Genomic DNA, 144,179 nt, shown 5'->3' with positions numbered 1-144,179 from the left:
CGAGAGCTCTTGGATGTCTGAATGTTAGGAAGTCTTTCGGTCGTATCTGTGATTTCAGGAATAGAAACGACACTTAATATCACGAGAAAATAAACATAAAGCGATTAGGGAAAACGACAGCTGTTTGCATTCATAAATATTAAAGGTGGACCCTGAGTTGGCTCAGATATTGGAGCTCCCATATTGACCTCCAGATGTGCTGCAGTACCAGCTTTCTTACTGCAGATTTATTTTTTGCAGGTATTCTCAGCACCCTCCCCGCGCCGTGCCCACTTCAGTGTCCCCTGTTGCTGTTGTTTCCACAAGTTGCAACCACAACTCCTTCATGCAGATCTCTCCTAGCCAATAATCATCCCAGTTCAATCCTCATTCATCTGTCGTTGTCCAATATGGCTCTTTTGATATTGTCCTCCAGAATGTTTCTTCCTTGCAAACAATTGGTCTCCAGCTATTGATCCCCTGGGTTTAACAGAAATTTTACAGGCAGGCGATGATTCCTTCTACGCATCAAAGACACAATGCCAAACTATATATCCAAGCACAGATAAAGGCTATCCACATTGCTGCTTTTAGCATGACCAGGTCTTGGCCCATTTTCTCCTCTCCATGTTTGGATTGCCAGTCATCCACCACATCGTCACCAGTCTTGAGGAAATTCAGAATCAATAAGTACAAAAGCAAGATTTTAATGCTAAATCTAAATAAATCATTGGTTAAGCCACAGATAAAATAACTTCTTCAGATGTGGGGACCTAAAATGGAGGCCATGTAGCGGATGCAGAAGAGATTCACTGTGATACCAGGGAGGAGAAGCTTTAGCAATGCAAAAAGGTGAGAGAAACTAGAACTGTTTTGATTAGAATATTGAAGATTATGAGAAATTCTGATTGAAGTGTTCACAATTCCAAATGCACATCCACTGATTTCCTTTATTTAACATTAAAATCTTAAACCTTAGAATAAACTTAAATTTGTAAAACACGATTTGCTTTTAACAAACTTGTGCTAACTTGATCTTGATTAACTTATGCATTTCTAAATGTTTACTATTTTCCTCTTGAATTATAAATCCTGAAAGCTTACTTACAATGCCTGGGTCATATTCACCTGATTCATCTTCCTTTCTTTTCTTCAACAGACAAATCTTTAGTCCGATGGCACAATTTGCATTAGCGAGGAGGATTAAAAAACCATGGTCAGAACCTTTGCTTTCTACCCTGATGTTTTTCAATAACTTCAGATGCATATCAAGGCCGGTGACTTATCCACCTTAAATTCTAACTTTTCAGAATCAGTTCTCTTTTAATAATTGTTCGAGGTCTTCCTCTAGTACACCAACATTATCACTCACTCTGTAAAAATTGATGCAAAATCATTCTTCAGTGTCTCCTTCAGAGAATTGTCGAAGACTGCATTGGACCAGTGAACAATTCGCAAGGACATGCTATGACTGACACAGAATAAAGCCAAAATATTAAATGAGTCCTTTACTCTTGATGCTTAACTGATAGAATTTCATGATGTTAATAATACAACTTAAAATTAACATAGATCTTCTTATCATGTCCACGGACAGTCTATACATGGCCCAGCCAGAACTGGACACATTTTTGCACCTTGTGGTTGAATTTGGCAAGATCTGCAACAGTGCAGAGTTCCTCTATTGATAGGCATTGCAGGAGATGTTGCATAGTCTGTGGCTCAGTTCCACATTCACATGTTGTCGGGCTGGTTGTATATCCCCATTTGCTTCGTGACACCTTTGAACGACCTACAGCAGTCCTAAGTCTGTTAAGGCACTTCCAGGTTGCCCAGTTGCATTTAGCTCCTGGGAGAAGGATTTCATCCGGTAGAATTTCCATCGCTGGGGGTTGTTCGAGACTGGCGAGCCGGTCTTTCCACAAGGCGATGCGGGCTTCAGATGGGGTTGATTGTAATGGAACAACACTGTGCATGAAGCTCTTCCTTGACTTTAGGCGGCTGGGTGTAGGTGTATGACCATGTCGAGGGTGCCTCTCATCTGATGTTTGATGGAGTCGCTCTTTCTTGCTGGCTACCGTTCTTCTTATACCATATATGATATAAGAAGAACGGTAGCCAGCAAGAAAGAGTGACTCCATCAAACATCAGATGAGAGGCACCCTCTACATGGTCATACACCTACACCCAGCCACCTAAAGTCAAGGAGGAGCTTCATGAACAGTGTTGTTCCATTAACATAGATGAAAATATTGTTTTAATTAAAAGGAAACTTAAAATTGATAGAGTAGCCAGGCTGGATGATATCAACCCAAGGATGTGAAAGAAGAGAGAACATGTGCTGTGCTAGCCGCTTGCCTATATCTTTGATAGCTCACTGGGCTCTGGGAAAATTCCCTTGCACTGAAAGGAGGCTAATGTATTCCTCACCTTAAAAAAAGCGATAAAACAGATCCAGATAACTATAGGCCCATTAATTTGATACCAGTAATAGGGAAGATGCTTGATGGAATTATTGGAATGCAAAAATGACTTATTACTCAGAGAAGGCTATGGACCCTGTCAACATCTCGACTGTAGTACTGAAGACTTGTGCTCTCAGAACTAGTTGTCCCCACTTAGCCAAGTTGTTCCAGTACAACTAGAACACTGGCACCTACTCAACAATGTGGAAAATTGCCCAGGTATGTCCTGTCCACAAAAAGCAGGACAAATCCAATCTGGCCAATTACCGGCCTGTCAGTCTGCTCTCCATTATCAGCAAAATGAAGGAAGGTGTCATTGACAGTGCCATTAAAGGGCACTTACTCAGCAATAACCTGCTCACCAATGCCCCATTTGGATTCCATCGGGGAATTCAGCTCCTGACCTCATTATAACCTTCGTCCAAACAACATTTAGGCTTGGGCTGATAAGTAGCAAGTAACATTCGGGTCGCACAATTAAGTGCCAGGAAGTGACCGTTTCAAACAAAAGAGAAGCTATTCATCACCCCTTGATATTCAATGGCATTACCATCACTGAATCACCTACCATCTACATCTTGGGAATTACCATTGGCCAGAGACATAACTGGACCAGCCATATAAATACTGTGGATACAGGAATAGGTCAGAAACTGGGAATTCTGTAGCATGTAAATCACCTCTGACTCCCCAAATCCTGTCCACCATCTACAAGGCACAAACCAGGAGCGTGATGGAATACTCCCCACTTGCCCGGCTGAGTGCAGTTCTAAAAACATTCAGGAAGCTTGACACTATCCAGCACAAAGCAGCCCATTTGATCAGCACTCCATCCACCACTCAAGATGCACTGCAACAACTCACCAAGCTTCCTTCGACAGCTTCTTCCAAACCTTCGACCTCTACCACCTAGAACAAGGGAAGTTGACACAGGGGAACACCACCACCTGCAAGCTCTCCTCCATACCAGACACCATCCTGACCTGGAAATATATTACTGTTCTTTCACTGTTGCTGAGCCAAAAACCTGGAACTCCCTCCCTAACAGCACTGTGGGTAGTCCTATACCACATGAACTGCAACAGTTCAAGAAGGTGACTTGCCACCATCTTTTCAAGGGCAATTAGGAATGGGCAACAAATTGTGGCTTTCCCAGTGATGCTCACATCCCATGAACAAATGAAAAAAAGACATTAGGGACACCTCTATGGCTTCAAAATAGGTCATGTCTTACAAGTTTGATTATATTTCTGAACAATTCACTAAGATGATGGATGGTGGTGTTATGATCCTAGACCAGAGTTTTTGGTAAGATCCGATTAGAGAGTAATAACATTTTGTTTAAAGTAGATAAAGTTTGAGATTCAAGACACACGCTAAGAGAATAAAGCCACATGATTCCACAAGTTTTGAATGAACAAAAATAAACTTTACTATACAAGTTCAAAAAGACAGAACAATCTACATTATCTATCTTATACTCTAACATTCAGGATTAATATGAGGTACATGTAAATTAACAGGCAAACTGTGGTGAAACACACCATACTACAATAAATAGCAAATGCGACCAAGGCAGATCCCATGGATTTCTCAGCAACCCACCCTGACTTCAGTAAACATTGTGAGTCTACCAACCTCGGTGAAACTCTGTTTCCCTCACGAGGGACTCCAAACTTTTCACTTACGAAGATCAAGCCTCTGAATTCCCTCAAAGCCACTCTAACTCAGACTGCCTCAACAACTTCCCACCTCCCAGGGTTTCAATCTCATCTCCCGAGACTTCGCTCCCCTGGATTTCTGAGTCTGTACTTCAGCCTCTACTTACTGGCACAATTTCAGCTCTTTAATAGCCAGCTAGCTTCACTGAGCTGGCATAGCCCCTGGATTTCACCCAGCTCCAATCTCCCCAGCTACACCAGACAATAAAAAGGCTGCCAGGGCTTCTTCTTAGCCCTTACCCTTCCCAGCATGGAGCCAGTGACCTCCTGACACCTTCTCAACTCGCCAGGACTTGTCCTGAGCCCTAACTTTTCAGAGCTATCAAATGACTCCTGGGACTTCTCTTGAGCCCCAATTACACAGGGCCAGTTAGCAGCAACACTTTTTGCTGCCCAGAGCTTGCTAACAGCAGCACTTTTTTGGTTTAGCCTTTTCACCTGCTGTAGAACACTCACTCTCCAGAAAACACACGGATAAATTGAAACCCTAGAACTTTCTTAAGCTCCACTTATTTCCATGATGACATAGCCTTGCAGAGCTCACTGAAAGCTTTTGAACTAATTGTAGCTCTAACTCCCAAAACAAAACAACTCTCTGGGCTGCATTTATTTGCAGGCTGTGTAAACGCCTTGTCTCCAATTCTCCAGCTAAGTAAGCCCACCTGCTTTTTTATGATCTTACCTTTCTAGCTGTTAGCCCCTTAAATCAACATGGCCCCAACCTTTTAAGTGTAATAGTCTTCAAACTGCTTTAGTTGCATTTATCCCATTTTCCACAGTTAACTTTAATCTTCCCAGAACTGAAAATTACATCTAAAATATTATTATGTACCATGAATTGGGTATTTATAACAGTGGAAACCCAATAGAAATTGTCTACATAGTCTTCTAACAAAAGTTTTTTGACAAGATACAACATAAGAGGCTTCTCTACAAGGGCTTAAAGCCACTGGTATTAGTGGTAATATATTGAGCTGGATTGAGACTGGAAGGCTGTAGACAAAAAGTAGTTGTGGGTGGATTTGGATCTGCTTGGACAGGTGTCCTACAGATTTTGGGACCATTGGTCATTACTACTTTTATTAATGATCTACATGTAGGCATTGGGAGCATGATCTGCAAATTTGGAAATTATACTAAGATCTGTGGAAGTGTCAAAACTGTAGAAGGTGCTTGACAGCTACAAGTGGATCAAGATGTGTTGGGTGCTTGGACTTGGGTCTGGTAAATATTTAACTAAGGAAGGTGCAGTGTTGCACATCTAGACAGGGTGAATGCCCAATATAGACACACCCTCCTGGGAAAAGTACCACACCTGGTAGAGATAGAAAGAGAGCTGGGTGTTCCAGTGCAGCAATCTCCAACAGGTCATGACCAATGCTGTAAAGCAATAGTAAAATGATTAATAGGATGTCAGGGTGTATTTACTGTATAGGACAATTAACAATAAGGGCAAAGAATACTTTCAACATGAAATAATTCTGTTTCTCTCTCCATAGATGCTGCCAGGCCTGCTGAGTATTTCCAGCATTTCTGTTTTTATTTTAGATTTCCAGCATTCGCAGCATTTTGCTCTGTGCTATTGTATCATTGTACAAGACCTTGATATAGGTCTCAGTTAGAATACTGGGCCAAAAATTGAATCCAGCCCATTTCAAGCATGGGGATTGCATGTACGATGACCTTGCTTGCAAACATAATGCTGCCTTGCTCATCAACATGATACCAGCCTGCAGCCCAGCACAAAATGGGCTGCTGATTGGCTGCATGCTCAGCAAAGGGCTCAGGTGTGTGTGCAGCCAGTACAATATACAGCTAGCTTAAAGACACCCTGCCCCTCTTAAAGGGAATGTGCAAAAAGGCCACGGCAGCAGCTGGAATAGTCTCAGAAAATCTTTGATTGAAGGAAGGGAAGCAACAGGCCCACAGAGAGGGCCCAGATTCTCTGATACAGTGTTGTGATGAAGGTGGAAAGGAGAAGAAGGGTCCTGTTGCCACAGGTAGCCAGGAGCCCCTCAAAGCATAACCCCTGAAGGAAATAGCAGCAGATGACCAAGAAGGCTAATTCCTGGAGTCTGGCTCCAATGAACTGGCTGCAGTGATGGAAAAGTGCAATGATCTCACACGTAGTCATAGTGAGTGAATGCATCTTCAAATGACATCTCCTATTCACCGCACCACCAACTTTTCATGCTGCTCAAAGCAGCTCAGCCCCATCACTCACCCCCCTCAGCAATCAATATTGTAGCCTCTCAGCCACCCAGCCCAGACTGCTGTCGCCCATGCTGAGATGGTGCAGCCTGAAGCCTGTCCTTCAAGTCCCAGAGCATCTCGAGGGCATCCCGTAAGGCCATCTGCAACCTCTCACAGTGAAAGTCAGCAGCCATCTACCAGCAATGCCGCAGTACTGGGGCAGCAATGTGTAGGAGTACTATAGCCAAACATTCAGATGCTCCACCTCACGCTCACATTATAAAGCCAACCATTGTATCCCACATCACCAAGAACATTTAAGAATGGTATGTTCTTGTTGTTTACACTTTCTCAAATCCCACCCCACCCTCTTCCTGCTAACTGGCATAAACTGCAAGCTGCAGATTGTGTGACCATGGACCTCTCACTTTGCACCCCATCCCATTCCCTCAGCCCCAACCCTCCACTTCTGCATCTTTGATTTCCGATACCCAAGAACTGCTGCCTGGTCAGTCAATGCAGCCTCATGATGGAGGGCATAAGCAACCGAAGACCCCGATGAAGAAGCACTGTTACTTTACCTGACAATTGCAGCTACAGGCTCAGATAGTGGTACTGGTGTACAGTAGAGAATAGAATAGAGGCAGGAAGAGCACATGTTGAATCACTGGGTATGAGGGGCCTGCAACAGGGGAAAGGGGAGCATGAGTGCCTGCGTGTACCGGAGGGCGGGTCGCAACCTAGTTCTGTTGCAGAGGACTCAGATGGGGACTTTGATGGGGGCAACATACAGAAGAACGCTGATGGGTGTGCACACAGAAAAGCTTGGTGCATTGGCCCTATTGTCACTGTAAAGAACATGGAGAAGCCCGGCACCAACTTGGCACAGGCTTTAGCAGAATTGGAGCCCATTCTTTCCAGTGTGGATGGCTGACTACATGAGAACGTTGTACATCGAACTGTCATGCAGTGTCTGCTGGCCAATGTCTTAGCTTCTGTTGTAGTACTGCTGCACTTAAGCTCAGACTCAGGCTATGAGGTCCCTGCTTGTTTGCAAGTCAAGCCTAGTACCGCCAAGGCTCAGACTGCTCCATGATGTCTGCAGGTACCAGTGCTCAAAGGGTCATGTGGGCCTTCACAGCAGTTCAGAAATCTATGCTCCAGCAGATTACTAGGATTTCTGAGGTGCCATCCTCACTGTAGTTCATGAATCTGCTGTCCTTTCTCAGGATGACAGCATTTGTGCTCCCACCACTCTCACTTTGCCAATGTCCTTGTTGTTACCTCTCAGCCACCCAGCCCAGACTGCTGTCACCCATGCCAAGATGGTGCAGCCTGAAGCTGGGTCTTCAAGGCCCAGTCTCACGGGCATGCCATAAGGCCATCTGCAGCTTCTCCTGGTGAAAGTCAGCAGCCTTCTAGCAGCCATGCTGCCATGGGGATGTTCACAGATGATTACATACTGTTCAGCACCATTTGCAACTCCTCAGATACTGAAACAATCCATGTCCAAATGCAGCATGACCTGGACAATATCCAGGCTCATGCTGACAAGTGGCAAGTAACACTCGTGCTACAACACTAGCAGCTACCCAGCAAAGTGGAAAATTGCCCAGGTATGTCCAGTACACAAAATGCAGGACAAATCCAAACTGGCCAATTAGCGCCCCATCAGTCTACTCTCCATAGTTAGTAAAGTAATGGAAGGGGTCATCAACAGAGCCATCAAACGACACTTGCTTAGCAATAATCTGCTCACTGGCACTCGGTTTGGGTTCCGCCAGGGCCACTCAGCTCCTGACCTCATTACAGCCTTGGTTCAAACATAGACAGAAGAGTTGAACTCCAGAGGTGAGGTGAGAGTGACTGCCCTTGACATCAAGGCAGCATTTGACCGAGTGTGACATCAATGAACCCTAGCAAAACTGGAGTCGATAGGAATTAGGGGGCAAACCTTCCACTGGTTGGAGTCATACCTTGCACAAAGGAAGATGGTTGTGGTTGTTGGAGGTCAATCATCTCAGTTCCAGAACATCACTGCAGGAGTTCCTCAGGGTAGTGTCCTTGACAACCATCTTCAGCTGCTTCATCACTGACCTTCCTTCCATCATAAGGTCAGAAGTGGGGATGTTCGCTGATGATTGCACAATGTGTAGCACCATTCATGACTCCTCAGATACTGAACAGTCTATGTCCAAATGCAGCAATACCTGGACAATATCCAGGATTGGGCTGACAATTGGCAAGTAACTTTCGCACCACACAAGTGCCAGGCAATGACCATTCCCAACAAGAGAGAATCTAACTGTAGCCCCTTGACATTCATTGGCATTACCATTGCTAAATCCCCCACTGTCAACATCCTGGGGGTTACCATTGACCAGAAACTGAACTAGACTAGCCATCTAAATACAGTGACTATATGAGCAGGTCAGAGGTTAGGAATCCTGTGACGAATAGCTAACTTCCTGACTCCCCAAAGTCTGTCCACTATCTACAAGGCACAAGTTAGGAGTGTGATGGAATACTCTCCACTTGCCTGGATGAGTGCAGCTCTAACAACACTCAAGAGGCTTGGCACCATCTTGGACAAAGCAGCCCACTTGATTGGCACCCCATCCGCAAACATTCATTCCTTCCACCACTGACATACAGTGGCAGCAGTGTGTACCATCTGCAAGATGCACTGCAGTAACTCAGCAAGGCTCCTTAGATAGCACCTTCCAAATCCACAGCCATTACCATCTAGAAGGATAAGGGCAGCAGACATATGGGAACACCACCAGCTGGAAGTATCCTTCCAAGCCACTCACCATCCTAACTTGGAAATACATCGCTGTTCCTTCACTGTCACTGGGTCAAAATCCTGGAACTCCCTCCCTAACAGCACTATGGATGTACCTACACCACATGGACTGCAACAGTTGAAGAAGGCAGCTCACCACCACCTTCTCAAAGGCAATTAAGGATGTGCAATAAATGCAGGCCTAGCCAGCGACACCCACATCCCATGAATGAATAAAAAAAAATCACTGGGGTCGTCTTTTGTAAGAGCATTAGCACAGGCCAAGGCATATGCCGGACAGGCACTAAGAGAATACAGATGGATGAATAGTTCAGTTTGGCATGTATTATTGCAAGAGTTGTTGCATATAGTTTTCATTGAATGTTTTTTCTGGGGGGTGTCTTTTATTTAACAGTTTTGGTTAAGAGGACACTGTGATGACCTGTAGCAGAGTGATTGAAAGGTGGGGAATTGTGGAACAACTGTGATGTGGTGTTGACATCCCAGGGGAACTGCAGCAGCCAGTCATGGATCTGTCCCTGGGGTATCAATGCCACCCGGCTCCTCTTCCCTTATGCTCCATCCCATCCTCCCCAGCTCTTCATACCCACCGATGTAGGAAACAGCATTTGAAAAAAACCAATGGGACGGGAACACAGCAAAGATCATTTTCCACTTGTAAAATGAAACCGCATCTAATTACGTTGGATATTTATAATAAGAGAGGCAATGTTTTCCCAACAGAGTCATACAATTAAAACAATAGAAATAGTTTGACCATGGTGTATTAGAAAGTAGACAACAAAATTGTCAGTTATCATTTCAAACTGCAGTCCTAGTTTTGTACACAGCAAGTGAGACACCCCAATTTCTCAGGCTACTTTTAAATTCAATTATATTTGCATTTAACTAGTTGCAACAGTTTGAGGTACTCTCCCAATAGTATCCGATACAGCCTGAAAGGTCCTGGCTGTCGGATTTGAATCAGAAAATGCCAAATATATGAAAAGAGGCATGAATTAGTCAGAAAGCATGAAAACACTGGCAGAGAACAAAGATGGAACAATTCACGTGGAGTTGTATATTTATATATAGATATCCACGGGATGGACGGACCAAAACGCTCTCACAACTTGTCTACCACATGATATATTTCTGACCTAATCCAGACAGATTTAATGTCTGAAGATACTTCTTTCTTATTGGTTTCTCCATTCATCCAGCTTAGCATTTTCGATTGCATATGTAACTTTGCTCCTCATTTTGACAAAATTCTTGTCTGCTTTACTGTCAGTCTCAAACTGAGTCGTAACTAGCCCTTAGGAAGATGTGGTGAGGCGGGGGACTCTCATTTGGCTGTCGCACTTTTAGTGTCATTCAAAATCTGCAGGAGGATGCCAATTAATCCTTCCAATTCATTCTTAAAAAAGGAACTTTTATGCTCCTGTCAAGTTATTACAGAGAGCCCTGGATTTACACCCAGGCTTCGTTCAATATTAACAGGATCACTGGGATCTGGCACCCTGATCGATTTCTCCCACCAAATGAGCTTGTTAGCTGTTTCTGGGGTTAACGGATCAGCTTCTATATTTATTTTGTTAGGTGAATAGATTTAATAGAAATATCCAGTTCCAAGCTCCCAGCTTACAGTGAGAACGAGTGAGAGCAGCTCCGGGTCTGTGTCCAACTCCTGAAACCTTGTTTGCACTGCAAAAGCATAAGAAAATACTTTCCTGAGAATTGCATAAGAACATGTGGATGTATAGACTGCATGGGCCCAGATCTTCCAGTCTGCGGATCATCAGAGACCGAACACATGACCCAAGGGTGTGCATCGGGCCCCTGTGGACGTCCCAACACGCTGACCTCTATGGAAATTGCCCATGAAGTTTGAAGTTCCAAAGGGCAATTCCCCTGCTCCCTGGGACCCTCTGCGAATATCTCCCATTCTAAGTTAGAGTCAGAGACATTAGGCAGTTCTGTGGGACTTACCTGGATAGTTACCCAGGAAACGTTAGATGGAGTAAATCTGAACGTAACTTCTCGGTACCCACAGGACTGACCCCTCCCGGCCACCACCCTCCCCCATCACTCACACTGACCCCCGTCTGATTACTCACCTCCTGACTAGCCCCTGAGCCGACTTGACTACCTCCTGACCTGGCCAGACTACCCTCCCCAACCCCACGATCACCCCCGTGATCCATCAATGCAATCCAACTACCCCCTGGCCACCTAACCGCCCCACTGACCAGACCTGACTATGCCTCATCAGCTGACTAATCGTGACCCAACCTAACTAGCCCCTGATCCGACTACCTGTCCTGACCCAAACCGACTACCTCCTAAAGACAGATGGTAAGAGTTTCTGTAGATAATTAAAAAAAGAAAAGAGTTAACAAAGTGAGTGTTGGTCCTAAAGAAAGTGAGTCTGGGGAATTAATAATGAAAGCAAGGAGATGGCAGCTGAATTGATCATTGGTCTTTACTTTAGAGGATACAAGTAATATCCCAGAAACCGCTGTAAATCAGGAAATGGAAGGGAGGGAGGGAGAAACTCAAGAAAATTATAATTACCAGGGAAGTGGTACTGAGCAAACTGTTGGAGCTGCAGGCTGACAAGTCCCCTATTCTGATAGACTTCATCCTAGAGTCTTAAAAGAAGTGGCTAGTGAGATAGTTGATGCATTGGTTTTAATTTTCCAAAATTCCCAAGATTTGGGGAAGGTTCCATTAGATTGGAAAATAGCAAATGTAACTCCTTTATTCAAAAAAGGAGGGAGACAGAAAGCAGGAAACTACAGGCCAGTTTAGCTTAACATCTGTCATAGAGAAAATGCTAGAAGCTATTACTAAAGACGTTGGGTGGAATCGTCCCAGATTTGCACTAAGTGCGGTAGCGGGTGGAGAAAACAACGTTTTACTTGCCGGCTGCAATGGCAGTTTCTCATGCCGTATCATTCCCAAACCCATTGCATTAATTATGCAAGCTTGGAAAACACACTGTTTCAGCAGCAGGCAGGCTCTCATTCGCCCACCACACCATCACCTCGCTATTTCATCACACCGGGCACCACATTTAAAGTGCAGCCGGGTTCGCAGCAGGAAGAGGCAAGTTCAGGCGAGTTCCTCAGCCCAATCCCCCCCACAGACTCACGCCCCACCCCCCACACTTAGCCTTTCCCCTTCTTGACTCCTTCCGACACCCTTACTTCTTCCGCCACCCTTAGTCCTTCCCCCGCCGACTTTGTTCCTCCAGCCTTAGTTCTTCCTCCGCCCTGATTCCTTCCCCTTTCCTGACTCCTTCCTCCATACTTAGGCCCTCCCCTCACTGCACTCCTGCCTCCCCCCAGACTCCCTCCCATCTCCGCACTCATTCCACCCCCTATCTCCCTCCCCTCTCCACACTTCTTCCTCCCCCATGGACTCCCTTCCCTCTCCGCACTCCTTCCCTCCTCCGAACCCCTTCCCTTATACCTTCCACCCCACTTACACCTACCACCCAGTGCCGTCTTCTCCCCCATTACCCCCTCCTCCCCCCGTACTCCCTCCCCTCTCCCAACCTTGTCTCCCGACACCTTCGTTCCCCCCTCCCAACCTCAGCGCCCCCCATACCTTCGTTCACCCCCTCCCAACCATGACACCTCTTCCTCTTAGTTGTTCCTAGACTTTCCTCTCCCACCCCCTGGTACATTGTCCTCTCCCAAACACAGCTGGACTTTCCTCTCCACCCCCCTCGACCATCATCCACTGTGAGTAGACCCTCAACAGTGACTTTCCAACTTCCATGGGCTGCTTTGCCATGTCCATGAGGATCCACCCAGCATGCCATGGACGTTCCTCTCGTGTGCCGTTGCTATCGGGCCCCAGCATCTTCTGCTCCTCGGATGCTCGCGATGTGAGCAAGGCCCTGGCGGTAATTCCTGACTTCTGCATGTCACACTTGTCAAGACGTGTTCTGCACCAGTGTGGTTTCCAGCTGACGTGGGCGGACGATCCAGCGGCAGGAGGGGTGGGGAATGATTCCGGCGAGCTGGCCTTATAATGATATGCAGACTTTTTACAATGATGTTCCCGACGTCCAATGGCGGGATACACGGCCTGCCATTGCTGGAGGCTGAGCAGACGATCGCAAACTGCTTTCACGACGTCGTGAAACCAATTTTTGGCCTTCTCACCATATTGTCCGTATTGCCTGTTTATGTCACCGATCACGCCCAATACCAGCGGGCACAGAAAATTCTACCAGTTATAGTAGGACAGTTAGGAAAATTCAAGGTAATCAGGTGGATTCAACATGGTATTATGAATGGGAAATTATGTTTAACCAACTTATTGGAGCTCTTTGAGGAAGTAATGTGTGCTGTGGATAAAGGGGAACCAGTGGATGTACTGTACTTAGATTTCCAGAAGGCATTTGATAAGGTGCCACACCAAAGGTTATTTCAGAAAATAAAAGCTCATGGTGTAGAAGGTAACATATTGACATGGATAGAAGATTGGCTAGCTAACAGGAAACAGAGTAGGCATAAATTGGACATTTTCTGGTGTACCACAGGGATCAGTGCTGGGGCCTCAACTTTTTACAATTTATACAAATTACATGGATGAAGGCACCAAAGGTATAGTTGCTAAATTTGCTGATGACACAATGATAGGTAGGAAAGTAAGTTGTGAAGAGGACATAAGGGGGGCTACAAAGGGATATAGATTGGTTAAGTGAGTGGGCAAAGACCTGGTAAATGGAGTATAATGTTGGAAAATGTAAATTTTGGCAGGAAGAATAAAAGAGAAGCATATTATCTAAATGGTGAGAGATTTTAGAACTCTGAGATGTAGAAGGACCTGGGTGTCCTAGTGCATGTATCACAAAAGGTTACTATGCAGGTACAGCAAGTAATTAAGAAAGCTAGGGGAATTGACTATGAAAATAGGGAGGTTATGCTTCAGTTGTACAGGACATTGCTGAGACCACATCTGGAGTACTGTGTGCAGTACTGGTCTCCTTATTTAAGGAAGGATGCACATGCATTAAAAGCAGTTCAGAGAGGGCATACTAGATTAATACCTGGAATGGGCGGGTTGTCTTATGAGGAAAGGTTAGACAGGTTAGGTTTGTATCCGCTAGAGTTTAGAAGAGTAAGAGGCAATTTGATTGAAGCATATAAGATCCTGAGTGGTCTTGACAGGGTAGATGTGGAAAGGGTGTTTCCTCTTGTGGGAGAATCTAGAACTAGGGGTCACTGTTTAAAAATAAGGGGTTGCCCATTTAAGACAGAGATGAGGAGAAATTCTTTCTCTCAGAGGGTCGTGAGTGTTTGGATCTCTCTTCCTTAAAAGGCAGTAGAAGCAAAGTCTTTGAATTTTTAAACTCAGAGGTAAATAGATTCTTGATAAGCAAGGGTGGGGGGGGTGCGGTGAAAGGCTATTGGGGGTAGGTGGGAGTGTGGAGTTGAGGTTAAAATCAGATCAGCCATGATCTTATTGAATGGCGGAGCAGGCTCGAGGGGCTGAGTGGCCTACTCTTGCTCCTAAGTCATACGTTCGTATGTACAGTGCTGTGATGAAGCTTCCCAATGGATGCTGCACTCTGCATTTCTGGGGAAGCCGGTCTCAGAAGACCTGGCAAGAAATGCAGAGCAGCATCAAGGCCTGGAAAATTTCATGCGGAGCGGCAATCTGACGGTGATTGCTGCTCACCAGACAATTTGGGCCATGATTTTTTATTATCACACTAAACAAAAAAGCAACATGTTGCTTTCATAATTTAATAGTGTGGAATCTCCTGAACAGCTCTAATATCAGCTTTAAGAAAATAGGTTTGAAAATCATTCTAACTTCTGGGCAATCAGCTCAAATTCCCGAATTACAGGCCCCTGTCACTTCACAAAGTGGCCTGGTGGAACCATCAGTGTGTGGTCCTCCGGAGCCCACTGAGGCGCAATGCAACTTACAGGTTTTACCTCAGAAGTTGCAGTGCTGTGAGACGTTAGCAGTTATTGGAAAAGGAAAATTCAGGCCAACATTTTAGGTTGATGCTTTTCAGAACCCAGAGATAAAAACAAAAAACTGCGGATGCTGGAAATCCAAAACAAAAACAGAATTACCTGGAAAAACTCAGCAGGTCTGGCAGCATCGGCGGAGAAGAAAAGAGTTGACGACCCAGTTTTGTGACTCTGCAATTCTATGCTTCAGCCACTGGATGGCGCTGTTGTACAGCTGGGTCAACATTCATCTACCAAAATTTCTCAGTAAATGTAATTTTTAATTAACAAAATAAATAACCATATTGCATATTTTGCAAAAATTCATAAATTTAGCCATCAAATTATTTTTTGTATTTGTGTCTTCATTAATTTCATTAATTAATGCCTTCATTAATTTTTTTATTTCAAGGCCTCAACTTTCAACTAAATATTGTTTTCACCTCACAACAGTTCTTTTTCCAAAAATAGACTTCATTCATAAAATTTGTAAAAGTACATTACAAAACATTTCAAATTGAATATTACAGAAAATACAATAGGATTCAACTTTTCTCCATTTTGCATGTTCCACTCTGAGGTGCCTCAATACAATTTCAATACTCCTGATGTTTACAATATACATTCCATGACAAGGGCTTTACACAGTTTCCAGCACCTCCAGCAGACTGAAAATCCTGAAACAGCGACCTTTCCCCTTGAGGGCAGCGTGAGGAAGGGATGAGACTCTGGGCATGTAGGAAGGATTTGATGGTGAGGGATTTTCTCACCAACAGCAAGTTAAGACTTGGCGCTTGTTTGAAAGTTCTGGTGGTGAGGCATTCTGCCGAATGACTTTGACAGTCTGCTCAGGGAATGTCTGACAGAATTTTTTTATTTATTCATTCATGGGATGTGGGCATTGCTGACTAGGCCAGCTATCATTTATTGCCCATTCCAAATTGCCCTTGAGAATGTTATGGTGAGCCGCCTTCTTGAACTGCTGCAATCCATGTGGTTTAGATACACCCACAGTGCTGTTAGGGAGTTCCAGGATTTTGACCCAATGACAGTGAAGGAACGGAGATATAGCTCCAAGCCAGGATGGTACGTGGCTTACAGGGGAACTTTCAGGCTGTGGTGTTTCCATTTATCTGCTGCCCTTGTCCTTCTAGATGGTAGAGGGCATGGGTTTTGAAGGTGCTGTTGAAGGAGCCTTGTTGAGTTGCTACAGTGCATCTTTTAGACGGTACACATGGCTGCCACTGTGTGTGGCGTTGGTGGATGGAGTGCCAATCATACGGATTGCTTTTTCTGAAATGGTGTCAAGCTTCTTAAGTGTTGTTGGAGCTGTAGTCATCCAGACAAATGGACAGTATTCCCAAACACTCCTGACTTGTGCCTTGTAGATGGTGGACAGGCTTTGGGGAGTCAGGAGCTGAGTTACTCGTTGCAGAATTCCTAACCTCTGAAATGCTCTTGCAATTACAGTATTTATATGGCTAGTCCAGTTCAGTTTCTGGTCAATGGTAACCCCCAGCATGTTGTTAGTGGGAGATTCAGCATGTTAATGCCATTGAATGCCAAGGGGAGATGGTTAGATTCTCTCTAGTTGGAGATGGTCATTGCCTGGCACTTGTGTGGCATGAATGTTACTTGCCACTTATCAGCCCAAGCCTGAATGTTGTCCAGGTTTTGCTGCATATGGGCATGGATCGCTTCAGTCTCTGAGGAGTCACGAATGGTGCTGAACATTGTGCAATCATCGGCGAACATCCCCACTTCTGAACTTATGATGGAAGGAAGGTCATTGATGCCTTGGACTTGATGAAGTAGCTGAAGATGGTTGGGCCGAGGACACTACCCTGAGGAACTCCTGCAGTGATGCCCTGAGACTGAGACGATTGACACTCAACAACCACAACCATCTTCCTTTGTGCTAGGTATGATTCCAACAAGTGGAAAGTTTTCCCCTGATTCTCATTGACTCCAGTTTTTCTACAGCAACTTGATACCACACTCAGTCAAATGCTGCCTTGATGTCAAGGGCTGTCACCCTCACCCCACCACTGGAGTTCAGCTCTTTTGTCCATGTGTGGACCAAGGCAGTAATGAGGTCAGGAGCTGAATGACCCTGGCAGAACCCAAACTGAGCATCAGTGAGTAGGTTATTGCTGATTAAGTGTTGCTTGATAGCGCTGTTGACCACCTCTTCCAACACTTTGCTGATGATCGAGAGTAGACTGATGGGGCGGTAATTGGCCTGGTTGGATTTGTCCTGCTTTTTGTGTACAGGACATTCCTGGGCAATTTTCCACATAGCCGAATAGATGTTCTGATGGAAAGTCATATGGACTTGAAACTTTAACTCTGTCTTCCTCTCCACAAATACTGTCAGACCTGCTGAGTTTTTCCGGCAATTTTTGTTTTTGTTTCAGATTTCCAGCATCCGCAGTATTTTGCTTTTATCTATAGCTGTGGGAGTTGGTGGGCTTGTAATGAATATTGGTGGACAGTCTATCACCATAAATTGAGACAGAGAGGTCAAGGAAGGGAAGGGAATTGTCAGAGATGGACCATATGAAGGTGATAGAGGGGTGGAAATTGGGAGCAAAATTGATAAATTTTTCCAGGTCCCAGCGAGAGCATGAAGCGGCACCGAAACAATCATCGATGTACCGAAGAAAGAGTTGTGGGAGGGGGCCTGAGTAGAACTGGAACAAGGAATGTTCCACATATCCCATAAAGAGACAGGCCGAGACAGACCTATATTTCCTAGGGCTCATCTTACAATATCACACTCATGATCGGAAGCTTTGCATGTTCTAGAAAATTTGGGAATTTGGGGTGTTTTGTCTTGTGGTTCCTGGAAGTTTGAAATAATCACACTATTTTACACAGATACAGGAGCTGTCATCGGATGTATTGCAGAGATCTCACCATGTGCTGTGGACTGATGTATTACTGCTCCCAAAAATGTACCCAACTACAGTGCAGCACTGAATTATGTGGCATTCTCAGAAGACATGGAAATAACAGTATAGTTTTTTTTTCATTCGTTTGTGGGATGTGGGTGTCACTGGCTAGGCCAGCATTTATTGCCCATCCCTAATTACCCTTGTTCAGAGGGCATTTTTTTTTAAAGAGTCAACCTTGATGGTCTGGAGTCGCATGTAGATTTCCTTCCCTAAAGGACATTAGTGAACCAGATGGGTTTTTACAACAATCAGCAATGGTTTCATGGTCATCATCAGACTATTTAATTCAAGATCTTTTATTGAATTCAAATTTCACCATCTGCCATGGTGGGATTTGAACGTGGGATCCCCCAGAGTGTTACCCTGGTTCCCTGGAATACTAGTCCTGTGACAATACCACTATGCCACCACCTCCCCTAATTCTTTATGAATAATATAACAATCTATGCTCTGCACTATCTTTACCCATTGTAATGAATGGTCAGAAAATCATGGGGAGTGCATGCTTATGATTTCCCATTATATGCTCCAGCAAGACTCAATGATGTAAGTGCACTTAAAACTATCCCCTCTGGTACTTGGTAATAAAATGACATGTGCCCACATGATAGGCTTGTTAACAAAATTGAAACATCTGGGATTAAAGAGACAGTGCCAATGCGGATAGAAAATGGGCAAAGAGACAGAAAGCAGGGAATAAGTGGTGAATGGTTGTTTTTCAGTCTGAAGGGAAGTACACAGTGGTGTCACCCAGGGTTTGTATTAGGATTGTTGATCCTTCTGATATATATTTTTGATGTATAACCTGGACTTGGGAATGGTGTGTACAATTTCAAAATTTGCAGGTGAAATAAAACTTGGAACTGCAGGAAACAGTGAGGAGGATAGGAGATTCAGAAGGACATAGGCTGGTGAAATTGGTAGACACATGGCAGATGGAAGTGTGAAGTGATGCATTTTAGGATGAAGAATGAGGAGAGAAAGGCAATATAAATAATACTATTTTAAAAGATGTGCAGAGGTCACATTTACAAATCTTTGAAATTAGCAGGTCAAGGTGACAAGGTTATTAAAAAGACTACTGGATTCTTGGCTTTGTAAAGAGAGGCAGAGTACAAGCTCAGAAACTTATGCTAAACATTCATAAATCACTAGTTAGCCCTCAGTTAAAGTATTGTGTCCAATTCTGGCATCCCTCTTTAGGTAGGATCTTAAAGCCCTGGAGAAGGTGCAGAGGAGATTTACTTGAATGGCACCTGGGACAGAGATTTCAGATATGTGGAGTGATTGGAGGAGGGGGTGAAAGGTTATTGGGGGTAGGTGGGAATGTGGAGTTGAGGTGACAGTCAGATCAGGCATTATCTTATTGAATGGAGGCTTGAGGGGCCGAGTGGCCTACTCCTGCTCCTAATTCGTATATTCGTAAATTGGGATAACTCTCCTTGGAGCAGGGAAGATTAAGGGGAGATTAAATAGAGTGTTAAAAATTGAGGGATCTTAATGAAGTAAATAATGAGAATTTTTTTCCACTGACAGGGACTTAAGATAATTGGTAAAAGAATAAGATGGGAGATCAGATTTTTTTTTTATGTGACAGTTTGTTGTAATTTATAAGACATTGCCAGTGGGATATTTAATATTAACTTTCAAAAGGGATTGAGAAATATACAGTATTTGAAAAAATATTTGCAGGGCTATTGGGAAAGATCAGGGGAGTGGAACTAATTGGATAACTCTTTTAAAGAGCCTGCACTGGCCCAATGGGTGGAATTGTCTTCTTCTGTGCTTTATTATTCTATTACATCAATTTTAACGACTCCCCCCGCCCCCCACCACACTATCTGATGCGCAGGAAAGCATCGGGTGAGGAGGTAAACTCTAGAAAATCAAACCCCCCGCCAACCCGCCATAATACACCACCATATTAGTAACTGTGGTGATCGACTGGCAGCTCTGTAGTCCCAAAATTGCCACTGGAAGTGGTGGCCATACTGGGACTACAAGCAGTCCCCAGATTCTAAGTCGCAGAGCCCATGATGGAGGTAAGTGTGGGGGGGCCTCATGACAGGGTTGGGAGGGGAGGCCCTGGGCAATGGGGAGAGGAGGATGGGGGTTGTGATGGCAAGGCCAGACGGAGAGGAAGCACCTGGTGGAGAGCCAACCTTGGGGAGGTGGGGGGGGGTGCCTGATATCAAAAGCGGGCCAGTGATGGAGGCACCCCCACCCCTTTCCTGCCCGAGGCCAGGTGGGAAGCGGCCCTTAAGTGGTTAATAATTTGCCACTTAAGGGCCTCAATTGTGGCAAGGGTAGGTGGGCTGCCCTAGGCCTCGGCTGCCCCCGTAAAATTGTGAACAGATCAGGAGTGGGTGGGGAGGTGGCGGGAAGACCAGCAAAGGAATTTTACCCCCCTCGACCCCCCAATCAACCACCCGTAAACCTGGGAACAGTAAAATTCTGTCCAATGATTCTGTGATGGCATTAGTTGAGGAATGAATGCTGGCCAGGATATAAGGACAACTACATTACGAAAAATTCTTTGAATAATGCCATGAGATCTTTTATATCCACTTGAACTGGCAGACAGGGCCTCAATATAAAATCTCATCCAAAAGAAAGCACTCCTTTAGTTCTATACTGAACTGTCTGCCTAGATCACATATTCAAATCTGAAGTGGAGCTCAAACTCACAACCTTCTGACCCAAGAGATCAAAATGCAACTCACTAAACCAAGCTGGCACTAATTGGAAGCTAGGCTCCAATTACATCAATCTTCAGCTATTTAGCTGAACTAATTCTTAATAGTTGCCTCTGTATTCCTCACAATTCTTGTTATTTATTTGAGCTCATTTTCAACTTTGAGCAATTAGAAGAACTCTAACATTATATAGAAAAAAGCCTTTGTTGCTTATTCCACAAGCAAAGACTTCAAGAATCCAAAAAACTTTGCTAGATAGAGTTTGTTTCACAGTTGTATTTTTAACCAATGAAGGGCTGCTTCTTCCGCCCCAGAATCATTGAAGAGGGAAAATGTATAAAACCTTTTTTGGAGGATTTTAATTCCCGCTACCTGGTGGAAACCTGTTAGTCTAGGAGTTCAAATCAAAGTGCTAAATTTACTACTGGTTTTATGCCTCCCTGTCATCTTCCTGCTGCTGGTTTAATCGTTGACTGAGGCACTGCCTGATGTAGGCACAAGTCTTGCAAATTCACGTCAGGGTCCTTTTAGATAGCTAACATCTGAGAGGGATTTTTTACAGCTGTGGGCAGTCCACTCCATGACCAGCTGGCCAAGGAACTGGAGGGCCTCAAAGGTGGTCCTCCTCCAAGCCTCACAGGTGACTGTTGCCACCCTGGTTTGCAATTGTCAATCTCCTCCACCCCCATAACTTAATTTGCTATCACTGGTCAGCTCAGAGGCTGCCCAATATTGCACCTGCCCAATTTGGGCAAACTGCATGGTGAAGTGCCATTGGGATGGGAAGCTCACGGGTTCTGTTTAAATCAGGCCCTAACTCTCAAAATGGTCCGAGCTTCCCAATGCACATTCCAGATGTTTGGCCCATGCGTTCCATTCTGCCCAAATTATAAAACACTCTAATTAATTTCTATTTTGTGACTCAAGTGTAGCTCTAACCTGGTTTCTATGTTAAGATTAGGCTTCATTATACAATCTAACTTTTAAGTAAATGCTGTTAATATTCATTTGTTTGTCTTTGGTTCTGCATTCACTAGTTGTACTTTTGTCAATTATGAAGTCAAAGTTAAGTTCTATGTAAATTCCATTGACCAATTTTCCACAATCGTGTCATCAGAGTTAGACCTCTACAAGGATAGCATAGACCAAGAATAAGGTATTCACAGGAAGCACTGTACAACGGTTTAAGACTCAAACCACAATGTTAATTCTGGGTTAAATGCACTAAGGAACTCAGGAGAAACGTCTTTACGCAGACAAAAGTTAGAATTTGGAACTTACTACCAGGAGGTTGTGGGTCCAAGTTCCTTCCATTCCAGAATTTGAGCACAAAAATCAAGACTAATACTTCAGGTACCGAGGGAGTGTTGCACTGTGGGAGGTGTCGTTTATCAGATGAGATGTAAAAGATCCCATGGCCCTTTGTCGAAGAACAGCAGGGGAGTTATCCCCGAAGTCCTGGCCAATATTTATCCCACATTCAACATTTTTAAAAAACAGATTATCCATCAATTTTCATCACATGGCTGCTTGTGGGAGTTTGTTGTGTGCAAATTGGCTAAAATGTTTCCTACTTAATAACAATGTTTATACTTCAAAAGTGCTTCACTAGTTTTAAAATGCTTTGACTCATCCTGAGGTTGTGAACAGCACCATATAAATGCAAGGGCAGAATTTTGCCATCGGCAAGCAGGGGGCGAGGCCCGCTCGCTGACGCGTAACATGACGCAGGGTGACATTGGGCGGAACCCCCAACGTCATCCCGCCCCATTTAAATTTTCAGGAAGGCGGGGGCGCAGCAAAATCAGCTGCAGGCCCACCGACCTGTCAATGGCCAATTGAGGCCATTGACAGAATCAATTATACAATTAAAGGACCTGCCCATCCAACCTTAAGGTTGGTGGGCAGGCCAGGAGCCCCGGCGGGAACCAGAAAAAACATGAAACCTCATCCAGCGGCGGGATGAGGTTTCATGTAGGGCTTTAAAAAGTTTAATAAAGTTATTATGTAAATTATGAACATGTCCCATCTCATGTGACATTGTCACAATTGGGGGACATGTTAGGGAATTTTTTTTTCTATTTTTCATATTTTTCAAAGTATAAGCGATCTGCCTGAGGCAGCACTGAGCCTCAGGGAGATGTGTGCTCTTTCATGCACATGCGCGAAAGAGCGCACTCTTGCTTTTGGGGAATCCCCCCTGCCCGCACAGGAAGCGCATAGTGCTTCCCGCCGGACGTCACGCTGGGCGGGCCTTAATTGGCCCACCCACATAAAATGGCGGCGGGGCCCGCTTCTTCGGCGGGGATTGGCTCCCCCCCCCGCCAGAGATTGGGTCAGACCTGCCCGACAGGCAGAATATTCTGCCCGAAGTCTTTCTTTCTTTTTAGTTACATATAATTTTTTTATGTATAACAGAGCAAATTGCAATATTGCCCAAAGTTCGAATCCACTGACACCTATTGCATCTTGCCTAATTTGGCAAGACTAGCAAAGACTGACAGAAACAAGATTATGGTCTGAATTTTTCAGGCGGCGGGCGGGCTCGGTGGGAGCAGGCGCCCACGATCAGCTCCGCGCCGCCATTTTACGCAGGTGAGCCAATTAAGGCCCGCCCAGTGTAAGACGCAAGCTGTAGCGCTCAGCGCCACCTGTGTGGGCAGTGGGAGGAGGGAGAGTTGAGGCCAGAGCTCTTTCGTGCATGCAGCTGCCTCAGGGGTATTGAAGGGCTATTGTAATTATTAAATAAATGGATGTAAAATTCAATTAAACATGTCCCCTCAAGTGACTGTGTCACATGAGATGGAACATGTTTTGATTTTGCGGAAAAATTATTTTTTTTTAATAAAAGCTTTAGGAAACCTCATCCTGCTTGTGGATGAGGCTTTCTAAAAAATGCAAAGGCCACTTGGCCTTTTCGCCTGCCCGCCAACCTTAAGATTGGATGGGTAGCATTAACAATTACATTAATGATTCCCTTAATGGCCTTAATAGGCCGGTTACATATTGGCGAGCACGCAGCCGACTCCGGCGCCAGCCCGCTGAATGAACTATCACGGGACTGCGCGATGATGTTGGGACACATGCCCGGCGTCATTGTGTGTCATTTAATGCATTGGTGTGTCAGGCCCGCCCCTGCACGCCAACTGAAAAATCCTGTCCTATGTAACTGCCAAAAACATTCACTCCTATCGAATTATCTTTCTACAATTACATGTTATTATAATTGTACATTCTAATCATTAACTATCCCATAAAGGCTGTGACAAACCCAACATATTGGGCCAAATATTCTGGTCTCTGGATCATACGACTGAAGATGCATGCAAGGACCCTATGGAATTCCTGACACATGGACCTACATGGGAAATGCCTAGGAGGTTTAAACGTCCGATAGGCAATTTCCCTGCTCATGGGGACCCTCTTTATCTTGAAGGGGAGTGGCACAAAATTATTGTTGCAATGTAAATTATTGTGGAGTGAATACCAAGGCATACAAAGTGTTCTAGAGGGCAGATGCAGCGCTGGAAGTATTAGTGATGCAGGTGGGTAAGAGGAGAAATGCCATGGTTCTGGCGGGTGTGGCAGGAGGCCTTCAAGGACTACTCTCAGAGGGAATGGGAGCTGAAAGCCAGGCAGGTCAGCTACCAGAAACAAAAACAGAAAATGCTGGAGAAAATTCAGCAGGTCTAACAGCATCTGTGGAGAGAAAAACAGAGTTAACATTTCGAGTCCGTATGACTCTTCTTCAGAGCTTTTTAAGTCCAGGGGAGTGGAACAGGAGGAAGTCCCAAGAAGGCCTTCTAGTCAAAGGAAGGACAGGAACCTGGAAAAGGTCGTATTAAGTGAAGTTAAGAGTGAGGAGCAGAGAAAGACTCCAGGCTTCAAGTTTAAAGAGATAAAGGCTTCGGAAAAGTTAGAAGGCCCAAAGAGACAACTGAAGGTCTGTAACGCTTTGTTATGGGCATGTGAAGCAGTGTTGTACTGTTGACAGCTGACTCAATGAGAGAGAGTGCGTGGAGGAAAGCTTGAACGAATGTGGTGATGCAGGGGAGAAGAACATCGGAAGGAGAGTTTGAAACCCTGGAGGTGAACCCTTGTGGAAGGCATCTGAGTGATAGCATCAATTTGGAAGAAGGTTCTTGGAGAGTGGAGATTGGAAGCCCTTGTGTGAAAGACAGAGTTCAGTGAGACTGGTTGGCTCACGGTGTGACAAGTGTCTGGGGGGAGCTGATGAGAGATTCATATCATTTGTCTGGGGTGGCATCTGTCACTTGGTTTCAGAGTGTGGTGTGCCTGGCCACATGTTGGTGATTGGTTTACATGGACTGTGTACTTACTGTGAACATTAGAGCACAAGACAGCTTGTGTAACCTGTGTTATCCTTACAAAACTGTATATATCGGTAAAGGCATAGCTGTGGGTGAAGGAGTATTGTAAAATAGTTCATCGTTTCTTCTTTAATAAATGTTTTATTCTTTTACTAAAAGTTCATCAGCTGATCCCTATAGCTCTGTTCAGTAGCTACTCACCACATAGCTAAACAAACAAATAAAAGTTAGGATCTATCAAGCCGGGTTCTACCCTGGGATCAGGCTTGTCCAGTAATAACATCAGCTGGGATCAAAGCAACTAATAATAGGGCAAGGTTAATATATTTATTTTTCCCAAAAGGAAAAAGGTTATATTGACAACATGAAAGATTTTTATATTATGGAAAAAGTTAATTTTCAAAGATGTAGAACAATGGGAGTTTACACATTAAAGGGAGAAAAACATATATAAAGAAGGATGGAAGGCTATGTGGGGTGTGGCTGTGTAACATCTTGAAAGATACACCGTGTAAAGTAGCCTTGGGGAAAAGCCTCTAGCCACTTTTGCAGAAGTCTGCTGCGTCCAGTAACTAAAGTTGTGTTAAAAAGCCTTTGGAATTCTAGTGTTGAGTGGGTGCGTGTGGTAATCTTGCTGGATTACCTATTTAAATTTAATATCTATTTTGGACCGTTGCCTTAAAGGGGGTGTGTAGTTGGGAGTGAGGTTAATTAGGAATTTTGAGATTTGCTATAATATCAAATAACTGTAATCTTTGTTTAATGTTTAAACTCTTTTCTTTTGTTAATAAATGTTTTAATTTAATTTTAATATCACTAAAGGTGTTAGTGGACTTATTAATTCTGAATTCAGTGCACAAATCTTCTCGTAATAAAAACAAATTGCAAAACCGTTATGATAGCGCGGTCAAATTTCCCTTGTGGATTTGGTCCATCTGGCACATATCACCTGCCATGTCATAACAGTAGTGCAGTACTGTTGGAAGAATTGGCCAAGATTTTCTGTGCCCGGCATTGGAGGTGTTTGGTGGTGTGAGCGGACAATATGGCGCGACGGCATGAAACCAGTTTGTGATGGGCGGGACGTGGCATGCGCTTGGCGGGCTGCACTTTGAGGGGAACTCAGAGGTGAGTACACAGCAACAATGTGTAGCCCTTGCCAGGGTCGCCTGTTGGGCTTCAAGATTGAGAAGCATTGTTTTGGCAGGGGGGGGGGGGGGGGGGGGGGGGTCAAGGGTAGTCCTGCCATTGAGGCAACTTGTTGAGGTGGGAGGGCAAGGGCAGCCCTGTCGTTAAATATAGCATACAAGCATTCGGGGGGTGGAGCGGGAGTGGGGGTGGGGGCTGGGCTAGGGAAGCGGCCACGCATTAGAGAAACCTGTATAAAGTGTCTATTCCTCTGCAGCTGAGACAGTTCAGGCGCAGCCACATTGACATGATTGGAGTCGGGATTTTAGCTTATCTGCCCACTCAAGCAACGCAGAGGCATCGATGTGCCACCTTGTACTCCAAAGCTTTTCACCCATCAACATCACCTGCACCCCCACCCCCCAGCACAGACTGCAAAGTCATTAGCATTTTAGTGAACTGCAGAACATTTGGATTACTGCACACATTCTACAATCTCCTCGCTAAAGCTCGAGGAACTCACAGCCCCAGCAATGTCAGCATACCGATTTTGACCAGTCTCCTCCATGGTTCAAGCTAACAGTGCAGCCTTGCAGTGTGGGTTCGGAGAATGCCTGCATCTGAGCTGAGAGCACAGCATGCAGTCCAGTGGGCAAAGCTGCCGCCAATCGGTCAGGCGGAGTAGGGCAAAGGTGGGTGGGGTTTTGGGCAGCTCACTAATCTCTGGCCATCCAAGTGGTGGATAGCGCTCTCTGGGAATCGTTAAAGGGCCTTCACACTTAACCAGGACAGGTTCTTAGTGCACCCATGCTAACCATGTGTCTCTCTCTTTCATCCTGCTGGAGGAGTAAATCAGGATCATGGAGCCTGGTGAACTAGTTGTATGCCTGTTGGCCTACTGAGAGCGAAGACGACAGAGGAGAGAGTGACTGATGCTCCTGGCTGTGCAGAGGCAGGAGCAGCAACCTCAGGAAGAAGGAGCGGCTGGGGCTCCCTCACACGCTGCAGAAGAGCCATAGTGAGCCGTTGCTGGTTGGCGCCAAGCGACACCCAGGGACTATAGACACCGCCTTTCATTCCTCCAGATGACTGACAAGCAGTGTCGCCGAAGACTGCGTGTGTCTAGGGACCTGGTCAGTCACATCTGCCACTTACTGCAGGCTTTGGTGCCATAGGGACATGGAGGGCATCCACTGCCAGTGACCATGAAAGTGACCGCGGTGATCAATTTCTACATCAGTGGCTCCTTTCAGGGCTCCTCAGGTGGCCCCTGTAGGATCTTACAAGCCTCCATCCAAAAATGCATCCATAAAGTCACAGATGCCATCTTTGCGAGGGCACACAACTTTGTGCATTTCACCCGGGACCGGGACAGCCAGGATACGAGAGCGATTGGATTCACCCTGATCTCAGGTTTCCCACAGATGCAGGGGGCCATCGACTGCACTCATATGGCGCTCAGATTTCCGTCGCAACATGCGGTAAACTACATCAACTGCAAGGGGTTCCGCTCACTGAATGTGCAGCTGGTGTGCAACCATTAGAAACGCATCCTGTAGGTGTGCACACGGTTTCCAGGGAGTGTGCACGACTCCTACATCCTCAGTTGGTCACAGATCCCTGAAGTCTTCCAGGATCCGCAGAAGCTGCAGGGATGACTCCTTGGGGATAAGGGCTACCTGCAGAGGTCATGGCTGATGGCACCTGTGCAGCAGCCTCAGACTGCAGCAGAGCGATGGTATAATGAGTCTCATGCTGCAGCTCGCAACTTGGTGGAGCAGACCATCGGGATGCTGAAGATGTGGTTCCGGCGTCTGGACTGGTCTGGTGGAGCCCTGCAATATAGTCCGCAGAGGGTGTCATGCATCGTCATTGTCTGCTGCGCCCTTTACAACATGGCGCTGCAACAGAGAGACGAGCTGGCTGAGGAGGAGATGGGGGAGCTGGACGCCTCTTCTGATGAGGAGGATGCCGACAGGGATGATGGTGAGGGGGTCCTCGAAGGCTACAATGACAAGGATGAGGTCCTCGTACTGGCTAGACAAGGTAGGCATGCTCAGGAGGCCCTCATGACTACTAGATTTTTGGAGGAGGATGATGACATGCAGTGAGGTGACCCCATAGATCCTCACATTGAATCTGTGAACTTAAGGCAGCGTGAATACCCTCTGTCAGAATGCCCCTGTCATGGAGACGCAGCGGAGGCCAAATAGTCGCTCGATTGCAGGAGGATGATGATGACATGCAGTGAGGGTACTCCATATATCTTCACATGGCCTCTGAGAATGTCTAACTCCTGTCCGCCGAGGGCAGCTTGCTTGCGCTCTGTGATCAAGGTCATGTCATAGAGATGCAGCCGTGAAACTTTAAAAACATTTGATCCTTTGGCTTCAGCACCTGAGCCCTTCAGGAGCACAGCGTCACCGGTCACAGATGCTGAAGAGATGGGGGCCAACCCTAACTTAAAGGTGCTGAGAGCACACAGAGAGGATGAAAGAAATCTGTGGTGCCTGTCCACTACATTCTGGCAGCAATGACAAACACCGTCGAGGTGCAGGCATCAGTAATGTGTCCAGGGAATGTGTGACCAGGCCATCACTTTGGTCTGAAAGCTGCACAGAGCACAGGGAAGAGGCCCTGGATTGAGACACCTGCCTTTATCTTGTGCAGGAACCAAGGTATCACATCTGAGTGATAGGAACACTGCTCATCAGAACAAGAAGCCATAGGCAGGGAGACGTTCTTGGGAGTTTATTGACAATAGTGAGCAGTATGTACAAGTGATTAACGCCTGTGCCCAGGCTGTGCAACTAATTTTTCATAACTTTCCTAACCCTGCCGCTACGTCTTGGTGCTCCCCGGACATCCACAGCAGAGGTGAAGGCAGCGAGGTGAAGGCAGCCTGCTGACTACAACACCTTGCCTGTGACGACCTTGATGGGTGTCTTCTGGAGGGCCGAGACTTGGAGGGGCCCGGCCTGCTTTCGGGGTCCTGCTATGTGGCAGTGGCACCCTCCTCGGCCTGTGGAGCTGGAGCTGCTGAGGTCACAGGAAGAGGGGATTTGGATGGGCTGGACACTACCGGAGTCACCTGGATGGATGGGTCTGGCATGTGAGAACCTGCTGATCCTCTTCCCTATGAGTGCCCGAGGGCCCCAGGCTGACTCCTTGGGGAAAAGGGGTAGCTGGAGTGATATCGAGCTGCCCTTGCACCCCTTTCATTGAAGGTCAACCATGGCACCAGCGATGGAGTTGGGCCCACGCAGCAGGACCAATGTCCAATGTGCGTTGGCACACTGGCGCTATCACCCCAGCCTGATGAAGGCAGATGGACTCCCCCACCATGCCTTGGAATCTGAGGAGTGCAGCGGACATCCCTTCCTGATGTTCCCTAGCTTGCTTTTGCAGCTCCAACAACTGTGACATGAACGAGTCCGGAGGCTCGACATCTGACTCAGACTCAGCAACATTCTGGCCTCCTGCAGTCCTCCGAGTGCCAAGCACCAAGGAATTCCCTGCCGCCGCCTGCTGTGGATCAGACAGTGAGATGTGCTCACCAGATTGTGATCCCGAGGCTACTCTAAAGCTTGGCCCCACCGAGGTGTATGTCTCTGCGCTGCTGGAGGGTGTGGGTGAGCGCTGTGACGGGACTTAAAGGAGGGTGCCTCCAGATTCCTCTTTGGAGGTTTCTTCTGGCTTGATCGGAGGCCCTGGTTCATGGACTCTGTGGGCTGTTTCCCGGATGTGATTGTGGAAGGAAGGGGAGATAATTAATGCATGGCAGTGGCCTGTGAAACAGGACACATCACTCACAGCATGGTTGTCTGATGGATGTTGCACTGCTGGATCCTCACTTGGTAGAGTACCGCTGACCTCACCGTTAGCACAGGATCGGTCCAGATCATGGCCAGCCAGCTAGATGGCTCTGTTTTCAAAGTCCGGGAGGACCTTGATTTCAGGCATTCCTCTGCCGGTCTGTGACCCTTCCCTCTTGTTGTGTGCCAGCTTGTCCTGTATGAATGGAGATGGAGAAAGTGTAAGCAGGACGCCTGCCAGGCCAGATGATATGTATGCCTGGCATGTGTGGGTGGTGAGTGGCCCTATGGATGGGATGAGGACAATGATGATGAATGTGAGAGAGTGAGTGCTGATGTCCCTTGAACCTGCAGTGAGTGAGGGCCCTGTGCATGTGTGATGGGTTTGTGAGTGTGTGAGTTGAGAGTGATGAAAAGGGTGACTTATCCTGGGGAATGGAGGGGATCATTCATCCTCTTGCGGCACTGGGTGGCTGTCCTCTTTTGCAAGGTGTTGGCGCTGACCACCACTGCCATCACCTCCCAAGCCTGGTTGGTCATGCTGCTGCCCATCCTGCGGCCAGAGTGGGGGTAGAGGACATCCCAGTGGACTCCACTGCATCCAAAAGGTGTCCAAACTGCATCCAAGATGCGTCACTAAACCTGGGGGCTGCAGTCTTTTTGCCTTTCTTGGACATCTTCACTGTAGCAGTCATGGGCTGGAAGCACTGAGATATGGTGCATGTGGATGGACTTTAAATATGGTGCCTGGCGTGATGAAGTGGCGAGGTGATGGCGTGTGGGCAAATGAGAGCCCATCATTGAAATGGCGTGTTTCCTGGGAGTGCATAAACAATGTGGCGGGTTTGGGATGATAAGGCGTGAAAACCCGCCATCGCAGTTGGCAGGTAAAACATTGTTTTAACCGCCTGCTACTGCACTTAGTGCAAACCTGGGACAATTCTGCCATTGTCTTTCAGGTGATCTGCCTGGTAGGTGGTTGTAAAGATCCCATGATACTTTGTAAAGAAGAGCAGAGGAGTTATCCCCTGTGTCCAGGGCAATATTTATCCCTCAATCAACATTATAAAAAGATTATCTGATCATTGTCACATTGCTGTTTGTGGGAGTTGACTGTGCGCAGGTTGGTCACCATGTTTCCTACATTATGAGACTGCGCTTTAAAAAGTATTTTGTTGGCTGTGAAGGGCTTTAAAACATCCGGTGATGGTGAAAAATGCTATGTACTGCCAAGTCTTTCTTATCACATTAGCCAGTTGGCCTGTGTGACATCACGATAGGATCCATTCATAGCCTCTTGGCGTACACTGGGGATGCTGCATGTAAACCCCTTTATTCACAGAACAGGTTGCACAGGAAGCAGCTAGTGAGGCAGGGGACTATAGAAAGCAGCACAAAATCTGCATAATGAATTATGCGAGGTAATATCTCTTCTTAAACTCTTGTCGTTTTTTCCCCCAATCCCTCATTTTAACCAGTTGCTCAAGGCTCATTTCTTCCTAGTAAGTTTATGTTGCACTTTTTCAATCTTCCAATATGTTTTCTATAATCTTTAATAAATGTTAGTAGTCTGGGGAAAATTTAAGAAATTGTGCGAACTGGGAGGCAGGAAAGGTGTTTTTTTTAAGTCAACACAGGTCTGATAAGTCAGATAGTTCCAATTTATTACTGAATCAAAACAGAGGTAAGGACTTTTCCAGGTGCTGTTAACAGATGACAAAAAGTATGTGCTCTATTATCAGATGAGATTAAACCTTGCAATGAATGCAACCTTGCAAAAGAAACAGTATTGTGTTGCATTGTGTGGTCAAGGTCACAAGTGTGGATAGGGGTATTGGGGATTGTAATTCTCCCAATGTATGCTGCTCGAGTCTGTAGTTTCTCAAAACCACTGCTCTTTGTTTACAGCAAGTATTTGCACATTTGGACCTCTACACAAATTTGGAACTTCTCCTCCTTCCAGGTCTCTCTTAACTCTCAGTCACTTGACCTGACATCATTATTACATCAGCATCACGTATACTTTTGATGTTAACCTTTACTCTATATCTGTCCCCAAGTCTTTATCCCTATCATATTTACATCCTCCTACATCTCCAGACATCACAGGGTTAGTCTCTGGGGTGCCTTGACATACGAACAAGGAGCAGGAGTAGGCCATTCGGCCCCTCAAGCCTGCTCCGCCATTTAATGAGACAATGGCTGATCTGATAGTTACCTCAAATCTGCATCACACCTACCCCCAATAACCTATCACCCTCTTGCTTATCAAGAATCTATCCACCTCTGCCTTAAAAATATTCAAAAACTCAGCTTCCACTGCCTGTTCAGTAAGAGTTCCAAAGACTCACGACCCTCTGAGAGAAAAAAATTTGCCTCATCTCCATTTTAAATGGGCGACCCCTTATTTTTAAACAGTGACCCCTAGTTCTAGATTATCCTACAAGAGGAAACATCCTCGTCACTTCCACCCCATCAAAACCCCTCAGGATCTTATGGGCAGGATTTTCCCGTCAGTGAGCAGGGGGGTGGGGCCTGCTCACCGACGCGTAAAATGATGCACGGTGACATTGGGCGGAACTCCCAACGTCACCGCGCCCCATTTAAATTTTCCGGTAGGCCGGGGCGTGGCAAAATCAGCTGCGCGCTTGTCGACCTGTCAATGGCCAATTGAGGCCGTTGACAGAGTAATTAAACTAATTAATGGACCTGCCCATCCAACCTTAAGGTTGGCGGGCAGGCCAGGAGCCCTGGCGGGAATTAGAAAAAGCATGAAGCCTCATCCACCGTCGGGATGAGGTTTCATGTAGGTTTTTAAAAATTTTAATAAAGTTTTTGTTAAAATTATGGACATGCCCCAACTCATGTGACTGTCACATGAAGGGACATGTCAGGAATTTTTTTATTTCTATTTTTAATTTCTGTTGCAGAACAGCCAATCTCCCTGAGGCAGCATTTAGCCTCAGGGAGATGACTGCGCTCTTTTGTGCGCATGAGCGAAAGAGCGCACTCTCGATTTTAGGATTTAGCCCCCTGCCCCACCCTCACAAAGAGCGCGGAATGCTTCTGTGTGGACATCGCGCTGGGTGGGCCTTAACTTTGCCCCTGACAGGGGTAGAATCCTGCCCTATATGTTTCAATCAAGTTGCCTCTTACTCTTCTAAACTCCAGCAGATACAAGCCTAATCTGTCCAACCTTTCCTCATAAGACAACGCACCCATTCCAGGTATTAGTCTAGGAAACCTTCTCTGAACTGCTTCCAACACATTTACATCCTTCCTTAAATAAGGTGACCAATACTGCACACAGTGCTCGAGATGTGGTCTCACTAGTGCACTGTATAGCAGTTCAGGTCTCAGCACTGATCTCTGTGGCACACCACTTGTTATATCTTGTCAACCTGAAAAAGACCCATTTATGCCTACTCTCTGCTTCCTGTCTTCTATCCATGCCAATATGTTTCCCCCTATACCATGAACTTTTACTTTCCGCAATAACCTTTGATGTGGCACTTTATCAAATGCCTTCTGGAAATCTAAGTACAGTACATTCACCGGTTCCCCTTTATCCACAGCATGTTACTTCCTCAAAGAACTCCAGTAAGTTGGTTAAACATGATTTCCCTTTCACAAAACCATGACTCTGCCTGGTTAACTTCAACTTATCCAAGTGCCTTGCTATAGCTTCTTTAATAATAGCTTCTAACGTTTTCCCTATGATAGATGTTAAGCTAACTTTCCTGTAGTTTCCTGCTTTCTGTCTCCATTTTTGAATAAAGGAGTTATATTTGCTATTTTCCAATCTAATGGGCCCTTTCCCGTATCTAGGGAGTTTTGGAAAATTAAAACCAATGTATCAACTATCTTATTAGCCACTTCTTTTAAGACCCAAGTCCATCAGGACCTAGACATTTGTCAGCCCACAGCTCCAACAATTTACTCAGTACCCCTTCCCTGGTGATTGTAATTTTCCTCAGTTCCTCCCTACCTTCAATTTCCTGATTTATAGCTCCCCTGGGATGTTATTTGTATCCTCTATAGTGAATACTGGTGCAAAATACCTGTTCAATTCATCTGGCATTTCCTTGTTTTCCATTATCAATTCTCCAGACTCGTTTTCTTTAGGACCAACACTCACTTTGTTAACTCGGTTGCTTTTTAAATTTTTTATAGAAACTCTTACTATCTGTTTTTATATTTCTGGCTAGCTTTCTCTCATACTTTAATTTTTCCCTCCTTATTAATCTTTTAATCATCCTTTGCTGTTCCTTATATTCTATCAAATCTTCTGGCCTTCCACCTATCTTTGCACAATTATATACTTTATCTTTAAGTCTGATACAATCTTTAACCTTTCTAATTAACCGCGGATGGTGTTTCTGTCCCTTGGACTTTTTCTTGCTTGTTGGAATGTATCTATTCTGTGTATTCTGAAATGTTCCCTTAAATGTTTGCCACTGTATCCCTATTGACCTATCCCTTAGCCTAATTTGCCAATTCACTTTAGCCAGCTCTGCTTTCATGCCCTCATAATTCCTATTATTTAAGTTTAAAAACATAATCTCAGACCCACTCCTCTCTCTCCCTCAAACTGAATGTAAAATTGACCTATTTCCCTGATCTTGTTCTGATCTCCTTTTGAGGTCTTCCTTCTGTCAGTATGAGTGCTCTTCTCCTTGGTGGCTGTAGAACTTGTAGTAAGTCTTTCTTCTTCTTCATCAGGATCTGAGTAGTAAGCCCAAATTTCTATTGACTTTCTGTCTAAGGATAGTAAGGCACTACGGTTTCCCCTTAAGACACCCTAGTCTGTCTCAATCCTGTATGATCTTGGTTGTTGAGTTTTTTCAAAGATTGTGCCTTCCTTCTGTTGGTCTTGGACCCATACTCTCTTCCCGAGCTTCAGCACTGGTAACTCACGTGCTCTAAAGTTCTGAGTCTGGTTGCTTCTCTGTTCTTCCTTATGTTGTTTTAACCTCTTGTGGTCATTTGTGGTGAACATGGGTTTGAGTTTTTGTTTTTTTTATTCATTCATAAGATGTGGGCTTTGCTAGCTAGGCCAACATTAATTGCCCAGCCCTAGTTGCCCTTGAGAAGGCGGTAGTTATCTGCCTTCTTGAACCGCTGCAGTCCATGTGGTGTAGTTACACCCACAGTGCTGTTAGGAAGGGAGTTCCAGGATTTTGACCCAGCAACAGTGAAGGAACAGCAATATATTTCCAAGTCAGGATGGTGAGTGACTCGGAGGGGAAATTTGAGGTGGTGATGTTCCCATGTATCTGCTGCCCTTGTCCTTCTAGATGGTGGTGGTTGTGGGTTTGGAACATGGTGTCCTGAAGTGCATCTTGTAGATGGTACACACTGCTACTACTGTGCGTCAGTGGTGGAGGGAGTGAATGTTTGTGGATGTGGTGCCAATCAAGCGGGCTGCTTTGTCTTGGACGGCGTCAAGCTTCTTGAGTGTTGGAGCTGCCACTCATCCAGGCAAATGCAGAGTATTCCATCACAATCCTGACTTGTGCCTTGTAGATAGTGGACAGGCTTTGGGGAGTCAGGAGGTGAGTTACTCATCGCAAGATTCCTAACATCTGACCTGCTCTTGTAGCCAGTGTTCATGTAGCTAGTCCAGTTCAGTTTCTGGTCAATGGTGACCCCCAGCTCGAGTCTGTAGTTTTTCAAAACCATTACTCTTTATTTACAGCAAGTATTTACACATTTGAACCTCTACATGAGGTTGGAGCTTCTCCTCCTCCTAGAAATCTCTTACTTCTCAGTCATGCGATCTGATATCATTATTACATCATCATCATGTATGCTGTTAATCCTGTATTCTACATATTGTAGGCAGCTTTCATCTTCACATGCAGATGAGCAAATTATCCTATTTGTCCGTGGAGACTAAATGTAGCAAAATCAAGGACATCAAATTCAAGCACAGAACACAAGTTACAAGGGAAAAAAACACTGCAAGATAATACAGCATAATTTTTTAATGAAACCATATTCAAAAAAACGAACAATGACTCCTTTTTTTAAAAAAACTCTCCCATTCAAACGGAGATCACGACTGTCTGGGCAAACTAAAATTCCTCCATTTGATATAAAGTCATATATGTAGGTTGTAAACTTGTATGGAAACACGTTATGAATATAATCCAACAAGCCAGGCAGCATTCTCAAGGTGTGCATTACATTTTAAAAGATAAATCAAATGGGTGAAGAAAATCACACAGGTGTCAACAGAAAACTACTCAAAAACTGAAGTTAAATTCCACATTCGCCTACAAACAAGACTCCCTGATTGAAAGAGCTGGCACAGACTCGATGGCCTAAATGATGTGATAATGCTGTACTGTTTATTCTATGATCAAATCAATGTATAAAAGCTCATTTCTGTTGCCTCAAAATTTAGGGTCATATCAGTTAAAACAGAGGAGATTATGGACTGATCTGATAGCAATGTTTAAATTATTTTGGGATGGGACAGAGTAGATAGAAACAGATGATTCCAATGATTGAGGGATCTGGAACAAGACGACATAGATATAAGATTAAATGCAACAGATTTAGGACAGAGACAAGATAAACTTCCTTGGAGTGGTGATCTTATGGAATACATCTTTGGAACTAGTAATTGAACCAGAGGTTATGGCCGGGATTTTCCATGCCCGCTGGCATTGTGCATGTTCAGTGGTCTGAGTGGACAATACGGCGAGGTGGTGAAAAATCGGTTTCACGATGTCGCAAAATCAGTTTATGATCGTCCTCTCCACCCATCGATGGCGGGCCACGTTCCCCGCCTTTGGATTTCAGGAGCCTCATTGTAATACATCAGCATATCATTATAAGGCCAACCCACTGGGCTCATCCCCCACTGGATCGTCCACCCACATCAGCGGGAAAACACGCTGACGTGTTTCACAGCAGCATATATAAGGCATGCACTTGGAGGGCTGCACTTCGCTCGGGACTTCAAGTTTTATTTGTCTACCTTGCTTCAGTCAGCACTCGCAGTCATCAACACCAGGCTTCACAGGCAGCACCACATCACTTTTAGGGGGCTCACGGGTAGGTCTCTACCTACCAAATCAGCCACATGTGGTGGCTTTTCAACAGCTGCAGTTTTGCTTGGGGAAGGGGGAAGATGTGGCCTCAGGCAAAGGGAGAGGCTGCAGGACGAGAGCTGTATTAGGGAAGGCGGGTATCCCAGGGTGTGTGTGGGGGCACGTTGATCTGTGCAAGTGGCCTCAAGATGGTGAGGGCTGAGAAGGTAGTTTCCACCTGGAAGTTCCCCTCCAAGTCATCGCCATCCTGACTTGGAAATATACCGCCATTCCTTCACTGTCGCTGGGTCAAAATCCTGGAACTCCCTTCTTAACAGCGCTGTGGGTGTACCTACACCACATGGACTGCAGCGGTTCAAGAAGGCAGCTCACCACCACCTTCTCAACGGTAGCTAAGGATGGGCAATAAATGCTGGCCCAGCCAGTGAAGCCACATCCCCTGAATGAATTAAAAAAACAAAGACGAGGCCAGATGGACATGTGAGGGTATGTGTGTGAGAATAGATGGTGATGTCCCTTGAGCTGGCAGTGAGAAGCCAGTGAATGTATGATGGGCTTGAGTGTGTGAGTTTAGAGTGATGAGATGGTTGCGATAACCTGGCTGCACGAATAAGATCATTCATCCTCTATCTGCATTGGTTGGCCAACCTCTTCTGTGCAACATTGGCACTGATCACCACTGCCATCGCCCACCAATCCAGAGTGGTAATGTAGCTGCCCCTCCTGCAGCCAGAGTGAGGGTAGAGGACATCACAGCGGGCCTCCATGGCATCCCAAAGGCGTTCGACAGCTGCAGTCTTCTTGCCTTTCGGGGCCTTCTTTGCTGCAATCCTGAGTTGGAAGCACTGAGCACGGCTCTACTTTAAATGTGGTGCCTGGCGTGATGAAGCAGTGAGGTGATAGCATGGCGGGCGAATGAGAGCCCTCCTGCCATGGAAACGGCGTGTTTCTCAGGAATGCATAAGTAATATGGTGTGAAAACACTCCATCGTGGTCGGCGGGTAAAACACTGGTTTACCCGCCCGCTACCACACATAGGGCGGAATCGTCCCAGATTTGACTATGTCAAACTTCTAAGAATATATCAGATTGAACAAAAATGAAAAGGACATGGGAAAAAATCAGGCACATGGGATTAGCACTGTTGTGTGTGTGGAGGATGAACAACAATGGGGACCCGTTAAGCCAAATGGCATGTTGCTGCATTTTAATTTCTATGTAATTTTCAAAAGCAATGCTTATTTTACATAGTATTGGGTGCAAAGCAATACATAACTTAATTTTTTAATATTTGGTTTTTACATACTTTATCAGCAAAGCACAATTTCAGTACATGCAATTGCAAAATGAACTGTAAAATCATTTCATTCTTGCTCCTTTATTTCATTCACAAGCTTGAATAAATCCCCTCAACCCACAAAATATATAGATATACAACTGCAGTAAGCATGATCACTGCAGATACCCTCAACAAACTGAAAAATTAAAGTGATCATTTGTAAAAGTCATAGATAATCTAAAAATCATGAAAATACAGAATATAGGCTTTTTCTGTAGCTGTAAATATTGCACTACTGTATTGATTCATTCCACCCAGCTGGTGTAAACATCAGTTCCCTTTCAGCTTTTAAATCAAGGCAGCTCCAAGAATGAGATGTAGTTTCTCCATTGATAGAATACTGAGGATGAGGTATTTAGAAGTGTATACCTTCTATGTATAACATTACATAGATTTAAAATCAAATATGCAATATGTGCATAATCTACATCACTGCACAAGCCCCAGTTAGATAACTTCATTTAGTTACAGCTTTTACATTTCAAAAAGAAGGAAACAAAAACTAAAATGGAATATAAAAGATTGGTCAGAACATCAATCTTCAAATGCTTGCAGTTTTATGGCCTTCATTCCACAGTGACAGACTTGGCCAGGTTTCGAGGAAAATCAACCTAAAATAAAAAATACAATTTAATTAATGGACATTTAAAGTAAAGATATAGATTTCTTCACAGGCAGGGGAGAAAGCAAAGATTGACAGCAATAAAGTTGACGCTTAAGACCAAGACCACAAAGAATCTCTTCCTAACAGCACTCTGAGTGTACCTATACCACATGGGCCAGGATTCCCCGGTCGGCGAGCGGGGAACGGTGCCCGCTCGCCGACGTGGGATGACGTCGGGCGGAACCACGCCCCATTTCAATTTTCAGGTAGGCAGGGGCTCAGCAGTATCAGCTGTGCTCCTGCTGACCTGTCAATGGCCAATTGAGGCCATTGACGAAGTTATTAAACTAATTAATGGACTTGCCCATCTAACCTTAAGGTTGGCGGGCAGGCTGGGAGCCCTGGCGGGCATTAGAAAAAGCATGAAACCTCATCCACGGGTGGGATGAGGTTTTATAGAGGTTTTAAAAAATGTAATTAAAGTGTATTTAAAAGTGATGGACATGTCCCAACTCATGTGACAGTGTCACATGAGGGGACATGTCAGGGAATTTTTTTTTTTCTATTTTTCAGATTTTTTATTGTGGAGCCAATCTCCCTGAGGCGGCACTTAGCCTCAGGAAGATGAGTGCGCTCTTTTGTGCGCATGCGCGATAAAGCGCACTCTTGGCTCAGGGAATCCCCACCCCACACCCGCACAGGGAGCGCATAGCGCTTCCTTGCGGATGTCATGCTGGGCGGGCCTTAATCGACCCGCCCATGTAAAATGGTGGCGCACCCCCAATCGGGGGCGCCGATCAGAGGCACGCCTGCACGTGCCCGCTCCTAAACATCCCCCCCGATGGGGGGAAAGTTCTGCCCGTGGACTTCAGCAGTTGAAGATGGTGGCTCACCAGCACCTTCTCAAGGGTAATTAGGGATGGGCAATAAATGTTGGCCTAGTCAATGACACTCACATCCTGTGAAAGAATATATTTTAAAGATCAGCTTCGCCAAGTCATTGGCCTAATAAATAATGTGGCTCCACCTGGAGAAGCAGCAGGAAGATTACAAGTTCTCTGAGCTGGTAATTTTCTGCTCCTTGTCCAGCTAGACCAATCTACCAGCTAGGATAACCAATGGGGCTTTTAGCTGGCTAAATACCAGCAATATTCCTGTACATATATGGAAGTTCCTGAGTATTAGATAATTGATCCCCATGGATGGTAGGAGAAAAGCAAAGTGAAGAGGGAAAGACAGACAGAAAGAGAGAGAGGCAAAGAGAGAGTGATTATACAAGGACATTATGATGTTCTTGTTTTATATTGGATCTTCGTCAATGTATAATAATAGAGGATTTGCTTTTGTTATAACCTCACGGCACTGGTCATGAACCTTTAGAGGTACATTAACTGAGACATTGGTTCAAGAGACACAGCATGATATACACATGCTTTGCATTATTCCTACCCAATATACAATGGCTACAGGGCTACCTTCGTCCTTCAACTGAGTAACCTCCTTGCAGAATTCAACCAAATTCATAATCTTTTTTTCCAGAAACCATGTTGAGAGTCTTGAATAACCCCTTCTCCATCAAATTTTAAACAACTCAAAGACCCTTTATTATCTCAGGTTTCATGTAGAACTTAAGTTTATACTTAAGCTGTAAGTTTGTATCAAAACGGTACTTTTGAGAATTTATGGATATATTCACTTAAGTGGTTTGCAACTGTGTTATATATTCAGCACATCTTAAGATATACAATCAACTCACATCATATCCTCGAAGAACAGCCAAATGGAAGGAAAGGAGCTGAAGAGGAATTACACTTAAAATACTCTGTAAACAGTCAACTGAATGTGGAATTTCAATAGTTTTGTATGCAAATTTCCTACTCTCCTCATCATTCTTTGTGCAGAGTATTATTGGGCGGCCCTAAAACAAAGAGATTAGAATTATTAAATTTATTTGTGACACCAATAAAAACTCCTGATGAAATATCTTGGATGAGGATACAATATAATACAGGTGCTTACTTTTGGATATACTAACACATCTGTATGCAATTTTGGGGAAGAGAAATTAGATTTGATATTGTATTTCTGTAAAATGTGAGCCAGCTTAAGCATTAGTTCAGACAATTACAAATGTGATGTCAATGGATCATGTAGCTAAAATTTACTGTGACAACAAAATATATTTGCATATTATGCCTGTGTACTAAAATAGTGTTCTTCAAAACATTTTAGTGGAAGCAGAACATTTTAAAGAAATTCACTGAACATGTGCATTCACATTGTCTTTCCCTACTCATTTCTGCATCCTCCAAGTGTGTAATACACACAGCATAAAATTTTCTTGTCCTTGTGAGTCAGACTAGACAATTTTCTGCAATAAGTATATATAATACATTTTCATTTCGCAGTTGTAGATAAATTTAATACACAAGCAAGATCTAGGTTTAAAAATAAGCATCCAAATCCAATTGCTGCTTTTGGGCTAATAATTTCATCAAAGTCCACCTTCATAAAAATGGCATAATATGCTAATTTATTTTGCTGTCACAGTAAATTTTAGCTACACGATCCAAAGACATCACATTTGCAATTGTCTGAACTAATGCTTAAGCTAGCTCACATTTTACAGGAATGTAATATCAAATCTAGTTCTCTTTCCTTTCCCCAAAAATTGCATACAGATGTGTTAATAAATCCAAAAGTAAGCATTTATCCAGTATACCAGGTTATTTATGGGCTCAATTTTTCACAACAATACAAAAACATCATGCTGCATTTAATCGTGATCAAAAAGTTAAAATTCTACTATATTTTCAAGTAATATTTTACTCTGTCAATTGAACAGGATAACAGGATAGCACACAAAACATTAAAACTAGCACTGTCACTCAGGGCAGGTGGTGGCATAGTGGTATTGTCACTGGACTAGTAATCCAGAAACCCAGGGTAATACTCTGGGGACCCAGGGTTGAATCCCACCACGGCAGGTGGTGTTATTTGAATTCAATAAGTATCTGCAATTATTGCTGATTGTCATAAAAACCTATCTGGTTCACTAATGTCCTTTAGGGAAGGCAATCTGCTGTCCTTACCTGGTCTGGCCTACAGACCAGGCCCATGTGGCTGACTCTTAAAAATGTCCTCTGAGCAAGGGCAATTAAGGATGGGCAATAAATGCTGGCCTAGCCAGTGATGCCCACATCCCATGAACAAATATTTTAAAAATGCAATACTAAAACAGTCTATTGCAAAAGGTAGCAATTATAGCTGTACCTGTCGTGCAGCGACTTGTTGAACAGCATTCTGACACTTGGTGTAGCATGGATCCCTCATGACAACCATTATAACAGGCATCCTTTTGTCAATTAAAGCTAAAGGACCATGTTTCAACTCTCCAGCCAGGATCCCCTCAGAATGCATGTAAGTGATTTCTTTGATTTTCTGTCAATATGACAAAAACAAAGTTAATTACTATTCAAACTTACTACTGCAATCAATGTTTCAAAGAATGGTGTACCTAATTAAAAAAAACTAGAAATTGCCAGAGTGGGGAATAGCTCATTGACATGAGCAATTGCCGATACATGAATATTTTACTGGTACTTTCACCATGGGCAGAATTTTCTCGTCGGCATGCAGGGGCAGGCCCCACACGCCAATGCGTAAAATGACACGTAGTCACGCCGGGCATGCGTTCCGACGTCACCGCACACCATCGTGATATTTCGATGGGCGGGCACGCGATGATCTTCGATGCACACCTGCCATTCATTAACAGACCTGTTAAGGCCCTTGAGCCACTAATTGACACTGATTTTTCAGATTGTCACACGGGCACAACGGACAGACCACATTTTTATAAAGCTCCTCCACGGGCGGGATAAGAGGGGTGAGCTACTTGTCTGTGTGAGCAGGAATACTTCAAATCTCTTCACAGCTGCTTGGATAGGAATAACAGGCTTCAAGTCAAGGCTCTGGAGTAAACATCATTTTTGGGGCTTTGCAGGTTTCAGGAAGCCTTCCCTTACCCTGGGAATGGGAGTTGTGCTCTCCACTGGAGGCACCTCCTCTGAGTAGGAAGGGAGGGCCAGAGGGGGGAGGAGGCCAGGAGTCCATATTCAGCCTCCAGGGGAGCCACCTTTGCGAGGACAGGTGCAGGCACAAGGGGTGCAGGGCCAACAGGAAGTGCAAGGCAGAAGGGACTACAGAAGATGCCACTATCCTGCTGCCAGGGTATACAGGCAGCGAAGCAGCTACCTCAATATGACTGAGGTACAGTGCCGAAGGAGGCTCTGTCTCTCAAGGGAGACAGTGACCTCCATCTATCAGATGATAGGCCCTGAGATCAGCTCCAACTGTGTGGATGGGCATCTCATGCCGGTGGCTCTAAAGGTCACAGCTGCCCTCAACTTCTATGCCTCCGGCTCTTTTCAGGGGTCGGTGGGTGATCTTTGCGGAGTCTCCCAGTCAGCTGTCCACACTTGTGTCAAGCAGGTGACAGACGTTGTTCAGGCGTGCATTGACTTTCATTCACTACCACTTGGTGAGGCCAGCCAGACAGAGCAAGCCAGAGGCTTCGCAGCGATTGCTCGGTTCCCCTGCGTCCAGGGTGTCCATCGACTGCACACATGTAGCCATCAAGGTCCCAGCGGGTGAGCTGGGTGCCTTTGTCAACAGGAAGGGATTCCGCTCCTTGAACATGTAGATTGTGTGTGACTAAAGGATGCAGATTCTGCAAGTCTGTGCAAGGTACCCAGGCAGCTCCCATGACACTTACATCCTGAGACACTCCCAGGTGCTGAGGCTCTTCAGTGCTCCAGCCCGGCTGGATGGATGGCTGCTGGGTGACAAGGGCTATCCCTTAAAAGGTGGCTCATGATGCCTCTCCGCCATCCAAGAACAGAAGCTGAGCAGCAGTACAATAGGAGTCACGCCTCCACGAGCGCTGTGCTGGAGAGAACCATCGGACTTCTCAAGATGCGCTTCTGATGCTTGGACCGTTCAGGGGCGTGTTCCAATACCCCCCAGACCGTGGTCACTGATAGTGGTTGCACGCTGCACACTCCACAATCTGGCGCTGGAAAGGGGGGACGCAGAGGAGAAGATGTAGACGCAGTTGCTCCAGCTGCACACGATGAGTTCAGTAGTGAGTCCGAGGATGAGCACACACAGGAGAACACTGAGGGGATAGACACTGATCCGGGAAACCTCCAGGGAGGCAGGGACACCCGGGAGGCTTTAATCCAATGAACCTTCAGCTAGCACACCACAGATGGACCTCCAACACATGCCAGGGCTGCAGACTCCATACTCGATACCTGAGAGCAACATCTGCCTGGTTAGGAACATTAACTATGTGCCTTATCAATAAAGCTCAATGACAAACAAGTCAGTCATAACATCATGGGTTTTCCTACACGTGCAGAAGTAAAGAATCACCCTGAGCCTTGTTCACAAATGAAGCATTTAATGAATTCACAAAAACAGAAAAGAAACCTAATTCAAAGGTGTTCAGCATCACACCAAATTATAATCAACTAATACGGGGCAAAATAAAACCACCAGTGAGAAGCCCGTGGTGTGCCTAAGGTGCCTTTAGTTTACGTTTTCGGGTGCTTCGTCTAGGTGTTCCCCCCTCGCTGGCACTGGCATTGGAGACAGCCTGCTCACTGTGCTGTCCTGTTGGCCTCAATGGCCTTGGCAGCCGTCCTCTGGCCCATGGAGCCTTTGATGGCCGCGCCTGGGAGGAAGTGGTCAGTTCCACAGCTGGCATCTCCCCAGTCACCGCAGCCTCATCAGATCTCACAATCACTGGCAAAGGGGAAAAGCAGCTGCTACCCTCATCCAGAGCGCCCTGAGAGGAGCCCGCAGAGACAACAGGCAGCTCGTGTGCCAACGTGAGGTTGCTTCGGTCCTTCCTGTTCACCATTGATGGATGGGCACCTAGCTGGGATACTCGGTGCCCAATCCATCTCCCACACTGGCACTGACCAGCTGAGGTCAATGCCGCTGTGAGGGATTGCAGGTCCGAGCGCAACCCCAGGAAGCCCTGATTGTTCTCCTGGAGGAGCCTGTCCACAAGAGTCACCACTCTCTCTGTGGAGGAGGACGTGTGCTCGGCCATGAGGGTCATTGCATTGCTCACACTCATATGGACTCCTCCATCACGGAGACCATGTCACGCATAGCCTCATGTATCTCTGCCAGATCCTCCCACAGACCCTGGGACTTCCAGGGACGACTCCAGAGGCACATCATCAGCAACCGACTCAGCATGTTCCTGGTCCCCAGCATTCCTCTGACTGCTGGTGCCCTGGGCAGTCTCTGTCTCCGCCTGCACCTCAAACGAGTGTGAAGTGCCCTCACTGCTGTGTCCTGGGACACTAGCCAACAATCTAATTTCCATTGAGGTGCTAGTATCTCTGCTGGTGCCTGCCTGGCAGAGATGATGTGACGCTGGTGCTTCTAATTCTTCTGGGCCCTCAGGTGTTAGAGGTGGCCTCCTCCTCCCGGCCCTGCTCCGGTGATGCTGAAGGAAAGAACAAGGACATTTGATTAGTTGAAATCACAGAATCACAAAATCACAGAGTGCAGAAGAGGCCCTTCAGCCCATCGAGTCTGCACCGAGTCAAGACAATGTGAATGTGCATGCCTGGTCCCTGGATCAGTATGCACTCATCCTTCCATAGTCAATGGGAAACCCATGTTGGAAGCTTAAATCACTAAACACTCAACAGTGGAACGGTTGCTGGGACAGACATGGTAACCTCAGTGCACGGCACTCTTACCTCCCCCAGGCACCCCAGCCTCACTGCCACCGGTGGACCTGGGCGCATGGCGCATCTCCAGCTCGTATCTGGTTATAATGGCCAACCAGGCCTGGCCTCCGCCAGTCCACATCCTCTCAGTGTTATTGTGTGCGGTCTTCTCCTGAAAAGGAGAGGGGAGCATTGATCAGTCCACCCTGTACCTGGATTCCCACCGCATCCCTGCCAACCCCACCTGAGTGAAACATTGCAGGGCTCCAGTGAATCGTGACCCTGCAGCTGCCGCACACTCACACGAAGCAGCCAGGGCTGACCCCACCCCGCCTTGCCCACATGCTGCCTCCATCACATTTGCCAGTCACACCTGGGCGCATGGTTTCACCCTGCAAAGCGAGGGCGCACAAGCACGTGGAATGGCAAGGGCAGCAGATGGATGGGTGCCCCGCCACCTGCAAGTTCCCCTCCCAGCATGTCAGCAGTCTGACTTTGACATGTTTTGGAGTTCCAGCACTGCGTCTAGGTGCAGATCCTTGAAGTAGCCCTCAAAACAGTACTGTGGCTATCAGTCTACCACATGCACGAGTGCAGAATCCAGCTCAGCACAGCCCTCTCAGGGTGAACTAGGCATGGGCAATATCTGCTGACCCACCCAGAGAAGGAAACATGACGTGAATGATTCAATGCAGTGACTACATTCAGAGTTTGGCGGGGGGGGGGGGAGCCATGCCAACACGGTACTCACCCTTCCCGAGCGCAAGAGGTTGTTGAAACGCTTGTGGCACTGAACCCAGGTGTATCGCACCACGTTGTGTGAACTCACTAACTCTGCCACCTCCTCCCAGGCAAGTTTGGTCCTGCAGTGGGGGCCTTCTCATCCCGTCCCTGGGAACGAAGATCTCACGCCGTGCAGCCACCTCCTCGAGGGGGGCAGCAAGGCACTCATCTGAAAAGCGAGGGGCACAGTGCCCTGCTGACCTGCCCTCCTGCCTAGCCTGCTCATCAGCAGCGCTCTGGGGAGCCTTTCTGCTGGCCATGGTTCACAGCCTTTGCAAGGCTACAGAAGCGCTCTTTAAACAGGCCACAGGTTTCCATTGGACCCAGTGGTCAGTGCAGTCCCACCACCGCCCGCTCACTCCCACTGCCCTCGGGTGCCATGTTTCACGCTGGGCAGGCCTTAATTGGCCCACCCGCACCCGTTCCCGACCGACCCCTCCGACGGGGAGAAAATTCTCCCCCATATATTTTAAAGACTGCGATAAACAAATATCTAAATTTGCAGATGATACAAACTTAAGAGGCATTGTAAGCTATATAGGTGTGATCAGAAAGTTATATAACTTAGACAAGATTAAGTGATTCAGTAAAAATATGTCATGTTGAGTTCACTGTGGGGAAGTGTGAAGTCATCCACTTCAGATCCAAGAAAGACAAATCAGAGTATTTTCAGTTCTGATGAAAGGTCATCGACCTGAAACGTTGGTTCTGTTTCTCTCCACAGATGCTGTCTGGCCTACTGAGCTTTTCCAGCACTTTTTGTTCTTGTTTCAGACTTCCAGCATCCCCAGTATTTTGTAGAATTTTTTTTAATGGGAGATACTTGGAGCTGTGGAGGAGCAAAGGGATTTAGGTATCTATTCTACAAATCACTTAAAAAGCTTGTACAGAGGTACAAAAAAGCAATCAAAAGATGCATGGAATATTGGCCTTTAGCTGAAGGAAGCTGGCATACAAAAGTGAGGAAGTGATGCTGTAACTGTAGAGTCTTAGACATCAGCTGGAGTACTGTGTACAGTTTTGGGCACTTCAGCCATAAGATGTAGGAGCAGAAGTAGGCCATTCAGCCCATCCAATCTGCTCTGCCATTCAATGAGATCATGGCTGATCTGATAATCCTCAACTCCACTTTCCTGCCTTTTCCCCATAACCCGTGATTCCCTTACTGATTAAAAATGTCTAACTCAGCCTTGAATATACTTAATGACCTAGCCTCTACAGCCCTATGCAGTAAAGAATTTCACAGATTAACTACCCTCTGAGTGAAGAAATTCCTCTTAATCTCTGTCTTAAATGGGCAACCCCTTACTCTGAGATAATGCCCTCTAGTCCTAGACTCTCCCACAAGGGGAAACAACCTCTCAGCATCTACCCTGTCAAGTCCCCGAAGAATCTTATGTTTCAATAAGGTCGCCTCTCATTCTTCTAAACTCCAGTGAGTACAGGCCCATCCTACTCAACCTCTTCTCATAAGAAAATCCCTCCATACCCAGGATCAACCTAGTGAACCTTCTCTGGACTGCCTCCAATGCCAGTATATCGTTCTTTAGATAAGGGGACCAAAACTGTTCACAGTATTCTAAGTGTGGGATAACTAGTGCCTTGTATAGTTTTAGCAAGACCTCCCTGTTTTTATACTTCATTCCCTTTGAAATAAAGGCTAATATTCCATTTGCCTTCCCTATTACCTGCGGAACTTGTATGCTGGCTTTTTGAGATTCATGCACGAGGACCCCCAAATCCCTCTGTGCTGCAGCTTTCTGCAGTCTTTCTCCATTTAAATAATATTCAGCTCCTCTATTCCTCCTGCCAAAGTGCATAACCTCACATTTTCCCACATTATATTCCATCTGCCAAGTTTTTGCCCATTCACTTAACCTGTCTATATCCCTCTGTAGACTCCCTGTGTCATCCTCACCGCTTGCCTTCCCACCTATTTTTGTGTCATCCACAAACTTGGTGTCATGGGCCTGAATTTTTCAGTCGGCATGTGGGGGCAGGCCCGACACACTGGAGTGTAAAATGATGTGCAATGACATTGGTTGTACACTGTCTCACGATGTTTCATTTGGCGGGCATGCAGCCAACTCTGGCGCACGCCCACCGGTATTTAAACGGCCTATTAAGGCCATTAAGGGATTAAGTAAGGTCATTGTTGATGCTTCCCATCCAACCTTAAGGTTGGTGGGCAGGCGAAAAGGCCAAGCGGCCTTCACGTTTTTTATGAAACCTCATCCATGAGCAGGATGAGGTTTCCTAAAGCTTTTATTAATTGAATAAAATTTCTTCATCAAATATAAAAATATGTCCCACTTCATGTGACACAGTCACATGATGAGACATGTTTAAATAAATTTTTGATCCATTTATTTATTTATTTGAAAACCGCTTCAATCTCCCTGAAGCAGCTCCGTGTCAGGGAGATGAAGCAATCTTTCGCGCACATGCACGAAAGAGCGCTGGCCCCGACACTCTCCTTCCTCCGCCCGCACATGTAGCGCTTTGCGGTTTGCGTCTTAATTGGCTCGCCCACGTAAAATGGTGTCCAGCACTATTGTGCAAGTGGACATTTCCAAGCGTCTGCAATTTTGAAGGAGGTGGGGTGGGTTTTGGTAGGCAACATAAATTACACCAACAGAGAGGTGTTGTGAGCCATGATATGGAGATGGGAACTGTGTGAATGGTCAGTGCAAAAGCTGTTTCCTACTTCACACATCAATATGAAATGTTGTGTCTTAAGCTATATCTATTTTTACTACTGTAAGTGGTGGTAGAGCTTCGATTTGAAAATTAGGTGACCATTAAATAATGTGGTCGCCAGGTTGTTACTTCTGACAACTGGCGAGATGTCCAAGAAAAGAACAGCATTGTGAAAATGGAAAGGTTTTCAGATGCATTAGAGTAAATCATTCACTGGATCAAGTGCTTTTCTGTATGATACAATATCGAAAGCCTAGCCCAGTCTGAAATCCAGATCCGATTGTGTAAAATGTCCCCACTGCCTTCACTTTTTCCTGGAAGTTCAGCTCAGCCATCTGCTTGGATGTTTCAAAGCTTTGGCAGATGGCTGAGCTTCTGACTATCTTCAAAGGCTCTAATGCAGGCTTGTCTGATCTGCGGCCCACAGAAGCCTCTCTATGTGGCTCTTGGAGCGATTGTTGAAAATGCTGGTAAGACCGCTCAATGAGTTTGAAGATTTCTAATCACAGTCTGTTTCTCTCCCGCGTTTGCTGCTGATAAGCTCAATAGTGAGTTCCTTCTACAAGATGCATTGCAGAAACTCACCAAGGCTCCTTAGGCAGCACCTTCCACACCCACGACCACTACCATCTAGAAGGACAAGGGCAGCACACATATGGGAAACTCCCCTCCAAGCCAATCACCATCCTATCTTGGAAATATACCACCATTCCTTCACTGTCACTAGTTCAAAATCCTGGAACTCCCTCCCTAACAGCACTGTGGGTGTACCTACACCACATGGACTGCAGCAGTTCAAGAAGGCAGCTCACCACCACCTTCTCAAGGGCAATTAGGGATGGGCAATAAGTGCTGGCGTAGCCAGCGAAACCCACCTTTTATGAATGAGTAAAAAGTGAGAAACAGGCTGTGATAGGAGGACCAGCGAACACCGGCAACTGCGAGCATGCAGAAAGAGAGTATGTGCGTGTATGTGTCTCTGCAGCGAGCGAGGCCTCTGCTCACCACTTTCCTGTGGCTTTGACCAGTTTCACCCGGCCCCTGGTGCTTTGGCCTGCCTCCAGCTGTTTTCCTTCGGTTCTCCCCATGTTCCCCCAACTCTCCCTGCATTCCCCCAGGTCTCAGCCCTCTCCGCGGTAGGCACTTGCATTCGAGCACCGCTAGAACTCAGGTCTCGCTCCAGGTCTCTCTTTTGCTCTCATCACACCTACTGCCCCCAACACTCCCCCGCCAAGTCAATTTAGTGAGTGAAGGCAAGTAAGTGAGTGTGAGAGTCAGGGTAGGTGAGTGAGTGTGAGGGCGGGTGAGCGAGTGTGTGTGAGAGGTGAGTGAATTCGTGTATGTGTGTACGCGAAACAGGGGTGTGTCTGTGAGAGAGGTGTGAGTATGTGTGTTTGCGTGCGAGGGGTATGTGTGTGTGAGAGAGATAGAGAGAGAGAGAGAGGGGTGTGTGTGTATGTGCGTGTGTGTGTCTGCATGAGGGAGGGGGTGAATGCAAGGGGAGTGTGTGTGTGTGTGTCTAGCTCACTCCCAGTCTCAGGGTTCTCATTCACCCTGACACCCACACACCAACAGGTACTCTCACCCACTCACAGTAGGTGAGGGTGTGAGTGAGTGAGCACCCTCACCTAGGCACACTCTCACCCTTCCACACTCTAATGGTCGTCTTTATTACTCATTTTTTAATTATCAATTTATTGTTGTGACTTTGTTTTGCTCAGCAAGTTGTTTCTTTTAATTTTTCTTTTGAAATTCATGTTCACTGTTGTGCCAAGCCTTATCTTCCCAAAATTTGCTCATCCGTTCCCCCTCGTACCCCCCTCCCTGCTGAGTGTGAAAAAAATTGAAACGTGTCCCCTCCCCCCACGTGAAAAGGCTGCTCTAATGGATTCTACTCAGGAGGGCATGTTTACACAGCTATCCAGGGGAAAGTGAGCTTGTTTACTTTGATAGGTGTATGAGCTTCTGAAGAGGATAATGGTTTTTAAATTGGTTTTCAAGTAATGTTTGTTTATCTTGACAGATTTATGAGCTTGACTTCTAAATTTTATGATGGCACTTATGAGCTCCATTTATAGTGGATACTGGGTGAGTGGAATGGGGGGGTTCAGCAGTTATTGGGATTAGGGGTGAGAGGGGTAAGGGAAAGGATAGGGGTGAGGAGGTGAGAAGATAAAGGAGGTGCAGGGTGTGAGGGTTAAGGGGGACTTACACTGATCTCCAGAACTGAACCAATGGGCGGAATCGTCCCAGATTTGCACTAGGTTTGGTAGCGGACGGGAATAACGACGTTTTACCTGCCGGCTGCTATGGCGGCTTTTCACGCCATATCATCCCAAACATGCCACATTAATTATGCAATCCTAGGAAACATGCCGTTTCCATGATGGGCGGACACTCATTCACCCACCAAGCCATCACCTCACCGCTTCATCACGCCGGGCGCCATATTTAAAGTGCAGCCACGCACACACCTCTCAGTGCTTCCAGCCCACGACTGCTGCAAAGAAGACATGGCCCTGAAAGGCAAAAAGACTGCAGCCCCCAGGTTCAATGACCCGTCCCTCGAGCCCCTTTTGGACACAGTGGAGGCTTGCAGTGATGTCCTCTACCCCCATTTCACAGGCCACTGCCATGCACTAATTATCTCTCCTTGCCTTGCACATCTGCCAAACAGCTGAGATGGAGTCCATGACCCAGGGCCTCCAATCAAGCCCCAAAGAAACCTCTGAAGAGGAATCTGAAGGCACCCTCCTTGACGTCCCATCACAGCGCTCACCCACACACTCCACCAGCGCAGAGACACACACCTCGGTGGAACCCAGCTTTAGAGTAGAGTAGATCACAATCTAGCGAGCACATCGCACTTTCTGATCCACAACAGGTGGCGTCAGGGACATCCCAGAACCCCGACACTCAGAGGACTGCTGGAGGCCAGAGATTTGCTGAGTCTGAGTCAGATGATGAGCCTCTGGATTCGGTCATGTCACAGTTGCTGGAGCTGAAAAGGCAAGCTCGGGGACATCAGGAAGGGATGTCTGCTGCACTCCTCAGATTGCAAGGCACGATGGAGGAGTCCGTCTGCCTTCAGGCTGAGGTGGTAGTACCAGCATGTCAATGCACCGAGGTCAACACTGGTAGGATGACAGCCACCATGGAGACCTTGGTCCAGGATGTCACTCTTGTACTGCAGTGAGGGCTGAACTCAATCGCTGACGCCATAGTTTGCCTTCAACAGTGTGAATGTGAGAGGGGTGCAGGGCAGCCCGATCTCACTCCAACTATCCCTTCTCCTCATGGAGTCGGCCAGAGTCCTTGGGCACCTACAGGGAGGGGGATCAGCAGGTGAACCCCCGGGGCCATCCATCCAGGTGACTCCAGGACTGTCCAGCCCATCGGAATCCGTGTGACTCCAGTAGCTCCAGTTCCACAGGCCGAGGAGGGTGCCATTGCCACACAGCAGGACCCCAAATGCACGCTGGGACCCTCTGGGTCTCAGCCCTCCAGAGGATGCCCGCCGAGGTCATTGCAGACAGGGTGTTGCAGTCAGCCAGCTGCCTCCACCTCCACTGTGGATGCCCGGGAGGCACCAAGACATAGCGGCAGGGTTAGGAAGGTTAAGAAGATGTAGTTACACAGCCTGGGCACGGGTGTTAATCACTTCTGCATAATGTTCACTATTATCAACAGACTCCCAAAAATGTCTCCCTGCCTATGGCTCCTTGTTCTGATGAGCGGTGTTCATGTCACACTGGTTGTCGGTCATCTGCAGGAATGAAAGGCGATGACTATAGACCCTGGGTGTCGCTAGGCGGCGACCAGCGACAGTTCACTGTGGCTCTTCATCAGTGTGTGTGGGAGCCTCAGCTGCTCCTTCTTCCAGAGGGTGCTGCTCCTCCCTTTGCATAGCCAGATGCCTCAGTCACTCTCTTCTATGTTGTCTTCGCTCTCTGTACACCACGGGTCTTACAACTAGTTCACAAGGCTCCATAACCCTGATGTACTCCTCCTGCAGGATGAAAGAAAGACAATGCGTGGGATAGGATGAGCATACTAAGAACTTGTCTTGGTTAAGTCTGAAGGCCTCTTAACGCATCCCAGAGAGTGCTGGCCATCACTTGGATGGCCAGAGATTAGTGCGCTGTATTGTTGCCCGAAACCCCACCTTCCTCTACTCCACTCCACCTGACCGATTGGCAGTAGCTTGGCCCATTGGACTGCATGCTGTGTTCTCAGCTCAGATGCAGGCATTCTCCTAACCCGCACTGCAAGGCTGCACTGTTAGCTTGAACCATGGGGGAGAATGGTCCAAACCAGGAGGCTGACATTCCCCGGGCTGTAAGTGCCTCCACCATGAGGTTGTACCGTGTGCTCAGTTGTCCAACTGTTCTGCAGTTCACGAAAATGGTCATTAGTTTGCAACCTGTGCCGGGGTGGGGGGGGTGGGTGGGGGGGGGGCGTGAAAAACTCTGGAACACTTGGTGGCACTTTGATGTCTCTGCATGGCTCGAGTGGGCAGATAAGCTAAAGGCCCAACTCCAATCATATCAATGTGATTGTGCCTGAACCGTCTCAGCTGCAGAGGAATGGTCACTTTATACAAGGTGTCCCTAATGCATGGCCACTTCCCTCGCCCACACAAAGCCCCCCACCCCACATGTGCTTGTGCACTACCTTCAACCACAGGGAAGCCTTTGACCCTCCCCTCCCCCCAAGTCAACTGAACTGCAGGGCAGTCTTTGCTCCCCCCCCACACCCACAAGTTGCCTCAACCATAGGGCAGCCTTTTGCCCCCCAATGCGCCTCAACGATGAAGTCCAACAGGCGTCCCTGCGAGTGCTCTACAACGTTACTTGGCTCACCTCAGAGTTCCCCTCAAAGTGCAGCCCGCCAAGTGCACACCTTTTATATGCTGCTGTGAAACACTTCGGCGTGCTATCACGCTGACATGGGCAGACGATCCAGCAGGGGGTGTATGAATCTGGCGGGCTAGCCTTATAATGATATGCTGGTGTATTACAATGATGTCCAATGGCGGGAAACGCGACCTGCCATCGACGGGCTGAGCAGACGATCACAAACTGGTTCACGACGTTGTGAAACTGATTTTTGGCCTTCTTGCCATATTGTCCACTCACAGCACTGAACACGCCCGATGCCAGCAGGCATGGAAAATTCCGCCAAATGTCTCTGCAAACAGGGTCAGGTCTTTTACCCTGGCAGCCTTGCGTCTGTTGCCTGCATCCACTTGATGAAAATCTTGCCACCGGCACTCCTGTGTAGGAGTTAGGATTGCAACATTGGGAAATTTCCCGACTCTGGATTCCTGCCTCAAAGAAAATCCAAGCCATTGTCCAATGAATGTGGTTTATATTCCCTTGTGTTTAGAAGTTTGAGGGGTGATTCAATCAAGCTATTTAAAATGATAAAGGGATGTGATAGGGCAGATACAGAGAAACTACTCTCTGGTGGGGAAGTCATGGACAAAGGGGCATTATACAAAAATTAGAGCTAAATCAGGAGGCATTTTCTCATGCAAAGGGTGGTGCAAATACAGAAAACTCTCCTTCAAAAGATTTTGAATATTTTGCCATTAAAATTTTCAAGCCAGAGATTGATTTTTTTAAGCTCAGGGTATCAAGTGGCATGGAGCAACAGTGGATTAATGGAATTGAAGTACAAGCCAGCCACGGTCTAATAAAACGGTGGAATGGAATTGCAGGGAAACTCCTATACATATGTATATGGGGGAAAAATGCAAATTAAGAAAGGGAAGCTAAAGTAAATGTTCAGTTTTTTTTTCTAGAACATCAGGGACAAAAGAGTGACATTATTGGTATTGATATGGAGAGACTGCATAAAAATGACCAGAACCAGCATCAAGATGCATGGTTATGAAGATAAAATGCCTAAGGAATGAAGTTAAGAATGTACAGAATAGACTTATTTAACTAGGTCACAGGCTGGCATTATATAACAAGCATTGCGAGATTGGAACAGAGAAAAAGTAGTAAAAACAATACTGGTACATGTTAGTGATAAAGGCAAGTAACAACTTGCCATTCACTAGCAGTTGTTAAAATAAGAAGGTTTATGGCAAGAAAGGTATCAGGAAAGTTATTTATATTAGATTGTTGTATATTAGATTTGAAACATGCTATGACTGAATGGGCAGATCAAAAATAACCAAAAGGATGGAATGAAAGTCAAAACAATTTCGCAGAGGAAATTACTGTGGTCCTGACACAGTGAAACAGAATTGTATATCAGATTTAGAATTCAGAAATTAGGCAAAAGTGGGTTCTGATGATCACTGAATAGTTATTTAATCATGTGAAAATGGTTAGGGGATATATGGATGGAAAACATAGCAACCATTTTGAGCTTTGGGAATCAAATGAAACTGGACTTTTTAAAAATAGATTTTACACAACGCCAAAACAAAAATTCCTTATGTGAAACTGAAGTTGGGGAAGTGGGTTGAGAAAAAAGGAAAGAGAGCAAGATCAAGTCCTCAGTGTCTGAATAATGCAGTCATTTAAAAAATCCAAAGATCAAACAGAAATATTATAAGCTATCCAAGGAAATAAAAACTGTACTGGCAGCTATTCAAAAATTAAATGGTAACTTAAAAGAGATATCAAAAGTGCAAAAAGGACAACAATCATGGGTTGTAGGTAATAGCAAAAGAGAGCCAAGTAAACTAAATTATGCAAGAACCACAATTTTAAAAAGGTTATTAGGCTGTCACTTGCCATCATTTAACAGAATATTTTAAAATGATTGTGAGTTATGTCCATTATAGGGAATCAGGACATCAAATAGTGTTGTAGCACAGAAACAAGATATTTTGCTCATCAGCTGTGCCACCAGCCTAATCCATTTCAATTGCATATTCTGCCATTGAGGTATAGACTCATAGATGTTTACAGCACAGAAGGAGGCCATTTGGCCCATCGTGTCCACGCCGATCAACAAGAATCTAACTACACTAATCCCATTTACCAGCGCTTGGCCCATAGCCATGGAGGCTATGGCAATGCAAGTAAATATCTAAATACTTCTTAAATGTTACAAGAGTTTCTGACTCAACCACAACTTCAGGCAGTGAGTTCCAGACTCCCACCACCCTCTGGGTGGAAAATATTTCTCATCAACTCTCCTCTTAGCCTTCTACCCCTTACCTTAAATCTATGCCCCCTGGTTATTGACCCCTCTACTAATGGAAAAAGTACTTACCTATCCATCCTACCTATGCCGTTCATAATCTTATACACCCCCATCAGGCTCCCTATCAACCTTCGCTGCTCCAAGGAAAACAATCCCAGCCTAGTATATAGCATAGTGGTTATGTTATGAGACTAATAATCTGGTGATAAGAGCTCAAATCCCATCATAACATCTGAGGAATTTAATTCAGTTAAAAATTTATTGCATTTGGTGAACCTTATAAAATCTGCAATAAAAAGTATCAGTAATAGTTAAGTGCTTTTCAGTGACCACAAAACTACGAGATTGTTGCAAAAGCCCAACTAGTTCATTTACGTTATTTAGGGAAGGCAATCTGCTGCCCTTACTCAGTCTGGCCTATGTGTGGCTCCAGACCCACAGTAATGCAGCTGACTTTTAACTTCTCTGTGAAATGGCCTAGCGAGCCATTCAGTTCTATTAACAGAAATTCACTCCCTGATCCAGGACAACTAGGGACGGACAATAAATGTTGGCCTTAGCAGCAACGACCACATCTTGTGAATGAATTAATAATAACATTTCTTTTGATGTAACTATCTAATTCTCTTTAACTAATTCAACCATAGACTTCTAGCCTAAGCAGTCAATGTTATGCAAATTAGCTTTGCCTTGAAGAAGGATTCAATTAATTTATGAATGGAAGGGAAGATGATAATACAGAACACTTACATTTGAAGAATACAGAGAACATTAGAGTCTTATATTGCAAATAATGATGAATAGGAATCAAGGATTGCTTTTGTGGAGCGTCTACTTACTAAAGCTCCTTCTAGGCATGTAGCATAATGATACCCACGGCCCATGATTAGGAGCGATTTGTGCTGGAACAGCTCACGGGCTAGTAGCTGAATCTTTTCATCCAAGGATAACACTTCTTTAATCAAGTCTAAGAGAATTTATGTGGAATAATGACAGGTTAATAATACAAATGAAGGCAGTTAAGGGTTAATAGTAACTACATCTTACACGCAGCTGTTCACAAGCATTTATCTCCTAAATATTACAAGACATGTAAAAACTGCCAAGGCAACATACGTACAAACATTTAATATGGAAAATATATTTTCAAATAGAATGATTTAAGTTTACTGTAGAGATGGAGGTCATTTGACCCATCTCCAAGCCAGATCGTTTCCAGGCCAATTTAAAACTAGTCCCAATAATTTGCTCTCCCTCCATCACCACCACTGTTTTAAATATTTATACTTCCTGTGGCACTGCATTCCATACTCCAGCAATCTTCAATACAAAGAAAGTTCCCCTGAACTTCTCATTCTTGTGGCAATCTTAAATTGATGATTCCTTTTTATCAAGTCCCCAACCACAGGAAATAGTCTTTGCCAATTATTCTTTCAAAATCCTTTGTAATTTAAAAAAAACCTCCATCAAATGTGATTTTACTTTTCTCTTCTGCTGTGGAAATAGTCCTAGTATCTTGGGTCACTCAGTATCAAAAGTTACTTCTCCTAACTATAGGTTTCCATGTTTGGCATCATTCTAGAAAAATTACACTATATTCTCTGTAACTTTACTCCCTCTTTACAATGGAAATGCCCAAATCTGCACACAGTAACCTGTGGGCTAACCAATATCAGTAACAAATTATTTCATTACCTTTGTTCTCACCAAGCTATTTATAACCTGCCCAAAATATCATTTAATCCACAATTTAAACTTGGGGCTTGAGTGTGGTATTTGGGTGAGAGCAGGCTGAAATTACAAGGTCGCACTGACACAAGATCTGGATCATTGTGACTCCAGGCCTCATCACCATCTTCTAAGAATGACTCCAGCCTGAATCCAGCTAAAATGACAAGGTGGGTGGGAGTTCAGGCAGCAGGAGGCCGCGGCCAGATACTTGAAGGAATAATCTCCAACATTAAGTAAAATCGAGTAAGTAGCATGGAGGCCAGCTCATGGGAATACAGCTAGACAAAGTACTGAGCTCGTAAATTTGGTGAGTAAGGGAACTTGGCCCAGAGGGGTAAAAAGGTGCTTACAGAGCAAGGACTGGTCCGAGAAAGGGAGTGAGAGACAGTGAGACCTGAGAGCTGAAGTCCAGAGGAATTAATTACGTAAACAAGTAAGTGATTGGCTGGTGAGTTTTAAGGTTCCTTTTTACTCTAAACTGGGGGAATAGTTTCAAGTAGTACCATGGAGATATTAATATTGTATTAAATTTATAGCTTAACTAGTTAAACTACTTAATGTAACTACAAATTATCAATGAATTGTATTTCTAAACCTGAAACCCTAATTAGTTAAACAATATACAGTGAAGACACAGGGCAGGTGATATGTTGCAGCTGTAACATGTTGGAAGCTGGTGGACTCCAGTGTGATCCACAGCAACCACATCTGAATTAAGTGTCTGCAGCTCGAGAAACTTCAGCTCAGGACTGAGGAGTTGGAATCCAAGCTTCAGACATTGCGATGCATCAGGGAAGGGCAAAGATACTGGGATACTTTGTTGCAGGAGGCAGTCACATCCCTTAGGTAAATCAGATTTATTCCACGGTCAGGGACAAGATGTTGTGGCTATGAGTGAGGCAGGAATTAGCACTGGAGGAAGTCAGCTTTTGCAATTGCCCAACAGATTTGAGGTTCTTGCATCCTGTGTGGACAAGATCAGGGACTGCAGGAAGGTTGAGCACATTGACCACAACACCGTGATGCAAGGAGCCATTCAAGAGGGCAGAGTGAAAAGGAATGTAGCTGTAAGTAGGGGACACTGTAGTTGGGGGATAGATGCTATTCTCTGCGGCTGACAGCTTGAGTCCCAAAGGCTGAGTTGCCTGCCTGGTGCCAGGGTTAAGGACATCTCCTTGGGTTTGGAAAGGAAATTGAAGTGGGAGGGGAAGGATTCAGCTGTCGTGGTCCACATAGTTCCACCTAAGTCGTTGGTACCTAAGGAAAAGATTCTGCGAAGGGAGTATAAGCAGCTAGGGGCCAAATTAAAAAGCAGGACCACAAAGGTAATAATCTCTGGATTACTGCCTGAGCCACTAACAAATTAACATAGGGTTAACAAAATAGGAGAGTTGAATGCATAGTTCAAAGATTGGTGTGGGAAAAATGGGTTTTGATTCATGAGACATTGTCACCAGTACTGGGAAAGAGGGAACTGGACCAATGGAATGGACTACACTTGAACTGTGCTGGGACCAGAGTCCTGGCGAATGGTAAAAGCTAGGGCTGTAGAGAGGACTTTCAAGAAAAGACAAGGGAGGAATTTTACTCCAACGGGATTTTACGGTCCCGCTGAATTCAATGGACTTTTGAACGGCTCACTGCATTTTATGGCCCCACCGCTACTGCGACGGGGCTGTAAAATCCCCCCCAAAGTAATAATACATGATAGTGATAAGGCTAATGATGAGTGTGACAGGAAAGGACAAAAGCATACAATCATAGGAGTATAACAGCAAAAACGGCCAAAGTGGGGAAAATGGTAATAAGACAGGATTAAAGGCTCTTTAGCATAGGTGCTAGACTGGGTCTGCGGCAGGTAGTGAGGAAACCAGCAATAGGGGAAAAAAAACAGAAAATGCTGGAAAAACTTAGCAGGTCTGACAGCTTTTATCATAGGGAAAAACATACTTGACCTCATCCTCACCAACCTGCCTGCCGCAGATGCCCAGGACAGTATCGATAGGAGTGACCACCGCACAGTCCTTGTGGAGATGAAGTCCATGGACAGAATTATCCCCCCATCGGGGGTATGTTGAAGAGCGGGCACGTGGAGACGCGCCTCCGATAGGTGCCCCCAATTGGGGGCGCGCCGCCATTTTATATGGGCAGGCCAGTTAAGGCGTCCATACGGAAGCTCTGTGCGCTCCCTATGTGGGCGGGGGGAATCCCTAAACCCGAGAGTGCGTTCTTTCGCGCATGCGCACAAAAGAGTACACTCATCTCCCTGAGGCTAAGTGCAGCCTCAGGGAGATCGGCTGCACGTTGAAAAATATTAAAAATAGAAAAAAAAATCCCTGACATGTCCCCTCATGTGACAGTGTCACATGAGTTGGGACATGGCCATAACTTTTAAAAACTTTAATTAAATTTTTTAAAACCTACATGAAACCTCATCCTGCCCGTGGATGAGGTTTCATGCTTTTTCTAATGCCCACCAGGGCTCCTGGCCTGTCCGCCAACCTTAAGGTTGGACGGGCAGGTCCATTAATTACATTAATGGCTCTGTCAATGGCCTCAATTGGCCATTGACAGGTCGACGGGCGCACAGCTGATTTTGCTGCACCCCCGCCTACCTGAAAAATTAAATAGGGCGCGGTGACATCGGGAGTTCTGCCCAACGTCACCGTGTATCATTTTACGCATCGGCGAGTGGGCCCCGCCCCCTGCTCGCCGACGGGAAAATCCTGGCCCATCTTCACATTGAGGATACCCTCCATTGTGTTGTATAGAACTACCACCATGCTAAATGGGATAGACTTCAAATAGATCTAGCAACTCAAGACTGGGCATCCATGAGTGCTGTGGGCTGTCAGCAGCAGCAATATTGTACTCAACCACATTCTGTAACCTCAAAGCTCGGCATATCTCCCACTCTACCATTACCACCAAGCCAGGGGATCAACCCTCGTTCAATGAAGAGTGCAGGACGGCATTCGAAGTACAACCCCAGGCAAACCTAAAAATGAGATGTCAACCTGGTGAAGCTACAACAGGACTACTTGCATGCTAAAAGCATAAGCAGCAAGTGATTGACAAGCTAAGAGATTCCACAACCGACGGATCAGATCTAAGTTCTGCAGTCCTGCCACATCCAGTCGTGAATGGTGGTGGAAAACGAAACAACTCACTGGTGGAGGAGTTTCCACAAATATTCCCATCCTCAATGATGGGGGGGCCTAGCAGATCACTGCACAAGATAAAGCTGAAGCATTTGCAACAATCTTCAGCCAGAAGTGCCGAATGGATGATCCATCTCGGCCTCCTCCGGAGGTCCCCAGCGTCACAGATGCCAGTCTTCAGCCAATTCGATTCACTCCACGTGATATCAAGGAACAGCTGAAGGCATTGGATACTGCACAGGTGAAGGGCTCTGATAACATTCTGGCAACAGTATGGAAGGCTTGTGCTCCAGAACTTGCCACGTCCCTAGTAAGCTTTCCAATATAGCTACAGCACTGGCATCTACCAGGTAACATGGAAAATTGCCCAGGTATGTCCTGGACACAAAAAGCAGGGCAAATTCAACCCAACCAATTACCGCCCCATCAGTCTTCTCTCCATCATCAGTAAAGTGATGGAAGGTGTCACCAACAATGCTATCAAGCGGCAATTGCTTAGCAATAACCTGCTCACTGACACTCAGTTTGGGTTCCGCCAGGGCTTCTGAGCTCCTGACCTCATTACAGCCTAATTCAAACATGGACAAAAGAGCTGAACTCCAGAGTGAGGTGAGAGTGGCTGCCCTTGACATCAAGGCAGCATTTGACCAAGTGTGGCATTAAGGAGCCCGAGCAAAACTGGAGTCAATGGGAATCAGGGGGAAAACTCTCCACTGGTTGGAGTCATACCTTGCACAAAGGAAAATGGTTGTGGTTGTTGGAGGTCATGGTTGTGGCTATTGGAAGTCAATCGCCTCAATTCCAGGACATCGCTGCAGGAGTTCCTCAGGGTAGTGGCCTCGACCCAACCATTGCAGCTGCTTCCATCAATGACCTACCTTCCATCGTAAGGTCAGAAGTGGGGTTGTTTGCTGATGATTGCACAATTTTCAGCACCATTCGTGACTCCTCAGAAACTGAAGCAATCCATGTTCAAATGCAGCAAGACCTGGACAATATCCAGGCTTGGGCTGACAAGTGACAAATAACATTCGTGCCACACAAGTACCAAGCAATGACCATCTCCAACAAGAGATAATCTAACCATCGCCCCTTGACAATCAATGGCCGTACCATCGCTGAATCCCCCACTATCAACATCCTGGGAGTTGCCATTGAACAGAAACTGAACTGGACTAGCCATATAATACTGTGACTACAAGAGGTCAGAGGCTAGTAATCCTGCAGTGAGTAGCTACACCACACGGTGTACCTATGCCACATGGACTACAGCGATTCAAAGAGGCAGCTCACCACCACCTTCTCAAGGGCAATTAGGGATGGGTAATAAATGCTGGCCTAGCCAGCGACGCCCACTTCCCATGAATGAATTTAAAAATCTGAATGCATGCAGCATTTGTAACAAGATGGATGAATTGATAGCAGAGACAAATGGGTATGATATGATAGCCATTACACAGACATGGTTGCTAGGTGACCAAGGTCAGGAACTGAATATTCAAGAGTATTTGACATTTTGGAAGGAAGAAAGGACAAAGGAAGTGGGGTAGCTCTGTTAATGAAGGATGAGATCAGTACAGTAGTGAGAAATGCCCTTGGCTCAGAAGATCAAAATGTGGAATCAGTTTGGGTGGAAATAAGAGATACTAAGGTAAAGAAGTCACCGGTGGGAGGAGTTTTTGACTCCCTGACAGTAGCTACAGTGTAGGTCAGAGTATACATCAAGAAATAATGGGGGCTTGTACGAAACGGACTACAATAATTGAAGACGATTTTAATCTTCATAGAGATTAGACAAATCAAATTGGCAAAGGTAACCTTGAGGATAGGTTTATAAAGTGCATTTGGCACCTATGTTCTTTCTAAGTTGTGCACCTGCATGGCCACACAACAGATTATGAAGTGCCGCGCACTTAATTATTACATTTGTGCAGATCCTCCAGTGCTGAGACGGCGAGGATCCAGTCAGCAAGGGAGAGACTGTGAGGGTCTAGTCAGTGAGGGACAGACTTTGGTTGGTCCAATGAGCAAGAGAGGGACTCTGGGAATGGTCAGGTGAGCGAGGGAGAGACTGTAAGGGTCTGGTCAACAAGGGACAGATTTTGGTTGGTCCAATGAGCAAAAGGGATACTTCGAGCTGGGGGTGGTCAGTCAGTAAGGGACAGATTTTGAGCCGGTGGTGGTCCAGTCAGCGTGGGAGAGACTTTGGGGGTGGTTGTACACATCCTCTAGTGCTCAGGCTAATGCGCCGTCACTCACTTTCCTGTTGCTCTTCCAATCACAGGCCGTTTCTCCCCCACATCAGCTGGTAGACACTCAACTGCATCTCATCAGTGAGCCTTTTAGCAGCAAGCATTTTACAAAAAGCAGTGGTGTGTTAATGCAGTCAGCCCATAATCTCCTCTGCTTTAGAGAAAAATCACAGCAGACCAACACAGTGTTACTGCTCCCAAATTTGTGAACGGCAGAGGCCTTTTACAAAACTCGGTATTTATTGACGATCAGTTAACATCTCTAAGCATTAGTGAATGAGTAGTTAATAGTTTGTTTTGGATGCCTCACTCACCATCTTTGTTCTGTTCTGTATAAATGTAAGCACTTTCTTTTTACAGATTGAGTTTCTGGAAGTGCTCGCATCGGCTAAAAGCTGCAGTTTTGCTGTCACGTTCTGCCATATTGTGCAGGATACCAACTTTAGTTACATAACTGATAGCCATTCGAGAGTAACACTTTTTCTGATAAAATGGGTTCTCATAGGGTAGATTGTCAACTGATAAGCTAATTCGGAGATTTGAATTCAATTAAGTTTGTATGGAAAGTGGGTCTACAAGGGCTGCTTATGCCATATCCTTTTCACAGCCATGTCTAAATGAAGGCAAAAAGCATCAACCAACAAAGCAGGAAATCCTAAGAGGAAATATTCCCTTATGTTCAAAGGAGAGAGAGGCTGGGTGAAATAGTAGAATCTCAGGAATCTACAAGCAAGATTCATGTACAACTGATGGAAATATTCCAGTACAGTGCTGATGTGACCTTGATCTGCAAAATTGTGCTGAAGCTAGAATATCCAGTGACTTTTTCTCTTGGCAAGAAACGTGAAGATTGTTGGAAGTTGAACTACATGAAGAGGCATTCATCAAGCAAAGGTCATGAATCTGACGTACATATTCTTAGAAACATAAATTAGCACCCACTGGGATTTGACATGTGAAGTGTGCTATCACAAACCACGCAGGACTGGAACTGATGGAAAGACAATGTTCAAAACCAGAAGAAATAAAAGTCCTCATGGACAATGTTCTATTCACTAAACAAATTAACAGCTCCATGAATTGTGTGCAAAATATAAATGATCACTTGGCAAAGTATCTGCATGTACCAGCGAGTTGTACAGCAAAAACTACTTTAATCCCCGCAATCTCATTCTTGCTGGGCATGAGGTTAAAATTGGGGTATTAATATTTATCATTTAAAAAGAATTAAGGGTTCTTAAGAAATTAAATCAAGTGATATGAGAAACTAACAATTTGCAAATGTACAATATTTTATTTACAAAGGTACAAGAAAATACTTCATTTTAAGTATTTCTCACCAAGAAATTAATGTATACTTGTCGAATTAAATGCTCAGTGCTTAGTTTGATATACAATGAAAATTACTTGGCAGAGTTTGAAGCCCAGCGATGATCTCCTTTCTCCTTTGCTGCAGAGAGATACGATCCTGAGACATCATGAGGCCAAACATAATCAAGGAAACAAACTGGCTAGTGTAGGCCTGTAAAAAAAGATAGGATAAAACGAGTTGTCAAAAGGTTCAAAATGTTGCATTAACTATATTTAGGAATTGTTTTTGAAACTCCTTGGAATTATCAAAGTTTTAAAAGTCATTGTGGTGGTATGGGGATGATACCAGAAGTTTCCCACTAGAAGTGTTGTATACTAATCATTAAAATTTTACACAAATCACTCATTTTAAATGTGGACATATTTTATCATTTTATTCAGCAGCATTCTTTACAATCCTACTTGTGTAGCTAGTAAAATATTTTTTTTTTTCAAAACAGCCAATGCCATTTTGAGAAATCTAATCGCTGACTTGCTGTAAGTGGTTCTTACGATGTTAGCCCTTATTACAAAATTTACATTATACAGGGTTGAAAACATTAGAAAATTAATAGACACTTTCGGAATGGAAAGGAAGAAGGCTGGTCACTTCCGAGGAATTGCAGAATGGCGACCTCAACAAGAATATTCTTTGAACTCTGGGTTTCATACAGTTTCTTTCTTTGAAGTATTTGATTTTGAACAAAAACACTTCAATGAAAAAGTTCAGCTTGAAATCGCAGCAGAGGGCATTCCCAACAGAGACCATTGTAAAGAAACTGAAGTCTGGAAAAAGGCTAGCAATAATACTTATATAACATGGGAGCTAGATTAGTTCAAACTTATATGAGGTTCTTGCAGGGCCTTGAAAACATATGAATTGGCTTGTCATTCTTTTTAAACCATCCAATTGGTAAGTAAAAATATATATTTACAAAAAAAAAATCATTTCCAGTTATTCCATCATTAGCAACTTGATCTCAGCATGGAAAGACTTCTGATTACTAGCTTTTCTTTACACCAGAGCTAATTCTTCCAGTTTGAAAAGTAATTATGAACATTTCTGCTGCCTGTTTGCTTTTGCAGATCATCAGATGTCTTCCAAAGCAAAATTCCTTATTTTAATCTTATTTTTAAAAAAAGCAAAGCGCTATGATGCTGGAAATCTGAAATAAAAACAGAAAGTGTCGGAAATCATCAGGTATGGCAGCAGCTGCATTAACAGAGTTAACATTTTGCCATTTGCAGTTGTCTGACAGTCAACCCCAATTCCTTCAAATTGCATGTTTGGATGGGCTCTCTACATCCTAGAGTTGAGAATATGTCATGCCGATCCACAACATGCCCACGGTTATTAATTTGACAGAAAACCCGAAAGTAAAATGATAATGGGTTGCTTGAGTTAAAAAGCCACTAACAGACGTACTGAACGTATTTTTGGGTTTCCCATGTACTATCGGACCTACCGCCCTCGCAGTGCATCTGCATATTAAAATCCAGCCCTTTGTATTTGTTCCTCTCAGGTCTTTCCCTATTCGGAGTATGACAAGTACAAGTGCACTGTTCATCAGACTACTGCAGTAGGAGTTCAAATCAATAGAAAATGTGATGCTTTTGTTAATTCTCACAAGTGTTCCAAATTAATCCAATTCTATAAAAGTTGATTGAGAAACCTGTTTTTTTTTAGAAAATTCAGCACCAGCTCAAAGTATAATTTTAAGGCAGTTCAAATTGCTTGTTAAAAAACAAGTTTCTTGCCACACACAATTTTACCTTACTGTACATAATACAAACTGAAAACAGACAATTACTTGGGTCAGTCAAGCAACCACAAAATTATGAAGTGCTCAAATAATCAATAAAAGTTAATACAGCTTATTTTAAAAGAAAGAACACGTTAACCTTTGTGCTCGCCACTCCAATTTCAGGTCCAGCATTAATATGTATACCACAATCAGTTTCTCGAGAAATAGAGCTTCCAACTGTGTTTGTGATGCCGATAGTAAAAGCACCACGACCCTTACAGTATCGCAGAGCCATGAAAGTATCTGCAGTTTCACCTGTTAAACAGATTTTAACATGATACAAAATGGTATTGTTTTACAATCAATGTTGTTCACTTCAAATCACTTGAATTGCAGGAATACAAAACTACAGAGAAATTTATCCTCTAAATGAATAATGTTTAATGCTGTTCAATAAGCAGATTTCAATATATCTTTTCATAACAGAAAGAATATTGTCCTCATAATTGCATGCAGATGTAGAAGTTATTAAATAAATAATAAAACACATCAGACTTCCAAAAATGTGTTTGAATGCACACCTGACTGGCTAATTAAAAAGCAGACATCATCTCTGAAAACAGGAGTACTTCTGTCCAAGAAATCACTGGCAAGTTCAACCATCACTGGTAGTTCAGTTAGTTCTTCCAATACTTGACGTGTCTAGATTGACCAAGAATATTGCATATAATGACCAAACAGAACGTATGAGTCTACATTGTTTATGTGCAACCTATTACCATAAATGGCGGAGCAGGCCCGAATGGCCTACTCCTGCTCCCTGTTCGTATGTTCATATCCTCCAATTTTGTTCTGTAGGGTGCAGACAATTTGTTTAATTGCGCAGCCCTTTAAATTTTTTGCATGGCCAAGCACTCAAGTAAAGGGGCCGATTGTGTGCAGCCTGCGTGCAAGCCTTTGGGTTGCTTCACATTTGTGCAGCTTAGCAAGAACATTGGGGTTTGTAAAATAAAAGGCAACCATTCCTATCTACATAAATATCTATACTTATGCACGGGTTAAGCTAGTTTTTTTTTAAAAAGCTTTTGGGAATCATTCACTTGTGATGGTGCTTTCAAAGTTTATATTTTTTGAAACAGTCCTAAATGAAAATGGAAACTGTAAACAGAAACTGAGAAGGGAAACCGTAAAAGGAAACAGAGAGAGGAAACTGACCTTCCCAATTTTTAAGGGAATGAAAATTGAAACTAAGAGTGGAAACCAAAACCTGTAGGCAGGCTGAGATTGGCTGATGCTATATGAAGGGATGACCAGCCATCCAAGCTCAGTAATAGCAGTTGAAGCACCCGGTGGTGCAGTACAGGAAAGCTGAAGAGAGGCCAGATCCAAAATAAGCTACTGCATGTGTTTCTATTACTTGAAGATAACAGTAATGGATCTATGCCATCCAGACTGGGTTGAGGAGGTTCTCCAGTGTTTCCTTTTGTTCATTCATGGGATATGAGTGTCGCTGGCTAGGCCAGCATTTCCTGCCCATTCCTAATTACCTCCGAGAAGGTGGTGGTGAGCTGTCTTCTTGAACCGCTGCAGTCCATGTGGTGTAGGTATACCCACAGCGCTTATGGGAGGGAGTTCCAGGATTTTGACCCAGTGACAGTGAAGGAACGGTGATATATTTCCAATTAAGGATGGTGTATGGCTTGGAGGGGAACTTCCAGGTGGTGATGTTCCCATGTGTCTGCTGCCCTTGGCCTTCTAGATGGTAGCGGTCGTGGGTTTGGAAGGTGCTGTCTTGGGAGCCTTGGTGAGTTCCCGCAGAAAATCCTGAAGGTGGTACACACTGTTGCCATTGTGCATCGGTGGTGGAGTGAGTGGATGTGGTGCCAATCAAGCAGGCTGCTTTGTCCTGGATAGTGTCAAGCTATTCGAGTGTTGCTGGAGCTGCACTCATCCAGGCAAGTAGAGAGTATTCCATCACACTCCTGACTTGCGCCTTGTAGATGGTAGACAGGCTTTGGGAAGTCAGGAGGTGAGTTACTCGCTGCAGGATTCTTAGCCTCTGACCTGCTCTTGTAGCCACAGTATCTATATGGCTAGTCCAGTTTAGTGGTAACTGTTAGGATGTTGATAGTGGAGATTCAGTGATGATAATGCCATTGATTGTCAAGGGACAAGGGTTAGATTCTCTCTTGTTGATGATGGTCATTGCTTGGCACTTGTGTGGTGCAAATGTTACTTGCCACTTGTCAGCCCAAGCCTGGATATTGTCCAAGTCTTGCTGCATTTGGATATGGACTGCTTCACTATCTGAGTAGTCACGAATGGTGCTGAACATTGTGCAATCATTAGTGAACGCCCCCACTTCTGTCCTTATGATGGAAGGAAGGCCATTATGAAGCAGCTGAAGTTGATTGGGTCCAGGACACTGCCCTGAGGAACTCCTGCAGTGATGTCCTGGAACTGAGATGATTAACTTCCAACAAGCACATCCACCTTCCTTTGTGCTAGGTATGACTCCAACCAGCAGAGAGTTTCCCCCTTGATTCTCATTGACTCCAGTTTTGCTAGGGTTCCTTGATGCCACACACAGTCAAATGCTTTCTTGATGTCAAGGGCAGTCACTTTCACCTCGCCTCTGCAGTTCAACTCTTTTGTCCATGTTTGAACCAAGGCTGTAATGAGATCAGGAGCTGAGTGACCTTGGCAGAACGCAAACTGAGCGTCAGTGAGCAGGTTATTGCTGAGGAAGTGACCCCTTCCATCACTTTACTGATGTTTGAGAGTAGACTGATGGGGAGGTAATTGGCCGGGTTGGATTTGTCCTGCCTTTTGTGTACAGGTCATACCCTGGGCAATTTTCTACATAGCTGTACTGGAACAGCTTGGCTAGGGGTGCAGCAAGTTCTGGAGCACACATCTTCAGTACTATTGCTGGAGTATTGTCAGGGCCCACAGCCTTTGCAGTATCCAGTGCCTTCAGCTGGATCTTGATATTACGTGGAGTGAATTGAATTGGCTGAAGACTGGCATCTGTGATGCTTGAGACCTCCGGAGGAGGCCGAGATGGATTATCCACTCGGCACTTCTGGCGGAAGATTGTTGCAAATGCTTCAGCCTTATCTTTTGCACTGATGTGCTGGGCTCCACCATCATTGAGGATGGGGATATTTGTGAAACCTCCTCCTCCAGTGAGTTGTTTAATTGTCCACCACCATTCATGACTAGATGTGGCAGGACTGCAGAGCTAGATTTGATCCTTTGTTTGTAGCATTGCTTAGCTCTATCATTTGCTGCTTATGCTGTTTGGCATGCAAGTAGTCCTGTGTTGTAGCTCCACCAGGTTGACATCTCATTTTTAGGTATGCCTGGTGCTGCTCCTGGCATGCCCTCCTGCACTCTTCATTGAACCAGGGTTGACTCCCCTGGCTTGGTGGTAATGTTAGAGTGGGGGATATGCTGGGCCATGAGGTTACAGATTGTGTTTGTATACAATTCTGCTACTTTCAATGGCCCATAGCACCTCATGGATGCCCAGTCTTGAGTTGCTAGATCTGTTGGAAATCTATCCCAGTTAACATGGTGGTAGTGCCACACAACATGATGGAGGGCATTCTCAATGTGATGACAAGTCTTATTCTCCACAAGGACTGTGCGGTGGTCACTCTTACCAATACTGTCATGGACAGATGCATCTGCGGCAGGAAAGTTGGTGAGGATGAGGTCAAGAACACTTTTCCCCCTTGTTGGTTCCTTCACCACCAGCCGCAGACCAAGTTTAGCAGCTATGTCCTTTGGGACTTGGCCTGCTCAGTCTGTGATGGTGCTACCGAGCCACTCTTGGTGATGGACATTGAAGTCCCCCACCCAGAGTACATTCTGCGCCCTTGCCACCCTCGTGCTTTCTCTAAGTGGTGCTCAACATAAAGCAGTACTGATTCATCAGCTGAGGGAGGGGGTGACCGTACATGGCAATCAGCAAGAGGCTTTTTTGCCCATGTATGACCTGACGCCATGAGACTTCATGGGGTCTAGAGCTAATGCTGAGAACTCCCAGGGCAACTCCCTCCCGAAAGTATACCACTGTGCTGCCACCTCTGCTGGGTCTGTCCTGCCGGTAGGACGGGATAAACCTAGGCATCACACTTTAGGTGAATAATGTGCCTGGGGAACTCGGGTTGGTTGTGCACTGCTGGCGGCTGAGGATCAGGCCAACTCCTCGAAGGACAGGAGCTGAAATTCTTTATGAGGAAGACAGGTTTGAAAGACTTTGTGACTGATTTTGATCACCTGTTCACTGTACGGACTGCTGAGCCAATTTGTAAGATCTATCTTAGTTGTATCTGCCAGTTACTGTGTTACTGGCAGATACAACTATAATCTATAATTGACTGCAATGTGCCTGATAATTCATGTTTAACTTATACTCTAACATTCAGCATCAACATAAGAGGTATCTCAGACAGTATTTAGTGTTTGCTTTGTTTGACTCTTATATAGTAAAAATGTTTCAGTTTTAAACCATGGAATCTTGTAGCTTCATTCTTTTTGTAAATAACTACAGGAAGAATTTTCTCCCCGTCGTGTGGGCTGGGCGGGAGCGGGTGGGCGCGCAGCTGACTGCCGCCCGCAATTGGCTGCGTGCCGCCATTTTATGTGGGCGGGACAATCAAGGCCCACCCAGCGTGACACGCACCCAGAAGCGCCAAGCACTCCCTGTGTGGGCAGGGGGAAGATGGAGAGTTAGGGACCGCGCTCTTTCGTGCATGCGTGCAGAAATCTCCCTGAGGCAGCTCCATGCCTCAGGGAGATTACTTTGCTTATGAAAAATTGAAATAAAGAAAAAAAAATTCAGACATGTCCCCTCATGTGACAGTGTCACGTGAGCTGGGATATGTCAGTGAATTTTAATATAAAATTTTATTTGATTTATAAAACCTTCATGAAGCCTCATCCCGCCTCTGGATGAGGTTTCATGTGAAATGCGAAAGCCGCCTGGGCTCTTTACCTGCCCACCAACCTTAAGGCTGGACCGGGAGTCCAGACAATTAGCTTAACTAGCTGTTAAATAGCCTTAATAGGCCTTTGACAGTTCGGCGGGCATGCAGCTGACTCTGGTGCGCACCTACTGAACTGAAGATTGAAATGACGCACGCCCAACATCACCGCACGTTATTTTACATGTTGGTGAGTGCCCCACCCCCCACCTTCGCCGATCAGAAGTTTCAGGCCTGGGGAGTTCCAATTTCCTTTTCTTAAAAAGGAAGTTACTGGTCTCTCTTGAGATCCTAACACACTGCTGTTCAACTATGACGAATAAACTCCAGGTACAACATTGAATTACACAGAATTTAAGTCCAGAAACAGGCTATTCTGTTGAGGGATCAATTTTGGCTAGAACACTGAGAACTGTTTTTTAATTGAATATTGCTATAAGATCTTTTACATCGTTCCAATAGGGCAGATGGCTTAATGTCTCTCTTCTATTGTGGGCTTTCTTGACATGCAATCAAAAGACATGAATGAAATGCCAATGTTTCAATAAGCCTACTATGCTAGACAATTGGAACTGTGCTTCTCTATCATGAAGATATTAATGTCTATAATGTTATTGGAAATTATTTTAAATTGGACCTGTAGTGGGGTCTCTGTCTGTGGGTGAGTGTGTGTGTGTCTCAATTGGATTAAAGCCAGCTAGTCTGGGTGCTTTGATGTATAGTAGTTTTGAGATGTTAAACAGTAAGGAAGTTAAGGTAAAGGGCACATTTGCATTTTGTTGAATAAACCATTCAAAGACTGGGGGTGAAATCTTGCACCTAGCTAGGAGACACCGAGCAATATGCTTATATTATTAATAAAATTGGTACTATGAAAGGGGTTTTATTGTTAGAAGAGGTGGAATTCAAAGGGCCCGATGAGGATTTACATTCAAAGGGAAGGCTAGGTATATACAGAAAATAATTTTATGTGTAGGTCAGAGGCATGCTGCCTGTAAGCCTACAACTGTGCGAAGGAACCAAATTGAAAGGAATCGCATTTTGCATTTGTAAGATAAAATGTGCTTTGCCTGCTGTCTGTTTAAGTTTATGGTCAGGATTTTACATTCGGCGTGCGGGGGCAGGCCCGACACACTGGCATTTAAAATGACACGCGATGACATTGGGCATGAGTCCCGACGTCATCACGCTGTCTCGCGATATATCGTTCGGCGGGCGCGTGCCAAGTCGGCTGTGCGCCCGACGATAATTGATAGACCTATTAAGGTCATTAACTAGGTAATTAACCTGAATTTCACAGTGCCCATCCAACCTTACGGTTGGCGGGCAGGCAAAAAGGCCAAGTGGCTTTTACGATTTTTCGGAAACCTCATCCATGAGCAGGATGAGGTTTTCTAAAGCTTTTACGAAGTAAATAAAAACTTTTTCTGAAAAATAAAACCATGTCCCATCTCATGTGACACATGAGGGGACATATTTCACTACATTTTTATTGCACTTATTTATTTTTTTAAAAAGCGCTTCAATTTCCGTGAGGCAGCTCCATGCCTCAGGGAGATTGAAGTGCACTTTCGCGTGCCTTAATTGGCCCGCTTGTGTAAAATAGCATTGCAAAGCCGATCGCAGGCGGCGGTTGGCTCTGCGACTGCCCCCACCCACCAAGCCCGCCTGACATGGGAAAAATTCAGGCTGATGGGTTATTGTTGCTTTGAGGAAAATTACCTGGGAGTGATTAATTTGGGGATTTGTTTAAAAGTTATGGTAGTAATTTGTAGACATGTGTATGTGTTTAAATTTGTTGTTAAATTAATAAATGTTTAATTTAATTTATATAAAAAGCCTCTGGAGGCTTGGTGGTTTCATTTCTGAATTCAGAGCTGCATCTCAAACATACCAATTGAAAATATAGGTTATTTAAAGTTGTTTAAAGTTTCCCTCTGGGATTTTAAATAACTTAGCCTTTACCAACTGCTGTGTCATAACATTCTCTAGCAAAGAATGTCGCAACAACCAGCTTGTCAATGGATATGGGAGCTCTTTTATGAGCCTATTCACATCACAGAAATATTTTCCAGGTAAACAAAGGTGTGACATCTAAGAACATGGGCTCTCTTGTGTGGGTGGTAGAGGCAACCAAGGGTTCATATAAAGGGTGCATAAATATCTTATGTGACAACGCAGCTGACTGAGGGGAAGCAAGGTGTTGCAAACAAGCCATCATGATTCCTTCAAAGAGTTAAGTAAAGGATTCACTTTCCTTGGAAAAATGCATATGTGTATTAAGTCACTTCCTCATGTGGGAAAAATGACATCCTCATTACAGAGATTGCACTGACTTGCTCAGCCACACTTTCTAGGTCACATTGACTACAGCTCACTGAAGGGTGATTCTCAGATACTGTTTTGCCAGGACTTCATCTAACCTTACTTCCAGGGTTTTGTCCCTAAAAGTAGTTATACCTTGTCCTCCCCTACCCAGTGGTGCAGGTACAGATACAGGTGATGTTTTTAAAGCTCTTCATAGTAATTTCTTCCCTTCTCAACTCTGTTTCCAGTGTTTGGTGCAAATTGTGCAAGCAGTGCTCTAGTCATATGTTGCTCCTTTATAGGGAGACCCTGGATAGCCGCAGAAGATTGCCCACCTCTGCTGGTGTTACAAGCTGCTTCAGTAGTGGGGTCACCTAGGAATGAAATTCAGCCGCCAGATTTTTTTCCAGTAAAATAAAACTGGACATGAATTTTTGGGACCGTCAGTTTGGCAAGATGTTTGCATTTTTTAAAAAATCCTTCTTAAGCAGATGTTTTAACAATTTGCTTCAATTCATCTCAAACTAACTTTAGTGCATAGTTCTCCCCATCCCCATTTTAATTCTTTTGTTCCTAACTTCAAAGGGGCCAAGAACAAGAAAGTCATGTGGTGAGGATTAGCAAATAATAAGGACCGGAATAAGCTTTTCAATTCGGGAAAGGATCAAATACAAATGGATGAGCATCCATTCCTACTGAATCATCACTGCACTGAGTAGCAGAATATTTCCTGTTGAGGGGGCTATTTATTACTTCCGTCCAAAACAGTCTGAAGTCTGCATCAGGAGATCGGATCCATTTCCAATATCAGGCTTCATCAGCATAAATGGGGTGTGCTGCAGAGTGGTCAATGGCCACTAGCAGGCAGCTTGCCATACTGGGGAGTGATAAATCTGGTGGTTCTAAGGGTTAGGCAAGCCGGATGTCTGTAAATAGTGTTTGGGGGGGAGGGCCGGAGGGGCAACCATACAACAGTAGACTGCAGTATTTTTCTGGGACCAGAAAAACATTTTTGCTCCCTCTAGCTTCCCTCACAAATTCCCTGAAAAAAAGTTCCAGTGTTTCTGAGCACTTCAACCTGTCTTTAAGGACCACAGGTTAAGCTGCTCACCAGGCTCTTCCCATTTGTACCTCAGAATTCAATTGGAGCTCTGTAACCAGCCTAAGCTAAGCAGGCAAGCGGTGTACCTATTTACAGGCCTGTCTGCAAATTTACCAGGACTTCCAAGAGGCAACCTAATTTACCCCATCATCAATTTTATGCAGTCCACTACTCATTTTTGAGACAAGAAATGGGCAAACATCAGTTGAAAATTGCCCCCACAGTGTCAAATATTTGGTTCAGCAATATTAATTTGAGGGGAGGAGAATTTAACAAATTAACTCAATTTTGAGAGTTAAACAAAATAGCATTCTAAAAGTGTTCCTAAAGGCAGCTGCAGCTTAGATTTTAAAAGTTGCACAGCATAACGTTGAATGTTCAAACTTACCGCAACGGCAGCATGGTAACTAGTTCCACAGCCAATCAAGAGCAAGCGCCTGCACCTTTTTATTTCTTTGAGGTGGTCTTTCAATCCACCCAGCATAACTGTAAAAAAGTACATTAATGTTTATAAGCCACTATATATCTTCACTCATTAAAAAATTTGCATTCAGAAGATCAATAATTGTGTCAACCATCAGTTAGCAAGTTAGCAGATATTACTGAAACTGGCTTCCGCCTCATAAATGCAAATATGAAGAAAATTTTACCTGCGCTTGTTTCAAAGTTTACTCTTCCTCGCAAAGTATTAACAACGGACTCTGGTTGTTCAAAAATCTCTTTCTGCATGAATGCACTGAAGTTACCTGCATCAAAAAATTGAACGCACTGATTACTCTCAAAAAATGTTTAAGATACACCTGAAAATGGTTACCTCAATACATTTTTAAAGCACTCAAATCTGCTATTAAATTTACTGCTAATAAGTTATAACATATTAACTTAGCGTGTAACAAAAAAGCTGTAGGACACCCTCAGTTCAGCAGGAGGTAAAAGGATCAATTAAACAAAACTGGGAAATTTATAGAAAGGCTTTAAAAGTAGCAGAGCCCTGAGGTACAAAAGTGAGAAAATTGTAGGGGTAAGTTCCTTTCGTAAAATCCAAACAATTGGAGTAATTGGCTCAATTTGGATTTAGAAAACACTCAACAATTCCAGGTTTACACGCATTTTGGTGTTATCATTTATTAAGCCATGGAGCATAAACAAATTCTTGCTGGAACTGTCGAAGCAGCAGAATTTCCTTTCAGGGCCGGGGGTTCTCTACCACAAGCCAACCTTCACTGGTCAATATGTGCGTTGGGATTCTTACAGTTCCACACACCATAAGATTAGTCTTATTGGCAATCTTGTTACTTGCTCACTGTGCAAGCCTGATGTTGAAATACGGCGCATGAAAGGCATCCTGCAGGACAATGGCTACCCTGATCAAATCATTTCACGCTGTATATCACGCAAACTCATGAACGGGCCTAAGGCCGTCACTTGCGGCCCTGAAAAATGCCCAGTCTACCTCAGATTACCCTGGAAGGGCACCATATCTGAAAAATTTGATCAACAGGTGAAACTGTTTCACGCAACTACTATGCAGTACCAACACGAGTGGTATTCGCCACTAACAGAATGTTGCCATCAAGCCAAATGAATTTCAGTGCTAGGGTAATGATAGGTATGTAGGTCCTTCGTCCTAAAGACTGGCAGATCGTATCAAACAGCATGTCCCAGCCGGGCAAGGTACAGGCTGTACCCAACCAACTCGTGCTTGCAAAACTCAAAGCACAGTGTCCAACATTAGATGTGATTCCATGCTTGGACAACATTTGCTAAATAATCTTCAGTGTGCTAAGGATTACGCTGACAACTAATTTAAGATTGTCAATTGGGCTCACTGTGTGGCGCATTTGCGTGTACGAGAAGCTACATATATTAATGCACAGGGCCCTGTTCTTTGTAGAAAGAAAGAACATGGACACGCATTGCACCTGTTTCATCTAAACAAAATAAGAGACATCCATTCGCTGACTCATTCCTCAGGGCATTGCCTTGACTAGTCAGGGTCAAGCTGCCTGGTTTAAATTTCAAACAACACTTGGCAGTTAACTGTCAGTCTACTTACCAACCAGTCAGCACTCTATTCACATAAATTGTTGTTTTCTCCTTATTTTGGTATTTTAGCAAAGTGCCCTGATGAGTGCAAGCCAAAAAGCTATGACATGTATTTTTTGACTGATGTGAGTGAATATGAATTTATTCTGCCTCCTTAACAGGGAAAACAGAGTTCAATGCATACATACTGTAACACATCTGCAGATCTATACTCACTGGTTTTTACTTGGGTTTATGACTAAATTTGTACACTCTTCTCACCTTTCATTATTTGATGCAATTCCATCTGCAGAGTGTGGATGGCTCTTGATGCCAAATCACCCACTGATCTTTCAATACGGTGAATGGAGAGGCAACCATTAGCCACGGCAGCAATGTCATCGTCTTCCAGAAATAGAGCTCTGTTTGTGTGCTCAATGATTGCACTGTTGAAGAATGATTAAGAAAATATTGTAATTACTCAACAGATAAAGATATATTTTCTAATAACTTAACACATAATTGTAAACAGTACAACAGTGTTACAAGCTATTTCCTGTACATGTGTATCACAGCAACTGATATTTTCAAAACTTTTCCTGATTAAAAATTTGTCCACACATCATTTATTATTTCCCAGTAAAAGCACAACAATAGTAAGACAGCTTTCTTAAGTAGTAACTATTTCAATCTCAATGTTACAAAGCATGTTGGGATGTTTTACTACATTAAAGGTGCTTTATAAATGCAAGTTGTTGTTGTCATGTTCCTGCCCAGTCATAGCCTTGTCCACTTAAGAAATGAATAAAAGAAAAAAACATTTCTATCATGCCTTATCACATCTTCAGGGCATGCCAAAGCATTTCACAATCAATTAATCACCTTGAAAGTTAGTCACTGTAATGTAGGCAGATGCAGCAGTCAATTTCCATACAGAAAGATTCTACAAATAACCGATAAACATGTACATATTTGGTCATTTGATTGAGAAGAACATTGGCTAAGAGACTAAAAGATCCTTGTTCTTCTTCAAATAGTGTTATGGGACCTTTAAAATTAATCAAATCACTGGGTGGATATACAGGACCTCAATTTAAGCACCTTCTCTGAAATACAGCACTCTAACAATGCAGCACTTCTTCACTACTGAATTTAGGCTCAGCCTAGATTGTGTGTGTCAGGAACCATCTGATTTAAGAGCTTACCAACTCCTTCGCCAAGCTGACCATTTCTGACTTTTTTTTTAAACACTTTTATAATTTAGTTTTATCCCAAGTACAAGCTGCTTTGGAGACACCTTAGTATCCATGAAGTGTTATTATTAAGTATCTAATAGTCTTCTGTAGAGTCAGATCCCACTTTGAATAAAACATAGAAACACACAAATTAGGAACTGGAGTAGGCTATTTGGCCCCTTGAGTCTGCTCCGCCATTCAATGAGATCATGGCGTTAGCTCCACTTTCCTTCTTACTCTCTATATCATTTAGACTCCCTTGTCAATCAAGAATGTATCTAATTCAGCCTTTAAAAAAATTCAATGACTGCCTCCACTGCTTTATGAGGAAGAGCGCTCCATAGACTCACAACCGTCTGAGAGAATTTCTCCTCATCTCCGTCTTAAATGGTAGACCCCTCATTTTTAATCTGTACCCCCTAGTTCTAGTCTCTCCCACAAGGGGAAACATCCTTTCAGCATTAACCATGTCAAGTCCCCTCAGGATCTTATATGTTTCAACATTTACCTCTCATTCTTCTAAACTCCAATGGACACAGGTCCAACTTGTCCACCCTTTTTGCATAAGACAACCCCGTAATCCCAGGAATCAGTCAAGTGAACCTTCTCTGAACTGCTTCAAATGCGATTATGTCTTTTCTTAAATAAGAAGACCAAAACTGTACACAGTACTCCAGATGTGGTCTCACCAATACCCTATACATCTGTAGCAAAAGATCCTTACTTTTATATTCCATTCCCCTTGCAATAAATGACAACATTCCATTTGCCTTCCTAATCACTCGCTGTACCTGCGTACTAACTTTTTGTGATTCATATACCAGGACAGCCCAATCCATGGAAAACATCTCTTCAGAACAATTAACCAGGCCACATTCAAAGCAAACAACAATACACACAAGTATAAAAATAGAAAGTGCTAGTTAAACCTGATCTATCAGTCCAAGGGTTAATAACAACGAATGATGTATTTGCAAATAATGCTTACACCTGCCGGGCGGCACTGTGACGCAGCGGTTAGCGCTGTTGTCTCACAGCTCCAGGGACCTGGGTTTGATTCTGAACTCAGGCGTCTGTCTGTGTGGAGTTTGCACGTTCTCCCCATGCCCACGTGGGTTTCCACCGGGTGCTCCGGTTTCCACCCACCGTCCAAAGACATGTTGGTTAGGTGGATTGGCTACGGTTAAATTGCCCCATAGTGTGTGTGTGTGTGCCCTGTGATGGACTGGCATCCTGTCCTGGGTGTACCCTGCCTGGTGCCCATTGCCTGTTGGGATAGGTGCTGACTCTCCATGACCCTGAGTTTGATAAAGCGGTTCTGGAAAAGGTGAATGACTTTACACCTGCCAACACCACTGGATGGGCAGTGCTATTATCACATCCTTAGTTTAATTATTTTAATGAAGAAAAGATGATTCAGGAGATCCAGGTCTTAAAACGGATAATATGATTATATAAAACCAATCCTAGCAGGTTATTCAACTTATCCAAGTGCAAATCTAGAGGTCACAAATATTGCATTAAGGCCTCAGTGAAGTCCAAGGGTAAAAACAAAACTATTTTGCAGGGCATGAACCTATGCAACAAATCCACTGGAAAAGTAGTTAATGATCTCAATTTACTTCTTTAAAAAGAAAGATGGATTAACATGTGGTTAATAAACTCAACATGAAGGATATACGCAGACAATCATGTGCTAAAGTAAAATAGTACAGATGCTGGAAGCTGAAATAAAAATAGAAAGTGCTGTAAATACTTAGTAGCTCAGGCAGCATCTGTGGAGAGAGAAACAGTGTTTGCTTCAGGTCAATAACTTGAATTTTTTGGTTGATTAATTAGCATGTCAGGACAATATTGTTGTCTTCAGCAAACCATCAGTAAAAATTACAAGTGGAGTTTTCAAAAAGTGCAAACAAAATTGTTTTTGTACTTACCTTGCATCAGAGGCAAAGTAAAATTCAACAGATTTTTCTTCAGTTGGATGCAGACGCTGAAGACTTTCTGTCTCAATTTGGTGTGCCTTGCTTGTACCACCATTTTTGTTATTTTTGTCTATAGTGAATAAAGAACTTCAGTAAATCATTGAGTTGAGTGTTTTTGCTAAAAGTAAATTAACGCAATGGAAATAAGAAACTCATTCCTAAAATAAGTGACACCTACAAAATAGTATTACATAGCCCAAGATTTTGTTGTGGAAGTTTCAAAGTGCAACATGCAGTGCACTTCTGGGTACTGCACAGTCTTTCAGATGAGATATTAAACCAAGGCCCTGCCTAACCTTTCAGGTACATGTAAAAGATCCCAAGGCTCTATTCGCAGAAAAGCAAGGGATTTCTCCCGGTATGCTAGTCAATATTTATCCCTCAAATACTAGAACAGTTTATTTGGTCATTTATCTTATTGCTGTTTGTGGGACCTTGCTGTATACAAGTTGGCTACCACAATTTCCTACATTATAACAGTAACCACATTTGGCAAAAATAATTAATTGGCTTGTGAAGTACTTTGGAACATCCTCAAATGCAAGATTGTTTTCTTTCAATCCCAATTTGAGTTCTTATAACTAGTTAAATAAAGCTGAAGAGGAAGCTTACTAATTACCGAAACTTCCTCGCCAGGCTGTTTTAATCTAGGGATGGAGTTACAATTAATGATCCAACTATGGCAGCTTTAATTATATATTATATTTCTGGTCAGTCCTAATTCTTTGGCCTTGGGCCAAAGTTTATGGGCGGAATTTTCGGTGCCCGCTGGCATTGGGAGTGTTTGGCGGCATAAGCGAACAAAATGGCAAAAAGGCCAAAACTCGGTTGCACAATGTCGTGATGCCAGTTTGCAATCGTCCACTCTTCTCGTCAATGGCGAGCTGCATTTCCCACCGTCGGATGTCGGGAACCTCATTGTAATGCATCTGCATATCATTATAAGCCCAGCTCGCTGGAATCATCCCCCCGACACTGGATCATTCGAGCACATCAGTGTGATTGCACGCCAACGTGTTTCACAACCGTATATAAGCAACGTGCACCTGGCAAGCTGCACTTCGTTCAGAACTTCAAGGTTCATTTTCCTACCTTGCTTCGGGCAGCACCCATGGTCATCAGCACCAGGCTTCGCAGGCAGCACCACATCACTTTTAGGGGGCTCATGGGCAGGTCTCCACCTACCAGACCAGCCATAAGGCAGGGTTGGCTTTTCAATGGCTGCAGGGCTAGGGTTTGCTTGGGTAAGGGGAAGAAGTGGCCTCAGGTAAGGAAAGAGGCTGCAGGGTGAGGGCTGTATTGCGGATGGGGGGCATTCCAAGATGTGTGTGGGGGCACAAGTTGATCTGTGCAAGTGGCCTCAAGATGTTGAGGGCTGAGGAGGCGGTGTCCAAAGGAGATGAGGCCAGAAGGAGATGTGAGGGTGTGTGTGAGAGAATGAGTGATGATGTCTCTTGAGCTGGCATGGAGTGAGATGCCAGTGAATGCGTGAGTTTAGAGTGATGAGATAGTTGCCTTACCCTGACGGCACATACGAGATCATTCATCCTCTTTCTGCATTGGATGGCCAACCTCTTCTGTGCAGCATTGGCACTGATCACCACTGCTATCGCCTACCAAGCTGGACTGGTGAGATTGCTGGACCTCCTGCGGCTAGAGCAGGGGTGGAGGGTATCAGGGCGGGTCTCCACGGCGTCCAAAAGGCATTCCAGGGACATGTCACTGAATCGGGTGGTTGGTTGCAGTCTTCCTGCCTTTGGGGCCGTGTCTTCTGTGCAGCAGTCCTGGACTGGAAGCACTGAGAGGTGGGAGTGTGGTTGCACTTTAGATATGGCACCCGGTGCGAGGAAGTAGCGAGTGACGGTGTGGCGAACAAATGAGACCCCACCCGCCATCGAAACGGTGGGTTTCTTGGGAACGCATGATTTATGAGGCTGGATTGGGATGATATGGTGTGAGAAGCCATCACTGTGGCCGGCGGATGAAACGTTCTTTTTCCTGCCCGCTACTGCATTACTGCAAATCTGGGACAGTTCCACCCTATGGCCTGAATTTTTCAGTTGACGGGCAGGCTCGGCGGGAGCAGTCGCGGAGCCGACTGCCACCCGTGATCAGCTCCGCGCCGCCATTTTATGCAGGCGGGCCAAATTAAGGCCTGCTCAGCGTAAGACGCGAGCGGTAGCACTCAGCGCTACCTATGCAGGCAGGGGGAGGAGGGAGAGTCGGGGCTAGCGCTCTTGCATGCATGCGCGCAAAAGAGCACTTCAACCTCCCTGAAGCACGGAGCTACCTCAGGGAGATTGAAACGCCATTGAAATAAATAAATGGATGTAAAAAAAATTTAATTAAACATGTCCCCTCATGTGACTGTGTCACATGAGATGGGACATGCTTTTATATTTCAGAAAACTTTTTTATTTGGTTCATAAAAGCTTTAGGATACCTCATCCCACTCGTGGATGAGGTTTTGTAAAAAACGTAAAGGCAGCTTGGCCTTTTCGCCTGCCCACCAACCTTAAGGTTGGATGGGCAATGTAAACAATGACACCAATTAATTTGTTAATGGCCTTAATAGGCCTTTCAGTTATCAGCGGGCGTGCCCAAAGTCATCGCGCAGTATTTTACACGCTGGCGTGTCGGGCCTGCCCCTGCCCCCGACTGAAAAATTCAGGCCTATGTTTCCGTTTCGCTAAAACCTCGTGAGCACTGGCTAAAAAAAAATCTCATTTTGTTTGTTATTTGACAAAGGTCAATTAAGAATACAATAAAGCTGCATAATTTGGAACAGGTATTGACTGTTCCACTTATACACTAATGGCCAACTTACACGTTCGGTACAATATTGGAATCTGGTCAGTGGAGAGCTTGCACTTGCTGTGAACACCAATCAGCAGTGGGCTTCCTCGCCTAAGGAGATTTAAAAAAAAAATGAATTTTCTAATTTAAATTCTTATTTATAGGCTTAAATTTTAGGATTACAGCATAACTGAAATCAATTCATTAGCAAATAGTAAGATACACGCAATGAAATTTTCTTATGTTCTGATATCTACATTGTCCTGAGTTCCTATTACTTCACTTCTTGTGACTTGTTTTATGTTGTAACAGTACAGAGATAAATGCAGTTTCAAAAATCCTTTAATGTTTAGCTAACTCAATTCCTTAGTTGATTTTTACAAGATAATTGTGACGTCTGGTTTAGAATTCTCCCTTATAAACTTTAGGATTGACTTTAAATCTGCCCGTGTGCGCAGACAGTCAAAATTGTGGTAACTTACTGCTTCGATCCTCTGGTTGGAATTTTAACTTGGTCTTTTCAGCAGCTAAGCAGGATATCTGCTGGAGACTCCTGCTCTAAATATGCAGCTTGGGACATGATAATGTCATTGGAGTCCAACTGCAGTTTTAACACCAGTCTAGTACCAGGAAGCCATCATGGTTTCCCTGCCATGCCAGCCTGGTAGTAAACATCAGTGGAGCTGTGGGAGGTGCTCTGCTGAGCTTTGCAAGAAAATATTGGATCTCCCCCAGATTACCCTCCCCATCCCCCAAATGTCTTGGTCGCCTAACCCTCTAAGTAGCCACTTACCTGATTGCCAAAGACCACTTTGTTAGGACTCTGGCAACATTCTCCTGCCAACCAAATTCCAGGACCCACCTGCTGGCCATCTATCACTTGCCGCTGGGCTTGGGTGGGAGACTGACAGAAGCCTTGCAGATTAAGCCCAGGAGTTAAAACCTCCCGTGTCTCTCACTGCTGCGGGTCGGACATTTAGCAACCCGTCTCAGCCTGCCCGGGCAGCGAAAACTGGTACTTTTGTAAATTAATAATAAATCAGGGGATTTAAATTAGAAAAAATTACATATTTCCTTCATTTTAGTACATTTTTCAGTGCTCAATGTTAATTTATTTTGCTTGCTCTTTAATTCACACAAGCGTCCTGTGTATTCTTTATCAACAGCTAGAAAGGAATCTCAATTTGTACAAGAACTGCATTTACAACTTTGTAGAATAGGATCCATTCATAACCTTTTTAGCACTGGCTGGGTGAAAAAATAGAGCTGCCTACAGTATACTGACCATGGCCATCCATTTTAATTTATCTTTAAAATAGCTCATAATAAATTTGCTTTCATATACAAAATCTAGTTATTTCAGTATTGAGCTGCTTTATGCTAATCCCAATCCAACAGACAGTAATTAGAATATTATGACTTTAAATTAAAAACTGTAATAAGATGATAAATATTTCTAATAGGCTGCAAGAAACAAACACTGAAATTATAAGACAAGTTAGTGGGTAGTACAACAGTGCTTATTGTTCTGACAAAGAAGCTCAAATAGTAATTATTACAGACAACATAACCTCTCACTAACCTAGTAGCAACAGCTTCACCTGGGAAATGAAGGCTCTTGAAGACAAGTGCAAATGCTCCTTCCTGTAAATAAAAAACAATATAATTTCTGTTATTAAATCATTTTTATTGCCACCTAAAGCAGCAGATTTAATCACTACACAAAAACAGCTACTAGAAAATCAAGAGTACATTCTCAGTGCAGTTGCGCACAATGTTTAGAACTGTCCTGCTAAGAATAACAAAAAAATTAATTCCTTAACTTTGAGAAGAATATCTACAAAGTAAAAAGACCTTACTGACACAAGTTTCAGGAAAATAGTCTCCAGAAAGCTATATGAATCCTGTAATCAACATAAAGGAAACAGGAGATCCCAAAGTTATGTGAATCAAAATCCCAATTCAAATTTTCTATTTGTACGGCTATCCAAAATAAACTTACAGCTTAAAATAATATGTTGAAACTTTTCCAACTGTTACCTACTTAGATTTTGATTAGATGGACAGTATTGCCACAATGGCATGGATGAATAGATAGCCTTCATCTCAAAAATGAGGTCGCCCAATGTTCAAAAAATGGCAACATAGATGCCAGAGTTTCAAATTTTGTTCAGAATTGATCAATTACAATACTAATTGAAGCCGTGGATATTAGTAAATGTAATTTGATTTCAGTAAAGTACTTAAGCATGTTTATAATGTATCTGAATGGGATATCTATGTTAATCTAAATCATAAAATATTGTAAATTGTACATTTTGGCTTCCCATGCACGAAATATGCCAATTCTTTTCATTGCCCAGCTTATGGGTGATGAAATTCAATTATAAAATATACAAATAGTATTGGAGGGTATATGAATCAGAATGCTCTGTCTGTTTAAATAACCATTATTTTCCTTTCACCATATACCTTAAACATAATATTCAAATGTTTTTAATTAGAATTAATTGCAACTCACCAGCTGTTGAACAACTCTTTCCACCAAGGTAGAAAATCTAACATCTTCACTTTCTCTGTTGTCATACACGTATTTTGTTAGTTTAGGAATCACCTCAGTATCCGTCTCGGATTCAAACTCATACTCTTTACTCTCCTAAAATGGAAAAGGTCATATAGGATATATCAGAATTAACAAATTTCACTATGTGCATTAAATATTGATCGGTTTAAGATAATTCTACTTACCAGAAATTTTCTTAGGTCTTTGTAGTTCGTGATAATTCCATTATGAACTACCACAAATTCTAAAAATAAAAATAGCACTGTTAATCCTGTTAGCAATCAATCCTTCAAATCCACACTTGTACAAATTTAAAAGTGCATCTTTAAAACTCATCAATGCACAGCACATTGGTGAGTCAAAATTGTAGGAAATGAATCATGCTTTGTATGCCTCACCCAATGATTTACTGATCTTGCTGATACAACAGAGGATGCTGGTGACAGAAATCTAGAGGATTCCCCTTATCAAATTTTATATTAATTCATTGTACAGGGCTCCCACGATGGACCCTTACACTTATCACACAAGTGAGTAAGATCCCAATTCACTTCCTCGTCAGTGCTTGGTTAGCTGTCTTTATGTCAGGCCAATGATAGATAAGATTTGTACTCAGATTTCCCAGGCAGGGCTTTGGAGAGAAAATAAAGATTTTCTGTTCCCGTTCCATGCTTTATCTATCTCATTCAGTATCTCTGGCAGACAGGACTGGCAGATGACCTATCCCCAAGCTCTGCTGATACCATTCTGTAGATGGGTTGACAGCAATGCAATTACTCAAATCTGGATTATCAGTTAGCCATATCAGGCTGGTAATTAATGACCCGAATCTTCTGGGCAGCAGCAATCACCATGGGATTGCCATTCCACTCCTACTCTTCTACACCACACCCAAGTTCGGCATTTCTGGCCGGGACTTCTAAGCCTGGCTTCTTATAAATGTGGAAGGTACCTTCAATACAACTGCTTCTTCATGGTGCTGAGTTGTCGGGGGAAGACAAGCCACACCCCCTTTTCACGGCACTGGTTGCCGTATTCTAGTTAAGTGTTTCACAAACACAGTGGAAAGCTGGGACATTTAAATAGCTTTTCAGTGTGGTAATGTATGAGCATATGAATGAACAGGTGAGCAAATGGGTGAACGTGTAAGCGGGTAAGGGGTTAAGGGTGTGTGAGGTAAGTGGTTAAAGGAGTAGGGTAGCAGCTGAGTGGGGTGGCAACTGAGTAGACTGGTCAGGTTGGGTCAGGTAGAGTCGGGGAAGAAGTTGGATGTGGGGGGAGTCAGGGGATCACGGGGGGAGTTGGGTGGTGAGGTTAGGTCAGATTGGGTGCGTGGCTGCAAAGCAATCAAGAACGTGCCCTGGAGGGAACAAACAGGCCACACAAACAACGCTCCTGTTAGAATATGCACATCAACAGCCATGCATCAATGTTAAAGAGACCACTTAGTGCGACATGCCAGTTGAACACAGCAAACAGTAGTTAAAGGGAGCATTGGTGAGAATCCACAGTGGAACCAAAGTGACAATCACATTTTGGGTTCTTTACCCCTGATATTTTTTGGCTTGAATGCTTTAAACTAGTCAAATGGATTAGTCTTCATTTTCCACGTGACAAAACATTTTTACTCGTCCTGACATCAAAGTGAAATATTGTTGCGCATCCAGGATAAAAGGTAGCCTTTTTGATTGCTGTTTATATCCTATACATCCAAGGGATCCTCCTTGTCTTCAAAAGTAGCACAGTAAGATTCAAATTAGACCTAACTTTAGGCTCTAAATGTCAAACAAATTTATTGAACAGGAAGTGAGCAACTGAATAGCAGCTGAAACGTGACACATATAGTTGATACATGGTGGTGGATTCTTGTACAGTAAAAATGATGGTTCATTACTCAAGTTAAAATTAAGATTATTATTTTTATAGTTATTTTGCAACTATGGCAGTCATATGATTTATCAGATATTCTTCTGAAGTTTCATTCAATAATCTCGGTGAAAGGCTCTAGATCAAAGCTAAGGAGATTTGAAAAGTGCAGACTATTAGATTCCCCTGAAAACAGTAACTACAAGCAAACAAGAATAATTGTTAAATTCAAAAAGTCAAACATATAACTGAACAAATTACAGCAAGTTTATGAATTGAATATCTTGCTTCTCCCTTAAGCATTCAAAGGGGTACGGCAGCAAAGTTACTATGGGCTGGATTTAACAAACTCCCACACACCCTGCCGGCAGGTCTGAAGGCCACCTACCCAACCACACCTGTCCCCACTGCAACTATACCAGTGGCGGTGGTGCAGGGGGCCCGCCCGCCAGTAGGCCAACTGAAGCCCCTGGGTGGAATTTTCCATTCTGGAGACAAAGTGCAGAGGCAGGTGGGAAAGGCAGTATGTTTCCGCTGGGCAGCGAGTTGGATTAATCCGCACGATTTTCTGCTTTTCAGCTCATTAGTCATGTATCAACGAGGAGCTTGACGAATCTCGTGGCGGGGTGGGCAGGGGTTCATCTGCCCTGCCATTACCTCATGGGGTTGAAGGTCCTGGCACCAAATTTAAACAGCAGCCGCATGACATTCACTCACTGCAGGCCAGGTGCGTTGGTTCGTTCTGCTTCACAATTGTGCTCAAAAGAACAAAACCTTCTGCTCCAAGGTTCAGGAAGGCCTCCCCGGGACTCTCCTCCAGGCTGTCCAGGAAAGGCCGGAGGTCCTCCTTTATTGGATTGGGAGCAGGTAGTTCTCCCACCTGTCCACACCAACCTGGGAGAAAGTTGCCAGGGAGGTCAGCGCCCGTGGTCAACAAAAAAGCACCGCCCTGCAGTGCAGGAAATTAATGAGTGGTCTTATGTGCTCCGCCAGAGTGAGTGAAACTTGTACGCACTCCAAACTCTCACTCTCATAAGGGCATCAGGCAGTCTAAGGGTTAGAGTCCACAGGTATGTCAAACACGACCAGCAGATGAGACATGAGCACTAAATGTATGCCAGCAATTTTAAGATCACCATCTCATGTAAGGTCCTGCACAAGGAGTGCGTTAGTTCTTTACTGGGGAGGACTCAGCAGATACAATAGGCATGCATGCTTCTGAATTGTTCTTTCATCCATAGTGCTCACAGTCAATCCATCTTTCTTTATGCAGGACAAGATCTTCCACAACCGATGGCAGAGAGCGAAGACTGGAGAGGGGACCCCAGAGCTGAGAACACTCACGAGGAGCAGGAGGCAGAGCTCGCTAGAAAGGATAGAGATGGTTCCTGTATGGAAAATGAGATCGGCCTCCCCAAAAAGCTAGTCAGGATGCATCCGGTACGCATTGGCCATATGTAGACAATGACTGCGAATGACCTATAATGTTGGAGCCTGCCTAGTCAATCACTAATTATCTCTTCTCTCTATTCCAGCTACCAGCAAGAAAAGGTGGAGGAAGACTTCCAGCAAGCACCTCAGTCCCAGCCCTCAGACCAGCTTAGATGAGGATGCAGAACTAAATGCATCTTCTCTCTCTTACAGGCTGCAGCAGGTCCAGATAGGCCAGCACAATAAGCCCCAGGCCACCTCAGAGAATGATGCTGAGGAGCCATCAGATGAAGACCCGTCACGACGCTCACCTGCACCCTCCACCAGCGCAGGTACACACACCTTGCTGGGACCTAGTTCTGGAGTAGGCTCAGACTCACAACCTGGTGATCACCTCAAGGACACGTGTCCATAGCAGGCAGCGTCAGTGACAGCCGAGGTTTCTGACACTCAGGCGACTGCTGGAGACCAGGCCCCTGCTGAGTCCGAGTCTGATGATGAGCCTCTGCAAGCGGCCCTGAGAGAAATTTTGGAGACGCAGAGACAGTCATGGGAACATTAGGCAGAGTTGTCAGAGGTCATCAGCAGACCAGAACAAAAGATGGAGGAGACCATCTACTTTTAGCCTTATGTCATGGCTCCGGCATGTGAGCGCATTAAGGTCTCCATGGGAAGGGTGGTGGCCGCCTTGGGAGGCCCAGGTCCAGCAGTTCCTGCCAGATTTGCGCTCATACCTGCACACCACTGCTCTAACCATGGGTGGGTTCCAGCAGTGGCTAGGCGAGGGGGGGAACGGGGCATCTCAACCTCTAGGTGCCCCTTCTCCTCAAGGAGTAAGGGAGTGATCCTCAGGAACCCAAAGAAAGGAGGAGCGCCAGTCTGACATCCTGGTGGTATCCATCCAGGAGACTCCAGGGGTGTCCTGCTGCTCCAAATCCCTTCTGTCATTGACCCCATCAACTCCGGCAGGTCAGGCCATGGAGGGTACACCTGCCCCAGAGCAGAAGTCTCTTAACAGGCAGGGGCCATCCAGACCTCAGGCCACCAGAGGTCACCCATCAAAATCATTTCAGATAACAGGGCATAGCAGTTATCAGGCTATCTCCACCTCTGCTGCAGATGTAAGGGCACCTAGACATAGTGGTAGGATTAGAAAAATTAAGAAGTTTTGAATGCACAATGGTGACATGGGTGTTCATTAACTGTATATAATCTTCACTATTGTAAAAGTAATTCGCATTTATCCCTCTCCAAGTCTCAGGTATTGAATGACTAATGGATGCAATGCAAGGACTCGCATACATTCAAGGGTCCAAAATGAACCCCCTTCCACCACCTGCATCCCCCCCACCTCCCCAACAACCAATTACCTCTCATCTGGATCCTCAGTTTCACTAAGTCTCACTCAATCTCATCGCAGTGAATCGCCTTTAGTTCCACATATGCGACATGAACAAAGGCACTGCACGTGTGAAAATAATGGCTGGGCAATATACGTGTGACCCTTGGATTTCAGGCAGACATTATTTAGCCTCATGAGAATAACTCATCAAGGTTAGTGATTATCCTGATGCTGTCGAACTGAAGTCTATAATTTGTGGATGGAACAAGTATTTGTCGTGACCAACATTAGAATCTTTTCTCACAAGTGTACTTTACAATGGAATTTATTTTATGACTGCGAGTTTTTGGGAAAAGTACTATTCATTGTCAAGCACCATAGCCTTTCATGCTTCTCTGCAGCGTGTTTTCGTCTCTGCATTTAAGGCTGAACATTATTCCTTTCTTAGTTCCCACTGTTCCCAAGCATTACTGAATGATTGAAGTAGGTTCTACTCAGTGACATTAGAAATGCCTGCTAGAAGGGGATGAGTGTATGTCAGAGGTGTATGCTCATCTTGATGAAGCCGTCTACTTACAGAATCCTTCTGTAAAGGCACAGTACGCAAATCGATATGGAATTCATTGCATGACTCATTGACTTAGGATAGGTAGAACGGATTGGCCTTTCTGAGATGGACAATGTTATGAAAGTGATGTTTCGGCACATCTCCTGAGTCCTCAGCAAGATCTATGAAGGGAAGAAGCTGTCATTGACTGCTGTGTCAATACTGACTGGGCCACGCCTCTCCCAAATGCCGAGGCAATGCATGACATAGAACTTGGCAGGTTTCCGATGAATGCAGGGTCATGAATGTTTGTCATTGATCAGCCTATGGTCCTGCTGAACCACTCCCTGTGAGAACAATGCGAACATAACTCACAGCTTTGGGTGCATGCTGTAGAGTTACAGGTCACTGCGTCCTGATGTCTGAAGGCATGTTGAGGCTCAGTAGCAGGAAGAGGCCTCTGCATTATTCATCCATGAGAGCTGGTATTTGGGGAGATGGTGCTACCCAGATGTAGTTCCCTCTTGAGATGGTCAAGCACTAACTGTTGACAAATGTTTTTCATGTTAGTGCTACCTTGCTAAGCTGCTGTCATACAGCATGGGTGCACCCATGTGTGCAACGGCATTTCAGCCATTTGAAGGCTGTCATGCTGACTGACTTGTTGACACCATGGTTGAAAGGACTACACTATGTGTAGTTGCTTAAGGAGGTGCGCTAGTGGAGTGCTGATCACATTCTACAGCAGCCACATGTTCTTTAGGGTACTGCGCCTTCCAAGATTGACCCCATTATTATAGATGAAGATAACTTATGTTGCTTCCGTCATCATTCTAAGATTGATGACCTTTCGTGATATGTTCACACTGACAATGAAGGTCGTGTTGTATCCCCTGCATTGAAGCATGAAGAGAACTCTGATCGTCCAAACTTGTTTTCACCTTATTCCTCTTGAAATCTTGTAGCTATGAGGTTGTCACGGGCATGTCTGCTGCGTTGTGCCTGTGCAACAGCATCCTCATGTGGCTCATCTGAATTGTCACCCTCTTCAGATTCATCCCCTTCTATCCTCCTTATCCAAGGAGACATCTAGGTTATCCATGTCTCCTTTTGGCAACACATCCCACCTTTGCAGCGCTAGGTTGTGCAGGGCGTAACAAAAAACAATGACGCAGGACACTCTCCGTGGTTAGTATTGGAGAGCCCTGTCTGACCAGCCCAAATATCAGAAATGCATCTTTAAGAGGCCAATAATCTGCTCTATTAAGGACCTTGTGGTGGAATGTGCAGCATTGTATCTCTCCTCAAATACATCTGTGGACAATGAACGGGTGTCATTAGCCATGTCTTGAGGGCACCCCTTATCACCAAGGAGCCAACCCTCTAAGCACCCAGCTCCCTCAAATATCTCTGGCACCCGGGAGTGACTCAAAATGTACGAATCATGGGTGGTCCCTGGGTACCCAGCACAAACATGCTGGATCACAAATTAGCTCAAAGTTCAGGGAGTGAAATCCTTTTCTATGAATGAATCTCACAGGCTGCTGCAAGGGGGCTCTCAAGCCACATGTGAGCAGGCAATGGCGCCCTGCACTTGTGGGGAGCCTGAGATTGTGGCGAATCCCACAGCTCTGGCAGCCTGGCTTGCTTCACCAATGTGGAACTGCATGTAATGATGATCTTTACTGAAAGGGACATCTGTCACTTCCCTTATGCATGGGTGTCACTGATTGTGAGATTCCGCAAAGGTCCCCAGTGGACTCCTGGAAGGATCCGCTGGCAAAAAAAGTTTAGTGCAGTGGTAACATTCAGAGCAACTTTGGATGCCCTCCCAGTCCACATGGCGTGAGTTCCTCATGGAGAATGTGGCAAATATGAGGTACTACATGCCTAGACAAGTGAAGGCGCCAGCAGCACTGTCTTTCGCTCATCTCCATGTCTGAGTTCCGTCTTCTGTAGACCCTTGGTCACGCAAAACACCTATGCAGATTTGGCCCCTCCTCGTCAGCATCTGGGACTTCCTGCAGCCCCGCTGGCTCTTGTTCCTCAGGGCGAAGGTCTTCCCTGAGCTGTGCCAATTGGTGAAGGGCTCCTCTTCTCCTCATTCTAATCAAAGCTATAAAGAAGGCAGCATTGTCGGCCCTTGCACTCTCCACTCCTGCTTGTATCGGTGAACAATATAATTGAGCAATCAAAGGCAGTTCCTATTGAATAGTCTCCCTCCATATACAAGGCAGGAATGCAGTCTCTAGCCCTTGACTTGCCCTGAGTCTGTACGTGGCATACTGAGACTACCTCTTGCAGAATGAGATCATCCTGGAGGATGACAGGTGGCTGAGTTTTCCCCTCAGACATGACTGAGTATTTACAATGAGGGTCTTAATAGGGTCAAAAGACCCAAGTCCTATCACCCACAGTCAGGCTTCTGGTGGTTGTCCTCCAGTGGCCTTAACAATAACTAGCGATACCCAATCTTTGCACTTATGTCATTACTGCAAGCATGGTGCCTTGAATGCCATGGCCAGTACACTGGTAACAGGGAGGCTTTTTGGATCCATGATGCTTCTGCACAGCAGTCATGACCCTTGATTATATTTGACCCTGCATCCATTCTCACATGCCTCAATATGGATCAGATGCCAATTAAGACCATATGCACTGCAGCACATAAACTTAATGGATTCTCGCCTAAAAATGTGCAACCATTAGTAAAGCAGCCAAGCTCATTCATTGTGCATTGGACCCTTGAGTCCAGCACTCAGCTGGGCCATGCTCTCCATGGTTTGAGCAGGACATTTATAGGGTGCCCTTTCAATCAGCAAAAGATTGCTGTACTGTACTCTTCCCACAGACCCGGGGACCACTCCCTGGTTGATGTTTTTCTAGCTTGTTTTTCAAACAGCATCATCCTTAGGTTGAATAGAAAGTGGCGCTGCTGGTTTTCATCCATGAGGCCAGCTTCCAACCTCCCTGTATCGCCCACCAAGTTCCTCCCATCCTCCACCATACTCACCGCTTCCTAATTCCCCTTCCTCCTGTCACTATCCAGCCTCTCCATTACCCTCGACTCCACCATTGTCTATTGCATATTCCTGTTCTCCCCCTAACCCATTAATGTTGATGTCCTATGCCCTTTATTGACCTAACACCTCCCCTTCCCGAGGCCACATGCATCCTTGTTTTTCGAGAGCCTCCATGAGACCATCCAATACCGCCCCCATGACTTTTCAACTACCGACTTACAGGTTCCAGATGCCTCCCATGAATGTTACTGTGCTCGCTGCCTCACCATATCATGTCTCAAACCCCATCAGTTAATTCTGACTGACCACACCTTGCACACCATACTGTGCACGACCATCACTGCCCAGAGAGGCCTTCCTCTGCCCAAGAGCAGGACCAACACATGCAGAGTCCTCTAACATGGCCCGTACAGACCCAGGATGGTCTCTTCAATATGCCTCAACAGTGTGGCCTCAGCCCCAGGACAGTCTCTTAAATTTGCCTTCGACAATGTGGCCTCAGCCCCAGGACGGTCTCTGACTCTTTCATGGGCAGGCTTATAACTCTTGCCCCAGGACAGTCTTTCACGACTCCACTCTGTTGACCACCCCTAGTCCTGCCTCTGTCTCCCTCACTCCGCTCTCATGTTCCCCCTGCCGACCAAGTCCTGCCTCTGTCTCTCCCCTCTGCTCTCATGAACCGCCCATCGCTGTCCTGCCTCTGTCTCCTCCATCAGCTCTTGTGTTACCCACACCCCCTGGTCCTGTAGCCCTGCCTCCATCTCATCCCTCCCCTCCCCACCCACCCAAGTCCTGCTTCCATATCACCCCCTCCCCACTGGTCTTGCCTCCCATGCCCAACCTTGGCGCAGCTTGTGCTACAGACACCTAATATCTTGCAGCAACACTCTTAAAGGTAGGCGAAAGCAGCATCTACTGACCTCCAAGTCATGGATGAAGTGAAGCTTGCCAGGTGCGTGCCACTTATATACAGCTGTGAAACAGGCCTTTCTAATTATCAACAACAAAAACAGAAATACCTGGAAAAACTCAGCAGGTCTGGCAGCATCGGCGGAGAAGAGCAATGTTGACGTTTCAAGTCCTCATGTCCCTTCAACAGAACTTAGTAGAAATAGGAAAGGGGTGAAATATAAGCTGGTTTAAGGGGGGGGTGGTTGTTGGGACCAGCAAGCAGTGATAGGAGGAGATAACCAAAAGATGTCACAGACAAAAACACAAAGAGGTGTTGAAGGTGGTGATATTATCTAAAAGAATATGCTAATTAAGAGTGGAGAGCAGGACAAGCAAGGTAGCTCTAGTGGGGGTGAGGTGAAATAAGTGATGGGTGGAATACATTTAAAAATAATGGAAATAGGTGGGAAAAGAAAAATCTATATAAATTATTGGAAAAAACAAAAGGGAGGGGGAAGAAACGGAAAGGGGGTGGGGATGGAGGAGAGAGTTCAAGATCTAAAGTTGTTGAACTCAATATTCAGTCCGGAAGGCTGTAAAGTGCCTAGTCGGAAGATGAGGTGCTGTTCCTCCAGTTTGCGTTGAGCTTCACTGGAACAATGCAGCAAGCCAAGGACAGACATGTGGGCAAGAGAGCAGGGTGGAGTGTTAAAATGGCAAGCGACAGGGAGGTCTGGGTAATGCTTGCGGACAGACCGAAGGTGTTCTGCAAAGCGGTCACCCAGTCTGCGTTTGGTCTCTCCAATGTAGAGGAAACCGCATTGGGAGCAACGAATGCAGTAGACTAAATTGGGGGAAATGCAAGTGAAATGCTGCTTCACTTAACCAGCTTATATTTCACCCCTTTCCTATTTCTACTTAGTTCTGCTGAAGGGTCATGAGGACTCGAAATGACAACTTTGCTCTTCTCCGCCAATGCTGCCAGACCTGCTGAGTTTTTCCAGGTATTTCTGTTTTTGTTTTGGATTTCCAGCATCCGCAGTTTTTTGTTTTTACCGTTCTAATTATCTGCTGGCGGAGCACTTAATTTGGAGGGAGAACATAATTCCAGTGAGGTGGCCTTTTAATGAGCATTCATGAGATGCAAATAAATGCAAATGTGGTTCCCAACATAGATCAGCGGGAAACTCGACCCGCCTTTAACCCACCAGCAAAGTTGGGAGGACAAAATTCCAAACTAACTTCCTGCAGGCGGGAAACTGGCTTTTTCTATCATGCCAAATTTAGTGCCCCCAACTGCCATGATTCCCGCTACTGGCAGGAGTGGAAAATTCTGCCCCTTAAATAAGCAATTGATTCCCACTTAAGGGCCTCATCCAGCTGCCACCAGGATTTAACCAGCAGCAGGAGAGGCCCCTGCCAGGCGGCCAGCACAGTAGGTTTCCCTGCGCAGCTGATGGCGGGCAGGGGGTCCCTCCTTAGCTGGCCACTCTGAGCCCAATGAGGTGCAGCCCCCTCCAAAACTTTACACCCCCAGCATCCCCAAGGTTGCCCTCCCCCATATGGCCTCTCAAACTCCAGCCCCCCCACCCCCATCCAAATGAGCCTGCCAATTTGGCACCCAGCGAGACCCCCAAACACATATCCAAATCCTGATCCAAAACCACATGCCTCTGGCGCTATGTGCTAGAGAGTTGCTGGCCTCTAACTGGCAGCTCTCTAAGGCAGGACTTCCTGATCCAGAAGGGCGGCAGTACTGTCTGCAGCCTATTAACAGCCAATTGACTCAATAGTTGCGCAGCAGATGGTGTTCCCCTTGGCGGGCTCCCCTTTGGCATTTTTAGCCAGTAGGTGAGGAATTTGGCGCCTTATATAATTTACTGTTACTGGGCAAGTAATCCAGAGGCTTGGATTAATAACCTGGAGATGTGTGTTCAAATCCCACAATGGCAGGTTATGAATTTGAAATAAATCTGAATGAAAAAGCCAGCATCAGATTGATGTAAAAACTCAATAGGTGAATTTTATCTAGTCCAGCCCAAGTGACTCCAGACCCACAGCAATACTGCCCTCTGAAATGACCTAGCAAGTCACTCAGTTATCTCGAATGGCCAAAAAAATACTCAAAAAGAATAGAACCAGAGTGACAACTCAACATAGACCTAGATGCAGTATTCAGAAATGAAAGAGGCACACTCATCCCAGTCAACCCTACAAAGTTGTCCTCACTAACATCTGGGGTACCTGTGCCAAAATTGGGAGAGCTGTCCCACAGACCAGTCACGCAAAAACCTGACATAATAATACTCATATATTCAGCCAATGCCCCGACTCCTCCAGGGGTCGTGACATATTACTATACCATTAGGAGGGAGTGACCCTGGGAGTCCTCAACATTAACCCTCAATTCCATGAAGTTTTATGGCATTAGGTCAAAAAGAAAATGGGCAAGAAAACATCCTGCTGGTAGAAACTGAACAGCTAATGAGGAGGCTCCATGAACATCCGCACTCTCAATGATGACAAAAGCCCAGCACGAGTGCAAGGTTGAAGCATTCTCAAGTACCTTCAGCCATAAATACAGAGTGGACGATCCTTTGTGCCCTCCTTCTGAGGTTCCCACTATGATAGATGCCAGTCTTCACCCAATTCGGTTCACTTCACATGATATCAAAAAAATGCCTCTTGCATTGAATAAAGCAAATATTATATGCCCCAGACACCATTCCAGCTATAGTGCTGAAGACCGGTGCTCCAGAACTAGCTGTATCCTTAGCCTAGCTGTTAAGGTACAAATACAGCACCGGCAAGTATCTGCCAAAAGTGGAAAATTGCCCAAGTATGTCCTGCCTACAAAAAAACAGGACAAATCCAATCAGGTCAAATGTTATTCCATCAGCTTACTTTCAACATAATATGTTGTCAACAGCATTATCAAGTGGCACTTATTCACTAATAACCAACTCATTAATACTCAGTTTGAAGTCTGCCAAAATCACTTTGCTCTTACTCTCATTACAGTCTTGGTCCAAACGTGGGCAAAAGAGCTGAATTCCAGAGGTGAGGCGAGTGTGACTGCCCTTAATTTCAAGGCAGCACCTGACCGAGTGTGACATCAAGCCCTTGCAAAATTGAGGTCAATAGCAACTGAGGTAAATTTTACATTGCTGGAATCATACCTGGCACAATGAAAGAGGTTTATAATTGTTGGAGTCCAATCATCTCAGTTCCAGGACATCATTGCAAGAGTTCCTCAGGGCAATGTCCTAGGCCCAACCATTTTCAGCTGCTTCATGAACTTCCTTCCATCATTATGTCATAAATGGGATTTTTGCGAATGATTGCAGAGTGTTCAGCTCTATTTGCCATTGATTAGATAATAAAATAGTCCATGGCCACATGCAGCAGGACTGGACACATGCAGACTTGGACTGGTAAGTGGAATGTAACATTCCCACACACAAGTTTCAAGTACCAAATATCTCTAACAACAGAGTCTAACCATCACCATTTGACATTCAATGGCATAACCACTGTCTAATTCCGCAATAGCAACATCCTGTGACCATTGACCAAAAGCTTCACTGGACCAGCCACATGAACATAAGAGCAGGTCAGAGCCTGGGTATTCTGCAGTTAGTGGCTCACCTCCTGACTCCCCAAAGCCTTACCGACACTTACAAGGCACAAGTCAAGAGTGTAATTGAATATTCTCCACGTGCCTGGACAAATGCAGCTCCAACACACTCAAGAAGCTCACCGCCTGGACCCTATCCACAACAAAGCAGTATTATTGATCAGAAACCCACCCACCATCTTAAAATATTAATTCCCTCCACAGCGACACAACTTGAATGCAGTGCATGCCATCTACAAGATGCATTGCAATATCTCACCAAGGCTTCTTCATCAGCACCTCTCATATCGGAGATCTCTACCACCATGAAGGATAAGGTCAGGAGATGCATGGGAACACCATCTCCTCCAAGTTTCCCTCCAAGTCAAACACCACCCTGATTTTGAAATTGATTATCATCCCTTTCTCATTGCTGGGTCAAAATCCTGGAACTCCCTACCTAGCACTGTAGTACCTTCACCATATGGACTGTAGCGGTTCAAGGCGGTGGTGGTTCACCACCACTAAGGGCAATAGGGCAATAAATGCTGGCCTTGCTAGTAATGCCCACATCCCATGAATTAATAAAATAAAAATAAAGAGGTTAATACCAAGAGAGAAAAGTTGGCTTAATTTTTGTCACAGTGGTTTTCTTCACTTCATTTATATCATGACACCTCTTTGTAACCAAAGTACTCAGCATCCTTATCACCCGCAGTAAGAAATACAAAACCTTTTGGTAGCTATTATAATAAATAGTTAGTAAATGGTTAAATGAGTTTCAGCTGCAATTCAGTCTTATACAGTTCTATTGAAATTCATAAACTACCCAATCTTTTATATTCTGATTGATTTGGATTATTTGCACTTCTCTCAGCATTTTTAATGCATTAAAAACACATACCACTGTTTTTATCAGAGCGTTGAGGATGACTGTTCACTTCATTTGGAACCCCATGTGTTGCCCAGCGAGTGTGAGCAATCCCAAAGTGTATTTCAAATTCTTTGTCAAAGTCCAGAAGTTTTTGTTCTGCAACAAAATAATTGCTTCATGCCAGGTGCTGTATTTATACATAAATATAGATCAAGCAGACTGTAAAGAAAGTATTTCACAACTGAATTCATTACAGCACTCCATATTACTTAGAGGCTGGTGGGGACAGAAAGAAGAAACTCAAAGTCTTATAAAAAGTGCTGGCAAGTATTCTATTTTTGGTTTAAGTACATCTCCCATTTAACAATAACAACAGGAATAGCCTGTATTTATATTGCATCTTTAACACAGTAAAATGTGCCAAGGCACTTCACAGGAACATTATTAAATTTGCCACTAAGCCACATAAAGAGACATTGGGGCAGATAATCAAAAGCTTGGTCAAAGTGTAGGTTTTAAGAAGTGACTTAAAAGCAGGAAAAATGGAAGAGAGGAGTTGTTTAAGGAGGAAAATCCAAAGCTTAGGCCCATGGCAGCTGAAGGCATGACCATCAACGATAGAGTGATTAAAATTAGGGATGTTCAGGATGCCAGAAATGGATGAGCACACAGATCTTGGGGGAGGGGGGAGTTAATGGGCTGGAGGAGTTTGAGAGAGAGCGAAGGTAAGGTCATGGAGGAATCTGAAAACAAGGGGGTGAGAGTTTTAAAGTTGAGGCTTTGCTTAGCTGGGAGCCAATGTAAGTCAGCAAGCACAGGGGCGATGGACGAATGGGACTTGATGCAAGTTAGGAAATGAGCAACCAAGTTTTGGATGACCTCAAGTTTGCGGACGGTAGAACATGGGAGGTCAGTTAGGAGCGTTCTGAAATAATCGAGTCTAGAGGTAACAAAGAATTGGATAACTGTTTCAACAGCAGATCAGCTGGAGCAGGGATGGAGTCAGCAATGTTACCATGGTAGAAATAAGTGGCCTTAGTCATGGCACGGGTATGTGGTTGGAACCATAGCTTGGGTCAAATATGACATGAAAAGTGAATAGTCCAATACAGCCTCAGAGTTGCCAGGGAGAGAAATGGAGCCAGTGGTAAGGAATGGAGTTTGTGGCAAGGACTGAAGAGAATGACTGTGGTCTTCCCCGTATTTTGCTAGAAGGAAATTTCTGCTCACGCAGTACTGAATGTCAGTCAAGCAGTATGGCAATTTTGAGACAGTGAAGGGGCTGAGAAAAGTGAGGGTGTTATTAGCGTACATGTGGAAACTGATGCTGTTTTTTTCAGATGATGTAACCAAAGGCAGAGGGCAGAATTTTGCCCTAGGTTGGCAGGCAGGCCCCACCGACTCGGCAGCGGGTGGGCAGCCAAACTCCGCTGCCGAAGCGGGCCCCACCGCCATTTTAAGTGGGAGGGCCAATTAAGGCCTGCCCAGCGGTCTGCCCGCCGGGAAGCGCTATGCGCTTCCTGGGCGGGGGGGAGGGATTCCTCAACTGTCAAAGCGCGCTCTTTCGCGCATGCGCACGAAAGAGCGCACATCTTCCTGAGACTAAGTGCTGTCTCAGGGAGATCACTGACAGTGCTTCAAAGTGTCAAAATAGAAAAATAAAAAAAATATTAACATGTCCCCCTAATGTGACAATGTCACACGAGATGGGACATGTTAATAAATCTCACATAAAGTTTATTTAAGATTTTTAAAACAGACATGAAACCTCATCCCCCCAGTGGATGAGGTTTCATGTTTTTTCAGAAGCCCGCTGGGGCTCCTGGTCTGCCCGCCAGCCTTAAGGTTGGACGGGCAGGGCCTTTAATTACCTTAATTATCCTGTCAATGGCCTCAATTGATTTCGCTGTCCGCCCACCTTCCTGAATATTTAAATGGGGCAGGATGACATCAGGGGTTCCTCCCGACGTCATCCCGCGTCATTTTCCCGTCAGCAAGCGGGCCCCGGCCCCAAATCGCCGACGGGAAAATTCAGGCCAGAATGTAGATGAGAAATAGGAGGGGGTCAAGGATAGATCCTTGGAGTATCCCAGAGGCAATGATGCAGGATTGGGAAGAGAAGATATTGCAGGTAGTTTTCTGGCTATGATTGGATAGATAAGAATGGCACCAGGCGAGTGTAATCCCACCCAGCTGGACGACGATGGACAGGCATCAAAGGGGGATGGTGTGGTTAACCTATCAAAGGCTGCTGCCAGGATTGAGAGGGATAAGGACGAGGGATAACCTCAAAGATAATTCATTGGATTGTGCCTCTACCAGCCAGGAGGTCCAGAATGTAGCTTCAAAAACTACCTGCACTCAAGGTGAAATATCTTTCAAGCAGCAGCTATAACAAACAATCTTTATGAGGTGAATGGAAAATTAGGTATGTCACACTGCAATTATTTTCCACCCTAAAGTTACATTCCTCTGAAATACTTAAGTTGTTATTGTGGGGAAGTTTCTCCCCTCCCGTTTCTTGCAGATAATGCCAATTCTGTAATTCTTTTTAATTCAAAAAAAGTGCAATATACTATTTCTTCATCGTCACTACTGATTCAGTGAGATTGCAGGCTAATGGAATAAATAGAAGGAAAATACTTTTTCTGATTGTAAATGGCCTGAAAAATTACTCAGCTTAGCCACTTGGCAACTGATCCTCAATCTCTATTCTGGTACTGCAGGCAAAAGGTTTGTAATATCATGGTCCAATGGTAGATCTAGGATTTAATCAAGGACAACCTTAGGAGTATTTTACACTGGCTTAGCATCTTTACATCATTCCAGTTAAAATGGAAAGAACAAGCAAAAGTCAAACGCAGAATTTATTTCAAGAATTGTGCACAACTCAAGATATATGCCCTCGTCTCAGGTATGCTAAAGACTATTTTTAAGTTTTAGATCATAAAGGATTCTTCATACTCAAAGAGTGAGGAAAAGATAAATGCTCTTGTCGTAGAAGGGGCAATGGGTATGAAAAAGTTTAAAGAGGAAACCAACAGAGAAAGGTGTATACTCCAAAATTTGTGTATCAGAATTGAATAATATTTATGTGAATGTGCAAAACAATCAAAGCAAAACTGGAAGCATTAATAGATATGATGTAGTAGCTATAATAGATATATAACTTAGATTTGGACAGAACTGGAACGTAATATTTCTAGCTATAACATTTTAGAAGAAAAAGGAGGGAAAAAAGGTGGTAAATGGTAGGGTTAGTAAACGATACTATAGGGTTAGTAAATGATACTGTCAAAGAAATAGAGCATAATATGGTCTTGAAGGTTGCATTAAGGCAGAATCCACATGGATACAGAAGTAGAAAATGAAAGAGCATCATTCTCCATGCGCATTACAGGTCACTGGTGGAGATGAGACAAAGGAACAGCTATAGACATTTCGGAGACATTTATTATAACAGGGTAATAATGGGCAATTTTAGCCATCGTGCGATATGTTAGAATGAAGATAATGCACTTGTTCAAAAAGATAAGAAAGCATCCAGGATTAGTATATTTCTAGTTCAACCAGGAAAGGAGTTTTATTTGATTTGGTTCTGGAAAATAAAATGAGGCAAATAACTGATGAGACTCAAAAGTACTGGAATGGATAAAGACAAAGTTCAGCAAGATAAGAGCCTAGTCCAAACTACCTGAGCCGAAAACTTAGCAAACAGGCTCAGCAGTGGAAAAGCATCAAACATGATATAGACAGAATAAAATGTAAATATATTCCTCTAAGTAAAAAGGGCAGCATCAAGGTATGATAAATAAAGGGGTTGAAATAATAGTAAGGAAAAGGAATGTGCAATGTGATAGGGCAGGTAAACAGAGTAGAAGGGCTAAAGGGAATGTGAGTAAAATTAGCAGAAAATATATAAGAAAATAGTATCTTTTAAAAAGCTGATAAAAAGTAAAATAGCGAAAGAAAGGATATAATCACTGAAAGTTGAAGGTGAATGTCTAACTGTCGAGGATGAAGGCCTAACCTATTAAATATATTTTTGCATTGGTGGAAGCAAGGATGTCAGTGTAAAAATAAAGTGCAATTGTTGGAAATATCTGTAAAAAATGAATTCGCTAATAAAAAACAGAACTCAAGGCGTCTAAGTTCTGTGGGTGCTAATGACATGCATCCTAGGCATTAAAAAAAGTGAAAGAAGTGTCAGAAACTCTGGCCACAATTTTTCAATCTTCCTTAAATAATGTAAATTGTGCAATGGAACAGTCGAGTAGCCATTGTAACACCTTAGTTCAAGAAGGGAGAGAAGGATAAATCAGGCAACTATAGAACAGTAAAAAATTTACAAATTTGGGTTTTATAAATAGGCATAGAGTACAAGAGTAAAGTAAGAACGGATTTGTAAGAAATATTGGTTAGGCCCATTAGAGCATTTTGTGCAGTTTTGAACATCTCAATAATAGAGTACATGGAACAGAGAACATACCACATGGATTTACCAGCATGATACCAGGAATGAGAAACTAGAGCTATGAGAAGGGACTTGAGATGTTCAGGACTATTTATAATGGAACAGAAAAGACCTAGCAGAAACTTGAGTTTTTTCTTTAAATTATGAAACATTTTGGTAATGTGCTTAGTGAAAGACCATTGGCTGATAATCAATTTAAAATGGTCACTAAAATAATCAGGAGAGAGGTTAGGAGAAATTTGGTTACTCAGGACATTACTGGAGGTTAGGATATTCAGTCGCATGGGGCAGAGATTATTGTATCTTTTAAATAAAGTGAAAATACATTAAGCAGTTACAGATGCAGGGCTATGGGAGAGAGTGAGCAGTGGGATTAGTTTTGGATATGTATACTAGCTACTGGCATTTTGACCATCTATCCTCGCTTCAAAGGTTTCAAAAAATCAGCCTATTTTACAAGAAGATTGAAGGTTGCCAATATCAACCAATCAGATCTTTGGTGCATGCCTGGAGGTTGTTAGAACCAAGTCAAACAGATGCTGTTTTTCCCTTGAGCTCAGTATGCATGAAGAAGACAGAAAGTTAAAGTTATCTGTTGATTTTGCATAATCAAAGTGTGCGCATTTTGTGTTTTCCCCAATTAAGTTGTACAGCAAGCAAGTTGCTAAAATCCAGCTTTTAAAAGAGTTTCCATTTTCCACAGAAAATCTTTCAGGGTTGCTATCTTTGGGGAAAGTTTATTTTAACTCTTGCTGAGTTGCTATCTTTGGGGAAAGTTTATTTTACTTAAGATTTTTGAGATCAGAAGCATGTTTTTTGATGTAAGTTCATTAATGGATTTATTTCAGCACTTCAGTCTCTGGATTCTGGAAACATTAGGGTTTTGAAATAAATGCAAAGTAGGTAAGAAGTGGTTATCGTCATGAAAATTACTGTAGGCTTTAAATACCAGAAAATGCAGCAAGTCAGGCATTCATTAATACACATTTGAGGTTTCTGGGGAAAATGCCCTCAGACAGTGCTGGGAAATAAATGACAATCCCCCTTCAATAATTTCCAAAATGCAGCACTATTGTAAACCCTGATTTTGTGTACTGTGTCATTATATGTCATAAGGCCAACAACATTCACAGCAGTTTTGAGCAGTTGGCTTTTACTAGTTTCCTAGACTGGTATATATGTTGAGATCATATATTTATTGGCTAGACTAATGCTTAGCTGGGAAAAATTAAGCTCATGTTTATCACAGAATTAAAAATAAGTTCATACCTTCCAATATCCTAAAAATACAAAAATATACAAAAGTAAAATCAAAATGGAATGATGAACATAATATAATTTATGTGGCTCATGGTCTGCAGAAAGGAAAAATATACAAGCACAAAGTATTGAAACTAGAATTTACCGATTAAGGTAACTTACTATAAAGCTCATCAGCTAGGGCCTTCACTTTGCCTTTGTTTCTAAAGAGACAGATACAACCACCATTTTTATGTTCTTTGCCATTATCTTCATCAACTGCTATTCCTGTTATTTAAAACAGCAATTATTCAAAGTTGAAATAAGAATACATCAAATTTTACTGAAGAAACAAACGTACATGATTATGCAGGCAACAAAAAAAAGAAGAATTTGTAGTAAAGAATTTTTGTTTCTATTGTGATCAGTCTCACCCCATTTGGGTCTCTGTCCTATAGACTAGAAAGAAGGGATAGGATCTCTAGATGATGTTGAGCAAGATTGGGAAGCAATCTTCCTACCGCCCTCACCCCCACCTCAACCAAATGGTTAAAGAGGTCATTAATAGATTCATTGTCTGGGGCTACTAGTGAAGAATGAAGCAGCGGAGGGAAGTGTGTTGTACTGTAGCACAAAGCACGTCTTCAAAGGCAGTGAGAGAATCCGAGAGCTTAAAAGAAAATGTGGAGCACTGTCCAAATACTCCTCTCTGCCATATAATATGAACAATTGTATCAACTGGGCCTCAATTAAAAATCTTTTATGAAATATGATACCTTCAATAATGCACTACTTAACAGTACTGTACTGAGGTATCAGCCTAGATGATAATCAATAGCAGACCTTGAACCTACAACCTTCTGACTCAGAGGCTAGAGTGCTATCACTAACTCAGGGTTGACAAATAAATTATGTGTATTAAATTCAGCTGTCTGTGGCCTTAAACTTCACAAGTCCTGCTTGCTAATCACTCCCATCCTTGCTAATTCACATTGGGCCCTGATTGTACCCATCACATTAAATATAAAATCCTCATCCTTGTTTTCAAATTTCACCATGCTCTGTTACCATCCATCTTTACAAATTCCTCGAGCCTTTTAAGCTTCTTGAATGCTTTCGGCCTCTGACTCTGGCCTTTTGTTCAATTGCCCTCGCCTTATCCATCATTTGTGGTAAGGCCTTCAGCCATCTCGGCCCGAAAACCTCTGGACTTCTCAAAAGACTTCCATCCCAACACTTATAAAACCTACTGAAAATTTATCTTTTTGACCAAACTTTCAGTTACCTTGCCAATCTCCCTCCAAGTTGCAGCATCTATTCTGTTATTCCCATGGTGAAGCCCCTTGAAATATTTCACATTAATAGCACTATATAAGTGCAAATTATTGTTCTTGTGCCACATTAGGTATTTCAAGCTTTCTTCCCTACCTACCTACATTTATGATGCTTCTGACATGCTTTGCTACCATAATACATTTCATTATTTTCTGGCCTCAATGGTGTCTGAAGTGACTATAGATGCAAACACCCTCTACACTTCCATAACTCACTAGGGCCATCTGTGTGCTCTGCACTTCTTGTTCAAATGGTAGCCCAACTAGCCTCATCCACCAATACCCTCATACACCTGGGTGAAATTGAACATTCTTTGTTCCAGTTATACTCCTCCTCAATTTATTTTTCCATTTTCAACAGGGAGTGGGTGGAGATGGGTGAAGAGAGCAGGAAGGGAAGAGTCAAGGTAAAAAGAGATTAGTTCAATGGGACATGAGAAGGCTGCAACAGTCAGTTAATCTACCAGAACAACACTGTTTGTCTATCTTTGGGATGAGGTGGAACTAGATTGATCAGGGTTGGGAACTAGGGTGCTAGGAGCCTTGGGTGTGGGAAAATCTCTACAGATGAAGCCAGTGTCAATCTGGAAAATGGTGGCTTGGTGGTCAGAAATGAGTATTTGATCCATGGACAGCGTAGGTCCTATGCAATACAACAAACTTTGTCAGTGAGCTTACTAATGATGTGGGAATTAGACCAGAGAGAACAACATGCTACAAATTCAGATGGAGATAGATCTAAATGAGTTAGGAAGTGGAATTGACATTATTGATATCAAGTCACAGTTCTCAATAAAAAGATCAAGAGACGCCAAGGTGGGGTCGAGGTAGATCAGAGAAGCTGATAACAGGGAAAGGGTCAGTATTGTGCAAGAAAGCCTCCTGGCCAAAAAGTAGACATAGCAGTGAAAGCAGCAGAAAGAGTTCAGCATTAATTGACATGGGTGCGAAGAGGAATGAAGGCTCATTCGGCTTCAGGATCAGAGGAAATTATGAAGATATGGTAAAGGATGAGGTTGGAGGAAGATATATAGATGGAAGGCAATGACATAGTTGGAAGAAAGTGAAAAGGAAGGGACATCAGTCAATAGGCTGGCACCCAGAATTAGCATCAGCAATGATTTATTTTTCTGAGCTTCCATATCTACCTAATTTATGCCACACTTTCTGAGCTAGTCATACGTCCTCTGTGTCTCAAATGTCTAAATTCTTTGATTTTTCATTATGCCTCCTACTGTTTTATGGTTAATCATTACTTCTGTCATTTTGCTATCTCCTGTTTTCCACTCAAGCACTTTACAGATCATTCTATTCCTAATGGACTGACAGGGTAGACATTGAGAGGATGCTTCCTCTGGTTGAGGAGTCTAGAGCTAGAGATCTCAATTTCAGAAGAAGTGGCTAGCCATTTCAGACTGAGATGAGAACCTTCTTCACGCAAAGTGTGCAAACCTTTGGCATTCTCTCAGAGAGCTGTGCATGCTTAGTCATTGAGAATATTCATGTAGATCAACCGATTTTTGGATTTTAAGAAAAACAAGATGTGGGGAGAGTCTGGAAGATGTAGCTATGATACAGCCAGAAGATCAGCCATGATTTTACTGAATGGCAGAGCAGGCTCGTGAATTGCTTACTCTTGCTCCTATTTCTGATGTTCATCTCTGTGTGAGTCTGAAAGTGGTGGTTTTCCCTCTCTTCCTTTTATTGTTAATTTTTAAATGTTACAACTCTGTAAAATCCTCCAGCTCTAATGAATGAACCATAATTGAAATGACAATATGTCTATTCTCTCTACAGATGCTACCTGATCTGATGAGTGTTTCTATTATTTGTCATGTATGGATCACGTTGTCCCCAATGTAACCAGTTACTATGTGAAACGCACAACAGGTTTCCTAGCGTAGCTAACGTACTCCATTCCTTTACTAGTGTTGAACTGTAGCTGATGCTTATGATTTGGGCACTCAGTCATTGCACAAAATTTATTTAGGAATTGAAACTTCTTGTATCAGGACATGTAACAGAATACAATATTCAAAACTGCAAAATACATTCCGAAAATTTACCTGCTGAATCATACCCTCTGTGTTCAAGTCTCTGTAGGCCTTTGACTAAGATCTCAAAGATCGTCTTCCTGGTGCGAGGGACTTTGTAGTTCAAGTATGCAAAAATTCCTGCAAAATTCATTTTTTAAAATTCAAACCGATGGGATAACCAAACACTAGCAACAATATGTAACAAAATTAGCTATACTTCTCTAAGTAAACCAATGACTTCAACCAGCCTCAGAAAACAAAAATAAGATTACATTTTGAATTGCATGTACCAAATTGAGTTACCAGTTAACAGTATGGACATTCTCTCGTCTGTATTTCAAGAGGAATAATAGAATTTTACAACACAGAAAGCAGCCATTCCAGCCAACATATTAACGCTGATTCTCTGAAAAACTCTCCACTTCAATCTATTCTTCTGCCCTTTCCCCAATAGTTATTTCCAAATAATTATCCATTTAACAGAAGTGTGGAAGAAAATTTCCCCCAACCCCTCTATGTTTTTTTTGTTAAAATCTTGAATTTACAATCTTCCAATTAGTGACTGCTCAACCAATGAAAATAGTTTTCCTCTGATTTACTTTAGAATGTACGCTAGATGGGGAACTTGAATATCCATCACCAAGGATATCTCGATAGCACCACTACTGACCAAGCTGGAGAGAGCTAAAGGGCATATCTGCCAGGGAGGCCTGAGGCAGGTGGTCAGAGAATCAAAAAGAAGGGAAAAGCTACTTGACAATGTCCTCAAAAATCTACCTTTTGAGGTGCATCTGTCCAAGACAGAATTGGTAGGAGTAACCACCATACAGTCCTTGTGGAGATGAGGTTCCATCTTCACAATGACAACAGCCTCCACTATTTTGTGCAGAACTACCACCGTTCTAAATTGAATAAGATTCAGAACAGATCTAACAGCTAGAAACTGGGCATCCCTAAGGCTCTGTGGGCTATCAGCAGCAGCAGAAATATATTCAATCACAATCTACAACCTCATGGACTGGCATATTCCTCACTCTACCATTACCATCAAACAATGGGACCAACCCTGGTTCAGTGTGGAATGTAGGAGAGCATACCAGGAACAGCACCAGGTATAGCTAAAAATGAGGTGCCAACCTGGTGAAACTATAGCACAGGACTATATGCATTCTAAACAGTGGAAGCAGCATGCTATTGATGAAGCTCAGTGATCCTACAACCAACAAATCAGAACAAAGCTCTGCGGTCCTGCCACATCCAGTCATGAATGGTGGTGGACAATTAAATAACTAACCAAAGGAGAATGCTACAAAATAAAAATTTCCATTCTCAAATGATGAGTGACCTCAACACATCAATACAAAAGAAAATGCTGACGTATTTGCAACCATCTTCAGCCAAAAGTATTGAGCGGATGATCTATCTCAGCCTCCGCGAGAGATCCAAACCATTATAGAGGCCGGTCGTAGGACAATTTCATTCACTCCATGTGATATCAATAACCGGCTGAAGGCACTGGATACAGCAAAGGCCATGGGGCCTGACAATATCCCAGCTGTAATCTGAAGACATGTGCTCCAGAATTGGCTGTACCTTTAGCTAAACTGTTCCAGTACAGATATAACTGTACTGGCATCTACCGAACAATGTAGAAAATGCCCAGATATGTCCTGCCCACAAAAATCAGGGCAGATCCAATTCAGTCAATTGCCAGTCCTTCAGTCTACTCTTGATCATCAGCAAAGTGATGGAAGGTGCCGTTGAAAGTGCTATCAAGCGGCACAAATTCACCAACAACCTGTTGAAAGTCATATACTGCGGATGCTGGAAATCTGAAATATAAACAAAGAATGCTGGAAAAACTCAGCAGTCCTGGCAGCATCTGTGAAGAGAGAAACAGAGTTAACGTTTTGAGTCTGTATGAATCTTCTTCAGTGCTGGGTAGATGCCAGTGTTGTAGCCATACTTGAAGAGCTTGGCTATGGGTGTGGCTAGTTCTGGAGCACAAGTCTTCAGTACTACTACGAGAATGTTGTCAGGGGCCATGGCCTTGGCTGTATCCAGTGCCTTCAGCCATTTCTTGATAGCAAGTGGAGTGAATTGAATTGGCTGGAGACTGGCACCTGTGATGCTGAGGACCTTAGGAGAAGGATGAGATGGATCATCCACTCGGCACTTCTGGCTGAAGATGGCTGTAAGTGCTTCAACTTTGTCTTTTGCACTGATGCGGTGTTAAGGATAGCATTAGATTAAAAGAAGAGGCTTACAGCGTGGCAAAAACAGTAGCAAGCCTGAGGATTGGGAGTGTTTAATAAGCCAGCTAAGGGCCATCAGAAAGTTGATAAAAAGGGAAAAAATAGAATGACGATAAACTAATTAAAAATAGAACAACAGACTGTAAGAGCTTTTAAGTATATAAAAAGGAAGAGAGAGTAGCAAAAGAAAACATTGGTCCTTTAGAGCAGAGACAGGAGAAATTATCATGGGGAATAAAGAAATAGCAAAGGCATTGAACAAATAGTTTGTGTCTGTCTTCACAGTAGAAAGCACAAGTTTCATACCTGAAATAGATGGTAACCTAGAGGCTAAAAAGAGTGCAGAAATTAAGGAAAGGAATATCAGAAGAGATAAGGTATTGGAATAAACTTAAGGGACTAAAATCAGACAAATCCCTAGGACCTGATGGTCTACACCCTTGAGTTCCAATGGCTGCAGCGATAGTGGATGTGCTAGCTAGGATTTTCCAAAGTTCCTTCGATTCGGGAACGGTCCCATCTGATTGGAAATTGGCAAATGTAACCCTGCTTTTCAAGAAAGGAGGGGGAGAGAGAAAACAGGGAACTACAGGCCAGTTAACTTAACATCAGTTGGGAAAGTGCTGGAATCTATTATTAAGGAACTCTTAACAATGCACTTAGAAATGCATAGTATGATTAGAACAAGTCAACATGGATACTAAAGGGAAATCCTGTTTGTTGACTTTATTTGATCTTTTTGAAGATATAATTAGTAGGGTAGACAAAGGGGAACCAGTATACGTAGTATACATGGCTTTCCAAAATGGCATTCGATAAGCTGCCATGAAGTAGGTTATTGGCAAGATAAGGGCTCTTGCAGTTGTGGGTAATATATTAGCAAGGATAGAGGATTGGTTAATGGATAGAGAGCAGAGAGTGGGCAAAAACAGGGCTTTTTCAAGTTGGGAGCAGTGAATAGTGGAGTGCCACAAGGATGAGTGCTGGGGCCTCAGCTAATTACAATCTATATTAATGACCTAGATGAAGAGACAGGTGCTGATAATATGCTAGCTGGAAAGGTGAGCTATGGGGAAGACACAGAGGCTGCAAAGAGATATAGACAGGTTAAGTGACTGGGCAACACAATAACAGATGGAGTATAATGTAGGGAAATGTGAAGTTATTCACTTTAGTTGTAAGAATAGAAAAAGCAGAATTTTTTTTAACGGGTGTGAAACTTCTAAATGTTGATGTTCAAAGAGACTTGGGTGTGCCATGCAGGTGGCAGCAAGCAATTAGGAAGGCAAATAGAATGCTGGCCTTTATTGCAAGATTGGAGTACAGGAATAAAAATATCTTACTACAATTGTACAGGGTTTTGGTGAGACTACATCTGGAATACTGTGTGCAGTTTTGGACTAACCATTTAAGAAATGCTATACTTGCATTGGAGGCGGTACAGCAAAGGTTCACTAAATTGGGCCCTGGGATGAGGGGGTTGTCCTTTGATGAGAGGCTGAGTTAATTGGGCTTATATTCTCTGGAGTTTAGAGGAATAAGAGGTGATTCATTGAAACCTACAAAATTCTGAAGAGGCTTAATAGGGTGGATGCTGAGAGATTGTTTCCACTGGTGGGTGAAACTAAAACACAGGGGCACAGTCTCAGGATAAGGAGCTGATCATTTAAGGCTGAGATGAGGAGAAATTACTTCACTCAAAGGGCTGTGAACCTTTGGAATTCGCTATCCCGGGGGCTTTGGATGCTCCATTGTTGAATATATTTAAGGTTAAGATGCACAGATTTTTGGTCTCTCAGGAATTCAAGGAATATGGGGAGCAGGCAGGAGAATGAGTTGAAACCCGAGATCAGTTTGTGTTGTGGGATCACTTAGCTCTGCCTATCACATGCACATTCCGCTGTATGGCATGCAAGTAATCTTGGTCTGAATTTTCCCGTCGGTGATTTGGGGGCCGGGCCCGCTCGCCGACAGGAAAATGATGTGGGATGACGTCGGGAGGAACCCCCGACGTCATCCTGGTCCCTTTAAATTTTTAGAAAGGCGGGCAGACAGCAAAATCAGCTGTCTGCCTGCTGACCTGTCAATGGCCAATTAAGGCCACTGACAGAGTAATTAAGATAATTAAACACCTATCCATCCAACCTTAAGGCTGGCGGGCAGGCCAGGAGCCCCAGCGGGCTTCTGATAATATGTAAAACCTCATCCACTGGCAGGATGAGGTTTCATGTCCGTTTTTAAAAAGTATAATAAAGTTTATGTCCTTTTTATTAACATGTCCCATCTCGTGTGGCATTGTCACATGAGGGGGACATGTTCATAATTTTTTAATTTTTCTATTTTTAAAGTTTTTTGGACTGTCAGTAATCTCCCTGAGACAGTACTTTGTCCCAGGGAGCAGTGTGCTCTTTCACGTGCATGCACAAAAGAGCGCACTTTGAAAGCTGGGGACTCCCCCCCCGGCCCCACACAGCACTTTCTGTCGGGCAGGCCACTGGGTAGGCCTTAATTGGCCCACCCACTCAAAATGGCAGTGGGCCTTGTTTCGGTGGCGGGGTTCAGCTGTCCGCCCACCGCCGAGCCGGTGGGGCCCGCACGCCTACCAAGGGCAAAATTCTGCCCCTTGTGTTGTAACTTCATCAGGTTGACATTTCATTTTTAGGTATGCCTGGTGTTGCTCCTGGAATGCCCTCCTGTACTTTTCGTTGAACCAGGTTTGATCCACTGGCTTGATGGTAATGGTAGAGTGGGGGATATGCCGGCCATGATACTGCAGATTGTGGTTGAACACAATTCTGCTGCTGCTGATGGTGCACAGCACTTCATGGATTCCCAGTTTTGAGTTGTTAGGTCTGTTCGAAATCTATCCCATTTAGCATGGTGGTAGTGCCACACGACACAATGGAGGGTATCCTCAGTGTAAAGACGGGACTTCGTCTCCACAAGGGCTGTGCAGTGGTCACTCCTACCAACAGTGTCATGGACAGATGCATCTGCAACATGTAGAGTGGTGAGGACGAGGTAAAGTAGGTTTTTCCCTTTTGTTGGTTTTCTCACCACCTGCCTCAGCAATCTAACAGCTGTTTCCTTCAGGATTCGGTCAGCTCGGTCATTATTGGTGCTACTGAGTCACTCTTAAGCTGTTCTGATTTGCACCCCATCCACCGCCTTAAACATTCACTCCCTCCACCACCAATACATGGTGGCAGCAGCGTGTACCATCCACATGATGCACTGCAGCAACTTGCCAGGGCTCCTTCGACAGCACCTTTCAAAACCCGACTTCTATCACATAGAAGGACAAAGGTAAGAGAGGCATGGGAACACTATCACCTGCAAGTTACTCTCCAAGCCATACATCACCCTGACTTGGGAATATATCGCTGTTCCTTCACTGTCGCTAGCTGAAAATCCTAGAATTCCCTAATAGTACTGCAGATGTGTCTAAATCACATGGACTGCAATAATTCAAGAAGGTGGCTCACCACCACCTTCTCAGGGGCAATAAGGGAGGCATATAAATGTTGACCTTTCGACCAACAAACAAATACAAAAAAACCCTCTATTAGATCTTCCATTAATACTTGTTCTGATGGAACAGGCCCCAGGTTCTTTAATATCATCTCAGAACTAAAATTTCTCATCCCTGGTATTTAATTCTGTGCCAAATACGGACACCTATCTCTTACAAACTCCTCCGGCAGGATTTCCCACCTCTAAACAATGAGTGTTGCCTACATTTCCTCACAAATGCAAGCCTTGCATTTGCTTGACAGATTTTCCTTCCACCATAAATTGCCCTCTTCTTTATTGGCAAACAGCAGTCTTAACCGCTGCTATCTCACCAGATTTCCCACTCCCTGGTTGACTGCATTACTTTTTGTGCTTTGCAGCAGTGCAGATTTCTAGATTTCAATGTTTAACTGTACATATTGTGTTTAACAATTTTTCCACAGTAATGCCAGTTTTGCTGTCATTACAAAAGCAAATTCTAGGCTCATGGCTTGTGTTGTGTGGCACTACCGCCATGCTAAATGGGATAGATTTCGAACAGACCTAACAACTCAAAACTGGGAATCCATGAGGTGCTGTGCACCATCAGCAGCAGCAGAATTGTGTTCAACCACAATCTGCAACATCATGGCCGGCATATCCCCCACTCTACCATTACCATCAAGCCAGTGGATCAACTGTAAGTTATCATGCTGGTGCAAAAGAGGTGAAAAGAAAAAGTTTAGTGTTGTGAGAAAACATCATATTATCTCAAAATAAAACGCTTCATACTTGGAACTGGTGCAACTCTAAATTATTCTATTGCTAGTTTATTGACTATGTTACCTATTCTGCAGGCTCATGGTTGATATGGTTTTATGCCAGTCAATTGTTTATATTTTGATACATCAAATCTCTTCAATATTTATTCCCATCCTATATCCCTGCATAACAAAATACTTAAGTAAAAATGTAAATAAATCTTGGTATCATTTTTACCAATGTAAAAATACCTATTAGCTAAAATGTTTTTGCAGAGTTTTTGAACTGGCAGCTTCTATAGCAAATGACTGGGGAGCAATGCCCAGCAATCACCAAAACAAGAAATACTGTGGATTTACTCTAGTGTTTGTGACCAAAAAGACTCACTGAAGCTCTCCTTCATATTGCTCTTACAATGCTTCCTTTATTCATTCACTAACTAAAGTTTCGTTTTCCAGAACGAACCCTCATTTTGCTCCTGCGCATCATGCAACCATCAGACTCACCAGTCACTAGAGACCACATCTCTGAGACAGTTTGTCTCAAAGTGTGCTGCCAAAAGGCTGGATTAACATTTCTTGGCCTATCGTCAAACAAATCAAGCATTCTTTTTCACACTGACACTGCACATGCTCAGCTTTAATAGTGGCACCTTCATGTTCCAAAACTAAATCTATTCCTTTTGCTTAAGATAATTTAAAAAAAAATAGACAACAACTTGCAACTGTCCAAAGTACTCAAGTTTACTGGCAGTAATACTAGAGTTAAGCTCAGGCACAAATTGGTCATTGCAGAATACAATTTGAAAATCAACCAAAAAGCATATAACCGTTACCTCACAGTGTCCCCATAACCCTTTCTGCAGCCAAGAACAGATCATCTTCATTCCCTCTCAGATGGGAAAAGATGCCTAACATTATGATAGAAAGCAATAGAAATTGATGTCTTCTAATTCTGTAGTTCTTATATATATATATATATATATATATATATATAGAAATCCTCAAAGATCAGCTGAACAGCATTTCATAAAGATTACAATTCTGTGAAAAAAATTTAGAAGATTATTGAGCTTAAAAACTTATTATGTCACATTAGAAACCAACATCTCAAAACATTAAAACAATATCCTTTAAGTTACTAAGTGAAGACCATACCTATTGACATCAATCTTTTCAAAAGTTATGGCTAATTTAGTGCGTGTGGAGAAAGGGAAAGCTTAGAAAAGCACGACTGAGCATTAGGATATGAACCTTTGCTAGAATATATAATACACAATTAAAATTAGAGCCAGTCTGTTTATGGAAATGTCAGGAAGGGTGCAGAAATTCAGGAGTCTCTTCCTCAAAACGTTGTTGAGATTAGATTAGTTGAAAATTTCAAAACTGAGAATGATATATTGTTGGGTAAGGGAATGAAGGGATATAGAACCAAGGCAGGCAAATGGAGTCAAAGTACAGATTAACCATGATCCAACTGAATGATGGATTAGACCGAGGGTTTGAATGGCCTACTCCTGTTTCTATGTAAGTTATTACACAAAGTCTGACTTTGCAACTGTCTTGTGATGATTAACACTGAAAAACTGAATGGTAAATGTTATCAGCAATTTACAGCAGTAAAAGTTGACACATAGATGACCAAAAGCTATGATAACTGGAAGTAATTTTTGTGAACAGGATCAATGTACTATGACAAATGTTAATATGAATCTCAAAAATTGATAGCTCTCACAGAACCACAATATTTAATAAAATAAATACCAGTTTCCTGGGGAGGGGTAAATTGATCATACAGCAAATCTAAAATTTGTATTACTGCAGTGATTCTCCTAGTGTTTTGGCCATCATTTACCCATCAACCAACACTAAAATAAATTATATGGTCACTTATCTAATTTGCCTTCCCTAGAATTTTGCTGTCTGCAAGCTGTCTGTTGTGTTTCCTACATAACAACACTAGCTGCTTGAAAAATAATTCTGAAGCACTTTCAGACATGAAAAGCACTTTGATAAATAGAAATCATTTATTTTCTTTAGTATTAGGGTTAGGAAACTAATTTATATTATAAGACAATTACTAAGAATCCTTGAAGGAAGTTTGTACAGACAGTACTAGAAATCATTTTTATAAAACACACACTACAGGTAATTTTTCCAGGTAATTCTGTTTTTGTTTTGGATTTCCAGCATCCGCAGTAGTTTTTTGTTTTTAACACACTACAGGTACATGCCTACCTACATACAGATTGAAACTCAAAACTGGTCTCAATGTGATCGTTTAAATCAGACCTTATACTACACTAAAACAATATAGATTTACATATTTCAAAAGTTCATCATAAAAACAAGGAAATCTACAAAACAATGGATCTAAAGTTAAACTCGTCTGGGGCAATGTTAAAGGTGGTTTTGTAACATTTATTTAGAAAGCTCTTTGGTTGGTGAGGAGGAAACGTCCCTCATTCACATCCTCACCACCAATTACAGCCCTTTGCAGAGCATGTTTTTTTTTGGAAAGGCACGCAACTACTTTATATCGTTTTGCTATTTTTTTTTAAAAAAAATACCCCATCTCTATTCATTACAACAAACGTGCAACTTTTTCTGCGGGGTGAAGGAGAAACCCCAGCGATTTTAATCGTCTTGACTGAACCAATAAAGCTCTGATCGCCAGATCAATCAGTCCGAGTGGGAAACACTACTTCTACAACCTGCTCAAAATACACACACACACACACAAAACAGCAACGAGAAAGCTCGCCCAGGGATAACAGCAACCGTGCAGGACTTTCTTTTGCTCCAAGTTTTCCCTACAAAGACCCGGGTACGTGCATCTGCTAAAAGCTTTTTAAAAAGCTGAAGTGCTGCAACCTAACTCAGGGGAAAGAAAGTGAGAGGTGGCTCATCAAGATTTCGTGGAAAGATTCTCCCGTTCACTGCATGCTAAAGTTGATTTTTGCTTACCGCACATCGTGTTAGTCAATGGGAAACAACTCTCAAGCTGAAGCCACTGCCCGGATCGCTTCGGGGAAAGTCTGCGTGACTGACTCCGCGTCTGCCCCACACTGAGCCTGTCTTACCTCCCCTGCTCTACCCCGCCCCCTGGTGGAAATGGCCGCCACCGCCCCCCACCCTCAGCATGAGGGCGAATGGGGGGGTGGGGGGGCACTTTGATCATGCCGCTGGGACCAGTGGTCCAGACTAAACGCTCTGGGAATAAAAGCAAAATACTGCGGATGCTGTAAATCTGAAATAAAAACAGAAAATGCTGGAAAAACTCAGCAGGTCTAGCAGCATCTGTGGAGAGAGAAACAGAATTAACGTTTCGACTCTGTATGACTCTTCTTCAATGCCCTCCAAGCGTGGGTTCAAATCCCACCAAATCAGCTGATGTTTAATTAATTAATTTTTTTTAAAATCTGGAATTGAAAGCTAGGTTGCCATGAAAACACATCTGGTTCACTTCTATAGGGAAGGAAATCTGACATCCTTAACTGGTCTGAGTGCATGTGACTCCAGACCTACAACAGTGTGGTTGACTCTTAACTGCCCTCTGAAATGGCCTAAAATCCACTCTGTTCAAGGGCAATTATCACAGAATTGTTACTATGCAGAAGGAAACTATTTGGCCCATCGTGTCTGCAGTGGTTCTTTGAATGAGCATTATGACTCAGTGCCATTCTCCTGCCTTTTCCCTATAGTCCTGCACATTGTTTCTAATTAAATACTCATCCAATGCCCTCTTGAATGCATGAATTGAACCTGCCTCTTCCACACTTCCAGGCTGTGCATTCCAGACCCAAACCACTCACTGTATGAAAAAGTTTTTTTCTCACATCGCATTTGCTTCTTTTGCCTGTGCACTCTCGTTTTCGATCCTTAATGAGTGGGAACAGTTTCTCCCTACCTACTTTGTCCAGCCCCCTCATGATTTTGAACTCCTCCATCAGATCGCCTCTTAGCCTTCTCCTCTCCAAGGAGAACAGTCCCAGCTTCTCAAATCTATCTTCATAACTGAAGTGTCTCATCTCTGGAACCATTATTGTAAACCTCTTCTGCACTCTATCCATTGCATTCACATCCTTCCTAAAGTGTGGCACCCAGAACTGTACACAATACTCCAGCTGAGGTCTAACTAGTGTCCTATACAAGTTGAGCATAACCTCCTTGCTCTTTTACCCTATGCCCCTATTAATGAAGCCTAGCCTACTGTATGCTTTATTAACTGCACTCTCAACGGGTCCTGCCACATTTAATGACTTATGCACATATATACCCAGGCCCCTCTGCTCATGCACACCCTTCAGAATTGTAACCCTTACTTTAAATTGTCTCTCCAAGTTCTTCCTACCAAAATGAATCACCTCACACTTCTCCGCATTGAACTTAATCTGCCACCTATCTGCCCACTCCACCAACTTGTCTGTGTCCTTTTGAAGTTCTACGCTGTCCTCCTCACAGTTTGCAATGCTTCCAAGTTTTGTATCATCTGCAAACTTTGAAATTGTCCTCTGCGCACCAAGATCTAGATCATTAATATATTTCAGGAAAAGCAAGTGTCCCAATACCAACCCCTGGGGAATTCCACTCTAGTCTGAAAAATATCCATTATCAATTACTCACGGTTTCCTATTACTCAGACAATTTTGTATCCATGTTGCTACTGTCCCTTTTATTCCATGAGCTATAACTTTTCTCATAAGTCTGTTGTGCAGTACTGTATCAAATGCCCTTTGGAAGTCCATGTACACCACATCAACAGCATTACCCTCATCAGCCCACTCTGTTACATCTTCAAAAAACTCCAGCAAGTTAGTTAAACATGATTTTCCCTTTAGAAATCCATGCGGATGTAGGGACGGACCTTGTTAGTGAAGCCCACATCCCATGAAAGAATTTTAAAAGCTATCCATGCGACTGGTTGCTGAGCAGGATGTCAAAGGCCCCTTCCATCAATTGTTACCTCCTAGCTGGATAGGTTGGGTGTTGTAATCGCCCAGCTTGACAGGTTGGGAGATGTCACCACCCAGCTCAATAGGTTCAAGTGTTGTATATGTATGGCACAAGTCCATGGCACCACAGTTGGTTCAGCTGTACAGGGGACACGAAGAAGATTGGAAAAACAATAGCGATAGGAGATTCGATAGGGGAACAGATTGGCATTTCTACAGCCACAGACACAAATCCAGGGTGGTATGTTGCCAGTTCTGAAGAAGAATCATATTTTACTCAAAACATTGTTTGGGATTTTCCTGCCCCTTCGTTGCGGGGCCTGATGCAGGGATGCGGTGGCCCAGCCAAAAGTCTATCAGCGGGACTGGTTGATCCCGCCAGTGGGCAAGGCCAGAAAATCCCGCCCATTAACTCTGTTTTTCTTTCCACAGATGCTGCCAGATATGCCTAGTATTTCCAGGACTTTCTGTCTTTATTTCAGATTTCCATCATCCGCAGTCTTTTTGGCCCACATTGGTACCAACAAAACGACATAGGTAGAGAAAGGGATGTAGTCATGCAGTCAGAATTTATGGGGCCAGGTCGCATATTCGCAAGCAGGACCTCAAAAGCAGTAATCTTTAGGTTACTCCCAGTATCACAGACAAGTGAGTACAGAAAAAGGAGGATAGAGCAGAGGAATGCGTGGCTGGGGAGATGGTGCAGGAGGGAGGGCTTTAGATTCCTGGGACAATGGGACCACTTCTGGGGAGACTGGGTCTGAACAAGCCTTACGGATTGCACCTAGACAGAGCTAGGACCAATTTCCTTGTGGGAAAATTTGCTAGTGTTACTGGGGAGGGTTTAACTAACTTGGCAGGGGTGTGGGAATCAGGAGGTAATATTAGAGAGGAATACCAATGCGTACAGAGATTTAAGAGTGACAAATAGCACTAGAATAGGAAATTGTAAGGTATTAGGTGGGAAAGTATTAGTCTAAATTAGGGTTACTGTACATATATGTGAATGTGAACAGTGTGGTAAACAAGGTCGGTGAGCTACAGGCACAGATAGTTATGTGGAAATGTAACATTGTGGCAATAATGGAGACCTGGCTCAAAGAAGGGCAGTACTGAGTATTAAATATTCCTTGGTGCAAGATGTTCAGACAAGATAGGGAAGGAAGAAAAGGAGGATGGTTGGTAGTATAGATTAAGGAGAACATTGCAGTGCCAAAAAGAGAGTATGTCGCAGAAGGATCAAGGACAGGATTTAGTTGGCTAGAGCTATAAGCCACCAACCAGTGGGAAAGATGTAGAGGAAAAAATTGCAAGGAAATTACAGAGAAGTGCAAGAATTATAGAATATTTATAATGGAGGATTTTAATTATCGGAATCTAGACGGGATAGCAATAGTGTAAAGGGCAGAGAGGGGCAAGAATTCTTAGGGCTGAAATTTCCCCCCATCGGGGGGGAGTTGAAGGGCGGGCGCGTACAGGCACGCTTCCGATCGGACGCGTGCCGCCATTTTACGTAGGCGGGCTAATTAAAGCCCGCCCAGTGTGACATCCACACGGAAGCGCTATGCGCTCCCTGTGCGGGCAGAGGTGGAATCCCAAAATCGAGAGTGCGCTCTTTGGCGCATACGCACGAAAGAGCACACTCATCTTCCTGAGGCTAAGTGCAGCCTCAGGGAGATCAGCTGTAAATGTAAGAAAGATAAAAATAGAAAAATGAAATCTCCCTAACATGTCCCTTCATGTGACAATGTCACTTGAGTTGGGACATGTCCATAATTTTTACAAGACCTTTATTAAAATTTTTAAAAGCCTACATGAAACCTCATCCCGCCCATGGATGAGGTTTCATGTTTTTTCTAGTTCAAGCCGGGGCTCCTGGCCTGCCCACCAACCTTAAGGTTGGACAGGCAGGTCCTTTAATTACTTAATTGACGCTGTCAATGGCCTCAATTGGCCATTGATAGGTCGGCGGGCGCACAGCTGATTTTGCTACACTCCCGCCTTCCTGAAAATTTAAATAGGGCGCAGTGACATCGAGAGTTCCCCCCAATGTCATCGCGCATCATTTTACGCATCGGCGAGCGGGCCCCGTCCCCACTTGCCGACGCGTAAAATCCTGCCCTTAGAGTGTTTTCAGGAGATTTTCTATGTCAGTATGTTTCTAGTCCAAGGAGAAAGGAGGGATTGCTGGGAATGAGGTGGGACAACTGGATCAAGTGTCAGTAGGGGAACATTTAGACAACATTGATCATTGTATCATAAGTTTTACATTGGCTATGGAAAAGGACAAGGAGAAATCCAGAGTTAGAATAATTAATTGAAGGAGAATCAATATCAATGGGGTGAGAATGAATCTGGCCCAGATAAATTGAAAGCAACGATTGGCAGGCTTATCTTATGCAGAAAGGTTGAACAGGTTGAGCCTATACCCATTGGAATTTAGAAGAATGAGAGGTGAACTTATTGAACCATATAAGATCCTGAAGGGACTTGATAGAATGGATACCAGAAGTAAGTTTCCTCCTGTGCGGGAGACTAGAACTAGGGGATATAGTTTAAGAATAAGTGATCTCCCTTTCAAGATGGAGATAAGGAGAACTTTTTTCTCTCATAGGGTCTTTAGTGTGTGGAATTCTCTTCCCCAGAAAGCAATGGAGGCAGGAGTACTAAATTTATTCAAGGCTGAATTCAATAGATTTTTGATAGATAAGGGAGTCATCAGTTACAGGGACCGGGCAGGAAAGAGAGTTAAGACCACAACCGGATTAGCTATAATCTTATTGAATGGCAGAGCAGGTTCTAAGGGCTGAATGGCATACTCCTGTTCCTAAGTCCTGTGTTCCTATCCAGAATTAAGATGAGTAAATATGAATTAACAGAAAAACTGTGGTTGAACAAACCACAAACTGCATATTAAATAGCAGACACAATCAAGACAGATCCCATGAATTTCCACCCAGACGAGAGTGGTCATTGTGAGTCACAAAAATTCTTTAAAACTCTAACTCCCTCATAAGGGATTTCAGCTCTTCTCTTTTGAAGATTTGGCTTCTGATATCCCTCAACAGCCGCTCCAGTTTGCACTGCCTCGATGACTGCTCGCCTCCCCGTTGCTCAACCTTGTCTCCTGAGACTGCAGGTCACTGGATTCACAAGCCTGCAATCCAACATTTAACCACCCACACAATTCGAGCTCATTAGCTACTCTGAGCAGAGCACTATTACTCACAGGCATTCCTTTGTCCCAGCTGCCCATGAGCATGCAGCCAGTGACCTTCTGTCACCTTCTCAGATCCCAATGGGCTTCTATGAGCCCCAACTGCATGGAGCTACCAAACAGCTCCGTGGGCTTCTCTGAGCCCCCAGCTCCTCGGGGCTAGCAACAGCATTTTAGCTATGCAACTAGCCACGTTCTTCTTCGACTGCTGCTGACTAACTGTTCACTAAGTGGTGTTCACTGACTATTGAACTGATCTGTGTGATCTAGGGCGGAATCATCCCAGAGTTGCACTATGTGCGGTAGTGGGTGGGAAAAAGAACATTTTACTTTTCAGCTTTTCATGCCATATTGTCTCAATCCTGCTTCATTAATCATCATACATTGCTGGGAAACATGCTGTTTCAATAGCAGATGGCCTCTCATTCGCCCGCCATGCCATCACTTCACTATTTCCTCACACCAAGCACCATATTTAAAATGCAGCTGCACGCACACCTTTCAGTGATTTCAGCCCAAGACTGCTGCACAGAAGACATGGCCCCAAAAGGCAAGAAGATTGCAGACCACACCCCGGCCCTCCTCAATTTAATGATGCATCCCTGGAATGCCTTTTGGTCCACATGGAGACCCACCAAGATGTCATCTACCCCCACACACACCCTGCAAACCGTGCGCACACCTGCAGGATGCTTTTCTGGTGGTCACACACCAGCTGCACATTCAGCCTTGTGCTTGATGTAGTTCACTGCATGTTGCGATGGAGATCTGAGCGCCAGATGAGTGCAGTCGATCGCACCCTGCATCTGTGGGAAACCCAAGATCTGGGCGAATCCAATCGCTCTTGCATCCTGGCTGTCCTGGTCCTGGGCGAAATGCGCAACGTTCTGTGCCCTCGCAAAGTTGGCATCGTGACTTCATGGATGCATTTGTGGGTGGAGGCTTGTGAGATCCCACAGAGGTCACCTGTGGAGCCCTGAAAGGAGCCAGTGGTGTAAAAATTGAGCGCCAGTTTACTTTCACAGCCACTGGCAGTGGATGCCCTCTATGTCCCCATGGCGCCAAAGCCTGCAGTAGCTGGCAGATGTGATCGACCAGTTCCCTAGGCATGCGCAGCCTTTGGCGACACTGGTTCTCGGTCAGCTGTAAGAATGAAAGGCGGTGTCTATAGTCCCTGGGTGTCGCTAGGCGCCGACCAACAACGGCTCACTGTAGCTCTTTGGTGGCGTGTGCGGGAGCCCCAGCCGCCCCTTCTTCCTGAGGTTGCTGCTCCTGCCTCTGTGCAGCCAGAAGCCTCAGTCACTCTGTCCTCCGTCGTCTTTGCTCTCTGTAGACCATCAGGCATACAGTTAGTTCACCAGGCTCCATGATCCTGATGTACTCGTCATGCAGGATGAAAGCGAGAGACACGTATGTTAGCATGGGTGTACTATGAATCTGTCCTGGTTAAGTATGAAGGCCCCTTAACGGTTCCTGGAGAGTGCTGGCCACTACTTGGATGGCCGGAGATTAGTGTGCTGCATTGCTGCCCGAAACCCCACCCACCTCCACCCCAGTCCACCTGACCAATTGGCGGCAAATTTGCCCATTGGACTGCATGCTGTCATCTCAGCTCAGGCACAGGCATTCTGCTAACCTGCACTGCAAGTCTGCACTGTTAGCTTTACCCATGGGGGAGACTGGTCCAAACTGGGATGCTGACATTGAAAAGGGCTGTGAGTACCTTCAGCAGTGACTGCTCCATGGCCAGCTTTAGCAAGGAGATTGGACAACGGTTCTGCAGTTCACTAAAATGCTCATGACTTTGCAGACTGTGCCAGCAGGGTGAAAAGCTCTGGAGAACTTGGTGGAACTTTGATGCCTCTGCGTTGCTTGAGTGGGCAGATAAGCTAGAAGCTCAACTCCAACCACATCAATGTGGCTGCATCTGAACTATCTCACCTGCAGAGGAATGCTCACTTTATACAGATCTCCCTAATGCATGGCCGATTCCCTCACCCATTCTACTCCCCACTCTGAATGATTGTGCACTATATTCAAAGGCAGGGCTGCCCTTGCCCTCCCCAACCCCACCCAATAAGTTGCCTCAATGGCAAGGCTGCCCTTTCTCACCCCCCACAAGTCACCTCGATGGCAGGGCTGCCCTTGCCCTCCCCCCCGCATGTCGCCTCAACGGTAGGGCTGCCCCCGACACACCCCCAATGCTCCTCAAACTTGAAGTCCAACAGGTGACCCTGGCGAGCACTGCACATCATTGCTGTGTACTCACCTCTGAGTTCCCCACAAAGTACAACCTGCCAAGTGCACGCCTTTTATATGCTATTGTGAAACACGTTGGCGGGAAAGCAAGCCGACGTGGTTGGACAATCCAGCGGGGGGGGGGCTGGGGGGCAATGATTCCAGCGGGCTGGCCTAATAATGATATGCTGATGCATTACAATGAGGCTCCCAACATCCAATGGCAGGAAACACGACCCGCTGTTGGCAGGCTGAGCAGATGATTGCGAACCAGTTTCATACCATTGTGAAATTGATCACACCATACACTCACGCCACCAAACACATCTGTGGTTGGCGGGCATGGAAAATCCCGACCATAGATTTTAGTGTATTGGGTAAAATTTCAAAATTTGTGGGTGACACAAAACTTGGACATATTGTAAATTGTGAGGAGAGTGGCAGGTGAAATTTAATATAGAGAAGTGTGAAGTGATTCATTTTGGTAGAAAGAATGTGGAGATATAATCTAAAATAAAGGGTACATTTCTAGACTGGGTGCAGGAGCAGAAAGACCTAGGGGTATATGTGCACAAATCATTGAAGGTGGCAGGACGGTTTGAGAGCGCAGTTAATAAAGCATACGGGATCCTGGGCTTTATAAGAGTATAAAAGAAAGGAAGTTATGATAAACCTGTATAAAACACCGTTTTTGCCCTCAACTGGAGTATTGCGTCCAGTTCTGGGCATCACACTTTAGGAAGAATGTAAAGGCATTAGAAAGGGTGCAGCAAAGATTCAGAAAAATGGTTCCAGCGATGAGGAACTTCAGTTAGTTAGATAGATTGGAGAAGCTGGGACTGTTTTCCTTGGAGAAGAGAAGGTTCAGAGGAGATTTGATAGAGGTATTCAAAGTCATGGAGGGACTGGACAGAGTAGATAAAGAGAAACTGTTCCCATTGGTAGAAGGATTGAGAACCAGAAGGCACAGATTGAAGGTAGTTGGCAAAAGAAGCAATGGCAACATGAGGGAAACCATTTTTATGCAGCGAGTGGTTACGATCTGGAATGAACTGCATGAGAGTGTCATGGAGGCAGATCCAACCATGGCATTCAAAAAGGAATTGGATCATAATCTGAAAAGGAAAAATTTGCAAGATTATAGAAAAAAGGCAGGGGAATGGCACTAGGTGAATTCCTCTTGCATAAAGCCAGCACAGACACGACAGGCCAAGTTGTCTCCTTCACTGCTGCAGCCATTCTATGATTTGATTCTATGAAAACAACTGTAATGGCATTGATCCACCAAAAACACCAGGTATTTAATCAAGAAATAAAACGTATACCCGTTACTAGGTGTGTCATTGTCAAGTCAAGTCAAATCGTATTTATTTTCTTTTTGCATTCCAAATTATAGCTGATTGGGCAGGGAAAGGCAAAGTACTTTATTTAAAACAATTGCAATATAAAACCTTTTAATTTCAGTGACATGGCTTGAGTGCACTTCTAGTAAAATTCTTAAAGGTATACAATTTTCCAAAAAAAAGTTCCAAAGATATGTTAAAATTTTCTCTGTCATGAATGTATTTAAAAGGGTCATGTAAAGGACATTTAAATTCCTTCTGGATTTCCTCTTCAGAAGCAAGATTACATAAAAGATTGTGCTATGTTGCTCTGGAGTCTTATGGTTCGATCATGTATATAGGCCTGGTCAAGCCAATAGATTCACTATTTTGTGGTGTAAATATGCTACCAACTATATTTTGAACAATACAAATCTTACAAATTAAAACAGCTTAATGTATTTAAATAGGGTTGTGATCTGTCTTGGGTTTTTTGATAATAAATTTCTTCAAACATTTTCTCAATATTGACAGCTCTAGGCGAGTTCATTGGGATTCAAATGTATTTGCATGGGATTACAAACATAGGATATAGGGGACAGAAATAGGCTATTTGGTCCAACCAGTCCAAGCAGGTATTAACCTACCATCATAACTATCTATTTCCGTCTCCCTCAATTGTTAAAGTTCATAAATATTGTTAGTGAAAAAAGCTTTCATACGAATGACCAATTTTAAACAGTATTCAGTTAAAGATATGCAAATATGAAATTCCTTTGGTTTAAACATTTGTTATGGTCAGGTGAGAAGTGGTAGAATAACTCCCCTCTTTTCCCTCTCCTCGGTTGACCGCAACAGGTTTTTTTTTAAATTCACTTGCCAATTCAGTGAGTGTTTAACTGTTTAACTGTTATGACTGTAAAAGACACACACAGGTTTTTTTGTAAGATTTTAAGAAAAGAAAACAGTATTTATTGTACTTAACACCCAATGTAAATAAAATAATAAAAACACTCCAACTTTCACTCATGCATGTATTGAAGAGTTCACACACAGACATAAAAGTAAGTTACAAATTGGAAGGGTCAGTTAAATGGTTTAAGAGTCCAAAAAAAAACAATTGTATACAAGTCTTGTCGATTAATGATTTGGGTAGTTTCAGACTGGGCTCGATGGCCTTTGGATTTTGTATCAGGACAATTTAAGAGTGATGATGGCGGACAATTTATCTCTGCTTCTGGAGGCAGTAGCTGCTGTGTTGATTTTTAAGACGCTGCCCGCAGCATGTGTGTTAGGGGGAAATTAAAAATGCTAAAAGAGAATACAGTAAGAATTTACTGAAAAACCCTTAAAATCTCCAGGCAGACATGGCTGCTAAACATATTAAGAGTTGAAGATTACCAGATGAACATTGCACAGCCTTGAGAGTCAGACGGGAGACAAAAGTATGACATAAATTAGATTAAGTGTACTCCCCTCTCACATAGGGAAGTGGCAGATGGTTTTAGCTTAGATATGGGAAGACGAACAATGGACAAAGAAGGGGCTTTGATGAAACACAAACAGTCTTGAGTTGTGGGAACCAAGGTCTTTGTGTACGTGTTTTAATTTTGATTGGATAATATAATTATGTATGCATCCTTTAGAATAATTGGTTAGCAAAATCACCTGTTTATGTACTCAATAGGATAGAGTTAGCATGGGACTGGTGTGTCAGTTACCAATTGGATGTATTCAAATGTACTCAAATGTATTATGATAACAAAAAGTACAAAAGTAATGAAATGTAATCAATCTGGGAGCTGGGTATTCAGTCTTAGGAATGATTGCGGCTCCCTTGCATATGCTTGAATAAAACCGGTTAAAAGGAAGCCTGAGTCTCTGTGGTTATTGTGGGATCGGAGAGTGTAACTTCTCCTCTTCAACTGGCCTCTGTGGTTGTTGCAGGATCAGAGAGTGTACCATCTTCAGTGTGGCTGGTCAAACAACAGGCAGGGCACAAGCTTGCAGGTTAGCTGGAGATAGACAGAGAGCGGGCCCACTCAGGGCCTGTCTGATCTCACACTCGGACTCTCTGTTCTTCTTCTGACTGGCCTGGAGAAAAGCAGTTTATTAAACACAAATAGAGTTGGTTGGGTCATCACATGATCTCCTCTCACAAACTAACCAGTTACCCAAACATGGCCATAGCAAGTTGATTTCAGGTCCATTGTTTAGGAATTATTAAATTATGGCCAGAGGATTTCCCTTCTCAACTGGGGTCCATTATCCAAAGTGATTGAGTCTAACGGCTTGGGTTGGAAATCTGACTCAAGATATTCAATCATGGAAGTGGACAGATGGATTTGGATTTGGGAGATGACAACACATTCAAGCAATTTGGAAAGGAAAGGCAAGTTGGTGAGTTTACAAGCATTAAGGGTTCATTTTTTGAGGAGTCGATGGATGGACACAGTTTAGAAAAAGAAAGGACACGAACAGAGAGGGAACCATTTACAGTATCAGGGAAGGGGAGATGCTGATCAGGAGGTTAGTGAGAATGGGGTCAAGGGAGCAAAAGTGTTCTTATGGTAAAGATGAGCCCAGAGGGGGCATGAGTGGAAATGAGAGAAACTAGAGAAAGATGTAGGTTCTTAGATAAAACAGGGGGAAGCCAAATGGGAGGGATTTGGGTTGACAAGTAAAGTGGAATGGAGGAAAGCAGCAGAGGCAGCTGAACAGATCATGCCAAGCTTGGTGACAAAGAAATAATCATGCTTGTTCTTAGAATTGAAGGTGGAGAGGCATGAAAGGAAGAGCTTTAAGGAAATGATTGGTAATGGAGCAACGAAGCCCAGAGTTGTCTTTGCTCTCCAGTATGATCATGAATGCTTTTGGTAGAGGAAAGTGAGGTCAAACACATTTGATGAAGTCCAGCCAGATGTAGCCCAGCCAAACGTAGTGATGGATGGTCGAACAGTTACATATTAGATACAGTCAGGTCTGTACTTCTCGGACTTGAGGGAGTGAAGATGGGGGCCAGACCAGGAGGAATGAACAGGATGAGGGAGAGTAAAGCTTTTATTGGGGGCAAGGGTGTCAAAGATGAAGGTGGAGGGAATAGTTGATCAGGTCAATGGCTGCAGAAGTATCATGGTGAATGAATGGAGAACCAAAGACCAAATTAGTCATTAATCTCTTCTTTCTCCCTTTAATCAATATGTTGACTTAACCAATTTTTTCCACTTTCAACAGAATTAATTTGTATATTGTTTAATTTAGTTCAGAATTTGCTCAGGTCATGATCTGGTGATTAACAAGTGCTTATATGTTGTTCCTAAAAATACTGAACTGGTTCTTCTGCATTGATTATTCTTTAAGGGGCTAGTTTATAACTTTTTATAATATCCATCATAAATGTATTGGGATTGGATTGGAGCCTGCTGAAAAACCAGAGCAGTTTGGAACTGATTCTAGAAGGCTACATATCTACTGAGAGCATGGAAATGGGTTGTAAAGCATTTTTGGTTGGGTTAATTAGTTAATAGGGAAGTAAGTTTTTTGTAGTTTGGTATATGAGTTGCTTGTTAAATAATGTTTAGTCTATATTGATTTTAGCTTTTGTTTCAGTAAAAGTCTTAAAATCTGAAATCCTTTCGTCCAATTCTTTCCATTGGTTGCTGGGAAATTCATGTCTATTTTAAAACGTTATCTGTCCCCATGGGAACCATAACAAATTGGGGCTTCTTGCAGGATGTGAGTCCAAAGTTTAAACAAACAGTTTACACATTTACTTTGCTGCATTCAGTGAAGATCCAACACGGCTTCGTTCAATACTCAAGACATTTCTGGAAAGGGAAGAGTTGCCTGTTTCTGCACTAGGACAGTTAACAGGTTAATTTGAAGGCTGTGGCAGAGGAATTCTGAACTGACTTGAAAGTCGGGGTTAAAAAGGCAGAGATTGTTAAAGAATAGGCTCAGTACCTGAACCTTGAGGAGAAAAAGGGTGAGGCTGATAACACTCAAGCTGAGTTGGCTAGTCTTCAATTACAAATGAAACAACTTGAATTGGAATCAGAAAGAGCAACATTTGAATTGGAAAGAGACAAAGAAGGGCAAAAATTTGAATCTGAGAAAGAGAGAGAAATCAAAAAATTTGAACTTGAATTCCATAGAGAAAAGCTAGGAAAAGAAAGAGCAAAAGGAAAAGAAAACCTGGAATTTCAAAATGAATAAGAAGTGGGGAAATTTGAACTCAGCAGAGAAAGACTTCCATTATGCAAACAGGGAGTGGCAGGAAAACTTTAGGATGACTCAGACTTAACTCCTGCTTTTGATTTGGCAAGGAATATTCGCTTAGTGCCCAAATTCAGTGAGGAAGGAATTGAAATATATTTTATATAATTTGAGAAAATTGCTACAAAATTGCAATGGCCAAAAGAAAGTTGGATTATTTTATTGAAGTGTGTGTTCATGGGGAAGCCTTTAGAAGTGTACTCAACTCTTTCAGACGTACTATGATACAGTGAAAACTATTGTTCTCACTGCCTGTCAATTCGTGCCAGAGGCTCACAGACAGAAATGTATAAATTAAAGGAAGAAACAGAATCAGACTTTCATGGAATTTGCTACATAAAAGAGATGATATTTAGTAGGTAGCATAGGTCTATGAAGGCTGAACATGATTTTGAAAACCTTAGAAACGTGATGCCAATTAAAGAATTTAAAAAATGTGTCTCTTTGGGAATAAGGTCCAACCTGGAAGACAATAAGATTCCTAAGGAAAGAGAAGCTGCAATAATAGCAGATGATTATGGGTTGTCTGATAAGCATGTTACTAAAAGGTCATTGTTTGTGAACTCTTACAGAAACTGGAGAGATAAAAGATCAGGTCAAAGTAAGGAATATGGTCTGGGTGGAAAAAACAGATCCTCCTAAAAGTAGTAATAGAGACAGTCCAGAAGTTAAAATTGATTCAAGGGTATCAACTTTCTCATAAGGGCATATGAAGGCTAAATATTGGAAATTAAAAAGCAAACCATACTATTTTTAAGATTGTAAACGCTCCTCCAAAAAATTCTGTTGCAGTGGGTACAAATTATGATAAACCTGTAAGTTCTTTGTGTTCATGAATAGAGTGGGATAGGGTGCAGGAAATTATCAAAGTTTTCTGTTTAAAGGTGAAGTGTCCTCATTCTTGCCTAGTGAGGCAGGAAAGCAAATTGTTAGTCTTAGAGTTATGGGGTCAGCTCAGTCACTGATGTTAGCAGGTGACAAGACAGTCCCCCCATAAAATTTGCTAAATAAAAATGTGTCAATATGGAGTATTGATGAAATGTTTACCCATTCCCTAGTATATAGTTAATTTAAAATGTAGTTTAATTTCTGATCCTGTAATTGTGGGGGCAGTGCCTAATTTGCTCATTGATGGTGCCGATTATTTATTAGGTAACAACTTGGCTGGGGATAAAGTATTCCCATCTGCAGTGAGGCCATGGAAACTGAAATTGAACAAGAAAATCAAGTGACTTAAAAGAATCAACAGTTTCCTGTAACCCTGCTGTGAAAATTAATGTTTCAATAAAAGATTTGTCCATAAAGCCTGAAACTCAGTCTGTGGATCATCAGGCCGGAAACAAAGGGTTAAGGGTAGGTGGAGACAAATTAAAGTCCTTTGAATTAAATACGCAGGCAAAACATGAGCAAGGTGTAACAAAGCAGATAGCAACAGTGCTCAAAGCTAATTATGAAACAAAGGAAAGAAATACTTTGAAGAATGGCCCAGCTGCATCTAATATTGACACCATAGGACTGTGAGGAAAGAGACATGATTTTAAACGTAAATTAAAATGTCAAAATGACAAAGTGGTTCTTCCTACTAGAAAATAATCGGACAAAAAGCTGAACAGAATGGGAAGATGAAAAGCAAAAAGAAATTAAAAGATTTTTGAACTGATTAAAAAGGATTATCAAACTTTTTAAGATGAACATTAACATAATCATAATGAAATTTTTAAAGCAGCTAAAGAGAATTTTACTCGACAGAAAAATGAACTGCTTGCACAGAAGCAGGCAGTGTTTAACATGCATCTCCTGGAAAAGAACACTGATGAGTTAAAGCATGAAAACAAACATAAAGTTAAAACTGTTCCTGAATTTAAACAGGATAAGGTGAATTAAATTATTATGCATGACAGTTCAGATGTGTGGCTGGTTGAGATTTTCTTCACAGACTTTGACTTTAAAAGACATGCAGATATGGAAGGAAATGGAAATCAGGAGCTAACATCTGAACACAGTGGTTCAGAGTTTGTTGTAAAAAGTACAAACTTTTTTTTGTTGTAAAAAGTGCAAACCCAAGTGATAATATAAGGTCTGACTTGAAAGAAAAATAAAGGAAATTGCTGAATTCAGGGGTGAGAGGTTCTATGGCAGGGAATTTCTCCTTGGAATGCAATTGGGCAGCCACCACAACCCAGGTGATTTGCCAACAATCAGAAATGTTGTTCTTGACAAAGTCGATCAGACCAAACAGATTGTGAACCCTTCAGGCCCATCAAAATACTATTTCAGAGTCCAGACTGTGTGCAGTCCAATACAGATTTTTACAAACAACATGAAGGATACAATACCATGGTGCAATCTTTTAGCTGAAGACGTGGAAACGCTATACAGATTACACAAAATGAAAAGGGAGAACTTTTAAAAGAAAGTGAGGCAACAAGTACTGAAATAAACTCTCATTTGCAAAAGAGTTGAAACTGTAAGAATGCACACAAACTGAACTTTAAATCCTAACTGTCAGATGCAGCCGGTTGTTATAGGTTAAGACTGATAGTGTTGCCAAGACAGAGTATTTAGTGGTGAAATGTTACAAAAGGGGAAAGAATGTTGCCATTACTGCATGCAGTAAGTTAGTTGTTAAAATGTTTACAATGTTGTATTTTGATAGTGTTATAGAAAAAAGCATTACCACAATATTACTTTTTCTAATTTTTGGGAAGGCAGGTTTTACGAATACAAGACTTTATTAGGCGATTATGTTTTAAACTGTCTCCTTTAAGGTAAAACAGAATGTCCCGCATTCTCACTTGCTTGCGCTCTGTGATCAGGGTCATATCATGGAGACACAGCCATGAACCTTTAAAAGTACCTGACCCTTTGTCTGCCTTCAGCACCTGACCCCTTGAGGAGCCATTCCTTTATACTGGAAAATTGCACGCCACTCCACTATTTAAGAAGGTTGAGAGAGGGAAACTAGACAATAATAGACCAGGTAACCTAACATAAAAACAAAAGAAATAGGAGCAGGAGTAGGCCATTTAGCCCTCAAGCCTGCTTCACCATTCAATAAGATCATGGCTGATCTGTTTGTGACCTTAACTCGTAGTTCCTGCCTTTCCCCAAAAATCTAACTCAGTCTTGAATGTATTCAATGCACAGCCTCCACTGCTCTTTGGGGTCATGAATTCATAGAAACATAGAAACTAGGAGCAGGAGTAGGCCATTCGGCCCTTCGAGCCTGCTCCGCCATTCAATATGATCATGGCTGATCCTCTACCTCAACACCATATACCCGCTTTCTCTCCATACCCCTTGATGCCCCTAATATCCAAAAAATTATTAATTTCTTTCTTGAACATACTCAGTGACCGAGCCTCCACAGATTTCTGTGGCAGAGAATTCCAGAGATTGAACACCCTCTGAGTGAAGAAATCTTTCCTCATCTTAGTCCTAAATGGCCTGCCCCGTATCCTAAGACTGTGGTCCCCTGGTTCTAGACTCCCCATCCAGGGGAAACATCCTCCCTGCATCTAGTCTGTCTAGCCCTGTTAGAACTTTATACATTTCAACCAGATCTCCTCTCATTCTTCTAAACCCTAGTAAATACAGGCCCAGTCGAACCAAGCTCTCCTCATACGACAGTCCTGCCATCCCCGGTATCAGCCTAGTGAACCTTCGCTGCACTCCCTCTAAGGTAAGCATATCCTTTCTTAGGTACGGAGACCAAAATTGCATGCAATGCTCCAATGTGGTGGCCTAGACAAATAGGGAACACACTTAGTACTAAAAGGGTTAATGGAGAAATTGAATTAAATGCCTAGGTCTAAGAGAAAAATACTGCAACCTTGAAGAACAATACCATCTTGTCTGACCACTGTTGTAGGATGAGCCCTGAGGCATTCCATGTTGTTCTTTCTCAGGCCGAATGTAATCAAAGTTGTGATAACAAAGTGCGTAGGCACCGCACCTGTTGTGGTGGGAATGGAAATTAACTAAAACATGGATTGGTCAGTAAACTTATGCAAATAAGCGGATTGAGTTGTGCAAAATTTACTGATTGGCTGTAAAATGCTTTTAAGCAAGTGTTTGTGTATTCTGCTTTGAGACGGTACAATAGCTCTCGTATTGTTCTCCCTTGTGCACAAGTAATAAATGGGGTTTCTATGTATTAATGATGCCTTGGTGTGATTAATCTCTGACAGTTTCTTGGAGGTTCCACCGAGATGACTAACCCCTGGGGTTGAGTCACGGAGCGCCAGCGTTAGGATCTCGTGCGGTTCAAGGACTCCTCAGTCCGCGGCAGCCCCATTTGGGCTTCTGGCGTTCGTTGACCCGCGATCTGTCTTTGCCTGTCTGTGGCTGACTCTTAGGGTAAGTCATCTATTTAAGTATTTAGGAGATTAGTCTGGCCAGTAAGCTCAGGGTGGGATTGGAGCCCCTGGAGCCTAGATTTAGTGTACTCGGGGTTCGAGTCCCCTGGAGTTGTAAGCAGATTTAGTGTACTCGGGGTTCGAGTCCCCTGGAGTTGCAAGTAGATTTAGTGTAATCGGGGTTTGAGTCCCCCGGAGTTGTAAGTAGATTTAGTGTAATCGGGGTTTGAGTCCCCTGGAGTTGTAAGTAGGTTTAGTGTACTCGGGGTTCGAGTCCCCCGGAGTTGTAAGTAGGATTAGTGTAATTGGGGTTTGAGTCCCCTGGAGTTGTAAGTAGATTTAGTGTATTTGGGGTTCGAGTCCCCTGGAGTTGCAAGTAGATTTAGTGTAATCGGGGTTTGAGTCCCCCGGAGTTGTAAGTAGATTTAGTGTAATCGGGGTTTGAGTCCCCTGGAGTTGTAAGTAGATTTAGTGTATTTGGGGTTCGAGTCCCCTGGAGTTGTAAGTAGATTTAGTGTACTCGGGGTTCGAGTCCCCTGAAGTTGTAAGTAGGATTAGTGTAATCGGGGTTTGAGTCCCCTGGAGTTGTAAGTAGGGTTAGTATACTCGGGGTTCGAGTCCCCTGGAGTTGTAAGTAGGTTTAGTGTAATCGGGTTTCGAGTCCCCTGAAGTTGTAAGTAGGTTTAGTGTACGCGGGGTTCGAGTCCCTGGTGTTGGAACAGTGTGTGGGTGCTCAGGGTCGGTAACCCTTCAGAGTTGGAACACTGAGTGTGTGTGTGATTGTGGCTCGGGATCCGGGACCCCTGGAAGCATATGAGTGAACTGATTGGTGAAGGTTCCTTGTAGTAGTAGATTGACCCGCCAAAGACTGGCCTTTTTTTTGTCTATATTATTAAATAAAAATGGGTAATATGGCATCAAAGCAACCCCAGGTTCCCCCTTTGAAGGGAACCCCAAATGCTTATATGTCCATTACGGTCCTGAAATTATCCAATATGTTTCTGATTGGGTGAAATGGACTCAAGGTAAAGGAGAGAGCTTCCCACCAGATGGAACTTTTAATTGGGACAGAATTGAGTGCTTATAATGTGTTTTAAGGGAGGTAGATAGTCCGCTACTGAATTTTCTGTAACTTAAAAAAAAATGAATTGATCTAAGTTACAAGAGCTGTTTGTGCTGAAGCGAGAGAGAGAGAGAGGGTACCCCTAGGGGGTTAATGAGCAATTGACAAGCAGCAGCAGAGAAAATGTGAGCTTTTGTCAGTCTGAAGGTCCCTATAGGTGGAGCCTTCAAGATCCCTTTATTCCCCCACTGCTACTTGAAGCTTTGTTTAGAGTTAAGTTCAATTTTATAGGAGTATCGATACATACCTTTATATATGTGTTTGTTTGTGTGCAATGATGCATTTGTATGTGAGCTTTAATGTGTTTTCTTCCCTGAATTGTCTTTTATGTGTGTAGTTGAGCACTTTAGAGTCGAAAACCCCATATTAGATTAAAGGGAAAGTATACTCAAACATTCCAAAGTTTTGAGTATAAGGTTTGAGTTGAGATTTCTGGCAAAAATCCTAATTTGAAGGTAGTGTAAAGATAAAACAGGGCTTGCCTTTGTTTGAGATGAACCAACCCTTGCAGACTAGTAAGGAATAACCCTCATCATCAGCTTCAAAGCTGATTGGGATTGATACATATGAATTACATTAACTCATACGAGTTAGTATTCTAAAAATTCTGAGGAATAAAATCACCTGAAGTTCAAGGGATTCTAGAAAAACCAAAAGGCATAAACACATGGTCTAAGTGGTTCCAATGAGAAAAGGGGTTTCTTATGAAGAGATGAATTAAATATTAAAGGAAATCTGATTTCCAAAAGCACTGGAATTTGAATTTGGGACAATCTTGAGATGTAAAGTGCAGTGTAATTTAACAGGTTACTTTTGAATCACTAGGGTGCTGTCTAAGATAAAGAATGTGTCGATAAACATACGGAAATTATAACTTGGATACAAATCATTACACATGAAAAAGAGGTTGTTTTAATTTTGATAGTGTAAATTACAGTTCTTACAAAGTTTAAAAATTTGAGGTTTGGTTCTTGATAAAGTTCTCAAAAGGGAATTTTCATTTTAAAAGGTTTGACAACAATTGGCACTAATTCAAATGCTGCGAGCTTTTGTATTTGTAAAGTCTATTCCCAAAATGTGAAGCTAAGCTCAAGACCTTGACGAAGTTTGGCAGAAATCCAACTTTTGGCCGAGTTAATGAATCTGGGATAATTCTAAAAGAAAAGGGTCAGACACAATTTAGTGGGTTACTTTTGAGACAATAAAATATTTGAGAAGAAGAAAAGGAAGCAAAACATGTCAACACCTGATTTCTGTTTTTAAAACTGTTATGAGAATATTTTATTTATTTTAAAGTCTCTCCAGGCAACCTGAACAAGATAAGATGGTAGCTGTTGCATGTGTAAAATGGTATGAGGCAAGTAGGAGAATGAGTTAGGGAAAGAGAACATAATGTACAAACTGTTTTAAGGGATATGAATTTGATAATCTGGCCATCAACTGAGGCATTGGAACTGCCTAAAGAGTAAGGAAACATTTGAAACAATCAAGACAATAGAGAAACTGACTTCAAGAGAATCAAGATGATCGTGGTCAGAAAAAAAAACATTGGAGGTAAAATTATTCAGTGTCTGTAGTTGAGGCAATTGAAGGGCAAGGAGTGGGGGTGCCTACCCAGATGTATTCAGATCAGGGAACTCATTTCACAGGGAGAGTCATTAAAGAAGAGTGTAATCTTATGGAGATTAAACCGAAATTCCTTTCTCCTTACCACCCCCAGAGTCCAGGGATGGTGGAAAGGATGAACTGAACTTTAAAAAAAAACATCAATCAAGAGAAAGGGAACAATATTCTAATGCGCCGTGGGCTACCCCAAGCTGGATCACCGGGCTCACCCCATTTGAAATAATAACAGGAAGGGCCATGCAATTACCTGAAGGCATTATAGTAGGAGGTGTAGGGCCACTGAAAGGAAAAATACAGGACAATATAAGAGAATTAAGTAGGCAATTACATGAGTTGAGAGAGGAAGTTAGAGACTGACAGATGATTAAGGATATGGAAATAGGCAAATCCAAAGAGCAACAATGGCAGCCCCCCAAGTGGGGAATAAGGTGATGGTCAAGGTGAACTTGGAACGAATAGGCACGGACCATACGAGGTAATTATGACAGGTGATACATGCGCACTTGTAGATATGAGAACGAGAGCCGATGTTAATGTCTCCACAGATCTACGATCCTGGTCATGGGCGTACCAGTACTGGCAACAAGGTCGGGGATCATCACTGCTCATCCCGCACTGCAGGAGGAACTTTGGTACAGCACGGACAGTGCCGAATGGGACACGCAACGGGGAATGGTGAATGTAACAGTAGGAGAACAAGTACTTTCAAATTGTAGTCAGGGTTTGCTTCAGATCGCCACCTCCCACCTCTACTTTCACAGTCCGAGTAGAGATAATTGAAGCCCCTCAAACCACACCGACTGACCCCCATCTTGTCCCACTATGCATCCAGGACCGGCGAATAGTTTGGTACTGGGTAATCAGAAGTTTTGTATGATAATGTACACCATGAGTAGGTACCCATAGACTTGAATGTATCCGGTGCCACCCTGCCCCAGTGGTTCTCAACCCATACCCAAGCACTTTATACGGCTCTGACGCGCCAATTGATGACTGAAGCAGTTCAGTTCAATGGCAAGATGCGATCAGGCTTGGGAGGGAACCACGTTGAGCGCAGTCTGATAAATGATGCCGCTACGATATTCAATATAGGGACATCATTGGTTAATCCAAAGCCTGGCTACCATGCTTGAAAGTCATACGGGGACTATCAATAAATTAATTGAAATAGGGAAAGATATTTCAGACGAAGCAAGCAGAAATGATGTATGCAGCACCTATGGATCTTGGGCACTGGAACAAGCCCGAGAAAATTTAAGACAGATTAAAGAAGGGGTAGTCCCTTTATGGGTAAGCATTTACTGAATTTCTCATGACACAAGAATCATGACTTGACCGGTTGCCAGCTCAGAGGTTTGACATGTGTATATAGAATGAATGTTGAATGTATAGTGAATAGTAATATGCTAATAGGCATAATATTAGTAATACCTGTCATACCTATGTCAATGACATAACCCAGGCAAGACGCCCACAGTGACTGCTGGTGCGGGAACCCAGCCCTGGAGCCCGTTTGTACACCTACAAATGGACTTTATACAAATGCCTAAATGTATGGGATATAATTATGTTTTAGTTCTAGTATGTTTGTTCTCGCGATGGGTGGAGGCATATCCCACCCAACGAAATGATGCTGTTATTGTTGTAAAATTGTTGTTGCGTGAATACATACCCAGATTTGGGATACCAGAGATTTTATCAAGTGATAATAGGCCTCATTTTATCACTAAAGTGATAAAGGAACTGTTGAGGGGCTTACAATGCAACCATCACCTTTCCTGCCCATACCACCCCCAGTCTACTGGGGCGGTGGAAAGACAAAATGGTATTCTGAAAAACAAACTAGCTAAATTATGTGAAGAAACCGGTTTGAAATGGCCTGAAGCTCTACCCTTGGCGCTCACGACTATGCGCTCTCACCCTAACCGTACCACCTCCCTCTCTCCTTATAAAGTTGCAATGGGACGTCCTATGCGCCTCCTAGTGGCCCCACCTTTGTCTGTTAGGGAAATGGACATCCACGCTATGGATGAGGGAATGATTACATACTATATAGCGCTTACTAATTCTCTCAAAAGCTTGCATATACAGGTAGTAGAAGCTCAGAAAAAGCCCACCATTGAAGATTGCCATCAATACCAGCCCGAGGACCTAGTCCTGGTAAAGACCTTCAGGAGAAAGAACTGTTTGGAACCTCGATGGGAGGGGCCTTTCCAAATCCTGCTCACCACCCATACGGCATGAAGGTTGAAGGACGTCCCTTGTGGATCCATGCATTGCACGTCAAGCGGACGCTGACCTCGGACGGAAATGCTTGTGCAAGAACTTTAACTGAGCCGTCAGAATGCTGACTCTGATCTGGATCCTGTCCTGTGTGGTCCTTGCGGGGGCATGGACTATCAATTCTACGGTTCAATGAATGCAGGCCATAGCCTCGCAAGTTAATCAGAATAAATGTTGGATTTGTACTCATTTTCCTGTTAACCCCTCCTTCTCTGAGATGCATTTTCTGGCTTTCCCCTCAGATTCTGAATGGTCCCTGGGTAATACAGGGGCCCTCATTCAGCAAACACCCATTTGGAGACGGGAGCCCACCTTTATGGTTGTTAAGGGGGAGGCCTGGCTATGCATCAGGTGAAATTATACCAAGGGTAGCACTCGGGTGGGCGAGCTGCCATTGGGTTCCTGTGCCTACCTTGCTGATTCAAACCAGCTATCTATTCCCTCCCTCTCCTCAGGGATCAAGACCCTTCTGCGGATGAAGTCCGGCGACTAGGATACATAGAACTTGGCTAAGGTTGGTGGATTGTCCTTGTAGGACAAAAGGGGGAAGTATGGTGGCCTAGACAAATAGGGAACACACTTAGTACTAAAAGGGTTAATGGATAAATTGAATTAAATGCCTAGGCCTAAAAGAAAAATACTGCAACCTTGAAGAACAATACAATCTTGTCTGACCACTGTTGTAGGATGAACCCTGAGACGTTCCATGTTGTTCTTTCTCAGGCCTAATGTAATCAAAGTTGTGATAACCAAGTGCGTAGGCACCTCATCTGTTGTGGGGGGAATGGAAATTAACTAAAACATGGATTGGTCAGTAAACTTATGCAAATAAGCGGATTGAGTTGTGCAAAATTTACTGATTGGCTGTAAAACGCTTTTAAGCAAGTGTTTGTGTATTCTGCTTTGAGACGGTACAATAGCTCTCGTTGTATTGTTCTCCCTTGTGCACAAGTAATAAATGGGGTTTCTATGTATTAATGATGCCTTGGTGTGATTAATCTCCGACACCAGGTGTGGTCTCACCAAGGCCTTGTATAACTGCAGTAAAACATCTCTACTTCTGAACTCAAATCCTCTTGCAATGAAGGCCAACATACCATTTGCCTTCCTCATTGCTTGCTGAACCTGCCTGTTTACTTTCATTGACTGGTGTACAAGGACACCCAGGTCCTTTTGTACATCCACATTTCCCAATATATCACCATTTAAATAATACTCTGCCTTTCTGTTTTTCACACTGAAGCGTATAACTTTACATTTATCCACCTTACACTGCATCTGCCATGTGTTTGCCCACACACACAACTTGTCTAAATTGCCCTGAAGCCTCCTTGCATCCTCTTCACAACTCACAACCCTGCCCAGTTTTGTGACACCAGCAATCTTGGAAATATTGCATTTGGTTTCCTCATCCAAGTCATTTATATATATTGTGAATAGCTGGGGCCCAAGCACTGATCCCTGCAGTACACCACTAGTCACCGCCTGCCATCCAGAAAAAGACCCATTTATTCCCACTCCCTGTTTCCGGTCTGTCAGCCAATTCTCAATCCATGCCAGTATATTACCATCAATCCCATGTGCTTTGATTTTGCCCACTAGCCTCTTATGTGGGACCTTTTCAAAAGCCTCCTTGAATACACCACATCCACTAGTTCTCCCTTATCTATTCTACTAGTTACATCCTCAAAAAACTCCAGTAGATTAGTTAAGCATGATTTCCCTTTCATAAACCCATGCTGACTTTGTATAATACCGTTAATGCTTTCCAAGTATCCTGTTACCATGTCTTTTATAATACTCTAGCGTTTTCCCCATTTTCGGAAGATTAGTAATCCCTGAGAGAAGAAGTTCCTCCTCATCTCAGTCTTAAATGGGAGAGACCTTATTTTCAAACTGCTTGATTTTCTAATGATTTTCTAAATGTCCTGTTATTACTTCCTTAAGCATAGATTCCAACATTTTACCAATAACAAATGTTAAGCTAACTGTCCTATACAGTAGCTTCCTGCTTTCTGAATCCCTCCTTTCTTGAATATAGATGTTACATTTGCAGTTTTCAAATCCGCTGGAACCTTTTCAGGATGCAACAAGTTGTCAGGAAATTAGTAGAGTCTATAATTAAAGATAGAAGGACTGAACAGCTTGACAGTTTTCAACTGACCAGAGAGCCAGTATGGATTTATAAAAGATAGGCCATGCCTGACAAACCTGATTGAATTTGTTGAAGAGGTGACTAAAAGTAGTAACACTATGGTCAGGATTTTCAGTGTCTGTTTGTGGTGGGTGTCATGGTGGGCAGGAGGGGAAAATATCACTAGAAGATCAAAAGTCGGTTTCAGAGCGTTGTAAAACCAGGTCACGATTGTGTGCTCCAGCTGTCAATGGCGGGCTGCGTTTCCCGTTGCGGAACATCGGGAACATAATTTCAATGTTTTTGCATGTCATTATGAGGTCTCCTCACCGGAATCATCTTCCCACATTGGATCATTCGGGCATGTCGGCGTGCGATTAGAACGACATGTTTCACAATGCAATATAAGCGACTTGATGAGGTGTCAGCTGTGGCTCAGTCCATAGCACCCTCGCCTTTGAATCAGAGGGTTGTGGCTTCATGTCCCACTCCCGGAAACCAAGAACTGTGATTGTACTCGAAAGAGTTGCAATCTGTGACTGTTGATAATTCAAAAGAATAAGCGACTTGAACCCAGTGACCTGCACTTTGATCCTCACTTTGAGGTTAGTTCATCTACATTGCATCATGTAGTGCTTGCGGGAATCAGCGCCAGGCTTTGCAGGCAGCACCACTTCGCTTCCAGATGGTTGTCACAAGCAAGTCTCTACCTACCAGAACACCGATAAGGCGGGGGTGGCTTCTCATGGCCTGCAGGGCTAGGCCTGTACTGGGGAAGGGGGCAAGTGTCCTCACACTGGAGAAGGGGGCTGCAGGGCTAGGGCAGTACTGGGGAAGGGGGGGAATTGGCCTCACACTGGAGAAGGGGGCTGCAGGACTAGGGCAGTACTGGGGGTTATGAGTGGGGAAGGTTCCACTCAGACACATAACTAGGGGGGAGGGTGCGGGGGCGGGTGGAGTTGAACAGTGTAAGTGGCCTCAAGATCGGGTTGGGTGAAGTCCACATGAGCCATAGGCACTTCCACTTCAATGGTTCAGGGGTTTACAAACGGACATGCACCAGAAGCACGATGGGATCAAAGAATACAGGGGGTGAATGGAGAGGTATGTGAGGGAAGGAAACATGAACATGAAGCTCATTTGGGATGATAGGAGGGGTTTCCATGCTCACATAGGGAGGGTCCAGGTTGGTTTGGCAGTGAGAGTTCTGCACCACCATGTTCCAACCTGCAGTGCAAAATTAAAATGAGGAGAAGCTCTGCTGGTGAGGGCTCTGCTGGTGAGGGCTCTGCTGGTGGGCTGGAGGGCAGGTACGTGCACTGGGGGGGCTGATGACATTGGCTTGCAACTGAACTGTGCATTCCCAAACGGGGAGAGAGGCACAACTGAGACATGTTAGGAACCTTTCAATGACAGTGCAGGGAATCAGGAAAGTGAAGCAATGATGCCCATTCGCGTGAGACTAATCCCACAAAGTGGCACTAATCAATCTCTTTATTTTAACCCCTGGTTCGCAGCTCGGAAATTTCACAGAGTAATAAAGAACTCCAGAGCAAATGGGTGAATGGACAAGCTCCAGAAGTCTGTTAGAAAGTTGGCGTTGGACAGTTCACTACAGAGAAGCCTCAGGCCCTCCTCAAATAATCTCATTTCCTGAATGAACATGTACCTTCATGTTTATTCCCAAGAATGTAGTGTTAGAGTGCAGTGAATGAGGATCCCAGCACCAGGCTGAAAGCAGCACATCCAAGCACC

General features: G+C 43.9%; 1 protein-coding gene and 1 long non-coding RNA gene across 2 annotated transcripts in view; one reads left to right on the top strand and one right to left on the bottom strand.

Moving 5' to 3' along the window:
• The window catches only part of LOC144685868 (uncharacterized), a 1,608-nt gene extending 126 nt beyond the window's left edge, over window positions 1–1,482 (top strand). Inside the window, exons 2-3 of the long non-coding RNA XR_013577799.1 lie at window positions 719–831; window positions 1,139–1,482. This is a non-coding gene — a long non-coding RNA (uncharacterized LOC144685868). The remainder of the gene's footprint in view (window positions 1–718; window positions 832–1,138) is intronic.
• Window positions 1,483–38,300: 36,818 nt separating this feature from the next.
• Window positions 38,301–108,536, bottom strand: LOC144685341 (glutamine--fructose-6-phosphate aminotransferase [isomerizing] 2-like). Its single transcript, XM_078549749.1, has 18 exons — window positions 108,416–108,536; window positions 105,199–105,303; window positions 99,333–99,458; window positions 85,898–85,956; window positions 85,671–85,805; window positions 84,732–84,793; window positions 83,181–83,260; window positions 80,306–80,423; window positions 77,419–77,582; window positions 75,762–75,857; window positions 75,500–75,597; window positions 67,290–67,410; window positions 66,866–67,023; window positions 65,021–65,135; window positions 57,309–57,436; window positions 42,332–42,499; window positions 40,815–40,976; window positions 38,301–39,065 (listed from the first exon to the last, which is right to left on the bottom strand). Exons 1-18 carry the CDS (start codon window positions 108,534–108,536, stop codon window positions 39,021–39,023), a joined length of 2,061 nt encoding a protein of 686 aa, XP_078405875.1. The 3' UTR covers window positions 38,301–39,020.
• Window positions 108,537–144,179: the final 35,643 nt, after the last annotated feature.

Source organism: Cetorhinus maximus, chromosome 10 (assembly GCF_964194155.1).
Source record: "Cetorhinus maximus chromosome 10, sCetMax3.hap1.1, whole genome shotgun sequence".
Lineage (NCBI taxonomy): Eukaryota > Metazoa > Chordata > Chondrichthyes > Lamniformes > Cetorhinidae > Cetorhinus > Cetorhinus maximus.
This window is presented reverse-complemented; position numbering and strand designations above follow the sequence as displayed.

Excerpts from the sequence above, each read along its gene's own strand:
- LOC144685341 (XM_078549749.1), bottom strand. The coding sequence starts at position 108,536 with ATGAATTTTGCAGGAATTTTTGCATACTTGAACTACAAAGTCCCTCGC. Across the intron at positions 65,136-66,865 it reads TTGGAGTGGCGAGCACAAAG|GCCTACACTAGCCAGTTTGT; the intron begins GTTAACGTGTTC and ends CTTTTTTTACAG. Across the intron at positions 42,500-57,308 it reads CATGCCTAGAAGGAGCTTTA|AAAATCAAAGAAATCACTTA; the intron begins GTAAGTAGACGC and ends TCATATTGACAG.